The following is a 142602-nucleotide window of genomic DNA, read 5'->3' as shown; positions in this document are numbered from 1 at the left end:
AGCATCATGATGTGAAGCACGGCGGTGGAAGCATCATGAAATGGGGATGTTTCCCAGCAGTAGACCCTGGAAGGTTCTTTGGTCTGAGGAGACCAGGATGGAGATTTTAGTCCATGAGATTAGACAATATGTTTTGACTAAACAAGGAGGTAAACTTTAGCGTCCAGATGTTCAGACTGATGGAGACCAACAGGATCCATGATGGAACAATGTCTGTCTGCAGTGTCTCGTGTGTGTGTTGTGTATCTGGTGTGTGTGTTGTGTATCTAGTGTGTGTGTTGTGGTACCAGGGTCTTGCTGTCCAGGGTTCTGCCAGCTGGTCTGGTAGGTATTTCCCCAAACTCCGGTCAGGAAGGTCTGCCCGCTGCCACAGCTGGAGAAACAAACATCTGGTGGGTGATAGTTTTATATTTCATCTTCATAAATCTACCTTCACCGTATCAAACAGACCAGACAGAACGTTCTTCGTTTGGACTAACTTTCATAGACTTTTATAAAAAAACTGATCAGGAACTTTACGAGAGTCTGACGTCATTATCAGACAGTCGGAGCTCCGACCACCAGAGGACATGAGGACGTTTCCTTACTTCTGGTGAGCAGCAGGACCCTGGGTGAAGGGACTGAAGCCAAACCCTCCGTTACTCATGATCCCTGAACCCTGCAGGAGGCCAGGAGAGGACAGTCTGGTCTCAGAATCAATTAAGTAAAGTAAACTCTGCCATTTAGACCTCCAGACCAACAGACCATCAGTGGTTTAAACCTGTCTGAGGTGCGTTTGTTTTACATACCCCGATCTTGTCATCTATAAGCTGGCGGGCAAGGTCCATCTGCTGGGCGGTGCCTCTGATGGTGAAGACCCTGGTGTTGGGGTCGGTGGAGGGTGGAGGGTTCCTCTGCAGCTCCACATGAGCTCCAGACTGCTGGTTAATACTCTTTATGGTTTCTCCACCTGCAGAAACACCGAAGTGCATCTTTAGCATCCAGGAGTTAGCGGCTCTGAATCCTCTGGTTTTTCAAACACGTTTATGTAAATCAAGACGTTCAGTTACTTTACAACACAGAACTCTGGTTCATCTCTATCCAAACAACACTGGTCAGAGGTCATTATTACAAAACAAAGATGGACACGTTGAAACAACTAAGATGTGATCACAGACAAGGCAGATAGTGACAAAAACAAGACAAAACATTCCCACAGAGAGACGACACAGTCTGAAAGAGACGCAAAACAACTTAAAGACGACATACAATGACCGTAGGAGCTTCAGAAGAAACCAACTGGACTTCTCTGGTATGTTCTTTCAGACGTTTTACCTCTTAGTCTTCAAGAACTTTAAGGAACTGGACTTACCTGGTCGGTTCTTGAAGACGTTTCACCTCTTAGTCTTCAAGAACTTGAAGGAACTGGACTGACCTGGTAGGTTCTTGAAGATGTTTCACCTCTTAGTCTTCACGAACTTAAAGGAACTAGACTTCTCCAGTAGGTTCCTAAAGACATTTTAAGTCTTAGTCTTCAAGAAGTTGATGGAACTGATAACTGATCTAAAGAGCCATTCCCAGGTCACTGTACCGGCTGTGTGTACTTAGACTTGTATGGCTTCATCTTTGAGACAAACATACACTACCAGCAGGATAAACCAGGTAGCTCAGAGAACGTGTACCTTTCTGAGAGGTGAATCGTCTTCAAGAACCTACCAGAGAAGTCCAGCTGGTTTCTACTGAAGCTCCTACGAACACCATGACCTGATGACTGAGAATCTACAGATATACAGGCTAACAGAAAGCATATAAGACCCTCTCACTGTAGACATAGTAAAGATGTAAACAGTTAAACATCTATAGGATGACAACAAAAGCACCACAACAGAACAGAAGAAAAATGAGAATCACTACAGGATTCTGTCATGGTGGCTAATCTAAACCACCACGCAAATCCAGTTCAAACAGGACAATCACAAAACTGCTCATTTTACTATAAGGATTTGAACATTGACAGTCTTTGTACAGTCAACACTGACTGCTTATTAAACAGTAAGAAGTACAGCAAAGTACTACAGCCAATCTACAGCACATTTTCTCACAAGCACGGCTGATAACTGGCTGCGATATCAATCAATAACTGATTATTTGTTAACAAAAATTAAACACAGTGGACTTTTCCATTAAGCTGATGCAGCCATGTTTCATCATGGACATTCATTTGATGAGAAATCTTTCTGATTTACACAAACAACGCAGCTTCAGTTGAGTCCATTAACTTCCCGCTGCTAGCTTAACCGCTACATCGCTCCCACTGAAAACCCCCTCAGCATCAACAACCAAAAACAAAAACACTAAATAACAATCACAAAACCGCCCATTAAACAAACCGAACCATTCACAGTTATTCTCCATCAAGGAATGATGGAGCTATGTGACGTCCGTCTGTCTGTCTGTCTGCAACATTACTTTAAAACAGACCAATGGATTTGGATGAAATTTTCAGTGAAGGTCAGAAATGACACAAGGACAAAGTGATTAGATTTTGGCAGTGATGCAGCTTATAGTCCGTATCCATGGATTTGTTAAAGATTTCTGTTCCGTGTCTCGTTTTTGTCGTTTCGTGTCTCGTTTGTCATTTCGTGTCTCGTTTTTGTCATTTTGTGTCTCGTTTTTGTCATTTTGTGTCTCGTTTTTGTCATTTCGTGTCTCGTTTTTGTCATTTTGTGTCTCGTTTTTGTCATTTTGTGTCTCGTTTTTGTCATTTCGTGTCTCGTTTTTGTCATTTTGTGTCTCGTTTTTGTCATTTCGTGTTCCGTTTTTGTCGTTTTGTGTCTCGTTTTTGTCGTTACAGTCTGAATCCACAGATTTTTAAAAAACTTTCTGTATCATTGTGAGATAGCAGCACGGCGTCACTGTAACCAACACGTGAACACGACATGATCACATGATTGTGATAAATTTATAGCTCTTATCAGACAAACTCTACCAAAAACTTAGGAGACACTTTGAACCCAAGTTTCACAGTTTTGTTTTTTTACATTTTAATGGTAAAACTATTGAAGTAAAAACCATATTAACATATTTAGGTGTGAGAATAACCAGAAGCTTCAGCCCTACTGGGAAATGTTGCTGCGGCTCATGGGTCATGCAGTATTCAGAGAGAAACTACAAGTTCGGCCAAATCTGATGCAACAGAAATTAGACTGCAACCATTTTAACGTCTGCGGCCCCAGAAATGGCGTCGGGTTGTTTGCCGAGGCGATAAAGCAGGCGGTGGATGCACAGTTAGTAAACCAGCAGCAGACAAACATTAACCAGCAGACAGACGGCAGGATGGCGCTGGACATGATGAAATGTGTTGACTCTGAGCTGCTCAGGTCAACCTGTCCTGCTGCTGACGTCTGCAACCAAACCCACCTTCAGGAAACCTGCTGCTGCTTCAACTGAATTCTGAATCCTCCAATAAACTGTTCCTGAATACAGCACAGATGGTTTAGATTTGGTGACCAGACCTGCTCAAAGGCAATCTTTGGATTTGTTGGGTCTCTTTTTATAATATTATCACCAAAATTACACTAATTATCCAGCAGAAACCATAAAAACAAACACTGATCAGACTTTCAGCTTCCTGTCAACACAGTGAAACATCTTTCTACACTTATATCTACAGTACACAGAGACAAAACCACCACAAAGAGACACAAAATATGACGGAAAACCACAACAAAAACAGACACTAAGTGATTCAAAGAGATTAAACTGTCACAAAGATGCATTAAATGACCACAATCAGACACAACATGACAAATACTAGAGAAAATAAGGCGCATAATGAGAAAAGACACAAAATGACAGAAATTAGGCAAAAATGACTAAATAAGACAAAAATAAGACAAACCAAGACAAAAAATGACAAAATAGAGACGACAAGAGAGAGAGTAAAACCAAAGCTACTGGATGAGTAAATAAATGCAGCTGAACCAGAGAACAGAGGAGGAAGTAGTTGGAGATCCATCCAGCATGGTGAATCATCTTCTACAGATGATCAGAGTAGAGAGGAAACATGGAGACAGAAAAACATCTACAGAAGGAGGACATAAAACCACCACAAAGAAACACAAAATGACAAAGAGAAGAAAAAGCCCGAAAAGACATAAAGAAGCCATAAGATGAAAGACCAGAGAAATAAAAGTGTCCCACTGGACTTGTAGAGCTTGAAAAAAATGGAAATAGTTAAATATGTAAAACATGAGGACAAAACAACTACAAACTAAACAGATAACGACAAAACAAAACACAAAATCGCCACAGAGACAAACCTGTCTTAAAGAGACACAAAACAACTTAAAGACGACACACAATGATCCACAAACTAACAGACAACAGATAAAACCCTCTCACTGTAGAGAGAGTAACGATGTAATCAGTTAAATGTCTATAGGAGGAAGACTGAAGGACACAATCAAACGGAAAGGGAACAGAACGCCACAAATTGGTGTCCAGGTTAGCTCCATAGCATCAGTTACCATGGAGATCTAGCTTTAGCATCAGTTACCATGGAGATGTCGCTTTAGCATCAGTTACCATGGAGATCTAGCTTTAGCATCAGTTACCATGGAGATGTCGCTTTAGCATCAGTTACCATGGAGATCTAGCTTTAGCATCAGTTACCATACCTCTAAAAAAAAAAAGGGGGGGGGGGGGGGGGGGCAATTCTTCTGCAACTTGATGGCATCACCTTTGACCAATCACACTTTCTGCACTTTTTGCACTTCCTACAGGTTTTTCCTTATGTCTGAATTCTTGCTTGTGTTGTACGTCGCTTTGGACAAAAGTGTCTGCTAAATGAAACTGTAGAATTGTAGAACTGTAGCATCAGTCACCATGGAGCTCTAGCTTTAGCATCAGTCGCCATGGAGATCTAGCTCTGATAGAGACCAGTCTGATGGTGGATATTCTGGTGTAAACTGGTTTAATGCCCCACATGTTGCTCATGTAATGATGACCTCTGGTGTGACATCATCACTAACGGCCAATCAGATCCATTGGAACCCCGGTCACCAGGTTCTGTCAGACGTTTACTTGGGTCCGCTATCATCTCTGAGGTTCTTCTCTCCTACCTTTACCGATGACCAGGCCACACTTGTCAGCAGGGATGGTGTAGGTGACTTCCTGAAGAGGACCAGGTGAGCCCATCGTCCATTCGCCTCGCCCTCTGACCCGCCCACCTCGCAGGGCGGAGCCAAAACCATCCCGCTCCTGCAGCGACAGAACATTCAATCAGACGTGGATGGGTTCTGTGCTGGTTCTGCTGGAGGGCTTAGGTCAGAACCAGGTTCAGGTCAGGATGAAAGGACTCTGATTGGCTACCTGAGCGGTCTGGATGAGCTCGTTGATGAGGTGGACAGCGTGCTGACAGCGGTCCGGCTGACCCATCACCATGGCAACACGCTCCGGACTGATGCCGTCATCTGAAGAACATGGGTTTTAATCTGGATTACATCACAGTCCTCCTTTACCTGCACCACACCTGTCCACACACACACCTTTCCTCGCCTCGTCTGCACCGAGCTGTTTTATTTATTGTTAGTATTGTTGGTTATTTGTTCTGTCAGCCCAGTTTAATTCATACGACCAGAAAAATGATCTGGCCTAAAGAAACTGGTTTCATCTGGTTCTCCTGCTGTTAACACACCAGTCAGAAAATATATTATTTCGGCATAAACAGGCTGGTTTTAAACTACTCTTAAATAGCATTACTATCAAATAAACCAGCATTAAAACCATATTACAGTAAACAGACTGGTTTATGATTGGAGAACACATCAGATTGATCAAAGAAAAGTCCTTAATGTGAGTCATTCTGGTGTAACACACTAATGGGTCACTTTAATCTGGATTAAACTGATGCAAACAGACAAGGTTTAATGTGGTTAATGCTGATTTAATTACAGCAGGCAACAGATAAAAACAGGTGTAAACAGACCAGTTTAATCCGAGTTAACAGAACAGCTGCAAACTGGGTTAGAGTTAAATAAATGGACTAGTTTAACCTGGATTAAATTTATCTAAACAGATATGCTTTAATCTGGATCATAGTTACATAAATGGACTAGTTTAATCTGGATTAAACTGATGTAAACAGATCTGCTCTTTGATTAAACTATATTTATTTATTTGTTTATTATTTTAACCTTTTAGTCTGGTTTTAGCTACTTGTGTTATTTATTTATCGTGTTTTTACTTTTTTACGTCGGCTTCAGTCCGGTCTGAAGTCTTTTATTCTTTGTATTTATTTATCTTAATTTTTATTGCTCTTATTGCTTTTATTTATATATCCTATGTATTTTTATTTATATATCCTTTTACTTACTTATCTTAATTTTGTATTGCTTTTATTTATATATCCTATTTTTTCCATGTTACTCTGTTCCTTATTCTCTGGTGTTTTCCCCACTGTGTGAGACAGCGTTTCCTCAGGTGTTCTTAATTCCTGAGTTTGTGTGAGTGTGTGTTTATGTGTATTTGTATGTGTGTGCGTGTTTGTTTTTATATCTCTTGTATTAAGTGCTTTTAATTGTTGTATTGTTTTATGTAAAGCACTTTGAGCTGCTCCCTGGCATGAAAAGGGCTTTATAAATAAAGATTGATTGATTGATTGATTGCTCTAAACTGGATTATAGTTACATAAATGGACTAAAGACATGTAAACAGACGTGTTTTAATCTGGATTCTAGTTAAATAAATGGATTAGTTTATTCTGGATTACACTGGTGTAAACAGACCTGCTTTAAACTGGATTCGGACTCCAGCATCGTTCTGGATCTTCTTGATCATTTCTCCGTTTCTGCCGATCACGATGCCAACAGCGAACCGTGGAACTGGAACCTGGAGACAGAGAACCAGACGTGAACCTCTGTTCTATGACAGATATCTGAGGTGCGTTTGTTTGTTCATGTCGTACGTCCAGGCTGGCTCCCCCCAGTCGGGCGCTGAAGTCGTTACGTCCCGACCTGAAATCTCCGTCTTTCTCCCGGATCACCTCCAACACCAGCTCCCGGGCCGCCTGGAGGAGAACGTAGAACCAGGGTTAGATTCAACTTAAAAGATGTTGCTCTGGAAGAACCGATGAGTTCTAGACTCTTCAGAACACTTTGGGTTCCCTCCTCAAACTGTTCCAGACCAGTTTCAGGGTCCACCTGTGGTTACATTTAGTGATGTTCTACCCATCTGGTTCTCATGAGAAGATCCAATCAAACACTGAATGAATCTACAAAGTTCTGTTGAACAAACCTGAAACATCTCGTTCCCCAGAGCTTCAATGTTGTCCAAAAACCTTTAAGAACAATTTCAAGGAAAAACTGTATATTTGTGAGGTCTGATCTAGAACCTCATCTGAGCTAAAAAAAAAATGTTACCTGATCTGGAACCTTCAATATGAGCAAAAAGTTCTTCACTAGAACTAGAACCTTCAACCTAGAACCTGTGACCAATACTAAAACCTGCTTAATCTAGAACCTTTTACTCGACCTAAAACCTGTAACCCAAGTTCAAACCTCCAGCCTAATCTAGAACCGTCTGGTAAAACATCAGAACCTTTTACCTGACCAAGAAGGTGTAACTCAAGCAAAAACACGGCATTGAATGTAGAACCCTCTACCTGACCTACGAACTGTAATAAACATTTGTCTGCTCGAGAACCAAATACTTGACCTGTGATATTAAACATGAATACAGAAACTTTTCACATGACTTACAAACTTTTTCCCATTTTTTTATCTAGAACTACCAATGATCTATGACATTCTACCCGACCTAGAGACTTTAACCTAAATTGGAGTATTTCTAACAGAAGTATTGTTTTGTTTTGAAGATTCATGTCTACGGTTGGAACTAAAGGTTCTGGAGCTGAGAGGTTCAGAGTAGGAAAGTCTAGAACTACTGATTGACACTCTAATCAGCTGCTATTTGGACCCGAAACAAGAACAAACCTGTAGAATAACACCTAAACCAATCCTGCAGAACGTATGGTTCCCCAGAGAGTAGTGAAAGTACCTGCACTTTGTATGGGTCTCCAGAGATGCGAAGAGGTTTGTCGGCTCCCGTCGGCATCGGACCGTCCTGGATCATCATCATCTTCACCCCGGCTCGCTCCTGAACAAACAGAACAGAACCCACCACGGATCAGCCACAACATGAAAACACAGTGGAAGGTGGAGAACACTGATGATCTGGTTACTACGGCACCTGTTAGAACGTATGGGACTTAACTTTGGACCCAAACCAACTTAAGCCTGTTTAACCTCAGGTAGAACTTACTCCGTCAGCTAAAAGCTTGCTACCTTCTGACTGACCTACGATCTTTAACCCGGGCTAAAATCATTTCTAATCATCCTGAACCTGAGACTTGATCTAGAACCTAATTTAAGTTACAGCCTTTTCTAGAACCCAACGTACACCTTTTCACTCGACATAGAACGTACTGACTGAGCTAAAACTTAGAGACCTTAACTCAAACCTGCGCCCCAAGCTAGAACCTTCTACCTGGCCTAGAATCTTTCATCTGTCATAAATGTTATCTTATCTAGAACCTCGCATTGTATTCATTCTTTTACCTGACATAACAAACACCCTGTTATCTTATCTAGAACCTAAACTAGTTGACATTCTTTAACAGACCTTACACCTTGCTACCTCATCTAGAACCTTTAACCTGACATAACACCCCGTTATCATATCTAGAACCTAACTTAGTTTACAATCTTTTAGCTAACATAGCTAGCACCCTGTTATCTTATCTAGAACCTCACCTTGTCTACAGTCTTTAACCGACCTTCCACCTTGCTACCTTGTCTAGAACCTTCAACCTTCCTTCTGTGGTACTCCACCTGCAGCTGTTTGATGGTGTCTCCTCCCCGGCCAATCACCAGCCCCACTTTGCTGGCCGGGATCAGCATCTCCTGCACCGAGGCCCCGCCCTCCCCGTCGCCATGGAAACCGGGGCCATTTCTACAGCGATCCACGATCTGGACCAGCAGCCGCTTCGCCTGCCTGAGAACACGGTGAGCGACTGCTGTCAGGATCTGGTTAACATTTTCTCCATCAGTCACTCATTAATGTCTCGTTTTTCTCTTTGTTTTGACTTCAATTTGAAATGTTCTTCCAGAGGTTCTTAACCTGTGGTTCAGGCCCTCCAAATAGTCAACCGGCAAATCTCCTGGTCATGACATGATTAATGGAAGAGAAGAAGCTTCACAGAACTTCAAAGTTTTCTTTAATCTTTGGACTTCCATGAAATTAAATAAATTAATTAAAATGACTTGAAGCACGACAAGAAGTCACGACTAGACGATTTGTTTTGTCTTCTAAGGGGACAACAAACCGTAGAGTTTAATCTTTAACAGCATCTTCTACTTCATAAACTTCTAAAAACTGAAATCTGTAGTGCAGCTTTCTGATACAACAAAGAAAAGCTGAAGATCTTCTCAAACACGTTAAACATGTAAAATGAAATCAGTAATATTCTGTTTGACTGTCTAAAGAACTCACTCAATGCTCTCTGGAGTTCCAGTCAGGGAACATGGCCTCTCCATCAGACCTCCACTGTCTGCAAACACACGCATGGACAAACATCAACACAACGGGCTTTTAGAACCAGAAGGAAGCTGAATGCAGCTGAACAGGCTGTTACAGAAGATCTACGGTCCTGGACAGAAGTTTTAGGTTCCTTGTCCAGATCCTTGACGTCTAAACTCACCAGCAGCGATCTGGATCTTACAACCCGACTCCAGCTGGATCCTGGTGATCTGTTCTCCTCCTCTGCCGATAACTGGAGAAGAACAGAGACGAAATGAGATCATCTCAAATGTTCCACAGCAGAAGAATTTAAGACTTAAGGTTCCAGTCTGAGGATCGTGTGAAGTTCTAACTCAGATGTAAATGTTTCTGACTGAAGTGACCAAGGTTCATTTAAATGAAATGTTCTGAGTAAAATGCAGCGTTCCTGTTTAGGTACAAATGTTTTGGGGTGTTATCTTTAAATAAAATTGCCAAAATCACACATTTCATCGGCTAGAAACTCTAAATACAGAATATTTTCAACTTCCTGCTGACGGTCTTGTGTGACTGTGGATAAATGAACCAAATCTGAGCCTAAAATAAAGACATTTATGCAACATCCCTTTAATCGACACGCCTAATTTTAAAATTTTCAAAAAATAAACTCTGCGCTCAAACCAGAGTCTGTCAAAAGCACAAAGTTCTGCAGCTCTCTGACCAACTCTTCAACCACAGAAAGATCAACAACCAAATCTTTCACCAAAACAACCACAAAAAACCTAAAAGTGAAGCAAAACTACAAGAAAACTACAAGAAAATTACTCAGAATTAGTCAAGAATGACTTCAAACGTGTGTAAAGTGACTCAAAATTAGTCCAAGATAACTGGAAACTTATGCAAAAATACTCAAAATTGTCTAAAACAACTAAAATCACTAATATTGGCCTTTGAAAATGGAAAACAAGTGCAAAACCCCCAATCCAGGCTGGTCTCGTGTCTCCATAAAGTTCCTGTCAGTGTATATCTATGGATGAATCCATGTTTCTACTAAATCCAGTCTGTGGTCCACATTTCTCCAACTGTTGAGGCTCTAACATCAGTAGAATCGGATGAGTAAAAGTTTGACCAGACAAGGTTCCAGTTTTTTGCTCTTCCAAACTGAAACGTCCAAAATTATTACCATCTATCTAAAATGACTCAACATTTGTGCAGAATGACTTAAAATTTGTTCAAAATGGTGTTGAAAATGATTCTGAATCTTCCCAGAATAAGATCAAGGCCATACAAAGCTACTGAACATGAGACGGAGGCCAAACACCACAGAAGAAAAGTGAACAAAAGCTGAGATGGAGAACTGTGTTCCCTGAACTGACTGATCCATGGTTCTAGACGAGGTTCTGGTGGATGGAAGACGAACGGTCTGGGAGGTGATACTCACTGAAGCCCACCATTCTGTCAGGAACCTTGTAATCCTCTGTGATTACCCTGCTGCAACACAAACACACACATTAGCACCCCGCTCACACACAGACCCACAACCACGGCGAGTATGTGCGTCGATAAGTGATTATGTTGATGCGGCCCGCAGGAGGACGGATCTATAACACTTATCACACCTCCACACACTCGCCTCTATTTGCAAACGGGAATATGAAGCTGAGCGGCATCATTATGTGCTGAGTGTCTGATCAATAAGGAGTGCTGCTGTACCTTTGATGGCCCATGGCTGCGAGCTGGTTACCTACTGGGAGACAAAAACCCCAATTAGACAGAGCGAGGCTGAAGGAGCTGCTGACATGTTCTAAATAGATCACTAAATGAGGGCTGTGGGGCGGACACTCAAGGGCGAGGGTTTAGGTCTGTAGGTGAACGTTCTAACTCCAGAGACTAAAGGTTGGACGGGTTGTAGTTCAGGTTAAACACCGTAACTCCAAAGACTAAAGGTGGGACGGTTCCAGTTCTACATTCTGATTTCAGATCCTAAAGGTTAGACAGGTAGTACAGGTTCTACGATTGAAGGTGAAACATTCCAACCCCAGAGACTAGAGGTGAAACAAATTGTAGTTCAGGTCCTTGGTTCGTGGGCTGTCGGGTAAATATTCTAGTTCTAGAGACTAAAGGTGAGACACAATGTAGTTCAGATTTAAAAACTAACTTCAGAGACTAAAGGTCAGACAGGTTGTAGATGTAGTTCAGGTTCTAGGTTCTTGGGCTGTTTGGTAAATATTCTAGCTCCACAGTCTAAAGGTTAGACAGGATGTAGTTCAGGTTAAATGTTCTAACTCCAGACACCAGGGGTAAGACATTGTAGTTTAGGTTCAACATTGTAACTTCAGAGACTAAAGGTGAGACAGTTTAGGTTCTACATTCTGATTCCAGATCCCAAAGGTTAGACTGGTAGTTCAGGTTATAGGTTGTTGGAGTGTCGGTTAAACATTCTAACCCCAGAGACTAAATGCAGGACACGGTCTAGATTAAACATTCTAGCACCAGATGCTAAAGGTCAGACAGCATGTAGTTCAGGTTCAACATTTTAGCTTTGAAGATTCATTATAAGACAAGTTATAGTTCAGGTTTCAGGTTCTTGGGTTGTTGGCTAAATATTCTAGCTTCACAGACTGAAGTTAAGACAGGATGTAGTTCAGGTTCAACACCCTCACACTTGCAGCAGTCCTTACCTCCGTCCTCTCCGGGTCTCTTCTGTCCGGGGTAGTACAGCGAAGGCTCAACACTTCCTGAGGAGCTATTGAGGTGGGACATGGCTTCTCCTCCCATCTTCCCCACCATCTGAAACACAGGTAGAAACAGCTGTCACACCTGGATCAGAACAAACACCTGGTCAGGTAAGCAAGTACGGTTTCAGGTCACGACAAACAGGTCAAATCCTGAGTCTAAACCGGCATCGGAAAAGCCAAGTTCCAGATCTACAACAGGTCTACAGTCAAGTTCCAGATCTACAACAGGTCTACAGTCAAGTTCCAGATCTACAACAGGACTACAGTCAAGTTCCAGATCTACAACAGGTCTACAGTCAAGTTCCAGATCTACAACAGGTCTACAGTCAAGTTCCAGATCTACAACAGGACTACAGTCAAGTTCCAGATCTACAACAGGTCTACAGCCAAGTTCCAGATCTACAACAGGACTACAGTCAAGTTCCAGATCTACAACGGGTCTACAGCCAAGTTCCAGATCTACAACAGGACTACAGTCAAGTTCCAGATCTACAACAGGACTACAGCCAAGTTCCAGATCTACAACAGGACTACAGTCAAGTTCCAGATCTACAACAGGACTACAGTCAAGTTCCAGATCTACAACAGGTCTACAGTCAAGTTCCAGATCTACAACAGGTCTACAGCCAAGTTCCAGATCTACAACAGGACTACAGCCAAGTTCCAGATCTACAACAGGACTACAGCCAAGTTCCAGATCTACAACAGGTCTACAGCCAAGTTCCAGATCTACAACAGGTCTACAGTCAAGTTCCAGATCTACAACAGGACTACAGTCAAGTTCCAGATCTACAACAGGTCTACAGTCAAGTTCCAGATCTACAACAGGTCTACAGCCAAGTTCCAGATCTACAACAGGTCTACAGCCAAGTTCCAGATCTACAACAGGACTACAGTCAAGTTCCAGATCTACAACAGGTCTACAGTCAAGTTCCAGATCTACAACAGGTCTACAGCCAAGTTCCAGATCTACAACAGGTCTACAGTCAAGTTCCAGATCTACAACAGGTCTACAGCCAAGTTCCAGATCTACAACAGGTCTACAGTCAAGTTCCAGATCTACAACAGGACTACAGTCAAGTTCCAGATCTACAACAGGACTACAGTCAAGTTCCAGATCTACAACAGGACTACAGTCAAGTTCCAGATCTACAACAGGTCTACAGCCAAGTTCCAGATCTACAACAGGTCTACAGTCAAGTTCCAAGTAAAGACAGAGTCCAGGTCAACACAGGTAAGACCTCAATCAGGTCTAGAGTCAAGACCAACAACTTTTTAGTAAAGACCAAAAAGTCCAAGTCAAGAACCAAGTAAAGACCAACAGGACCCACAAAAGACCAACAAGTCCAAAGTCAACTGAAAGATAATGTCCAACATGTTCCTAGTAAAACTCCAAGTAAAGCTTCGAGTCAAGTCCCATGTAAAGGCTATCGTGTCCCAAGTCAAGCTCAAAGCAAAGACCAACAAGTTCCAAGTCACGTGTGAAGACTACTAATCCCAAGTCAATTAAAAAGCAAACCCAACATGTCCCTAGTCAAATTCCAAGTTAAAAACTGCCAAGTCTCACAAATGAAGTTAAAAAGGGACCAACTAGTCTAAGGTCCAGTCACAAGTCCAGTCCAGGTCAACACAAGTCGATCAAGGTCATCAAGTACAAAAGTCCGGATACACAATCCCAAGTCCTGCATCAAGACTAACAGACCAGAGTCAACAAGTCAGTGTGGACCAAATGTGATGATACATCAACTCTATGAAAACTACAGAAGTCATGACAGTTTGAGGGTTTTAAACGGATCTGAATTTAGCACCAGAACCAGAGCAAAGATCAACAACAAACTGCAGTGAGTGTGGCGGTGGAGGCCTCAGCAGACAGTTTAACATCAGACTGTTGTTTCCTCCTCCTCACTGCAACCAACTGGATTCCTAATAAGGCTGCAGAGTTCCTGCTGCAGACTCAGACATGACCAACAGATACCAGATAGCTGGGATCACGTACAACTGCACATGTTCCCACAGCAGAAACTCACTGAGCTCTACGGTATCATTCCAAAACAACGACCCAGAACCGTCCAACCAGCCAGTCAGGAATATCTTTAAATAACCACAATGAGACGCAAAATTAGACAAAAACAACCAAATAAGACAAAAATAAGACTTTAAGTGAGAAAAACAAGCAAAAAAAAGACACAAAATGAGATAAAAACAACCAAATATGACAAAAATAAGATTAAAAAAAACTACAAAAATAAGACAAAAATATGACAAAAATAAGACATTAAGTGAGAAAAACAAGGCAAAAAATGACAAAATGAGACAAAAACAACGAAAAATGACAAACATAAGATTTAAAAAAACTACAAAAATAAGACAAAATTTGAAAAAAATAAGACAAAAATTACACAAATAAGACACAAGTACAAAAATAACACAAAAAATTACAAAAACAAGAAAAACATGAAAACAAGACAAATAAATGACCAAAACTAGACACAAAGAACCACAAAAAGTGCTCCAAGCTAACAGAAATTAGTCTCATTTTCTGAACGTTTTTGAAAACCGTGGGACTAAATGTAATAACGAGGAACACTAACATGTCCTCCACTTTAGAGATTTAAACCATGATCATAAAACACATGAAACACCAGGAAGGAGAGAGAAAACAAGCTTCTAGTACAGAACAGCAAGAACCACATAAAGTAAAAGCATCTTACTTCAGGAACCAAACGTCTGACTCTCTAAAACACATCTAACCGTTAACAGTTTTATAGCCTCTGAAGAAGCTGACCTCCGTTCTGCTGTTTGGTTTTTCTGTCTCCATTTTTGTAGTTTTTAGCTCATTTTCATCTCCCGTTGTCTCCTCCTTCTGTAGATGTTTCTCTATCTCCATGTTTCCTCTCTGCTCATCATCAGTAGATGTTCCTCCATGCTGGATGGATCTCCAACAACCTGCTCCTCTGCTCCGTTTATCTCATTGGTTTTCCTCTCAGTCTCCCTTGTTGTCTCCATTTTGTCATTTGTTGTCATTTTTTCTGATTAAACCTGTGTGTCAAACAGAACGTCTGGGTTTCCTGACCTGCAGCTCTGCAGAACTCGACATTCTGAACCCAGGTTCCTCCAGCAGATCCAGTCTAACGTCAGCAGAACGTTGACGCAACGTTTCATGTTCTGGTTTTTCTCGTCTGTCTGTTGACAGTAAAGTCAGCAGCTGCTCCACATGTATTAGCAGTTAGCTGCTAGCTCACACACACAGCTGAAACCTTGAACGTTTCCAAGATAAAGAGTAAAGTGTGCAGCTCAGCGACACACGACAGCTTGGTCTGCTGCAGCTGAACGCACCTGTAAACATTTGTACACACCTGTAAACACCCATAAACACACCTGTAAACATTTGTACACACCTGTAAACACCCATAAACACACCTGTAAACATTTGTACACACCTGTAAACACCCATAAACACACCTGTAAACATTTGTACACACCTGTAAACACCCGTAAACACACCTGTAAACATTTGTACACACCTGTAAACACCCGTAAACACACCTGTAAACATTTGTACACACCTGTAAACACCCGTAAACACACCTGAACGCAATTGTACACATCTGCAAGCACCTTTACACACACCTATACACATCGGTACACATCTGAATGCTTCTGTACACACCCGTAAACACACCTGTACACACCTGTACACACCTGTAAACACCTGTAAACACACATAAACACACATAAACACACTCACTGTGCCAAAACAACTGCATTTGTTACTTTTAACCAGGAGACCGAAGAAACTTTGCTGCAGGATTCGGTTCATGAGGAACACAAACGTTCTGCTTCATGCAGAGACGAGTTCAGGTTGAAGTGCTGCAGGAACTCAGAACCAGAGCAGCTGGAGGAACAATAAGAAGAAGAACAACCAGGGAACAGAGGAGCTAGTGGCTGGAGATCCATCCAGCATGGAGAAACATCTTCTACAGATGATGAGCAGAGTAGAGAGGAAACATGGAGATAGAACATCTACAGGATGAGGACACAACAGTTGTATAAAAAGATGAACACACTGAAACAACCAAACTGTGACTCTTAACTACAAAAACATGTTTGACGGCTAAAAAGTCACCAAACCGACCAGAAAAAGATGAAAACAACCTAAATGTGACACAGAACTACAACAGAAACACAAAAAGACAAAAATGTGACGCACCAGTGAGGAAACAACACAAAAACTACAAACATCCTCAAATAAAAGTTCACAGCAGAGATATTGGACCGACGCTGGACAGGAGGTCTCACTCTGTTGGACGTAGAGACGAACAACTAACCAGAATATGACCCAAACATGGCCGACATGATAATAGGAAGCACCAACCAATCAGAGCTTCAGCTTTACTTCAGGGAAAACTAATGCAGAAACTGCTATTAAACTGAAACCACTTCAGAACATCTGATCATCAGAACATCGATCAGGACGAGTAGTGAAGCATCTTCACCTCATACACTACCACCGTTACCCAGGAAGTTATCCACGAATAACGATGCTGCCGCCACCGTGCTTCAGACTACTCATTGAAAAAGAAAGTATTTTGGGATTTTTCCACTAAATACTAACAGGAAGTGAAGGTCAGCTTGTTGCTTCCAGCTGTTTAGGACTGTTTCCTCTGAGTTCACTAAAAACCTGCAGCATTTTGTAGCTTTTTGTCTCAGTTTGTGGGTATTTTGTAGTTTTCTGTCTGTTTGTGGTAATTTTGTAGTCCTTTCGTGTCAACCTGCAGCTCCTAAACTAACCGGTTAGCCATCCTGATAAACAGGAGGAAAGTCTGTGTTCACTGATTTTTATTATTGTCTAGAAGATAAGACTGAACTTTATTACTGTGCTGAAGGAACTTTTTTATGGATATTACTCAGAAAACCAAACCACGCAATCAGAGAAATTCAGTGTCTGATGAAAAAGTTAAAAAAGTTAGGACAAATTACTGAAAATAAAAAACTGGACTCTACTGGAATAGAAAAGTAAAACTCGCAATAACAATCTGTCAGGATGCTTCCTGTCCTGTACAAGTCTCAGTTTTACCGTTGGACTGAAAACGTTTCACTTTAAACACAGTCTGAGCTAAAAGCAGCGACGCTAACGGACAGACGTGGAAAACTTTGAGATGTCTGAAGTGATTTAGAAACCTTCTCCACATTTCAGCTCCAATACGGATCTAAAAAACATCCCAGAGAGCAAAAGACACAGTTTGAAGAGAATAAAACACCAGCTGACATGTCCGCAGCGATAAAAACGGGGTGCGATTCAGAAGAATGTGTTTTAAATTCAGTTTGTTGTTTCCAGCTGTTGACCAGTTTTTCCTCTGAGTTTGTTAAAAACCTGAACCAGGTTTAGCCCAAAACAAAACCAGACTTTGCCGTCTCCAAGTCAGATTAATAGTAAAGTGATCCAGATTTTAGTTTGTTGCTTCCAGTTGCTGAGTTTGTTAAAAACCTGCAGCGTCAGACGTTAGCCAGATTTCTTCGGTGCCGTTTCAGGGTTTCTCTTCTCTTTTTGTGGTCATTTAGTGTTTTTATTTAGTCCTTTTTTAACAATCAGGAATAAGTGACAACATAAATGCAAAACAACCACAAAAAGACGAGACGTTACGAGTTTAGATGCAGCTTCTAATAAACTCTCATGTGGATCCTGCTGCAGGTTTTTAATGACCTCAGAGGAAACAGTCCTAAACAGCTGGAAGCAACAAGATGACCTTCAGTTCCTGTTAGTATTTAGAGGAAAAGAATGACTGTCATGAATCTAATCTCTCATTTTGTCACTGTAAAGTTTAACTTTGCCGCTTCGGTTTGTAACGGAAGTAGGTGTTTTGCGAACTACCTCTGCTCTCTGCGACGGCTTTTTGGGTGAATTTCAGAGCGGAAATGTAAAAAAAAGTTTCCAAAACTGCAGTTCAGTCGTAACACAGGAGCTGCAGGGACTCTTTGGAAGGTGGAAACCAACATAAGAAGACAGCATAACCAACAGAAGAATTGGTTATAATCCACGACCCGGAGCAGGTAATAAAGGAGTTTAGTCAGTTTTTTACCAACAATTAACTCAGAGGAAAAACTCCTAAACAGCTGGAAGCGATGAGCTAAAACCTGGACGACATTAGTATTATTTCTGAGCTGTTCGTCATCGTAAAGTTTAACTTTATTGACATTTCGGTTTGTACCAGGCGTACAGCCGGTGTTTTCTGATGTTTTTTGGGTGAATTTCAGAGCCGAAACATAGAAAAGGTTTCCAAAACGTTTCCTACAATCCTGGTTCAGGTTTTTAATAACCTCAGAGGAAACAGTCCTAAACACTGGACGACATTAATAATATTCTGAGCTGTTTGTTGCTGTAAAGTTTAACTTTAATCACATTTCAATTTGTAACAGGTGGAAAGCTGTGAAGTTTGTGATGTTTTTAGGTGAATTTTGGAGCTGAAATGTCTAAAAAAAGTTTTCAAATCTTCAGTTTTTCTGGTGTGTGTCTACAGAGCAGCTTCCGCTGGTTCTGGTGGAGCCGGGTCCAGGTGGATCCGGCTCCACCAGAACCACCAGAACCAGGTGAGTAAAGTCAGACTCCACCAGGTGAGTGCAGTCAGACTTTCCTCGCCTGGTTCTGAAGGTTCTGGACCAGCTCAGTGAGTGACAGCAGCAGCTCGGAGCCTCCGGGACCAGGCAGCGGGTTCTGGTGGGACCCGTGGACCGACACACCTCCTGCCCTATGTGGGGCTGTTGCATAACGAGCCTACTTTCTAACTTACAGTAAACAGGCTATAGGCGGAGGGGGTCCGGCTCCACGTGAGCTCCAACCGGGCCGGGGTGGGGGGACACAAACAAAAAGTCTCGCCCCCCGAGTCCGGTTCGGGGCTTTTTCCGCCGTGTTTCTGCCCCTCGGCACCAACAGGTTGCCCCAGCCTCAGTGACACGTGTGGCCAAACTTCTGCCCCGCTCCCCCCGCCGCCGCTCTCCGCCGCCTCCCCCCGCCGGGTCCCGCTGCGTTCCCTCCGGGGTGACAGCTCCACAAACTGTCCCCGAACTAACTCCCGGACCGTGTCGGCCCGCGGCGGAGCGTCCCGAGTCCAACTCCGGACCGCTTTCCGAGGCTAGTTAGCATGCTAACTGTGAGTGTGAGTTGACGGAGCGCCGAAGTTCGGAGCGGTGGCGGCACAACAGTTCGAATAAAAGTGCTTCGGCTCGACCCAAACAGCCCGGTTCGGCCTGGAGAGGGTGCGAGCCGAGCCCCAGTGTGGTTGTTACCTGCCGGGCCCTCTGTAAGACATCGGCCAGGCCGTCAGACTTCAGCCCCGGCTGGTTCATCGAGGCCTGTCCCTGCACCAGCTCCGCCATCATAGCGCCACTAGCCGCTAGCCGTTAGCAGGATTAGCTCCTGATGCTAATGGAGCTGAAGCTGCTGTCAGAGAGAGGAGAGAAGCCAAGAGGCATCACTCCGTCAAGGATTCAGGAGCCCAGAGCAGCTTATCAAGAAATTAATGAAAATCAGATCCTGGAGCAGCATAGAGATAGTAAGTAAAAAGGCAAAATAAATGTCTGCTGTTTACTTCTAAGAGTTTCTGTTTTTAATAAAAAAATTCTGTTTTTATAATGTGTGACCTGAAGCTGCTCTATTTTAGTGGCAGCATCATTATATGAAGCACGGTGGTGGCAGCATCGTGATGTGTTTGTTTCTTTTATTTAAGGCTAGGTTTTTAATTTAAAAGCATGCTATTCTGTAGTTTACGGTTTCGTGCTTTAATTGTTCGAGAGTACAAACAGCATCAGCAACGAAAACAATGAAATCTTCTCATATTAAAAACGATTCTTACACGTTTCTGGTGTTTTTTCTGATAAAACTTAGCAGTTTGAACATCTGGGCTGAACATCTCTGAGAGTAGCTGGTCGGTATGTCTGTCAGAGACGGAGTGGATCATTACGGTAATAGAGGATCTGTGCCGCTGCTCAGCTGTTAGCTGCTCTGGGGCTGTTTCCGCTTCCGCGTTGAGTCACGTGTCTGAGGCAGCTCCACAGGTGGAGAGAAGTTTGAACAGAAGAAGAAGAAGAAGAAGAAGAAGAAGAAGAAGAAGAAGAGAGTCCACTGTGAGATCAGTTGCTGCCATGTTTGTTTGTTTGTTTTGTGTGTGTGTGTGTGTGTGTGTCTGTGTGTGTGTGTGTGTGTGTGTGTGTGTGTGTGTGTGTGTGTGTGTGTGAGAGAGACCTGTGACCTTTGACCTCTGATGTTTTTCTGTGGTTGAATAAATAAAGTTTGTTTATTCAAAAGGCTCCAGGATTGCTTTAATTTTCAGAGATGATTTACTGATCAGCTCATTTATTGATCTGTGACATAAAACTGTATTGATCAGGTGTTTCAACAACAAACAGCAGGAAGCTAAAGACCAACAGCTGAGAAATTAACTGTAAAAACAGAAACACTTTACAGGAAATTAAATCACATAACACACAAAAACACAAAGTTCAAACACAAAACGATGACAATAACACAAAATAACACCAACAGCACAGAGAGGCTCAGCCATTCGCTGTGTTTTTATGCTACTATTTGAGCTGCAGCCCTTTGGTTCAGCCCCTGTTTAAATAATATTTAATAATATTTAACCTCCTAAACCAGGGGTGTCCAACATGAGGCCCGTGGTCCAAAAGTGGTCCTCCAGAGGGTCCAATCCGGCCCTCAAAGTGGAAAAATTCCAGAGAAGACATTAACTGCAGATTGTAAATTAGTAAAACGACAAATTTAAAATCATTTCTAGACCTCTGATCACTGATAGTTAGTGGAGATGAAGAAGCAGATGTTCTGAGGAGATCAGGAAAAACTTTAGTCCTATTTGGTTGATTTGCTGAATTTTAGTTTTTGTTGTAATTTCACCTGTTTTGTGTTAGTTTTGTTTTTTCATGGTAAACTTGGCTGTTTTCATAGTGACTGTGGTCCTTATGATGATGATTTTATGTCTTTTTGTGGGGATTTTGGGAGTATATTTGAACCTTTCAAGGTAGTTTTGGCTTTATTTTGTGATGACTTTATGTCTTTTTAAGGTAGTTTGGACCCCATTTGTGGTGCTTTTGCATCTTTAATGTAATTTTGGTCTTTTTGTGCTGGTTTTGTGTTTCTTTGTGCTAATTCTGACCTGTTGTTGGTGGCTTGGTCTCTTTTTGTGGTGACCTAGTGTTTTTTACCCAGCATATGAACATTTCAGGACAGTGTTGCTTCTTTTTGTGGTAGTTTTACAGTTTTAAAATAGGGATTATTTAATTCATCGTTAATTTAATCTCCAGGAAACGCTCTGAGATCAGCAGAAACTTGTTGTAAATCTGTGTTTTCTTTCTTTAAACCTTCTAACTGACCTGTGTGACTTTACTAGCTCTTTATATCTTCTTCTTGATGTTATAATTTTTCATAATTTCAGAATTATCTCACACATCTTTAGATATTTTCTGATCTGAAGATACACAAATGTAAGGAAGTGGTCTAAACCAAAGTGCTGTGTAAAAAATGAATGTTTTTGAATGTTTTTTGATGATATTTTAAGAAAAGATACACATTTAAAATTTGTACTTTTCTTGATGAATAAATAATGTCATTTTAGTTTCATTAAACACCTCAAGTGGTTTTTTGTTGTTGTTTTTTAAAGAAAATCGCCCCATTTAAAGTCTTTTTACATCTCAGTTTGGTGGTTTTATGTCTTTAGATGCATAAAAGTCACTACAAGGAAAATAACATTTAAATGTTGTTAAAATAAGGTACAGATTGAATCTGCATTTTTAATGTTTTGCTGTCTTTGCTAACTTTTTATTTTGGTGCCTTTTAGACTTTACTGTTTTGTATCTTAAAGAAAACATACTATTATAAATATGTATTATTATTATTATTATGAATTCTACATAGAGACGAATCAGAGTCTTTCAAGGTCTGACACTGAGTTAATGAAGGTAAAGATGATTTTAGATATTAGACCCTGACATTTTCTCTCAGTCAGTTTCCCTGAGTGTGTGTGTGTGTGTGTGTGTGTGTGTGTGTGGGGGGGGGGGGGGTAAAGAGCTGCAGAGTGGAAAATGATGGCTTGTGAAGAGGCTGTTGTTGGATGTCAACAGGAAACGCTAACAGCCTTAAGTGGCATTAAGACCCACTGCAGTGTGTGTGTGTGTGTGTGTGTGTGTGTGTGTGTGTGTGTGTGTGTGTGTGTGTGTGTGTGTGTGTGTGTGTGTGTGTGTGTGTGTGTGTGAGTGTGTGTGTGTGTGTGTGTATGTTGCTAATAATGGGGGTCCTGTTCGTTGGACCATATGGGGCTTTTCTGTCTCACATTAAAGCATCTTAATAGAAAGTATAGAAGCAATAGAGTGTGTCTGTGTGTGTGTGTGTGTGTGTGTGTGTGTGTGTGTGTGTGTGTGTGTGTGTGTGTGTGTGTGTGTGTGTGTGTGTGTGTGTGTGAGTGTGTGTGAGACATAGTCTGGTCCTCACTTGGGGACAAAGGACAGTTTGAGGTGCTTTCAGCTGTATTTCCCATCAATCAATCAAGATTTATTTATAGAACACTTTTCAACACTCAAAAGTGACCAAAGTGCTTTCTTTCCCGTTAAAATCAAGCAATAAAATTAGAATAATAATTTCCCATCAGGGTTTGTCCAGATAAAATCATCCAAAGTTCCCTCAGAACATCTGGTTCTTCATCTGCAGTATTTTTATTAATGATCAGAAATGATTTTAAATTTATAGTTTTACTCATTTAAAATCTACAATCACCAGAGAAGTCCTCAACACTGGTTTTAAAGAATGGACAAAAAACAGATTTAGTCTTTAGATTGTGACACTTTGAGTGGATGAAAAATGAATCTGGTCTGTGAACGAATCAAACCTGCAGTAATGTGACATAAAACAATCCAAAAGGATGAAAAGCCACCAACCTGGGATCTAAAAAGACTAAAAACCACCAACCTGGGACCTAAAAAGACTAAAAGCCACCAACCTGGGATCTAAAAAGACTAAAAACCACCAACCTGGGACCTAAAAAGACTAAAAGCCACCAACCTGGGACCTAAAAAGACTAAAAACCACCAACCTGGGATCTAAAAAGACTAAAAACCACCAACCTGGGACCTAAAAAGACTAAAAACCACCAACCTGGGACCTAAAAAGACTAAAAGCCACCAACCTGGGATCTAAAAAGACTAAAAACCACCAACCTGGGATCTAAAAAGACTAAAAACCACCAACCTGGGACCTAAAAAGACTAAAAACCACCAACCTGGGATCTAAAAAGACTAAAAGCCACCAACCTGGGATCTAAAAAGACTAAAAGCCACCAACCTGGGATCTAAAAAGACTAAAAGCCACCAACCTGGGATCTAAAAAGACTAAAAGCCACCAACCTGGGATCTAAAAAGACTAAAAGCCTGTCCACAATAGTGAGTATGACGGTGTTACCTTGGGAGGTGGGAAGGCCAGTGACAAAGTCCACCGCTATGTGGGACCAGGGGCGCCGGGGAATCGACAAGGGTTGAAGGAGACCTGGGCTGGCTTGGTTGGCTGTCTTTCCGCGAGCGCAGGTCGTGCAGGCCGCCACGAACTCTTTGGCATCAGCCTCCATAGAGGGCCACCAAAACCTCTGATGGAGGATCTCCATCATGCAGCTGGTGCCAGGATGACAGGCAATCCGGGATGAATGTCCCCAGTGGAGAACCTGGGAACGGACGGACTGAGGAACAAACAATTTCCCACTTGGGCTGTTACCTGGGTCAGGGGACGTCTCTTGGGCCTGTCGCACATCTGCCTCTATTTGCCAGGTTAGAGAAGCCATGAGGCAGGATTTGGGCAGAATGGGTCCAGGTTCTTCGCTGTCCTCCTCCCACGGTGAATCATATCCCGAAGGACGTCGTTTATGAGGCTCTGAAACACAGCAGGGGCATTGGTGAGTCCAAAGGGCATCACCAAGTATTCAAAATGGCCTAGGGGAGTGTTGAAGGCAGTTTACCATTCGTCCCCTTCCCTAATGCGGACGAGATGGTATGCATTCCTCAGATCTAGTTTAGTGAACACTTTAGCCCCCTGGAGGGGCGTGAAAGCAGAGTCCATAAGGGGCAGTGGAAAGGAGTTCCTCTTCAGGATGTTATTCAGCCCCCTAAAATCTATGCACGGTCTTGGGGATCCATCCTTTTTCTCGACGAAAAACCCCCCAGCTCCCACTGGGGAAGAAGGTCTAATAATTCCAGAGGCTAGGGACTCTCGAATATAGTTCTCCATCGCAGACTGTTCAGGTTTGGACAGGCTATAGAGTCGGCTGGAAGGTAAGATTGCCCCCTCCAACAACTCAATAGCACAGTCGTACGGTCGGTAGGGCAGAAGGGACATGGCCTTGGTTTTACTGAACACTTGGGCTAGGTCATGATACTGAGATGGAACGGACTCTAGGTTGATCGGCTCAGGGCTGTTTGGAGTCACTGAACTGGAAGGAGCAAGGGCTGAGACCAAACAGTTCTGATGGCAGTCGGTGCTCCAAGCCAGAATTCGTCCCTGCCGCCAATCCAACTGGGGGTTATACCGCACTAGCCAAGGATAGCCCAACACCATCGGAGAACTGGAGCCCTCCATAATACAAAAAGAAATCTTATCGCAATGATTTCCAGCAATAATTAATTCCACAGGAACAGTTCTACATGAAACCCTGCTAGATGGATTCCATGTAAAGAGCAAGCCGACAGGGGTTCTGTAGGAGGCACAGTAGGAACATTCAGTTGCCTTACCAGGTTTGCGTCCATGAAGCTTTCTTCTGGCCCCGAATCCACCAAGGCAGGAACAGGGAGCGACACCATTCCCCAGCAGAGCGTTGTCCTCATCTGGAGTCGTTGCGGGGGAGAGGACAGGACTTGGCCCACCAGAACCTCCCCAGTTACTGGTGGGCCTTTTCTTTTGCTCGATGACGGGAACAAAGTGGCCAGGATCTCCACAGAACAGACAAAGTTTGGCCTCTCTCCGGTAATCCTTCTCCTTAGTGGAGAGTTTAGCGTGGCCCAGTTGCATAGGTTCTGATTCCTCCGCCGAGGGTTCTGGGGATTTGAGTCGTCGAGTGGGGGTAGGAGGACCATGGTTACTGGGTTGCCGAACCTGCCTCTCTCTGCGTCTCTCGCACATATGAGAATCCAGTTTTATGGCAATGTCTATCCACTGGTCGAGCGTCGCTGGTTCGTCTTTGAGAGTCAGTTGGTCCTTTATGACCTCCGTAAGGCCTTAATAGAAGGAGTATCGGAGAGCAGAATCATTCCAGTCGACCTCCACTGCGAGGGTCCGGAACTCTCAAGCATATTCTGCCACACTCCGGGATCCTTGGATGGTCGAAGTTCTTCTTCATCTCTGCCATGAAAGCCAAATATGAGTCGCACAGGAGGTCCTGGCGTTTCCACACTGTGGTTCCCCACTCCCGAGCATCACCCGCTAACAACCCAATTAGATAGGCGATGCAAGACCGGTCGGTAGCATAAGACTGTTGTGATTCTTGTGTGATTTTAGTCCCATTTCATGGAATTAGACCTATTTTTAATTTAAAAAAAAAAAACCCACACATCTTAATTCTGGTAAAAACTGACACCAGATCAGTTTTACATCCATCCAGGTGTCTGGATTCTGCTCATTTTCTCTGTAACCAACTGTAATCATCAGTATTATGGGATGTATTGTTTCAGTACTGATGTGTTTTTACTGGTATCTTGACAACACAAACGTCTACTGAGAGTCGACTGCAAACTAACAGAAGTCAAAGAAGCTGTTGATATTTCTGCATTTATTTTTAAGTTTCCATAAAAACACATAAAGTCACAAGAAAAAGACGTGAAATTAAAATAAAAAGACCAAAAACTGCTCCTGATCTGGAGCCGATTCTTTTATTTACAGACCAACGGAGTTTTTGTTCTGGTTCCTGACAGAACCAATGGAGAAAAAAGAAAAACTGAAATTATCCACATGATTAGAGCACAACCCTCATTCAGCCTTCACACACACACACACACACACACACACACACACACACACACACACACACACACACACACACACACCGTCTAGTCTTTCAGTTTCCAGTCCATTTGACTCTAATACACCTCCTTATCTTTACCCCCCCACCTCGCCCTCACTGCCCCCCGCTGGCTGCTGCAATAAGAAGAATCGACACACAACGTCTGGAGACACACAACCACTGGGAGGTGTGTGGACGGTCCAGAGAAAATAGCTCAAGGAATCAGTGACATATCCGAGCAGGAAAGCACTGAATCCACTATTAAGTCCATGTTCATCATTCAGTCTGTAGTTTCCAATGACTCCTAGAGCTCTGAATTTATGATGGAACCTCTGAAACACACAAATCTTTTTCTCCTGTGTTTTGGTTCTTTCATAGATTATTTAAAGTTCTTCTATAAATGTGACTAAATCTGCTGGATCATAAATGTAAACAGAAACTTCAACTGTGAATTTTGTTGATCTATAAAGTTGTTAATCTAATTTTCTTAGTTCCGTGACCTCTTAACTTCTCCTGAGTGATTCCAGTCGACTACAGCTGCTGACTCCTCTGATCAGTTTAACTAGAACCATTAGATCCGCTCATTAGACTCAAACTCTACAGGGGGAACATCTGAGGAGCTCAGCAAAGATCTGAAGAAGAAAATCATTGATTTGAACCAGTCAGAAAGTCACCTGGAGCCGTCTGAAAGCAGCTTCAGATCCACAATCATCTGTTTGTCAGAATAACGTTCATGGTCCAGGTGTGTTACTGCCACCATCAGGAAGAAAACACAAACTACCACCTGCTGCTGAGAGACCATTGGTCACGATGGTCAAAGTCAACCAGGAACCATCAGAAAGCAGGTCTGGATGGATGAGAAGCTGCTGGAACACAGCTGTCAGTGTCCACAGGGTTCTAGAAGATCCATGAAGAAGGAAGTTCTTCCTCTAGAAACAGAACCTTACAGCTCCACTCATCACATGGACAAAGAAAAAGTTCTGGAGGAAAGTTCTGAGGTCAGATGGAAGAAAACCTGAAGGTGAGGCCTTTAACCCCAAGAACTCCAAACCTATCATCAGACATGGAGGTGGCAGCATCATGCTCTGTGGAACTGGAGCGTCACACAAAGTAAACGGAATAATGAAGGAGGATCACCTCCACGTTCTTCAGGAGAACCTAAAACCATCAGCAGAAGGTTGATCTTGGACACAGTTGGATGTTTCAACCAGACAATGAGCCCAAACTCACATCAGACGTGGTAAAGAAATGGTTCCATCAGGATGGAATGAAGGTTCTAGAATGAAGGTTCTAGACTGGTCTCCCCAAAGTCCTGACTTAGACCCATTAAGAACCTGAAGAACCAAGACTTGAGTCAATTAAATTGATAATAATGATGCTGCTGCCACCTCCATGCCTGACTGTAGGTCTAGAGTCCAGAGGAGTCAAAGCTGGTCTGATATTCAGACCTCTGCATTACTGCAGCCTGCTGCTTTTAGACGATGCATTACTGCGACCTCCTGCAGACTGCATCCATTACACACACACACACACACACACACACACACACACACACACACACACACACACACACACACACTAACAGGAATCTTCTTCAGTCTGTGTCAATCAGAAGTCTTTATTTTATCAGAATTTCATATTTATCACCACAGAAACAGACAAATTCACCAAAACAAAAATACCACACAAAGAGACACTAAACCAGCACATAAATACACAAACTCTGTATTATTAAGAAGATATTTCATGTGAAAAAATAATCTTTGTGTACAGCAGCGCTGATCCAAACCACCAACTAGTCTTTATTAAACTTTATTTTCTGTTCCACATCAAACAATAACATGCAATCTAAAGAAATGACATTCTATCACAGTTTTAACTGTGATTTTACAGGTTTCACTGTTAAATTACAGATATTAACCAGAGAGAAAAAAATGTGTGCATCAACCATAAAAACAAATCTAAGCAATAGTACACAATAAGACACGGCTGGAAGGACTGGACACACAATCACACAACGTTAGACAACACAATGCACAACTCAGACTCAAAGTCAGCACAAAAGGCTGATTTAGCAACAAAAACGACAAAACTCCCACAAACATGATGAAAAAATTACCACAAAAACGTGAAATCACCACAGAAGGAAGTAACGTCAGCACGTAGACATGATTTAACAACAACGATATAAACGAAGGCTCAGAATGACTTAAAGCTGCAAAATCACAAGAAAGCTCAAATCACCTCACAAAGATGTGATCTAGCATCACAGCTGACATAAAAGTCCAACAAAAACGCAAGATAATAATGAAAAAATCATCACACAATTACCACACAGACATGTGAAATCACAACAAAAGGATGTAAGTTCAGCACAAGAAAACATGGCAAATGAAAAAATAAACGACATTCAATTCCTACAAAGCAGCTTTATGAAAATGGTTATCTTTTACAGCATGTGATCGGTAGATTCCACAGCCTGACTGCATTGAAATCAAATCAAATATTAGTTTGCAGATATTAGCAAAAGGAAATCTATATATGAAGTAAAGAAAATTAGAAAATCCTTTTTACTGATACTAATAACAACCAAAATCATTGAGAAAATATAAATTTACTGTAAATAACGTTCACATCCAAGGACATTTTTTTCTTTTACGATGTTTGACCATAAAATGACCCTGATATGCTGGATTGAAATCTGCTAAAATGCTAGTTATTTGACAGTTATTTCACAGTTTGTTGCTTTTTTTAAACATATTTTTGGCTTTCTTGCTGCCAGATTGTCCCTGTTGGCCACAGCAACGCTCGTTCTGCCTTTCTGGATAAAATAATGTTTGTGTGAGGCGACAGGAAGTGAGGCAGAGCCGTGGTGTTGGAGGATGAAGGTGATGAAGAGGAGTGGTGTTTACCGTCGGCTGAATACAAACAGCCTGATTTCACCCTCCTGAGTGTCTAAGTGATAATAAAGTGCAGTCGGACCTCCTGCTGAGGAAACTCACATCAGCTCCAAACACAAAATGTCATCTGAGTTTCAATCTGAGCCGCTGAGAGTCGGCAGCAGCAGAACTATTACAGCTGCTGGAAACACCTCCGTCATTCCATCTCACAGCTTTTATTTGTATTTATCCTCCACCTCGGCTTCACAGCATGCTGCAGGACTGAGCTGTGGTCTCAGACTCCTTCTGTTCCTTCAGATTCCTTCATTTAACGTTAAACTCTTCTGTACAGTCAGCTCAGTGCAGCAAATGAACATCTTTAACTGTAATTATTTCAAAGGAATCACTGTTATTTTATGGATTTATCATCTTTTCTTATACTACATGTAAAACCTCACAATACTGCAGACAAATGTATGACACCAACACCACAACTGTAAAAAAAAAACACAATATATATGTGTACTATAGTGATATTTGGCAATACTTGAAAGAAAAAAATGTATATTAAGGACTGACAGATGGTACCTAAACTGTTTCAACCTGTAGTTTAAGAAACGCTGATTTAAATGGTGTAAAACATAGCGTAATGTTATTCTATTATTTGTAAAATTACAGAGTCTGGACAAATATTTGACGGACACCAAATACTGAATATCATCACCAACACAATAACTCCACCATGAAGCATGGTGGTGGCAGCATCATGATGTTCCTCAGCAGCAGGTCTTGTAAAGGTAGAGGGTAAATGAAATCCTGGAGGATGAATTGATGATGAGATGTTTAGAAGATCAGTTTTCCATCCAGATAATGAGTCGAAGCAAACTGACGAAGATCCTCAGAGATGTTTGAAGACAACAAGGTGGAAGTTCTGGAGGAGTCAAAGTCCAGACCTTAGTCCACCCGAGAACTAGAGTCTGGACCTGAACAGTTCTGTTGACTTCAGGATCCCTGAGGAACCTGACAGTTTATAAATGTTTATAAAGAAGGAGGTAGAACATTCAGACTGATGGAGACCAACACTAAAAACTGAGTGGAAGGAGGAGAACACTGATGGAACCACAGATTTATGTTTAATCTTTCTAATTAACCAACATTAGTTTGCAGGAATCAGTTTTTACTTTGACAGGAAAGACTCTTATTTTGGTAAATTCTCCAAGCTCCAGAATGAACAGATTAAAGTAGAACCTTCAGATGTTCCTGGTGGTAGACACAGACAGTCACTCACACACTTCATTTACTTGAAGTTTTAATCTAATTATTGGCTCTTTTGGGGGGGTCCTTTGTGTCCCAGCAGGCCGGGTGCAGGGGTGTCGCTGACAAAGACCTCGTCCACAAACATTTAGTCCCGTGTTCTGGTGTCATTTAGCACCGGTGGGGGGTCCTGAATGCAACAGCAGATGGAAACCAGATTAGGCCACCCGTCACCCCCGTTCTCCACACTGCTGCCTTTCTCCTCCACAAAAGTTCCTCTCTGCCCCCCCATCGGCCCATCAGCCCCCATCGGCCCCCATCGGCCCCCCTAGTCCCCCTAAGCCTCTTTTATTGCTCATTTGAACACGATGAAGACGAAGCAGCGTCTCCTCGGCCAGAAAGCAGCAGTAATGAATTCATGAGCTGCAGAGACCTTGATCCTCTGCCGCCCCCCACCGCCGCTGGGGGAGGGGCACCATTGTTCAGGAGTATATAGGCTTGTCTATTACACACACACACACACACATTCTCTCTCTCTCTCTCTCTCTCTCTCTGAAAAGACCATTTATCGTTAAAGAGCCATTTGATGGACCCCCCCATAAACACACTTTCATTCAGCTTCACTCTGTTACAGAAAACGGCAACAGAAGGTGGAGAGTCGACACAAAGACGCCATGAAATTCAATTAGCAGCTCAGAGCGGAGGGAACAACTGCAGCCGGAGGACGCCTTGTCATAGGGGGACGCTGGGGTTGGGTCAGAACCAGGTCCAATTAGAACCACACATGGTTAGAACCACACAGGGTTAGAACCAGGTCCAGTCAGAACCATGTCCAGTTAGAACCATGTAGACTTACAACCAGGTCCAGTCAGAACCAGGTAGGGTTAGAACCATGTCCAGTTAAAACCAGGTCCAGCCAGAACCACCTAGAATAGAACCAGGTCCAGTTAGAACAAGGTCCAGTCAGAACCAGGTCCAGTCAGAACCAGGTCCAGTTAGACCCATGTCCAGTCAGAACCAGGTCCAGTCAGAACCAGGTCCAGTTAGAACAGGGTCCAGTCAGAACAAGTAGGGTTAGAACCATGTCCAGTTAAAACCAGGTCCAGCCAGAACCACCTAGAATAGAACCAGGTCCAGTTAGAACAGGTCCAGTCAGAACCAGGTCCAGTTAGAACCAGGTCCAGTTAGACCCATGTCCAGTCAAAACCAGGTCCAGTCAGAACCAGGTCCAGTTAGACCCATGTTCAGTCAGAACCAGGTCCAGTCAGAACTAGGTCCAGTTAGAATCAGGTTGGGTCAGAACCAGGTCCAGTTAGAACCAGGTTGGGTTAGAACCAGGTATAGTTAGAACCAGGTCCAGTCAGAACCACCTAGAATAGAACCAGGTCCAGTTAGAACCAGGTCCAGTCAGAACCAGGTCCAGTTAGAACCAGGTTGGGTTAGAACCAGGTGCAGTTAGAACCAGGTCCAGTTAGAACCAGGTTGGGTTAGAACCAGGTCCAGTCAGAACCAGGTCCAGTTAGAACCAGGTTGGGTTAGAACCAGGTCTAGTTAGAACCAGGTCCAGTCAGAACCACCTAGAATAGAACCAGGTCCAGTCAGAACCAGGTCCAGTTAGAACCAGGTTGGGTTAGAACCAGGTCCAGTTAGAACTAGGTCCAGTTAGAACCAGGTCCAGTCAGAACCAGGTCCAGTTAGAACCAGGTCCAGGTTTCATACATGTTCTGTTTAAATGTGGATCCTTAATGTTTCTAAGAACTGAATCTGTCATTAAAATGCAGTAAAAACTAAAATATTTACGTATGAATGAGAACTTTAAAAAGTATTTGAGTGAAACCAGTGAAACCAGTGAAACCAGTGCAGCCACCTCCAGTCCCATCAGTTCCTGTGTTTATGAGGACCTGTGAGAGTCCTCACAGCGATACAAAGACCAGCAGGTCTTGATGTCGGAGCCTTTTCCTGCCGGTTTCTGACCCTGCAGACGCATTGACCTCTGGTTTTCTTCCTCCATAATCATATGATAATAACGTTCTGAAAGAGAACCCGCCTCCTGAATGGATCCTTTCAGCAGAACGTTCTGCGCTGGAGGACAAAGTCAGGAGCTTCAATAGGTTCACTTTCTCTGCTGGAAAATATTCATGGCTGCTTTTATTGTGTCGAGGCTGCAAATGAAACTGTGAAAGTGGAAACGTGGGATTCTAAAGAGCTGCAGCTGAGAGTCGCTGGGGCGCCTCCTACAGGCCGCACACAGAATTACAGCCCTACGGTTTATTTCAAATTGTCTGGTTCAACTGACATTTATCAGCTGTATTAACATGTCATTCAGTGATTGGTTCAGAAAATATACGTCATAAAATCATTTCTGAGTTGCCAGATTAAGGAAATTCAGAATATTTTTCTTTATTTTCTTAAACTGAAAACTTGTTTATTGACATTAAATGTTAAAATAACTGAAGCTAGTTACTATTTATGACACGTTTTCGTGTCATTAAGTTGAATCCACTCAGGACAAGATCAACGTTCATTAATAACTGGCTGCAGAACACAAGATTTAAGTTGTTTACATGTACAATAAACCAGCTTCATCTAGTTTACCTATAATTTTTTTAGATGAATATAAATGTTCTGAACAACGCTAAATATTTCTGCATGGTCAGACCAAATATGAAGAAAATAGATACTAATACTACATATAAAACCAGTCCAAACCAGTTTAAAATCAGTCCAAAATTAATCCAAGCCAGTACAAACCAATGCAAACCAGTTCCAACCAGTACAAAACAAGTCCAAACTAGTCCAAAACTAGCCTGAACCGGTCCCAAACTAATCCAGACCCAGTCCAAACCATTACAAACCAGTCCAAAACTAGACCAAATCACAGTTAAAACCAGTCCAAAACAGTCTTAAACCAGTCCCAAACTAGACCAAAACCAGTTTAAAACCAGTCCAAAACTAGACCAATACCAAGTTAAAACCAGTTTAAATCCAGTCCAAACCAGTGCAACCCAGTCTTAAACCAGTCTTGAAGTCATATGAGTCTACAGATGAGGACCCGAGCTGCAGACCTGCTGGTTGGTACTCAGAGTTCTGTAGAACCTGTTGTGGGTCGGCAGAGGTTCTGCTGTTAGAACGTCTGAGTAGAACCACCACCTGCTCTTTGTGCTGCGACAAAACACCGAGAGTGGAGTTGTGTTCAGGGTCACACCGTAAAAAACAGTCCATCTGTCTGCAGGAACCAACACAGCTGAGACCCAGGGAGGGTGTGTGTGTGTGTGTGTGTGTGTGTGTGTGTGTGTGTGTGTGTGTGTGTGTGTGTGTGTGTGAGCTTCTTATGGGGACTAAAACAACCAGCTGGTCCTCATAAAGGTAGTGATTCGATTTTAGTTTAAGTTAGTTTAAGTGTCTAAAGAAGATTCAGTGATGGAAACAAATCCAGTTGTGAGGACCAATAGAATAATAATCATCATCATAATAGTAATAACATTATAAATAATAAAAATAAGAAGAAGAAGGAGAAGAAGAAATTAGAAATCCCTAAAAATATTTAAGAAGAAAAAAATAACAGTTAAAAAAAGGTTAAAAATATCAATATAAAAATAAACATTGAAATAAAAGACTAATTTATATAAAATGTAAAATTATAAAATATACAAAAGGTAAAGGAAAACATGCGACACATGAGTTCCCCTGTGTCGTCCTGTGGGTCAAATTGACCCGGTTAAAAGTTTGAAAATGTGGGGAAAAAAATAAAAATATTCACTGTGAGTGTGTGTGTATATATATATATATATATATATATATATATACACACACACACACATACTCACAGTGAATATTTTTATTTTTTTAATTTAACCTTTATTTGACCAGGAAAGATCCCATTGAGATTAAAAACCTCTTTTCCAAGGGAGTCCTGGCCAAGATAGGCAGCAGCAAATACAAAACAGTTATAAAATCACACAGTTAAGACATGATTAATATATGAAAAAAAGAAAAAGAAAAGAAATAAAAAGAACAACAATAATAAAATTTACAAAACAAGTTATAAAAAACGTACAAGTTGTGGAAATGGCATCAAGAAGTTGCAGTTTTGATTTAAAGGCACTCAGTGATATATATATATATATATACATACATATACATATATATATACTTCTGATGTCCACATTTTCAACATTCATGGGAACTTTTTGAAAAATTTTTTGGTTTAACAAAAGAATTGTGGAAAATGTTTCTTTAAGAACATTCACATAAAAATCAACCAAAATCCAGTGAAATTGACTGGATTTTCTTAAAGAAAATATCAGAGGGTTTACTGATATATATGTGATCATTTTAGATATTTTTAGGATTTTTTGGAATATTTTTACTCATTTTTTGAAAATGTTTACAAGAAGTTTCTTGCCAAATTTCGGGGACTTTTTTTAAAAAATAAAACTTTTAAGGGGAACTTAAGGAATTATTGGAATTTTCTCTCTGAAGGTTTTGCAAATTTAAAGCTTAAAAATGTGGTAAAAATATTTTCACAGTGAAATTTCTGATGTCCACATTTAAAATATTTTTGTTTGGTAAAAAAAGAAATGTTTCTTAAGAACATTCACAAAAAAAATCAATGATTGGAATTTTCGTCTTGAAGATTTTGCAAATTTTTAGAAATTTGGGTATTTTTTGCTGAATTTTGGGATTTTTTTCAGACAAGGAAACAATATTTTTTGGAGCCTGTAAATGAGGACAACAGGAGGGTAAAACATAAAAAACAAAACATGAAAACGTGTAGAAATAACAATAACGTTTAAAAATCCAACCTGGTGGAGGCTTCAGATCCGACTGCAGAGATCAGATCAGAACCATCAGAAGCAGGTTCTAGTTATTAGATATCTACCTTCTGTCTAACATAGATCACATACTGATCAGAGTTCCTGTAAAGATGGATCCAGTTTTCTGAGAACTTCTCTGACCTTCCTCCTCCTCCTCCTCCTCCTCTCCAGACACACCTGAGCTCTTTGTGTTTCCTGCTTTTGTTGCAGTTGCTGCTGATGAAAATGTGATTTCTTTTGTTTCATTTCTTTTATTTCGTTTGTTTTGCTTCGTTTTGCGGCTGCAGCCTGAAGGTCTGTCGGTTCCTTTCACATCCTCTCTGTTCTTTTGTTCTCGTTCTGTTTATTTTCCTCCAAACAAAGACGTCCTGTCGTTTCCGTCTGGATGTTTCTATTTAACGAACATAAAACCTTCGTTACCTTAAGCAGCTTCACCTGAACACTAATTAGAGACGAGCCGCTTCCTGAAACAGGAGTTTAAATTTTTGGTTCCGCTGATTCTACAAACACGGACATGGATCAGATGTTTACCTGTTTATGTTTACCTGTTCTAGAAGCCGTTTACATGCTTTGACGGGTCACTGGGATGGTGTTGATGAGTAATTTTAAATCTGGACACCTTTAGTGCCTGAAAAGAGGCGATCTGATTGGCTGTCATGATGCTGATGTCACAGTTGTGTAGTTTTTCACGTCGTCAATAATGAGGCTCAGACAGACAGACAGGCAGTTATACAGACAGACAGACAGACAGACAGGCAGACAGGCAGACAGGCAGACAGACAGACAGACAGACAGACAGACAGACAGGCAGACAGACAGACAGACAGACAGACAGGCAGGCAGGCAGGCAGACAGACAGACAGACAGGCAGGCAGACAGGCAGACAGGCAGACAGGATATAATTTATCTCGGTCATTTTTAAACGTCCTCTTTAGAAACAACTCAGTGAATTCAGCTCCTGATCCATTAGAAACCCCCACTGACACACACACCCACACACACTATGTTTTCCTATCTTTGTGGGGACTTACCATTGACTCCCATTCATATCTAACCCTTGCCCCAGGGGTGAAAGTAAGCCGGAACGGTCCGGAACTGCGTACCGGCAAAACATCTGGTGGCGGAACGCAGTTCCGGGAAAAGATCTGCTGGCGGTACGCCGCTCTTCCACCGGTATCTATGGGTACGCCGGTACGCCGCCCGGCCTGCCTGCTATCCATAGATATTGACCGGAGTTCACTCAGCAGTACATGAGTGCGCATGCGTGTCTACTTCCGTAACACAGCGATTGTTATGGCCAGTAGCAGCCAATAGCAAATAGGTGCGCTTGATTTATTGCACTGGGGCGAGCAATAAATTACACCTGAAATTCCACACGTTCTTGTGATTGGCTGAAAAACTTTCAACAGGATTTACAATGGTTAGCATCGACGGAATGGGGTGAAAGTAAGTCGGAATGGTCCGGAATTATTACTAATAGTTCCGGTAAGAATTTAAAACTACTTTCACCTCTGCCTTACCCTAACCCAGACCAAAACAACGCCTAACCCTGAAGAAACGTTTTTGTACTTTTACTTTTTTCAGTAACAACAACATGGCCAAGAAAACAATGTTTCCCCTCATGGGGACCTCATTTTAGGTCCCCACCGTAAGACGAGTCCCCACCGATATAGATAAACACGTACACACACACACACATACACACACACACTGTGGAGGGGGTGGTTGTCTCTCTCAGGCTCTCAGGTCAATTAGCAGCTAATTAGAGGACAAGCGCTCACATTTGATTGGACAATTATCCAATTAGTCTGAGAGGACAGGAAGTGATGACCTCACCACTGCAGGTACACAGCAGACCTTCATCTTTACGTTTCCCGGTAAAAACTTGTTCAATCTGAATTTTTCCTTTCAGACTTTTGAAGATCAAACCGACTGTTTGGGTCCAGAGGACGTGGAGCTCTGGTTCCCTGATGATTGATTATTGGAGGCTGATCGGTGGCCTGTAGGTGATCGGAGCCTTCATCTCCTCCTCCTCCTCCTCTAATTGCAGGGTAGAGCTGAGGAGCGCTGGATTCACAGCGCGGGGCGTCCAGGAGGAGGCGACCTGTCATTTAGCTCCGTGGCTCCCAGACGCTCGCTGGCAGGAAGCCGCACATTTTCCCAGCATGCAGCGGGCCAGAGTGGACCGGGCCTCGCCACGGTGAGCGAGTAATGGCAGCTAACGCACACACACACGCACACACACACACACACACACACACACACACACACACACACACACACACACACACACACACACACACAGCGGGGATGCTGTCAGGCTGAAGGGGATCATTTTAAGATCATTCTGCTGCTTTTTCTGGAGGTGAATGAATTCTTTGTGCCTGATTTGAGCAGCAGGTTCAACTGACAGCTTCCTTTCAATTACGCCGTTTTCACAGCGAACACGAGAAAAAGAAAAACACTTAGAGCAGAACGGCGTGGACGTCAGGAGGTCGCCGACGTTCAGAGAATTACAGCATTTAAATACACACTGAAGGATTCCGCTGTTGGTTAGGCTTTCTGTGGCATTTTAGTCACCGTTTAATCCGCTTTGAACTGCTTCTAACTGGTTTTAAACTGTACAAACCAACTGGACTGCCACAAAAGTCCAGTTGGTTTCTACTGAAGCTCCGACCTTCATCGTTTATTTTCTGCAGCTGATTACTATTCTGTTGTTTAATTATTCATTATTCCCATTAAGAAGGACGAAGTTCCACTAATGAGCCTCATAAGGAACACCTGAGAAGTGAAAGCATTTCAGGTTCTACCTCTGAAGCTCATCCATGTTCAAAGCAGGAATCAGAGCAAAGAATGAACAGAACGGACACATTTTCAGTCATTACTGACCAAATGTAATTCAACTTGAATCATTTGAAGGATCTAAAATATAAAACATTTTGACTTATTTCATACTTTTCTGTGTCCTCCATGATTCCAGATGTTCATTCATAGTGCTGATGTGTTCTGTGAGAATCGACATGGAAACAGTGCTGAATGATTGTGTTTGTGAAGCTGTGGCTGCAGCAGACTCAAACACATAATAATGATGCTTATTTCTTTATTGTCTACAAGAAAAAACTAACAAAACTTAAATTCTACCAAAATGAGCCAAAACCAAAAATTCTTATTTTATGGAATCAAAGTTTTTAACAGTTTTCAGGATTTGTTTAGTGTTATGGATGTGACTGGACTAAAAGGAACCACACTGAAGACCTGAGAGGGATGCTTAACCTGCTAAACAGGCTAAACAGGGATAAATCTTCCACAAAACTGAATCTTAAATCTGCAGAATGAAAACCAACTGTTTCTGTCCAAAAGACTGTTTCACCGCAACAAGACTCAAAGTACAGAGTCTAAGTGTAACCGGTTAATCTGTAAGTTATGATATTTTAAAGCAGTTCAACCACATTCATAGTATATATACACATATATGTATATAACTGTATGTATGTATGTATATGAATGTGTGTGTGTTGGATAAAGACAGCTGACAGGATAATAGTTGAGGAAATCAACGCTGACACCCAAATGGCGACCTGGAGTGTTTCTGAGTGTTTCAGTGTGTGTGTGTGTGTGTGTGTGTGTGTGTGTGTGTGTGTGTGTGTGTGTGTGTGTGTGTGTGTTCTTTCCTGTGACTGACGGCGTCATTGTGAGGCGTTTAGAGTCTCAGTGGGTTCAGTCTAATTATGTTGTGCAGGTAGACGGACGTCAGAGCAGCTTCCATCCCAGAATAAGCTGAGAGCAGAAACAAAGAGACGGAGCAGAGTGTGGTTAGATCAGAGAACAGCAGAAATATCCAGAAATGATTGATTTACTGATGTTTCCACATGAAATCCTTTCTAACATTTCTTCTTCTTCTCTTTCTGTTTGTTTCATCTTCACTGTTTTCTTGTGTTTCTGTGTTGTTGAACAGTTTGTGTTTTCGTCACTGTTTCTTGTGTTTTCCTCAACAAAACCAGGCTTTAGTTCCACTCTTTGCTGCTTTCCCTCCTCTTTTCTGTCCTTTTTTATCCACATTTCATCCTTCATCCCTTCGTTTCTTCATCACTTCTTCTCCTTCCTGAACTCCTGTTCTGTATGTTTCCCTCCTGTTAGCTCTTCCTCATCCCTTCTTTTATTGGTTCTTACTCTTCCGTTGACTCTGAACATGTTTTAATGGTTGTTTTTAGTCGTGGTTTTGAATCTCTCAGTGCTGTGAGTGTTTGTTCACTAAAAGCCCGCTGAGCGTCGAAGGCCGAAGCTTCGTCCTTGTTCTGATTGTTCCTCGCTGATAATGACTTCCTCCTCATTTAGGGACAAACAAACACTCAGCGGTACCTGCAGAACATTCAAATGCAGATCAGAGTGAATTAAAAGCTGCTGGCCTTGTGTTGGCAGCAGGTGGATAAATGCAGCTCTGCTTTTATCGCTCAGACGCAGGACGAGCTGCGGGAGACGAGTCCATTCAGACTAATGAAGACTCAGCCTCGGCCAATCAGCACGCAGCGTCACGCCAACAATGGAGCCGACATTTATCCTCAGACCAACGTCTCACCGCTCGCTGCCGTCTTCTGCTGCTGGTTTCTGTCAGATGGAACTTCTAGCACCAGAAGCTGTTTATGAGGTTTCAGTTTCTGTTTATTTTCCTGTTTAATAGTTTTTAATTCACTGTAAACTCAGATTCACAGTGTTTGAGTCACATTTAACTTGTGGTTTTAGACAGCGTTTACCCTCCTGTTCAACAAATAAACCCTACATAACAACAACAACAGTGATAATAATAACGCAGTCCGCTTCGTCCCACTCTAAAACTAAAAGTAGAATTTACAGCTTTTGATATGAAACTAGAACGACTGAATCCAAACCATCAGCTTCACTTGAGAAAACTTCTGGTGGCGCGCCACAGCGCAGCAGCCGGAGCTGCCATTGGCAGGGCGGCTCAAATGTAATCTCGTTGTATACGAAAGTGTGCAATGACAATAAAGTTGATTCTGATTCTAATTGAAATTCTCTAAAAATGTTTTATTAGATTTATGTAAAAATGTTTCTTATTTAAAAGTAAATCAGGTTTTTATTCAGTCAGATTCAGCAGCTGGAGCTGATCAATCTGATCACTGATCAATCTTATAACTGATCAATCAGCTCCAAAAACAGATCCTGATTCACACCAAAGTCCATTTAAAAAGTGTTAAGTTTAAACTGAATGAGGTTAGCAGAGTTAGCAGAGTTAGCTAGCAGCAGAGTTAGCATAATCAGCTAGCTGTAGAGTTAGCTAGCAGCAGAGTTAGCATAGTTAGCTAGCAGCAGAGTTAGCAGAGTTTACTAGCAGCATAGTTAGCTAGTGGCATAGTTAGCAGAGGTAGCTAGCAGCATAATTAGCAGCGTTGGCTAGCAGCATTTTCAATGTCTGGTTTATTCTAAACTTTCGTCTTATTTTTACCTAATTAGCATAAACCGGTCGCTGACTTTAACTAAATAATGAACTAATAATCCTGGAACCGTTTAAACGTCCTGCTGTTGGTTCAGAGATAAATCCTGGTTCTAACGATGAGCTGCTTTAATTCTCTCTGATGGACGACAAGTTCTCATTTCAGCTGAACCTGAGCTAAGTTCAGGAAAAACTGATGAAAGCGTTTGATCGTTGATCAGACGTTAGATTTGTGGTTTAGAAACGTTCACATCCGCAAAACGTTATTTTAACGGATTTCTGTCTGTAAATTAATTTATGGGGAAATAATGAAACAATGAACTGTAGCTGCTGGCCTGTTAGTGCTATTAGCTCGTCTGCTAACCAGATGACCTCCAACATGGCCGCCGTCCTCTGCAGGTGGGCGGAGCTGCTGGTCTGAGGTCAGCGCTGGTCGATATCCAATCAGATCAGTGAGGCAGAAACAGCGAGAGCAAAGAGCTCAGATCAGCCGGAACAAAACGGAACCCATGGAGGATAGGCGGAGAACAGATGTTCTAGGTTTTTAAAATTCTGTTTATGCTGTTGTTTACTCTGTTTGTTGTTGTTTATTCTGTTATTTACATAGTTGTTCCTTTCAGACGTGTTCCGTCACATCATAAGGTTCTTCTCATAAAAATCCTTCTTCAGTGAAACCGTTAAAAGTGTGAAACGTTTTTACTGTTAGATCCAGAAAACGTTCCACTTTGTTCCATTTTCAGCCTCTGATCATTAAACTGTGTTCTCTGCTGGAACCCATCACTCTGTTCTCTCTGTTCTCCCCATGTTTCATGGCTGATTTCCAGGTTTATCTGGTTCCACGGTTCCCTGAAGTGGTTCTGGACTTCATTTATAAGGTTTTGGTGGTTCTATGGTGTATTTAGGATGGTTTAGTGTTCATTTGTGAGGTTCAGGAGGTTCTAGAGTTGATTTAGGGGGTTCTAGAGTTCAGTTTGAAAAGTTCAGCTGGTGGGAGGGGGGTTCTAGATTTTTTTAAGAGGTTCTACAGTTCATTCAGAAGGTTGAGGTGGTTCTAGGATTCTGTTTGGTGGTTTTACATTTTTAGGAGGTTCTAGAGATCATTTATGATGTTCTAGAGTTGATCTAAGAGGTTCTAGAGTTGATCTAAGAGGTTCTAGAGTTGATCTAAGAGGTTCTAGAGTGTAGTTTGGTAGTTGTGTTTCCTCGGTTCTTTAGTTCAGTTCTTCAGGACATTTCATCTAAATGAACGTGATTTCTGAACCCAGTTATGAAAATAATTAAATCATCATCAGTTCTGGATTCAGCTCTAAATAAACATCAGTGACTTCATAACTTAATGTTTATTGACAGAATCTATGAATCAGATCAAGACTTAAATCTGATCTCTGAGCTGCTTTCAGTTCAAATGTTTCACTGATTATTAATAATCTGCTGCTGACGATAAATAAAAGTAAAAAGTAAATCTGCTGATTAAATCAAACTCCAGAATATAAAGAATAAAGACAATAAATGTGAGTAAAACTGAACGTTTATGAAATCATTTGATTCTCTGGTTTGACTCTTATTTCATTTTTTGAGATGTAATGTTTGAACAGAATCCATGTGAACAGCAGCAGCGCCACCTGCTGGTTCACTGCAGGAGTTCAAAGGAATAAAACCTGAAAACGTTTCACATAAAACCAGATCATATTTAACGTTCATAAACAGAGAATTAATCTTTAATCTAAATGTCTGAAATATTATAAAACCAGAAATAAAGAACTGAGTGGTTTTATTTTTATTTACGATCCGTTGGTTTTACTGAAGATCTCTGGAGTTTAAAGAGAACAACAACAACAACAATAATTATTATTACTGTTCAGTTTTATTTTCTCTGTCGGATCGTTCTTTATGTCAGGATGAAGTTTTTTTCCAAACGTCTAAATTTGATCATTTCTAAGTGAACTTTATGATTCGGTTCCACAACAAGAATCAGAACTTTTCACTCTTTAAGGAGCCATAAAACAACATTTTCCTTCATGAGAACATCGATGAACGTTCTCTAACGTGAAGAATAAATACAATAGAACTATATTATTCCCAAAGAAAAGATATTGTTCAGAAAAATTTGAATTTATAAGACAGTAGACCCTTCACAAGAAACTGTAGAACCTTCAGAACCTCATAAATGACCTCTGGTGTCCCAGTTATGTTCTAGTTGTGTTTTTGTGTTCTAGTTGTGTTCTGTGTTCTATCTGAACTTTGTGTCTCTGAATCGTTGACTTTTGTGGTTTTTCGTTCCGTCCTTCACATTAACTCTCAGTGACCAGTTCTGTAATAACCTGCAGCCAAGGGCAGCACCTGAACACCACACACACACACACACACACACACACACACACACAGACACAGACACACACACATGTTTGTACTTCTATCTTAGTGAGGACATCCATAAGCGTAATGCATTTCCTAGAGCCTTACCCTAACCTTAACCATCACAACTGATTGCCTAAACTTAATCCTTACCCTAACCAAACCTCAATTCATACCTGTTCTCTAAAAACAAGTCTTCACCCTCAAACATGGCTGTTTCAAAGTGAGGACCGGCCAAAATGTCCTCACTTTGTAAAAATGTCCTCACTTTGATAGTTAAATGCAGAAAATGGTCCTCACCATGTAGTAAGTACAAGAACACACACACACACACACACACACACACACACACACACACACACACACACACACACACACACACACACACACACACACACACACACACACACACACACACACACACACACACACACACACACACACACACCTGACCGTTCCAGCTGCTGCTTTTTGAAAAATCAATAACTCATAATTGCAGTGTGACGTTTGTGTATTAGTTGCGTATGTGTGTGTGTATTAGAGTGTCTCTCTCTGTGTTCTGTGTTTGTGTGTTTCTGAAGTTGTGAGGACACACAACCAGCCTCAGTTTCAGTGTGTAGATTCAGTTTAAGGTCAGAGTCAGTTTACAGCCATGAATGGAGTCTGTTAGTGTGTGTATTAGTGTGTTGTTGTCTGTTAGTGTGTGTATTAGTGTGTTGTTGTCTGTTAGTGTGTGTATTAGTGTGTTGTTGTCTGTTAGTGTGTGTATTAGTGTGTTGTTGTCTGTTAGTGTGTGTATTAGTGTGTTGTTGTCTGTTAGTGTGTGTATTAGTGTGTTGTTGTCCGTTAGTGTGTGTATTAGTGTGTTGTTGTCTGTTAGTGTGTGTATTAGTGTGTTGTTGTCTGTTAGTGTGTGTATTAGTGTGTTGTTGTCTGTTAGTGTGTGTATTAGTGTGTTGTTGTCCGTTAGTGTGTGTATTAGTGTGTTGTTGTCCGTTAGTGTGTGTATTAGTGTGTTGTTGTCCGTTAGTGTGTGTATTAGTGTGTTGTTGTCCGTTAGTGTGTGTATTAGTGTGTTGTTGTCCGTTAGTGTGTGTATTAGTGTGTTGTTGTCCGTTAGTGTGTGTATTAGTGTGTTGTTGTCCGTTAGTGTGTGTATTAGTGTGTTGTTGTCTGTTAGTGTATTAGTGTGTTGTTGTCCGTTAGTGTGTGTATTAGTGTGTTGTTGTCCGTTAGTGTGTGTATTAGTGTGTTGTTGTCCGTTAGTGTGTGTATTAGTGTGTTGTTGTCTGTTAGTGTGTGTATTAGTGTGTTGTTGTCCGTTAGTGTGTGTATTAGTGTGTTGTTGTCCGTTAGTGTGTGTATTAGTGTGTTGTTGTCCGTTAGTGTGTGTATTAGTGTGTTGTTGTCTGTTAGTGTGTGTATTAGTGTGTTGTTGTCCGTTAGTGTGTGTATTAGTGTGTTGTTGTCCGTTAGTGTGTGTATTAGTGTGTTGTTGTCCGTTAGTGTGTGTATTAGTGTGTTGTTGTCCGTTAGTGTGTGTATTAGTGTGTTGTTGTCCGTTAGTGTGTGTATTAGTGTGTTGTTGTCCGTTAGTGTATTAGTGTGTTGTTGTCTGTTAGTGTGTGTATTAGTGTGTTGTTGTCCGTTAGTGTGTGTATTAGTGTGTTGTTGTCTGTTAGTGTGTGTATTAGTGTGTTGTTGTCCGTTAGTGTGTGTATTAGTGTGTGTTGTGTGTTGTTGTGTATTTTCCATCGTTCTCCACATTTTATCTTGTGTTCTGTGTGAAGGTGCGTTTGGTTTGTGTGTTTGCAGCCTAGACGGGTGGGAACAGAGTCTGCAGCAGTTTCCTTTGTCTTTAAATGAACTCGAGAACTCCTGAAAGCTCTGGAGGTTCTTGAGGTCATTTATGACAGGAGTTCTAGATGACCTCTAGAACCTCCTGAACGTTCTCTAAAACAACCTGAACCTCTAACATGAACTGTAGAACCATTGTTCCAACCTAACTGAACCCTAGAACCAGCTGGATGTTCTCTAAACCTCCCAAGTGACCTCTAGACCCCGGAAACCTCATAAAAGGCATCCTGGAGGTTCTAGAGGTCATTTATGAGGTTTCAGGAGTTCTAGATGACCTCTAGAACATCCAGGATGTTCTCCAAAACAACCTGAACCTCTAACATGAACTCTAGAACCTCCTAAACAAACCACTACTACAACCTAACTAAACCCAAGAACCATCTAGAACTTCCAGGATGTTCTCTAAAACAACCTGAGCCTCCTAAATATTAAATTTTCTGTTCTTTTTATATAAAACTGTTCCTATTTCTGTCTAGCGTTCCCCGGGTTCCTTTTCAACGAGCAGCAAACTGCAGCAGAACTTCAGGGACCTAAGAACTTTTTTCTCATAAACTCAAACAGGAAGCGTTCTTTTTAATGCTGCAGTTTATTAAACATGTTCTACAAAAATACGATAGAAAAAGATTTCCACTCAGAGACACAAACAGAAGAACAAATAAAAACAGAACCGAGGAAGTAAAGCAGCAGACAGCGCCTCCTGCAGGAACAACTCCGTCACTGCAGCAGAACCTGGATCCATAAAATCAGACGTTCTGGTTCTTCACAGAATCAAAGGTCAGTTAGTAGAAATATGAAATATGAGCTCTGATTGGTTGCTCTGAGAGCAGAGGGGTAATAAATAGAAGCTGGAGGTCCTCCTGGTCACCACTCCTTCTTCTTCTCGTCCATGGAGACCCCCCCGGGCCCCAGGGCCACCACCAGCAGCAGACCTCCAATCACCGAGGTGGTCTGGAAGAAGTCGTACTTGAGGAAGTCGTGGACGGGTCGGTGGGCCGGAACATTCCAGAAGGCGTTGAAGGTCACGTTGATGCAGAACAACCAGAACACCAGAGTCAGCGCCGCCAGCTTGGTCTTAAAGCCCACCGCCACCAGAACCATCAGCGCAGTGCCCACCAGGTTCTGCAGCACCTGGACACAGATGGAACCGGGCCAGAACAGGTCAGAACCAGGTCAGACCAACCAGAACCAGTCAGAGCCCGATCAGAACTGAGTTAGAACCAGGTTAGAACCCGAGCAGAACCGGGTCAGAACTAGGTCCAGACTGAATGCTATCATTACAGTAAACACTCTTAAGAACTGACTGGTTCTGACTGTCTGAAAAACATTCTGAGTGGAGTAGCGAGTAGCATGGTGGCTAACTGTTATCATGGTGGCTAGCTGTTAGCATGGTGGCTAGCTGTTAGCATGGTGGCTAGCTGTTATCATGGTGGCTAGCTGTTAGCATGGTGGCTAGCTGTTAGCATGGTGGCTAGCTATTAGCATGGTGGCTAGCTATTAGCATGGTGGCTAACTGTTAGCATGGTGGCTAACAGCTAGCCACCAGGCTAACAGCTCTCTCCATCAGGAGAACCAGCTGATGGGGTCAGAAATCAGCAGGTCACCAGGAGGAGGGATCTGCTTATCACGGTCCAGTCCTGAGGTTCCTCAAGACATGTTCTACCAGATGATTCGTGTTGTGGTGACTCACCGTCAGCAGGCTGAGGTCCAAGTGCAGCAACGTCATGAACATGAGAACCAGGAGAACCCGACCTCCCAGCTGGAGGAGGTGCTTTGGAGAGCTCTGGTGTCCCAGAGAAGGAACTCCAGCAAAAACACTGCGAGCCTCAGACCTGCACTCAGCCAGGAGCAGGAGAAGACCTCCGCCCAGAGCCAGGTTCCTGCAAGAATATCATCTATATTAACAGAGCCAGGTTCCTGCAAGAACATCACTGCAACATCTGGAGACCGAACTCAAGTACAACTAAAGAACCCTAAACTCCATCTGATGGTCTCCATGTGTCTGTTTCTCAATCAACCAGAACCTCAGAACATCTGGTTCTTCATCTCCAGTAACTTCATCAATGATCAGAGTTCAACCTTCATACTGGAAATATTTCCAGAGTTCCAGGTCCTTGAAGTCCATAGAGGAGAACGTCTCCTGTAGAAAGTTCTAGAGTAGACCTACCAAAAACTGGACAGTTGTTTGACCATTTCTGAGTTATTTTAGACCATTGTAATGTCATTCTGGTTCTCATCTTGATGGATGAAAAACTGACACCAGATCAGTTCCACATCCATCCAGGTGTCCCATTCTGAAGGTCAAACTGAAGTTCCAGTAGATGAAGAAGCAGCTGATTGGTTGATAATTACTAAATAGAGACGATTCTGACCTCATGAGGAACTTCAGGTCCCACAGGATGCTGTACGCCACCGTCTGGAAACAAACACAACCTTTATGAACATCTGGATCAGACTGAACGTTTTATGGAGATTCTTCTTCTCAGATTAACTCCAGTATATTTAATGTCTCTGAGCAGCAGTGCCCCCTGCTGGCCGTCTGTCTCAGTAACTAATTATATGTATGAAAATAAAAAAATATTACTTTCCAGATATATGTCATTCTGTGAAAAAAAAATGTAAACAAAAGATTAAGTGAGTTAATGGTGGTTAGTGGTGGTTTACCTGCAGAGCGATGATGGCGAACAGACCACAACAGGCGTGTTGGACAAAGTTCCTGCTGAGGATCAACACACAACCACCTGCAGACAAACAGATGTTGAACCTCTGGATGGAGTTCATCCATTACAGGCGTTTAATTACAGGTAAGTAATGAATATAGAAAGACTGAAAGACTGTAATGAAGCCTGATTGGTTCCTGCTGCTTTCTGATGGAAAAACTAAACATTTGGAAGCAAAAAATGGAACTGGATTAAATTATGAATCTGACAGTAGTCTGGATCTAATCTGGTTAAGGGATGTTTTATTTTAATAATCTTACTGCAAACATGATTTAAAAACTAACTTCCTTTCTAAGACTTTCTAACAGAATAAAGACGCTCTGCTCAGTAACGGATCTAAACTCAGTATGAATCCAAAAACTTTCAAACATCTGAGTCTGATGTTCGGCTTCACGTGGAGACGGTTTCTGGTCCTCCAGAAGAACTACAGGAAGTTGGGTCTTACCCAGCTGCCCCATCAGGTTGATGAATACGAACATGTTAGCCAGGAAGCGTCCGCAGCTCCAGGTGGCGTCGATGTACTCGCTTTGCTCCGCCCACTGGAACCACATCCGGACCCCGTCCTCCAGGAAGGTGCTGACCAGGCAGAGCCGGGCCACGTGGGGCAGGTAGTGTTTGGTGACCCGCAGGAACTGGGGCAGAATAGAACTGGTTAGCTGTTAGCTTCTGTCAGCCCTGGTAGACGCTGTTAGCCACCATTAGCTGCTGGTTCTGCCATCGACCAGCAGCGGTTTATAACAACAAGGTGAGTTTGAAGCTTCAGGACCAGCTGGAAGAACCTCGTTCATCACAACAGCACCACCTACTGGAAATACGAATTTTCATCCAATTAAATGAGGCTTCACTGTAAGCTAACTAGGAGCTAACTAGGAGCCAATTTAAGCTAACTGGTAGATAACTGGTAGCTAATCAGGAGCAAACTAGGGAGCTAAAAGGAAGCTAACTGGATGTGAACTAGGAGCCAAGCAGGTGCTAACCTTAAACTAACCGGTAGATAATTGGTAGCTATCCATTAGTTAACTGTGAGCTAACTAGCAGCCAACCAGGAGCTAACTGGAAGCTAGCTGGGAACTAAGTGTGGCCTAACTAGGAGCAAACTATGAGCTAACTGAGTTAAATGTGAGCTAACGGATACCTAAGTAGGAGCTAACTTTAAGATAACTGGCAGATAACTGGTATCTATCCAGGAGCTAACTGTGAACTGACAGTGAGCTAACTAAGAGCTAACCGGAAGCTAACTGGGAGTTAACTGTTAGCTAACTGTTAGCTAACTAGGAGCTAGTAACTGTGACCAAACTGAGTGCTAACTGTGAGTTAACCAGGAGACAACCAGGGGCTAACTGGAAGCTAGCTCGGAGATAATTCAGAGCTAACTTAGAGCTAATTAGCATCAGCAGCATCAGTGTGTATGTGGCAGTTTGTTTGAAAACATTCAAACATTCATCCTCCTCAAACAGGAAAACCACAGCAGTTTGTTAAAACAGACAAAAACCTCAACGGAGTTCTGTGACTTCGGAAACAGAAAAGTGAAAGCGACTAAAACCTGCTTCAAACCTCCAGATTATTGACTAACTACTATATGAATAATAATATCTTATTTTTAGTTTCACTTTTAGATCATTCATCACTAAAGACAACATTTAAATCCGCTAAAACTTCAGCTCCATGAGGCCGAACGAACCGTGCACCTGACTCCATTGAGAAAACTGAGATTTTAACACTTAAATGCTGTTAGACTATAATTTACAGCGGATAATGAACTCATTTTGTTCTGAGTGTGTAAATCTGAGTTTCCTGCTGATGTCGGGAGGAATAAATTTCACCACAACTAACTAACAACAAACAGATGTGTTTGTTCCTTCTCATACAACAGCGAACATTTCTCTGATTATATCTTATTTCCGCTCCAGACTCTGCTCAAAAATCCGTCAATTTAAAGTTTACTTGTTTGTCCACAGAAACCACCAGCAAGTAGAGCACCACTAACAGACAAAAATCCAACATTCATAGTTTCTCTTCTTTTCGGCCGACAGGAAATAGAAATACATCCAATTTTTGGTGTTAAAATTAGTTTTAATTCAGACCTCAACTTCCGGTTCCTTCAATCTGCGGCTTCTCTTCAAACTTCACAAAAGTTCATATTTAAACCAACAAAGTGCCTCCAGGAAAGATTCTGAATCCGGATTTAAACCAGAAAACATTTTCCGTCTTTAACGGCGGAGAACTCAGCCGGTTTACGTTTGAACCTTTCAAAACAGAGACATCCGGACGGGGTCGCAGCGCTGCCTGAGGCCGCCTCAGAGAGCGCCGTCCCCGGTCAGAGCAGCTCACCTGGTCCGCAACGTCCTCCGCCTGGCTCATCAGGTCTCCGTGTCCCATGTCTGCTCCGGCGCAGCTTCTATCCGCTCTCAGGCGTCCCGGTCCGGCCGCCGGTGCTGATGATGCTCCGCTCGTTCTCCTCCGACCCACAATGCTCCGCGCTGGCCGGCGTGCCACGTGGACTGAGGCTGCAGGAAACAAACACCAAATATGAAACAAATGTTGTATTTTTGATGGTTTTATCTTTTATTTTGTGGATGTTTCTGCAGCTCATTCTTTTCTGAGTTTATTTTCTTCAGAATATGAACAGATTTGGTTAAATTATTTCTTATAGTGTTTATTTAAGTGGATTTACAGAAAACTGAACCTCAGAATAAATCAAGCAATTACTGATTTCAGATTCAGATTCAGATTCAGATTCAGAATATTTATTGTCATTGTCACAGAACAACGAAATTGCGTTCAGAGCATCCATACAGCAGAGTTGATAAGGTGCAAAAACCACACAGTAATAAATATCATAAATAGCCCAGTACAAAACAAAAGCCCCACAAAAATAATAAATACCATAAATAACCCAGTGCAACAAAAACATAACCGTTAGGGAAGAAGGGTCATGGAGAAGGGGTATGAATAGTGACATTCTGCAATTCTGCAAACCAGTTCACTTAATCACTCAGATCAGATGAATCAAGAAAACATCTCACCAATACGGTTTAGTATTTTTAATGTAAGTCAGACAAAACAAACTGCAGCTTTTAGTTTTGATGCCACAATAATTCCAGTAATTAAACATGATTATTGATTAATGAGAATTTAAGTAGTTTATCTCCAGTTAATTCAATAAGTGACACGACTAAAAATAATTAAAGAATTTAAATATAACTTCAAAATAAACAAAAATCTAATTTTAAATTTTAATATTTTAGAATTAAAAATGAACATTTTTATAAAACATCATTGTATAGTTGTTTTTTTTTTTAATAAACTGAAGGATTCCTTCACTTTTTAGTCGATTGTGGTTCAAGAATCTTTCAAGAAATTTTGATTTTAGGAAAAAAAATCTAAAGATTTATGTTAAATATGACAGGAAATGATGAACTTAGAGAATACAGAAAATACATGTGGGACTTTATAAACATTTTGAGTCAAAAACAGAATTATAAAACTTTTTAATTTAATTTATTGTTTACTTTTATTTTATCGTTTAGGCTAATTTAATAAATACATATAAATATTTTAACATTTTTTAGATTTGGTGTTATCATTTTAAATAAGCTACAGTATCTTTTATTTTTATTAATTTTTTATATTGTTAAATTCAAATATTTTTGTATTTATATTTCTTATTTTAATATAATCTACTATATTTTAATGTTAGCTTTTATTTTATGTGATTAATGTTCATTATTTCTATTGTTAAATTTTAATATTGCTTTTATTTTATATTCATTTCTTATTTTTAATAAAATATTTTATAGTATTCCATTGTTGTCATTTTAAATTATATTATTTATCCGTTATTTTCATAAAATGTCCATTATTATCCCCCGCCTCCATGAAGTGGAAAAGGGGGTATAGGTTTGGTCTCCGTCCGTCCAAGATGAAGGGGACAGCTTTTCTCAGAAACTATTACAGCTAGGATTACAAAATGTAGTGTGCAGCTTCACACCATGGACACCTTGATCAAGTTCGAAAATGAGACCTGTGCGATAATATTTAACAGAGTTATGGCCCTTTATCACCATTTTGGATATAGACTCATAGACATCACATGTGGCGGGGGATATTGATGACCATGTCGTCTTGTTTTTATTCTAGATTTTTTCTATTTGTATTTCTTATTTTAAATATCGTTTATTATATTTATTGTTTTCATTTAAAATTTTATTTATTTTTATATGTATAATGTTCTTTATTTTATTGTATTGTTAAATTTCAATATTTTATATTTATTTTAATATAATCTATTATTTTTAATGTAATCATTTAAAATAAATTATATTTATTCTCATATGATTAATATTCATCAGTTTTCCTTTGTTTCATTTCAATGTCTTGTGTTTTATATGTTTTAAATATTATCTATTATAATATTGTTATAATTTTAAATAAATTACAGTATATTTTATTTTTTATGATTGTTAAGAGATTTTTGTTTTATTCTATCTTTGCATTTTATATTTATTTTTAACTTCATCCATTATATTTTAATGTTATGATTTTATTTTTAATGACTGAATAACTGTCAGCAGTAGTTCTTCTAATGAAACAACAGAAACAGTTTCAGTCTTTCAGACTTTTATTCACATTTAACGCCTCCAACAGAGAACAGGCTTTAACCTGCAGTTCCAGCAGCAGCCAGCAGGTGTCACTGAGTCACAGTAACATGAGCAGGTCATCCTGTCCACTGAGCTCTCTGACATCATCATCCCCAGGTGGTCAGCTGAGGTCATCGTGCACCTCCCCTCTCCTCTAAATAAACAACAACAAACAAACAGTCAGTTGTTTTGTCTCTGTGAGGACCAGGTACAGATGTGTGTGTGTGTGTGTGTTACCTGCAGCTTCAGGTAGTGTGTGTGTGTCCTGCAGTGTGTGTGTTTTGCTGCTGTTTCTGTGTAGAAGAACTTGTTGCAGAGTCGACAGACGAAGCCACAAACTGGAACCACAAAACTACTTCCTGAACACAGAGCAGAGAAACTGATCACTGATCCAGCAGGTGGAGCTACAGGTGAGCTCTAGAGCCTGTTACCATGGCAACCACAGGGACCTACCATATATGGTGTGGGGGTCGTACTGCCCCCTGGTGGAGTGGTTGGGTCCAGCGGTCTGCAAACATCAGACATCAGTGACTGATCCTCAGACTCTGGTCTGACTGAACACTAAACACTGAAACATTCACCTCCAGCTCCAACTCCTTTACTCCTCCTTCTTCTTCTTCTGCTACATCTACCTCCTCCTCCTCCTCCTCCTCCTCCTCCTGGAAGCAGCCCACAGCATCCACAGTGATCAGTTCCTCCTCCTGAGCTTCTAGAGTCACCTGAAGACACAAAGAAACTTTATTCACCAGAAACAGTCTGATTGGAAGTCTGCAGCCGCGTGTCCACCAGATGTGATTTTAACGAAGCGCATCTGAACATCACTGCATGGTCACTGCGTGGTCACATGACCGAGCTTTCAGCTTGATGGTCAGGCAGCATGTCGGATAAACACAGCGGCTCAGCCACAAACTTTGTTATTTCAAAAACACTTCAGCGAAAAGCATTTCTGAAAGCATCTGAGCATTTGATTTCACGATGCGTGGAATCTCTGCGCGCAGGAGTCCAGTCTGCTTTATGCAAATGAGCTGCAGGTAAACACACCGCATGTGGCATTCTGGTCCGGTTGTGAGGTGTTTCCAGCTGTGATCCGGTGTGTTTACCTGCAGCTCATTTGCATAAAGTAGAGCAGAGATTCCACGCATCCTGAAACTGTCCTCAAACGTCTAAACTAACCTGTAGGAGACAGACTGAGGAATAGGTGCACCGTCTGTCTGAGTGTGTGTGTGCTGCAGAGGCGGCGTTTCGTCTAGAGGGGGCGTGTGCACGTGAGAAAGGCTGTGTGTAAAGGTGCGTGCTCACCCATGGCACAGATGGAGAGTCAGGGTCAGGCCCAGCCGTATGTTTCTGTTGACCGCATCTCATTCCTCATATCCCATGTTTACAGTTCAATTATACGTTGTTCATGCTGCTGCGCTCTGATAGCTCTGTCTTTTTGTCCTGCAATAAATGCACCAAAATGTATCAGAGGATCTGAGCGTATTTGTACCCATAAAACTCCTCCTCAAATGTCTGAACCCAGGACCCGACCTCACGCTCTGAGCGGCTATAAGGCTTGGTAAGGCCGTCAGTGAACTGAAACCAGGACAGATTCAGCTGCTGCACATTATTTCTGCTTCATGTGCTTTCAGAAATACTTCTGGCTGAAGTGTTTTTGAAATAAAACAGAAAGTTTGCTGCCGAGCCGCTGTGTTTATCCGACATGCTGCCAGACCGTCAAGCTGAAAGCTCGGTCATGTGACCCGCTAGTGACCGCCCACCGGTTCAGATGCGGTGCGGTGACATGCAGGAAAATCACATGTAACGGACACACAGCTTTTGTCTCTTTGTGGTCGTTTTGTGTTTGTTTCAGGCATTTTTGTCGTCGTTACTGACCTGCTGTTTGTGTTCTGGAGACTTCATGTGCTCGACGAACTTCCTGGGTGTCCTGAAGTGTCGTTTGCAGACGGGACAGAAGGGCCGACACAGCTGCTTACACATCTGCAGCAGACAGAGGCGGGTCAGAACCAGGTTCTGGGTCGTGTTCTCGTTGTGGTTCTGAGGCTCACCTTGTGTTGTTTGGTCCGTCGGTGGACGATGACATCACCCGTGAAGTGAGCCTGACAGGAGTCACACCAGCGCTGAGCCTCAGGACGACGCCCTCTGCTGGCAGAACCACAGCTGAAGTCAGTTCTGGTGGAGTCCAAACCTCAAGACAGGATTGAAGTTCCACTGTGTGTGGGTGTGTGTGTGTGTGTGTGTGTACCTGTCCTGCAGAGTGTGTGTGTTGAGGCGGATGGACTGTGTGATCTGCTGCAGCTTCTTCTGGTGTTCTGCTCCTGACATGTGGTCCTGAAACACCTGAAACACAGGAGGAGCTGAAACCTTCATCAGAAACCCAAAACACCTGATAAAAAACCTCCCGAGAACCTCCTCAGAACGTCTAGTTCTTCATCTCTACTAACTTTATCGATGACCAACCGACAACTGTGCGCTACTCTAGAACTTTCTCCAGATGTCTGTAGGTCTACTCTAGAACTTTCTCCAGTTGTCGGTAGGTCTACTCTAGAACTTTCTCCACTTGTCGGTAGGTCTACTCTAGAACTTTCTCCACTTGTCTGTAGGTCTACTCTAGAACTTTCTCCAGATGTCTGTAGGTCTACTCTAGAACTTTCTCCACTTGTCGGTAGGTCTACTCTAGAACTTTCTTCAGGTGTTGGTAGGTCTACTCTAGAACTTTCTCCAGTTGTCGGTAGGTCTACTCTAGAACTTTCTCCACTTGTCTGTAGGTCTACTCTAGAACTTTCTCCAGATGTCTGTAGGTCTACTCTAGAACTTTCTCCACTTGTCGGTAGGTCTACTCTAGAACTTTCTCCAGTTGTCGGTAGGTCTACTCTAGAACTTTCTCCACTTGTCGGTAGGTCTACTCTAGAACTTTCTCAAGTTGTCGGTAGGTCTACTCTAGAACTTTCTCCAGATGTCTGTAGGTCTACTCTAGAACTTTCTCCAGCTGTCAGTAGGTCTACTCTAGAACTTTCTCCATTTGTCGGTAGGTCTACTCTAGAACTTTCTTCAGGTGTTGGTAGGTCTACTCTAGAACTTTCTCCAGTTGTCTGTAGGTCTACTCTAGAACTTTCTCCAGATGTCTGTAGGTCTACTCTAGAACTTTCTCCACTTGTCGGTAGGTCTACTCTAGAACTTTTTCCAGCTGTCAGTAGGTCTACTCTAGAACTTTCTCCAGCTGTCGGTCGGTCTACTCTAGAACTTTCTCCAGCTGTCGGTAGGTCTACTCTAGAGCTTTCTCCAGGTGTCGGTAGGTCTACTCTAGAACTTTCTTCAGGTGTCGGTAGGTCTACTCTAGAACTTTCTTCAGGTGTCGGTAGGTCTACTCTAGAACTTTTCCAGTTGTCGGTAGGTCTACTCTAGAACTTTCTCCACTTGTCGGTAGGTCTACTCTAGAACTTTCTCCAGTTGTCGGTAGGTCTACTCTAGAATGTTCTCCAGGAGATGTTCTCCTCTATGGACTTCAAGGACCTGGAACTCCGGAAATATTCCCAGTATGATGGCAGAACTCTGATCATTGATAAAGTTTCTGGAGATGAAGAAGCACGGATGACGTTCCTCACCTGCAGGGAGTGACAGGTGAGGTTGCAGACGTGACAGTGGAGTCCACCTGTCTGTCTGTCGGCCGTTCTGTCCGTCTGACCGAACTCTCTGCTCTCGCTGCTCTGCTGGATGGTGACCTTCAGCGAGCCGACGCTCTGCAGCTGCATGTGAGACAGGTGAGAAGACCTGACAACATCCACACTAACGTCCTGTAGAATCCATCAGACTCACCTCTGCTGCCACCTGCTGGTCAGGAGGAGGAACATCTGCAACACAGAACCAACTCATCAGCCACCGAGCAGACACACACCACACCTGATGACATCATACACACCTGCTGCCGGACCACATGACCCCGAGGCCTTCTCCTGATTGGTCAGAGCTGCAGCCTCCTCACCGCTGTGGAAACACGTTAACCTTTATTATTCTTATTATTAATGCAGATTTATGGATAAATCACAGTCAAGGTTTAAATTTAATAATCAGATTCTAGCCTGAGTATCTTTGTGGTCGTTTGTGTCTCTTTGTGGTGGTTTGTGTCTCTTTGTGGCTGTTTTGTGTCTCTTTGTAGTGGTTTTGTGTCTCTTTGTGGCTGTTTTGTGTCTCTGTTATACTGAGCAGATAGTTCTCACTGTGGGAACACGAGGATTAAATATTTAACTCATGTTCTGTATTTTCCTGCAGATGAATAAATAAATTAAGTCTGTTTCTGTAACACAAACATCCAACCAGGAACCGACCCGTCCGGTCTGGCCCTCTTGGCCTCTACTGAAGCTCCATCAGATCCCGGGCCTCCAGGTGTTTCTTCTTCTGTGGTGGCGGCGCTGCTTCCTGTCACCTGGACAACAACAGAGACGTCTGTCAGATGGATCCAGGACAGCAGCAGGAGGGCGGGTTTGTTTTCTGTACCTGCTGAGGTGGAGGCAGTCTGACAGGGAACCGAACCCTCGACACGCCACTTCCTGCCGCAGGTAGAAAGCACCTGGAGGACCACAGAGCAGCTTTAAACAGACAGAAGAAGAAGCTGAAAACATCTGATCACAGGACAGGAAACTGAAGTTGCTGATGTGGAGAACTTTATCTACATGAAATGATGAAAACACAGATTAGTGTTTGAAGCTTAAACTAAAAGTTGTGCTAACTGGAATAAATTAAATCTGAAGACTGTAAAACAGAATCGAACTTCAGAAACGAGGAAAAGGAACTGTAACTTTGTGGTCGTTTTGTGTCTCTCTGTTGTCGTTTTGTGTCTCCTGTGAAATTTCGAACGCTGATCTTTTTTTTTTGGCTCTTACTGATGAAATGAGACCAACACACCTGAAGCTGCACCTGCCACCAGTAACCAATCAGAACGTCCGGTTCTCACCTGTCTGTCCTCCTTGGCTGTTTAACCATGATGAAGGTTCACCCGCTCACCTCTATGTACACAGGTAAAATAGATTCAGCAGCACATACAAGCAGCATTGATCTCCTCCTGAATGTGACTTCCCCCCCCCCAGATTTTTAATTAAAACAGAAAATTAAAAAAAAAGTACAAAAAACGTTCATTCAAAACTCCACTAACATTTCATGACATTTTAACAGCTTTTCTCCACAGCAGACACGGAAAACGGATGAATTCTTACATGAAATAATAGACATTATACATAAAAGTACAGGAGATTGGTGTTTAGTATGTAAGCCGAATTGAAAATGGACTTCTGTGGATACCTAAAACTTCATTAGATTCATATGATGGATGATATTCAGTTTATCAGCTTTTTAGTGCGAGTTTTCGCACTAAACGCAGCTGGACTAACAGAATAAAGCCGTTTCCCTGAACCAGCCGCTGTTGTTTTCATGTTTTATCTCCATCAGATATTATATGAATCATAGTGTTTGCTTCATTAGGAATTTATTAGATATATTGCACAATTTCAGCCTCATTGGTTCCTAAAGACTCGATACATAACAGATGAATTAAACCCACTCTGGAAGGTTTACCACAGTTTAGAGCTCAGCCGATTAGAGCTCAGCCGAATTAAAAACGAACTTTTACTGATTACAAAAGTGCCTTAAAAGATTTACTACGGTGAATGTTTCTGAATTAAAAAGAGAATAAAAACAAAATGAGTATTTTTTTAAGAGGAACTCGGCACCATACGCGGTTATGCTAAAACTACTGATAAGAAGTGGTTTTCAGTCTGAAGTTCCGGTTTTATTTGTTTGGTTCCAGCGGCAGAAGTTTGTTCCGACTTATTATCGGAATAAAAAAACACTTATATTTGAGTTTAACAGCGCTTTAATTTAACTCACCTCAGGCCTCAGCAGCAGCTAAAGGTAATTCAGCTACATGTAAACGGATTGACTGTGAGCTGCTATGTCGCCCCCTGCAGGCCCGGAGGAGGCGCTGCGGCCGTCAGAGGAACTGCAGGACTTTGAAACAGAATCTAACTTCTGAAATCAGGGAAAAGAGCAGTCACTTTGTGGTTGTTTTGTGTCACTGTTGTCGTCTTGTGTCTCTGAGGTTGTTTTGTGTCTATTTGCAGTCGTTTTATTTATGTTATGTTATGATTTAATAAAGGGGGTTGATGAATTCTTATTTTCTTAGCCTGTGTTTAAAATCTGACTTTTCTTTTTTTTTACCCAACAAACATAAAAAATATAACATTTTACAATATTTGCATCTCTATTAATAATCCAGCACCAGTCACAAAATAAATACATTTGAGAGGAAACAACAGACAGAAAACAAATAAATAGATCAGATAAATTCCTGTGATGAACATATTTCCTTTTAAAAAGATGCAGACTGTTTTAAAACTTTTAAAGTGATGGTGATGAGTGTATTTTGTCCGCGCAGGGAGAAGAGAAAAAAGATAATTCCCTCCAGTGACGGCTGTAAACCCGCTGCATGCTGCTCCGTGTGGTCCTGCTGAATAAACTCATAAATTAGCTTTGCTGTATTGTACTGCGATCTGTATTTCCAGGCCTCTGATTGGCTGGAGGCGTCTGGAAGTCATTTGCAGGTTGCAGTGAATCTGCTGGTATTTCCTGGATTCACTGAGCAGACAGACTGAAAGCAGACTGGAGCTGATCCAGGAACAGATTTACAGCAGGAAAGTGTCCAGAAGCAGAACATGTGAGAGAACAGTAACTACTGGTTCTGAAGGAGCGTTTAAGAGGCTTATTTCTGGCGGTACGGTGGCCCAGAGGGTTCAGATTATTGGGATATTTACACGATGAAGGTGGTGAACATCTAAAGAAACTGAAATCAGACAGAACTCTGCATCTCCATCAGGAACATCAGAACCAGGATGCTGTGATGATAACAAGAACAATAATCAATCAGATACTGATTATTGATCTATCAGACAGTAATCATTGAGTCACGTGATCGTAGTTGAGGGAATATTATGTCCAAAACATTACAGGAACCTCTGATGGGAAACACTTTCAGAACATAATGGTCCAACAAAGTTACCATTTTATGCACTAGAGGTCTTCCTACAGCAGAACTAGAACCACCTAAATGATCCTGAGAACCTCTTTAATGAGTAGAACCTGCTAAACATAAACTAGGACCACCTATGCACCCTCTAGAACCTCCTCAGTGACCACTAGAACATCCTAAAGGATCCCTGGAGGCTTTCATAGGATCACATCCTCAGGTACTACTAGAACCTGCCAAAAGTAAACTCGGATCTCCTCAGTGGCCTCGAGATCCACCTTCATTTAAAAACAACAGCAGAAGACCTCTAGGACCTTCCACAATACTAGAACCATCTAAATAAACGCTAGAACCACCCAAATCCCCCAAACAAACACTAGAGCCTCCAAAAAAACCTTTCAAATCACCTAAATTAGTTCTAGAGTTAATTATTTCTGTCCATATGAGATACAGGAATCTACTCTAGAACCATCTGAATAAACTCTAGAACCACCTAAATTAACTCTAGGATCTCCTAAATTAATCCTAGATGCATATAAAACACATTAACTCTAGAACCAGCTCTATAAACTTTAGAACCATCTACATAAACTCTAGAACCATCTGAATGAAATTTAGAACCATATGAAAAACAGGAATTGACTCTAGAAACATCTGAATAAACCCTAAAACTACCTAAATTAACTCTAGGAAATCCTAAATGAACTCTAAAACCACCTAAATTTATCCTAGAACCACATAAAACACAGAAATGAACTCTAGAACCAGCTAAATAACAGCTAGAACCATCTGAATGAAGTGTAGAAAATCCTAAATTAAGCCTTGAACCATATAAAACAAAGAAATTATCTCTAAACCAGCTCAATAAAGTCTACAACATCTGTATAAACTCTAGATCCATCTAGATAAAGTCTAGAAGCCCCTAAACAAACTCTAGAACCTCCTAAGTTGTGAACGTCTTTCACAGTGTTTCAGTGCTTGTAGATTTACCTGCAGAACCATCAGAGAACCCTCTGCTGTTCTGCAGTAAACCTGTTGTTCAGCTGCTGCAGCGTCAGATTGTTCTAGAAACGTTAGAACATTGAGGCTGGACTCCCTCGGTGCCCTTAATGTGTTTTCAGGACGTCTCAGGTTTAAAGAACTGCTGCTGATCTGCTCCTTCACTTTACAGAAGTCTGGAATGGAAAACACTCAGAACCTCCTATCTCTGTGAGGACTCTCGTTAATCATCGGAACCCTGAAATAGACGTTAAATGTCTGTTTCTAAGTGAGAACCAAACTAAACGCCCTGTAAATACTCAGTCTGGTCCTCACAAACACAGCTGTAGGCGTCCAGACACTCTATAGACGTAGAAATAAACCAGAGTCTGTTCTGGATTTATCGTCTCTTCACTGCAGAATGTGTTTTTCATTGTGGTTGGAAAAAGTCTCTGAAAGGAAAACAGTGCAGACGATCAGAAATATGCGGACAGCAGAGCAGAGCAACATGTGACTGATGAATGTTAGGCCTCCAGTCTGAGCTCAGGTTTCTGAACACCAGAGAACTTCCTCCACTCCAAGCTGGAAACCAGAACCTTCATGGAGTCTCAAACTGTTTCCATCTGTTGCTTTTATTCTCATCTTCAGCATCTGCATGAAAATAAGTTCCATGAAAATGTCAGGAAAAGAATCTTTAGCGCACAGACGTTTTCAAAGGATGAACCATAGATTAAAGCTGCAGTACTTCTAACAGCCAGCAGGAGGTGACTCTACCAGACAATGATCCGACTTCTCACCTGATCGGTTTCCCTCAGGAACCATTTACCTGTTAATGTTTCAAACAGAAATACACAAACCAACAAGTGACAGATCTGTTGATCGGAACCCAGGATCTTTTGGTCTAAAGTCTGGATGTGTTGGTCTAAAGGCAGGATCTGTTGGTCTAAAGTCAGGATGTGTTGGTCTAAAGGCAGGATGTGTTGGTCTAAAGGCAGGATCTGTTGGTCTAAAGTCAGGATGTGTTGGTCTAAAGGCAGGATGTGTTGGTCTAAAGTCAGGATGTGTTGGTCTAAAGGCAGGATGTGTTGGTCTAAAGTCAGGATGTGTTGGTCTAAAGTCAGGATCTGTTGGTCTAAAGTCAGGATCTGTTGGTCTAAAGTCAGGATCTGTTGGTCTAAAGTCAGGATGTGTTGGTCTAAAGGCAGGATGTGTTGGTCTAAAGTCAGGATCTGTTGGTCTAAAGTCAGGATCTGTTGGTCTAAAGTCAGGATGTGTTGGTCTAAAGTCAGGATCTGTTGGTCTAAAGTCAGGATCTGTTGGTCTAAAGTCAGGATTTGTTTTTCTAAAGTCAGGATGTGTTGGTCTAAAGTCAGGATCTGTTGTCTTTTCCGGGGACCTCTTGGTCTTTGAAGAGGACTCGGTGATCTTTATTTGGGTTTTCTTGGCCATGACTCAGGATGAATTAGTCTTCATTACAGACTTGTTGATCTTCACTAAGAACTTTGCGACGTTCACTTGAAACTCAACTAAACCTGACTTAATTGAGGATCTGTTAGTCTTAAGTCAGTATTTGTTAATCATGCCTCGGAACACCGTTGGCCTTTACTGAGGACTCCTGATCTTTAAATGGGTTTTATTGGTCTTGACTCAGGATTAGTTGGCCTTGAAGACTTATTCATCTTGAGGATTTGTTGATCCTGACTAAGGACTGGGATGCTCAATTGAAACTCAACCTAATTTAACTCAGGATGATTCCTGAATCCTGACTCTGGAACAGTTGAACTGGACTGAGGATCTGTTTAACGTTTAGTTGGGACTCGTTGGTTCTGAGTAAGGATTTGTTGGTCTTTGCATGACTTGTTGATCTTAACTAGGAATTAGTTGGTCTTGAATTTGTACTTCCTCTGAAATTATTGGTCTTAATAGATGATTTATTAATCTTGACTTAGGAATTCTTGGTCTTGACTTAAGATTTGTTTTTTTTTTACTTGGGATTTGTTGGTTCTGAGTCAGGATTGCTTGGTCTTAACTGAGGACTTGTTGGCTTTGAGTCAGAATCTTTCATGGTTTTGTTGGTCTTGACTGATGATTTATTGATCTTGAGGATTTGTTAATCTTACTCATGGTTTTTGTAATCTTTACTTGAAACTCAGTTTAACTAAACTAAAGATCTGTTTGTCTTGACTTGGGACTTGTTGGCTTTGAGTAAGGATTTGTTGGTTGGATTGAGGACTTGAAGATTCCAAATTGGAGGAAGTTCACGTTTTATAAACAGTTCATGGTTTGATGGAACTGTTTTTTTCCTCTTCAGACAGTAAACACTGTAACAGAATGAATTAGATCAGGTAAAAAATACAGACTTCTGATGTGGACATTGTTTGTATTTTATTAATTACAGTTAATACGTAAATTAGATTAATTGTTTTTAGTAAACTAACAGCTTTGGGGAGGTGACAGTGAGTGTTTTTAAAGCCAGATTCTAAACGGTGAGGGTTGAGCTGCTGTGAAGTCTTTGAAGAGTTCAGCTGCCGGCTTTCTGCTGTTAATGGATTCACCACATGCTGCTGGAGTTTCCTCTGAATGGAGACACACTGAGAGCTTTTCATTACTGCTGCTGCTCCCTGAGGACCTCCAGCTTCCTTTGCTCTAAATCTGGTTCGGTCGTTTTCAGCCTCGGCTCCTTCAGGTCCGGTTTAAACTCAGTCTAATCTGATGGAAGGTTCACAGTGAGGTCAGGATCTTCAGGTTTAACTTCCTTCAGGACACATTATGTTTGATCACTTTCAGAAGTTCTGATGGATCCTGAAGCTGATGGCTGGACTTAATGTTTAAAAAGTTTAAAGGAAGCCAGGATCAGTTATCAGAGCTACTGCAGCACGAGGAGCCATGTTCTGAAATACCTGAATATGTTTTAGGATCAGAAATGTTCTTCTAACAACTGAAACTAGAAACACTGAAACTATGATCTGAGATATGAACACACGACTGACTCACAGTTTGTTGGTTTTTACCTTCAACCTGATCATGGAACTTCTTGGTTTTGGTTGAAGATGTGTTGATCAGTAGTCAGTTGGTCTTCAGTCAGGATTAGTTGGTCTGGATTCAGGACTAGTTAGTCTTGGAACTTGTTGGTTTTGACTCTGGATTTGTTGTCTACTTGGGCATTTTGAGAATTTGTTGGTTGTGATGGATGAGTTGTTGATGTGGACTCAGGATTTCTTGGTCTTTACTAAGGACTAGCTGATCTTTATTTGGAACTAGTTGGTCTTGATTAAGGATTTGTTAATCCTGACTCAACAACTGTTGGTCTTGGCTCAGAATTTGTTGGCGTTGTCCACTTGGAACTAGTTGGTCTTAACGGAGGATTATTTGGTTTGGGGTCAGGATTTGTTTGTTTAACTCTGGATTTTAGGTCTTGATTGAGGATTTGTTGTTTTAACGTGTTGGTCTTTACTTGGGACTCGTCTGTCTTGACAAATGATAAGTTTCTCTGTAAGAAAATCTTGCGAACAGTTTCCTTCTTAAGTTTCATTTTTTCCAGCAGCCTTGTTGCAAACGTTATTTTTACGTTAAGCAGTGAGCAGCAGATGTTCCCTGATGGAACGATCAATACGAATTCAGAGGGAAGATTAAACAGAAAACGCAAAAACAGATAGATTTGTCAGTTTGTTCTTTTTACTTTTATTATTATTAAAATATGAAAAAGTTTCACACCGATGAGCTGAAAGGAGCTCGAACCTGTGACGTCAACAACACGTTCAACATGCCGAGTCTCCAAGTCACAACGCCGAGTGATGTCACCGTAATGATGCGTACAAAGAGAATAATTCAGATTTCAGGGTTCATCACCCAAGAGTCTGTTCAGTTCATCACCTGACCCCTGTAATGGCTGCCGAATGGAGGAAGTGATGTCACCTGACTGCTGGATGGAGGAAGTGATGTCACATGAGCATCAGTAAAAGTCCTGGTTGTAGTCTGTGGCCTCCATCAGCTGCTTCATCTCAGACACACTGTTGGCCAAGTAGGACGACAGCTCCTCTGACAGACAGACAGGTAGACAGACATGGTGAGACAGGTAGGAGTATTTTAAAGACATATTTCCTGTCTACAGGTCTGAACAGGTGTGTTCGTCTCACCTGCTTCCAGGACTCCCAGGACGGCGGAGGCGGAGACTGATCCCAGGCTGTTGTGAGCTGTGCAGTGATAGGTTCCTGAGTCTCCAGGCTCCGCCCCTTCGATCTGCAGCCAACTGGACAGCTCGAATTTAAGAGGCCCGCCCCGCGACTGGGAGAGCCAATCAGAAATCAGTTAGTGTCTCTGCGGTGGGACTCGGGGGTCTTAATAAAATGTTGCACTGCCCCTTTAAAAGAGGGGCTACAGGCTCAGGTGTGTCCTACCTGGACAGAGATGTGGGGGTCGTCTCCAGGCAGGACGACATCTCGTCCCTCCTTCCTCCACTCGACCAGCGCCATTGGAAATGCAAAGACCTCACAGAGGAACACCAGACTGCTGCCTGACCCGTTCACCTGGTTCTGAGGAGGAACCTTGATGACCGGAACTGGAGGACAGGTGAGACAGACAGGTGAGACAGGCAGGTGAGACAGGCAGGTGAGACAGACAGGTGAGATAGAGAAAAGTTATTTTTGACATTTCTTGTCATTTTAAACAACAATTGTGGAATTTGGGACATTTTTTAAAATCATTTTGGACGTTTTTAGATTTTCTAACAATCTTTGAGACTTTTCTTTTAATCATATCGGACAAATTAATAAATTTGGACCGTTTCTTTCATATTTAGGAGAAAGTTTCAGTCATTTGTGGCACGATTTACTAATTCTAGACAAGGTTTTGTCATTTTAAACGGGTTTTGGACAATTTTCTTGTAATTTAAGACAAGTCACTTTGAAATGAGGCCGTCTGAGGTCAGATTTACCTGAAAGGGGGTCAGTGTGGAGACTAAACCACAGACTGTATATAAAGATGGACGTAGCATCTGGCTCCAAAAATGAAGCCCACCCAGAAGTGTCAAAAACTTGCAATATCACGCCGTCCTCTAGGGTTGGCTCCAAAAAGCTTTTTCTCCATAGACCCCAATTCATTTTTGGAAAAAATAAAATTTGATAGACTGATGTTCTACAGCTCAGGATTTTTTCCTGTTAGTTTTCATGGTCAAAGTGAGAGATCAGGTGGCCGATCTTAAAATAAATCAATACTGAATTTTAAATAAATCGTTAAAGTTGGCGGAGCCAGGGGGCGTGGCTATACTTGATAGACAGCCACATAGACTGGTCCTTCCCCTAGTCGCTCTCCGGTCCAGCCTGACGCTTTTTACGTCACTGGCTCCAAAAAGTCCAAAACGGCGACCAGGAAGTAGCAAAATCCGGGCTTCATTTTCTCGGTGTTGAAACCAACGGGTGACGTCACGGTTAGTTCACGCCTGGACTAAACTAGACAGACAGGAAACATCCAGTGATCCCAGACAGAAGCAGCAGATCACAGAGCCCGGTCTGATCCGTGTTAATGTTTTCCTGCTCTGAGATCAGATCTGGATCATTGAACTGAAAGAAGACGTCCAAATATGACAGCAAACACCTGAAAGTTCTGATCACCTCACCGCTAGCACTTTAAAGCTAACAGGAAGTAAAGCTAACGAACCGACTCTATAGTACTTTCAGCTGGGTCTAAACTGGGCCGAACTGGATCTAACTGGTTTAAACTGGGTCCAACTGGTCTCTGTTGTGGTTCCAGGTCCCTGATGGGTTCGAGGCCTTGAGGACTCACTGATGACGTTTTCAGACGTCTGACATGGAGACGCACTGAGCGCGCTCAGTAACCAGCAGCAGAGAATGTGGATGTTTGTCACAGCGGGACAGAAGCTGCTGGACAAACAGAAGAACCTGGTTCTAGCTGGAACATCTGCCGTGGTCCTCTGGTTCATCAGTCAGCTGTCAGACATTGATTATGATCCACTGATCATGAAGATTTCAGCTTCTTCTGTCAAGTTTTACTGTCAGAGAAACCAGACGTGAAAATGTTCTGGTTTCTTTCCTCTGACAGTAAAAGTGAGCATCGTTTGGACTCTAAGCGTCCACACTTAGATTCACAGAGAAAGGAAAGGAACTGAAATGAGCTAAAAACGACCAGGATCCTCAGTTTTATCAGCTTAAATCATTTAAACTGATGGATTCATTTAATGTCATCATTTAGCTTCTCTCAGCTCCATTTAAACTGAAAAACATTTTTTTAAAAACAACAACTATGCAGCTTTTTACAGATAAATGACAGAAAACCTGAAATCTGAATTTTTCTTCTTATTTGATCATTTATAATCTAACAGGATTCTACGTGTTGAAGCAGAATCTCACTGTTTTTGTGAGTTTATTTATTTATTTAAACATTAAAAGAACAAATAAAAAGAAACAAACAAACAGATAAACAAACAAAAATTCAGTAAAATTAAAGTCAGAAACCGTTTTATTGATGGAAGATGATGTTTAATTATCTGGAGTTTCACTGGAACCTTTATTATTTATGTTTGTTTGTTTGTTTGTCTGCAGCAGCTCTACAGGTGAGTCCAGATGTGTCCAGGTGTTCCTACCTGTCCTACAGGGGCTCCTCTCTCTGCTCTCCAGGTCCGGTTTGGAGAACGCGACCTCCCGGAACCGACACATGTTCATGTAGGTGGTTCCATCCGACCCGCAGACCGGCTGCTGCTCCTCACACACACACACCGCCTCCTCCTCCTCCTCCTCCTCCGGTCCCGGTGCTCCTCCAGCGGGTCGCCGCTCCGCCTCACACCGCAGCCCGGAGCCGCAGAGCCCGTAGAACCGGCTCCGGTCTCCCGGGTCGCAGGCTTGTCCCTCCAGGTTTCCACACTCCAGACAGCAGCCGCAGGGGTCTGGGACCAGACCGGCCCGGCAGCCGCGGGTCTCCGGGCACAGGTCCGGCTCGCACGGTCCGCAGCGCTCCGCCGCTCCGGTCCAGTTCCCTCCGCCGAGCTCCTCGTCCAGCCGGTCGTAGTCCAGCAGCGACGGCTGGCCGGGGGAGGAGGCGCTGAGGGCGGGCAGCCTGCTGGGGAGCGCCCGGCACCTCTGGAGGTTCACACAGACCAGAACCAGAACCAGAACCCGCATCTTTCCCGGGACTCTGGGTCCGAACACACCGACGGGGAGCCGACCGGGAAGAACCGGGTCAGTGTCCGGGAAGGAGCCGCGAATCCACCGAAAGTTTAAACCCGAACCTTACATTCCGGTCCGGAACCAGAACCAGCAGTCAGACAGAGCCAGACCTGATCCAGAACCAGAACCAGCCGTTAACCCGAGCAGGGCCAGACTGAGCGGCCAACAGCTGATCACACACGAGCCCATCTGTCAAGCCCTTCACAATAAGACTCCGCTGCCCACTGCCCTTCACAATAAAAGCCTGGAGCTGTATGACAAAGTAAAGAAGTACTTTTACTGCAGTAGTTACTGTACTTTAGTCCTGAAACTTCAGACTTTTACTTCAATTTTCTGCTAAAATACTTTGATTCAGTTTAAAGAGAGAAAAATAATTTAAACTATTTATTAAGTGGAGAGTCTGATCTATTTATTTATTATAGTGTTTATATAACTCTTATTTATAATATTACACTCATTTCCTCCTTTAGGAAACAGAACATTTCTATTTAATTAACGTTATTTGATTTTAAACTGTTTTAAATAATATTAAAATAAAACATTATATTTCTGTTAAACTGTTATTTAATTTTTTTAATGATAACCTCAATCATTTACAACTAAAGTTAAGATTTTATAGAATTGAAATGAAAATCCAACAAATAACATGTTTTATTTATTAGTGTTTATTTTAAATCACTTGTTGACAGATAATTGTGTTCTTGTTGTGTTTAATGTCAGAAATAAATCAGTTTATTGATTCTGTTTATTATTAATATTCTTCAGCTGCTTCAGGTTTTATTTTGAAAAGCTTGGGTTCTGGTTCCTCTCTCGGTGAGTCCAATCTGACGGTCTGAAGTTAAGCTGGACCCTTCAGGAGGTTTCTTTGGTTCTGTTTGTTTTACTGGTTCTGTTTTTCGGTTCTGTTTTGTCTGATCGTGTTCTGGTTCTGACTGGTTCTTTTGTTTAGATTGTTCCTGGTTCTTTTTTTTGTTTACATATTTTGTTGTTGTTGTTTGGTTGTTGTTTTTTGCTGGTTCTGTTTTGTTTGTTTGTTTTTAACATATTTTGTTGTTGTTGTTTGCTGGTTCTGGTTCCGTTTTATTTATTTTCATCTGTTTGGATCTGTGTGTTTTGTGCTTTTTAATGGTTCTGTTTTCTCAGGTTCTGTTTTATAGTTTGGTTTTCTGGTTTTATTTTGTAATCATATTTTCCAGTCCAGCTTCTGGTTCTGTTTATTGGTTCTGGTCCTGATTTGTTTTATTTGTTAGTTTTTTTTTTAACTTTTGTTTGCTTCTTTTTTTCCTGGTTCTGTTGTAAAGTTTGGTTTTCTGGTTTCATTTTATTTACCTTCACTTTCTGGTTCTGGTCCAGTTTACTGGTTCTATGTTCTGGTTCTGTTTGTTGGTTCTGTGTTCTGGTTCCTGTGTTCTGGTTCTATGTTCTGGTTCTATGTTCTGGTTTTATGTTCTGGTTCCTGTGTTCTGGTTCTGTGTTCTGGTTCTATGTTCTGGTTTTATGTTCTGGTTCTATGTTCTGGTTCCTGTGTTCTGGTTCTGTGTTCTGGTTCCTGTGTTCTGGTTCTTGTGTTCTGGTTCCTGTGTTCTGGTTCTATGTTCTGGTTCTGTGTTCTGGTTCTGTGTTCTGGTTCCTGTGTTCTGGTTCTGTGTTCTGGTTCCTGTGTTCTGGTTCTTGTGTTCTGGTTATTGTGTTCTGGTTCCTGTGTTCTGGTTCTATGTTCTGGTTCTATGTTCTGGTTCCTGTGTTCTGGTTCCTGTGTTCTGGTTCTGTGTTCTGGTTTTATGTTCTGGTTCTGTGTTCTGGTTCTATGTTCTGGTTTTATGTTCTGGTTTTATGTTCTGGTTCTATGTTCTGGTTCTATGTTCTGGTTTTATGTTCTGGTTCCTGTGTTCTGGTTCTGTGTTCTGGTTCCTGTGTTCTGGTTCTATGTTCTGGTTCTGTGTTCTGCTGCTGTGTCTTTAAACGTTCCGCCTCCTCAGACAGGAATAGTTGTGTAATTGAGGGTTTGTGGGGCTGCGGTTCTGCTCAGTTATTTTCTGTCGTTAGAACGCGTCTGGACAGGTTCTGTTTGCCGTCGGTTCCACCTGGGAACAGACAGAACCTTCAGCTGTCGATGGTTCATGATCAGTTATCGTCTTTCGATGAGTTTTAATGAATCTGTTCAACAAAAACATGAACTGAAAGTTTACAGCGATAAAATAAAGAAATATTTCCTGATTATCAGCTTCAGATTAAACATGAAAAAGACAATAATACTTCAGATTTCAAACTAAACTTCTCTGATTTCTGGATTTACAGCTTTTATTGAATTAGTTCTTCAGTTTCTGTGTTGAATTAGAGCTCCAGAAATATTAAAGATAAAATGTTCCTTAAATACCACTCAGCTGGTTTTAAATCGTTAATAAAGTTTCTCTGTTTGTGTCAGTTTCTGAGACCTCTGAACATCTAGACCTCTGTGAACATCTAGACCTCTGAACATCTAGACCTCTGTGAACACCTAGACCTCTGAACATCTAGACCTCTATGAACACCTAGACCTCTGAACATCTAGACCTCTATGAACACCTAGACCTCTATGAACACCTAGACCTCTGTGAACATCTAGACCTCTGTGAACATCTAGACCTCTGAACATCTAGACCTCTATGAACACCTAGACCTCTGTGAACATCTAGACCTCTGTGAACACCTAGACCTCTGTGAACACCTAGACCTCTGTGAACATCTAGACCTCTGTGAACATCTAGACCTCTGTGAACATCTAGACCTCTGTGAACACCTAGACCTCTGTGAACACCTAGACCTCTGTGAACACCTAGACCTCTGTGAACATCTAGACCTCTATGAACATCTAGACCTCTATGAACATCTAGACCTCTATGAACATCTAGACCTCTATGAACACCTAGACCTCTGTGAACACCTAGACCTCTGTGAACACCTAGACCTCTGTGAACATCTAGACCTCTGTGAACACCTAGACCTCTGTGAACACCTAGACCTCTGTGAACACCTAGACCTCTGTGAACACCTAGACCTCTGTGAACATCTAGACCTCTATGAACATCTAGACCTCTATGAACACCTAGACCTCTATGAACATCTAGACCTCTATGAACACCTAGACCTCTGTGAACACCTAGACCTCTGTGAACACCTAGACCTCTGTGAACATCTAGACCTCTATGAACATCTAGACCTCTGTGAACATCTAGACCTCTGTGAACATCTAGACCTCTATGAACACCTAGACCTCTATGACCACCTAGACCTCTATGAACACCTAGACCTCTATGAACACCTCGACCTCTATGAACATCTAGACCTCTATGAACACCTAGACCTCTATGAACACCTCGACCTCTATGAACACCTAGACCTCTGTGAACACCTAGACCTCTGTGAACATCTAGACTTCCATGAACTCCAGGGTCTGGTTCCTACCAATGAGTCCACATCAACATTTAGTCTAAACATCTAAAAACTGGAACCTTGTCTGGTCAAACTGTAACTCATCAGATTCTACTGATGTTGGAGCCTCAATTGTTGGAGAAATGTGGACAAAAGACTGGATTTTAGTAGAAACATGGATCCATCCATAGATAAACACTAAAAGGGAACTTCATGGAGACACTAGACCAGCCTGGATTGGACATTTTCTACTTCTTCCATCTTCAAGGATCAATAATTATTCCTTGTTTCTATTCTGGACAGTTCTGATTCATTCTAGACCTTGGTTAAACAGATTATGAGGACTGATGATGGAGCTGAAAAATAACTTTAGTTTAACCCTCGTGTCGTCCTGTGGGTCAAACTGACCCGTTTTAATGTTTAAGATGTTTGAGAAAAAAAATTCACAGTGGAACTTCTGATGTCCACATTTTCAACATTTTTTGGGAAATATCTGAACATTTTGGTAAAAAAGTGTAATAAAAAATGTTTCTTTAAGAACATTGACATACAATCAACCAAAATCCAGCAAAATTTTTATGTCAATGTTCTTAAAGAAAATATTAGAAGTTTCACTGAGGATTTTTTGGATTTCTTTGAAGATTTTTACTCATTTTTAAAAATATATTTACAAGAATTTTCTTGCCAAGTTTGGTGGATTTTCTTCCTGAAGATTTTGCAAATTGTCATAAATCTGAGGAATTTTTTTGCTGAATGTTTGGATTTTTTTTGGACAAAGAAACAATATTCTTTGATGCGCATAAATGAGGACAACAGGAGGGTTAAAGTAAATACTGAGTCAAATCATCTTTGGTGAAATGAACTGAAATAATTACAGGAACCTTCTGGAGACACAACTCCAGCCTGGATCAGAGGTTCTTCACGTCCATTAATTAAACCGTGTTCTCTGAGATAGAACCTCTTCTGTTGGGTAGTTTGGTTCATTTATACAATGTCTTCACAGGCTTTTATTTTGAAGGTCTGAAAACATGAAAGCATTTTACAGAATTTATAATAATCGATTACTGATCATCTGAACGATGTGAAGCTTCTGTTCTCCAGTCAGTTTCTGAGTCCGATCTTTTCTGCAGGAACCACATCGTTCAGGTCCAGGTGTGAGGTCATGTGATCTCCAGGTGGGAGGTCATGTGATCTCCAGGTGGGAGGTCATGTGATCTCCAGGTGGGAGGTCACGACCCCCCATCCTCCCTGGAGCAGGTCTTGGACACGAACAGACAGTTGTAGTTCCACAGCAGCAGCAGCAGGAGCAGGAAGCAGAGCAGCAGGACCACCAGCAGGGGGCGGCAGCGAGACGGAGGGGAGGACCAGGGGAGGCCCAGGGGGGGAGGGAGGGGAGGAGCAGGAGGAGGAGAGGAGAAGCAGCAATGGAGCCACCAGCACAAACCCTTCAATCCAGAAGGCTGGAGGTCCAAGCTGCTCTGAGACGAAGACATCTGGAGGTTCTGGAGGTTCTGGAGGTTCTTGAGGTTCTGGAGGTTCTGGAAGTTCTGGAAGTTCTGAGGCCACAGAGTGAATGTGAGGAGACGTGAGAACCACAAACATTGGAGATGTTCCGCTGTGGGAGCTTTAGGAACACAAATACGGAAGTTACAGCTTTAAGAAATTAAAAAATAATGTCAGAACTACGTTTAAACCACAAAATAACCTCAGAGAAACAAAGCTATGTTCTGGTTGTGTTTAATTGTGTTTGTTTTGGAACCGTCAGACCTGTTAGAACCTCATCAGAACCCTCAGTAGCAGTTTAGAACCAATCTTCATCACCTCATGAGGAACTTCAACATTCTCTCATGGTGCTGGTTCTGCTGTCCTCCTCCTAGAACCCTACAGAACCTTAGAACTCCTACAGAACCCTAAAACTCCGACACACCATCATCAGTGATCCCTTAAAGAACCTCAGAAGAACACCCAGAACCTCCTCCAGGTTCAAATTCAGATCTTCCTCCTCCTCCTCTTCCTCACAGCTCAACAAATAACAGGAGGTTACCACGGCAACCGGCCAAAGGTCTCCAGGGTTACCGTGACAACCAGCCAGAGCAGCACATGGACCACACGTTCTAAGACTACCTGGAAGTGGAATTTCAGGTTTTTCAGATTAAAAGTTCCTCCTCTGACAGACCTCAGTGCTGTGAGAACCTCCTCAGGTTCTCATCAGTGAAGATGATTGATCACTGATAAACTGATGGATGATCAATAAACCATCTCACTCACCTCTCAGCTCTTCTTCTGTGGTGTCTGCTGCTGCGGCTCCTCTTCTTCTGTGGTGGAGAACAAACACCTGCACCTTCTTCTGCAGCCCGTGGCTCCGCCCACATCCTCCTCAGCCAATCACAGCAGCCGACCAGAGGGTTTGACGACCTTCAGACTGACGGACAACAGAGGGGAGCTAAACTCACATAAAGCCCCCGACACCAAAGATCTGCCCCATAATACCCCAAAACTCCCCCCAACACCACAAATCTGCTGTATTATACCCCAAAGCTCCACCAGACATCACAGATCTGCCCCATAATACCCCAAAACTACCCCCAAACCCCACAGATCTGCCCAGTAATACCCAAAAAGTCTCCCCCAAAAACACTAATCTGCCCCCATTACCCTCAGACTGTCTGAACATTACATAACTGCCCTCCAAAAACACAAAACTACCTCAAAATAAAAAAACACACAACATGGCCAAAATACCCTGAACTCCCCCTGAAACCGGCCCCAGCTGTTCCTGTGTCCTCCAGTCAAACTTCAGAGGCTGAACTGAACTAAAATGTGAAACTAAAACAGAAACTTCAAAGAAGTTTTACTACAAACCAAATTCCTGGAAAACACACCAGAGTGTGACCTCAGAGCTGCCCCGATGGACTACAACTCCCACAACCCTCCACTGTGACCCCAGTCTGACCTCAGAGTCAATATTTACCTCCGCCAGGAGGTTATGTAATCATCGGAGTTTGTTTGTCTGTCTGTCTGTTAACAGCATAACTCAAAAAGTCATGGATGGATTTTCATGGCCCCACCATCTCTCTCAATGGTACAGAGTCCTTCAAAAAAATCCTGGATCCAGACGGTGATCCAGATCACCTCCAAAATCTAATCGATTGTTACTTTTGCTCTTCCAGACATTCTGTAAAAATTTGGTGAAAATCCGTCCATGACTTTTTGAGTTATGCTGTTAACAGACAGACAGGCAGACAGGCAGACAGGCAGACAGGCAGGCAGACAGGCAGACAGGCAGACAGGCAGACAGGCAGACAGACAGGCAGACAGGCAGACAGACAGACAGACAGACAGACAGACAGACAGGCAGACAGACAGGCAGACAGGCAGACAGGCAGACAGGCAGACAGACAGGCAGACAGGCAGACAGACAGACAGACAGACAGACAGACAGACAGGCAGACAGGCAGGCAGACAGGCAGACAGACAGACAGGCAGACAGGCAGACAGGCAGACAGACAGGCAGACAGGCAGACAGGCAGACAGACAGGCAGACAGGCAGACAGGCAGACAGGCAGGCAGACAGGCAGACAGACAGGCAGGCAGACAGACAGGCAGACAGACAGGCAGACAGGCAGACAGGCAGACAGGCAGGCAGACAGGCAGACAGACAGACAGACAGACAGACAGGCAGACAGGCAGACAGGCAGACAGACAGGCAGACAGGCAGACAGACAGGCAGACAGGCAGACAGGCAGGCAGGCAGACAGACAGGCAGACAGGCAGACAGGCAGACAGGCAGACAGACAGGCAGACAGACAGACAGACAGACAGACAGGCAGACAGACAGGCAGACAGGCAGACAGACAGGCAGACAGGCAGACAGGCAGACAGACAGACAGACAGGCAGACAGACAGACAGGCAGACAGGCAGGCAGACAGGCAGACAGGCAGACAGGCAGACAGACAGACAGACAGGCAGACAGACAGGCAGGCAGACAGGCAGACAGGCAGACAGGCAGACAGGCAGGCAGACAGGCAGACAGACAGACAGACAGACAGACAGGCAGGCAGACAGGCAGACAGGCAGACAGACAGACAGGCAGACAGACAGACAGGCAGACAGGCAGACAGGCAGACAGACAGGCAGACAGGCAGACAGGCAGACAGGCAGACAGACAGACAGACAGGCAGACAGGCAGACAGGCAGACAGGCAGACAGACAGGCAGACAGGCAGACAGACAGGCAGACAGGCAGACAGGCAGACAGGCAGACAGGCAGACAGACAGGCAGACAGGCAGGCAGACAGGCAGACAGGCAGACAGGCAGACAGACAGGCAGACAGGCAGACAGGCAGACAGGCAGACAGACAGACAGGCAGACAGACAGGCAGACAGGCAGACAGGCAGACAGACAGACAGACAGACAGACAGACAGACAGACAGACAGACAGACAGGCAGGCAGACAGGCAGACAGGCAGACAGGCAGACAGGCAGACAGACAGACAGACAGGCAGACAGACAGACAGGCAGACAGGCAGACAGACAGACAGACAGACAGACAGACAGGCAGACAGGCAGGCAGACAGGCAGACAGGCAGACAGGCAGACAGGCAGACAGGCAGACAGACAGGCAGACAGACAGGCAGACAGGCAGACAGACAGGCAGACAGACAGGCAGGCAGACAGACAGACAGACAGACAGACAGGCAGACAGGCAGACAGGCAGACAGACAGACAGACAGACAGACAGACAGGCAGACAGACAGACAGACAGACAGACAGGCAGACAGGCAGACAGGCAGACAGACAGGCAGACAGGCAGACAGGCAGACAGACAGACAGACAGGCAGACAGGCAGACAGGCAGACAGGCAGACAGGCAGGCAGACAGGCAGACAGACAGGCAGACAGGCAGACAGACAGACAGGCAGACAGACAGACAGGCAGACAGGCAGACAGGCAGGCAGACAGACAGACAGGCAGACAGGCAGACATGCAGACAGGCAGGCAGACAGGCAGACAGGCAGACAGACAGACAGACAGGCAGACAGACAGACAGACAGACAGGCAGACAGGCAGACAGACAGGCAGACAGGCAGACAGGCAGGCAGACAGGCAGACAGGCAGGCAGACAGGCAGGCAGACAGGCAGACAGACAGGCAGACAGACAGGCAGACAGACAGACAGACAGACAGGCAGACAGACAGGCAGACAGACAGACAGGCAGACAGACAGACAGACAGGCAGACAGGCAGACAGGCAGACAGACAGGCAGACAGGCAGACAGGCAGACAGACAGGCAGACAGGCAGACAGGCAGACAGGCAGACAGACAGACAGGCAGACAGACAGGCAGACAGGCAGACAGGCAGACAGACAGACAGACAGACAGACAGGCAGGCAGACAGGCAGACAGGCAGACAGACAGACAGACAGACAGACAGACAGGCAGACAGGCAGACAGACAGACAGACAGACAGACAGACAGACAGACAGACAGGCAGACAGACAGACAGACAGACGGCCTGGCGGAGGTCTGCGCTCTCCGAGTTCTTTTCTAGTTGAGTTTGTAGCTGAAGTTTTAGTTGAAGCCTGAACAAACAAAAGCGAAACCTTTGAAAAAACCGGATGAACTGAGTTTACTACGGTTCAGTGTGGACAGTGATGAGGTACATGTACTACACTAGTCTATGATACTGCAGTACAAGTACATGGAGTATTTACAGTGTCAGCAGGAACAGCAGCATTTTACTGATTTCGTGATTTTATACATCAACAGTTTGGTCCACTGAATCTCAAACTGGGGCTCAGGACCCTGTGAAGGGCCACCAGATAAATGATGGTGTCCGTCCCCTCTAAATACCCTAAACACCCCTAAAACTGCCCTAACAAATACCCAAAATATTACCACCAATCGCCCCAAACTCCTCCAACAGATAACCCAACACTCTCAGCAAATACCCATAAAACCTCTATATCTTAACCACAAAATACCCCCAAAACAACCCTATAAGATACCCCCTAAACTTGCCCCTAGTCCCATCAAATACCCCCAAACCCAGCGACTGAATGTCTCCAAAAACACCCCAACTATCCCTCTAAAACCCCAACAATTCTCCTACAAACTTCCTGACCAAACCTGCTGTAGTTCTACCAACTCAATCCAAAATGCACCCACCAACCACCCCAAACCAGTCAGCTACACCACCAAATTACCCCAAAACCACCCAACTACCCCACCAAATAAGCCAAAAACATTAACACCAAATGTCCTCAGTGTCTCTGATCAATCACCTCAAAACCTCCTGTTCAAATTTCCTCAAACCTCCAGACCAAATTAATCACCGAAACTACCAATAAAAAAACGGCAACAACCTCAAAGTCCAGCTACCCTAAATACCCCAAACACCCTAAATACCCCATCAGCCATAATAACAAGAGGAGGTGATCACACAGGTGAGACCAGACAGCGTCAAGACACCTGAAGCGAGGCAGAGGGTCAAACAGGAAGTAGTAAAAATAAAACAGGAAGAAATTAAAACATGACCTAAGAGTTGGGGCTGAAGGAGGCGATCAAATACCCCCCAAACCCCCATGTCGAGGTGTCCCTGAGCAAGACACCTAACCCCTAATTGCTCCTGATGGGTCATTGTTAGCGCCTTGCATGGCAGCTTCCACCATCAATGTGTGAATGTGACGTATCATGTAAAGTGCTTTGGATAAAAGCGCTGCATAAATACAACCATTTACCAAAACCATCCTGTTGAAACCCCAACCCTCCCAAACTACCCCAACCCTCCCAAACTACCCCAACCCTCCCAAACTACCCCAACCCTCGCAAACTACCCCCAACACTCCCAAACTACCCCATCACTGCCAAACTACCCCAACCCTCCCAAACTACCCCCAACACTCCCAAACTACCCCCAACACTCCCAAACTACCCCATCACTCCCAAACTACCCCATCACTCCCAAACTACCCCCAACACTCCCAAACTACCCCATCACTCCCAAACTACCCCATCACTCCCAAACTACCCCCAACACTCCCAAACTACCCCATCACTCCCAAACTACCCCATCACTCCCAAACTACCCCCAACACTCCCAAACTACCCCATCACTCCCAAACTACCCCATCACTCCCAAACTACCCCAACCCTCCCAAACTACCCCCAACACTCCCAAACTACCCCATCACTCCCAAACTACCCCATCACTCCCAAACTACCCCAACCCTCCCAAACTACCCCCAACCCTCCCAAACTACCTCCAACACTCCCAAACTACCTCCAACACTCCCAAACTACCCCTAACATTCCCAAATTACCCCAACCCTCCCAAAATATCCCCAACACTCCCAAACTACCCCATCACTCCCAAACTATCCCAACCCTCCCAAACTACCCCATCACTCCCAAACTACCCCCAACACTCCCAAACTACCCCAACCCTCCCAAACTACCCCCAACACTCCCAAACTACCCCCAACACTCCCAAACTACCTCCAACACTCCCAAACTACCCCCAACACTCCCAAACTACCTCCAACACTCCCAAACTACCCCAACCCTCCCAAACTACCCCCAAAACTCCCAAACTACCTCCAACACTCCCAAACTACCCCAACACTCCCAAACTACCTCCAACACTCCCAAACTACCCCATCACTGCCAAACTACCCCAACCCTCCCAAACTACCCCATCACTCCCAAACTACCTCATCACTGCCAAACTACCCCAACCCTCCCAAACTACCCCATCACTCCCAAACTACCTCATCACTGCCAAACTACCCCAACCCTCCCAAACTACCCCCAACACTCCCAAACTACCCCCAACCCTCCCAAACTACCCCATCACTCCCAAACTACCCCATCAATGCCAAACTACCCCAACCCTCCCAAACTACCCCCAACACTCCCAAACTACCCCCAACACTCCCAAACTACCCCAACACTCACAAACTACCCCATCACTGCCAAACTACCCCTACCCTCCCAAACTACCCCATCACTGCCAAACTACCCCAACCCTCCCAAACTACCCCAACCCTCCCAAACTACCCCATCACTCCCAAACTACCCCATCAATGCCAAACTACCCCAACCCTCCCAAACTACCCCAACACTCCCAAACTACCCCAACCCTCCCAAACTACCCCAACCCTCCCAAACTACCTCCAACACTCCCAAACTACCTCCAACACTCCCAAACTACCCCTAACATTCCCAAATTACCCCAACCCTCCCAAACTACCCCATCACTCCCAAACTACCCCATCACTCCCAAACTACCCCCAACACTCCCAAACTACCCCAACCCTCCCAAACTACCCCCAACACTCCCAAACTACCCCCAACACTCCCAAACTACCTCCAACACTCCCAAACTACCCCCAACCCTCCCAAACTACCCCAACCCTCCCAAACTACCCCCAACACTCCCAAACTACCTCCAACACTCCCAAACTACCCCATCACTGCCAAACTACCCCAACCCTCCCAAACTACCCCATCACTCCCAAACTACCTCATCACTGCCAAACTACCCCAACCCTCCCAAACTACCCCATCACTCCCAAACTACCTCATCACTGCCAAACTACCCCAACCCTCCCAAACTACCCCCAACACTCCCAAACTACCCCCATCACTCCCAAACTACCCCATCAATGCCAAACTACCCCAACCCTCCCAAACTACCCCCAACACTCCCAAACTACCTCCAACACTCCCAAACTACCCCAACACTCCCAAACTACCCCAACACTCCCAAACTACCCCCAACACTCCCAAACTACCCCAACACTCCCAAACTACCCCATCACTGCCAAACTACCCCAACCCTCCCAAACTACCCCATCACTCCCAAACTACCCCATCACTGCCAAACTACCCCAACCCTCCCAAACTACCCCAACCCTCCCAAACTACCCCATCACTCCCAAACTACCCCATCAATGCCAAACTACCCCAACCCTCCCAAACTACCCCCAACACTCCCAAACTACCCCCAACACTCCCAAACTACCTCCAACACTCCCAAACTACCCCAACACTCCCAAACTACCCCCAACACTCCCAAACTACCTCCAACACTCCCAAACTACCCCCAACCCTCCCAAACTACCTCCAACACTCCCAAACTACCCCATCACTGCCAAACTACCCCAACCCTCCCAAACTACCCCATCACTCCCAAACTACCCCATCACTGCCAAACTACCCCAACCCTCCCAAACTACCCCAACCCTCCCAAACTACCCCATCACTCCCAAACTACCCCATCACTGCCAAACTACCCCAACCCTCCCAAACTACCCCAACCCTCCCAAACTACCCCAACACTCCCAAACTACCCCATCACTGCCAAACTACCCCAACCCTCCCAAACTACCCCATCACTCCCAAACTACCCCATCACTGCCAAACTACCCCAACCCCCCAAACTACCCCATCACTCCCAAACTACCTCATCACTGCCAAACTACCCCAACCCTCCCAAACTACCCCAACCCTCCCAAACTACCCCATCACTCCCAAACTACCCCCAACACTCCCAAACTACCCCAACCCTCCCAAACTACCCCCAACACTCCCAAACTACCCCCAACACTCCCAAACTACCTCCAACACTCCCAAACTACCCCCAACCCTCCCAAACTACCCCAACCCTCCCAAACTACCCCCAACACTCCCAAACTACCTCCAACACTCCCAAACTACCCCATCACTGCCAAACTACCCCAACCCTCCCAAACTACCCCATCACTCCCAAACTACCTCATCACTGCCAAACTACCCCAACCCTCCCAAACTACCCCATCACTCCCAAACTACCTCATCACTGCCAAACTACCCCAACCCTCCCAAACTACCCCCAACACTCCCAAACTACCCCCAACCCTCCCAAACTACCCCCATCACTCCCAAACTACCCCATCAATGCCAAACTACCCCAACCCTCCCAAACTACCCCCAACACTCCCAAACTACCTCCAACACTCCCAAACTACCCCAACACTCCCAAACTACCCCAACACTCCCAAACTACCCCCAACACTCCCAAACTACCCCAACACTCCCAAACTACCCCATCACTGCCAAACTACCCCAACCCTCCCAAACTACCCCATCACTCCCAAACTACCCCATCACTGCCAAACTACCCCAACCCTCCCAAACTACCCCAACCCTCCCAAACTACCCCATCACTCCCAAACTACCCCATCAATGCCAAACTACCCCAACCCTCCCAAACTACCCCCAACACTCCCAAACTACCCCCAACACTCCCAAACTACCTCCAACACTCCCAAACTACCCCAACACTCCCAAACTACCCCCAACACTCCCAAACTACCTCCAACACTCCCAAACTACCCCCAACCCTCCCAAACTACCTCCAACACTCCCAAACTACCCCATCACTGCCAAACTACCCCAACCCTCCCAAACTACCCCATCACTCCCAAACTACCCCATCACTGCCAAACTACCCCAACCCTCCCAAACTACCCCAACCCTCCCAAACTACCCCATCACTCCCAAACTACCCCATCACTGCCAAACTACCCCAACCCTCCCAAACTACCCCAACACTCCCAAACTACCCCATCACTGCCAAACTACCCCAACCCTCCCAAACTACCCCATCACTCCCAAACTACCCCATCACTGCCAAACTACCCCAACCCCCCAAACTACCCCATCACTCCCAAACTACCTCATCACTGCCAAACTACCCCAACCCTCCCAAACTACCCCCAACACTCCCAAACTACCCCATCACTCCCAAACTACCCCAACCCTCCCAAACTACCCCCAACACTCCCAAACTACCTCCAACACTCCCAAACTACCCCAACCCTCCCAAACTACCCCCAACACTCCCAAACTACCCCCAACACTCCCAAACTACCCCAACCCTCCCAAACTACCCCCAACACTCCCAAACTACCCCCAACACTCCCAAACTACCTCCAACACTCCCAAACTACCCCATCACTGCCAAACTACCCCATCACTCCCAAACTACCCCAACAACCACCTTAAACTCCGTCTCTCTAACCAAATACCTCCAAACTCCCACACCAGGCATTCTTAAAACCACCCAAACCAACCCATTAAGTACCCCTGAACACTCCCACAAGTACCCCAAACACACACCTACCAAATACCCCACTATCATCACTTCTAAATGTCCTCAATCTCCAAAACTCCCATCAAGAAACCCTAAACCAGCCCAACCAATTGCCCCTAATCCCCCCCCACACACACACACTCTCCCAACAAATACCCAGAAGACTCCAAATGAAATACCCCAAAGACTACCAACCAAATACCCCAGAGTACCAAATACCCTAAAGACTCCCCACCAAATACCCCGAAGACTCCCAGCCTCACCGGCCTCTGAACCAGAACTGTTCGTTTCTGTTGGTTCAGAAGTGGGGGAACTTTCTGGAACCTACAGGTTGTTATGAATCCCAGATTCTGGTTTCAGTGAAGCGATGAGGAAGGACCAGCGTAAAAAAGACAAAAAGATGTTTCAAGTCAAATAAATATGATTTTATTACAGAAACTGTTGATGCTGTTCACAGATTTGACGCTTCGCAGGTTTAAGTTTCAGTTTCACTAAAAACATCGACTGGATTCAACAAAGTGCAACAACTGAACGGTGTCGATTAAATTACACTGAACTTTGCAAAAATTTCACATTTCACTTCTTCTAAAAGTGTTTCAGGTGAATCTCGATAGCCAAGCAGCTACAGTGTCGGCTTTATACAGAAACGTTCAGAAAACCGAAAACAAACTGAAAACAAACTAAAATAAACACAAAACAAACAAAAAACAAACTAAAAATAAACCGAAAACAAACCAAAAACAAACAAAAAAATAAACACAAAACAAACACAAAAACAAAAAACAAACTGAAAACAAACCGAAAACAAACAAAAAACAAACTAAAAATAAACCGAAAACAAACAAAAAACAAACAAAAAATAAACACAAAACAAACAAAAAACAAACTAAAAATAAACCAAAAACAAACCAAAAACAAACAAAAAATAAACACAAAACAAACACAAAAACAAAAAACAAACTGAAAACAAACCAAAAACAAACCAAAGGAGCTGACGTTCAGGCCGACTGGACGAAGGAGGAAACTTCTTCTACAGAAAATAAAGTCTGACAGAAACATCTCATCTTCTTCTTCTACTGCGGCCAGCGTTGCTCTCTGATCACAGATCAATACGATCAAACATCTTCATCATCATCTTCATCATTTACATCAGAATCATCACAAACATAAAAACGGTGACATCAGACTGAAGCTTCAGGATGAGCTGCTCCAACAACGTCCACTGAATCCACCAATCAGCGATCAATACTGTTGATTGATCAGCTTTAACTTTAGACTCCCGTCCTGTTTGGTGATTTCAAAATAAATTGAGTAGTTCTAATCAACATCCCAGTTTAACGTCGTATAAATGTTACATTAGGGGGCAGCTGACGGTACTTTTAATGGCTGATATTATCGATTGACTGATACTTAGAACTAATATATATTTTCAGTAAAAACGTAAAATTTAAAGTCTAAATGAATATTTAAAATGATAAAGAGAGTCTGAAGATGCTGTCTATCAGTCGATTGGTGATTTTAACGTCTTTATGTCAAACTAATCATTCTGGAGTCAAAGAGCTTCATATTTCAGTTTAATGTCATTAAATCAGTAAAATGCAATGATATAAAGTGAAAAAAATAAAATAATGAAAGTTGGAAACTAGATTTCCAACTCTAATTAAAATAATGAATATATATTTCTACTACAGAGTGGAGAATTTTAGATGAAATGCAGCTTAACAGTTAAGTTATTGAACATAGAAACTATATTATGGTGACATTTATGAGGACTAGTGGAACATTTTAATCACTGCTGGAGCAACACTGATCATAAAGCAGACGGTTCAGACGGTCTTTCACACTGTAGAGTTTTCATTTCATCCTAAACGTCTTTTAAGCCTTTGAGAACGTTTCTGTTCAAACAGGAAACGTGTTCCTCTAAGAGCTTTGACACTGAGCACGTGCAAACAGCATCACGATCCAATCAGATCAGTCTCTCTACAGACTACATTACCCAGCAGCCTTAGCAGTGGAACACCTCAGTCAGGTTTAGAGATTCAGGACATGTTTGTAGTTCTGCTAAACTTCCTGTTCCAGAGGCTCCGCCCAACACTGATAGAAACCAGCTCTACCACCGACGGGTTCCTGATCGACAGGTTGGAATTGGTTCCCCATAAACAGGTTCCTCATTGACGGGTTCCCTGTTGATGGGTTCCTGATTGATCTTGAAGACAATTTCTGTCCAGAGGGAAACGTCTAAAACGGAAGATCTGAATCCTTCTGTTGAACTGAAATCAGTAAAAATGATTTAATCTCTGTGAGTTTTTTTTTATTGGAGAAAATGATGTCTAACATGTTATTATTTTTATTCATGTAGAGAACATTGCGGAACCGCCTTCTGGAGGCATTTGAACAATGATTATTAATCCTTTAATTAACCCTAAAAGAAAGAACACTGGTGTTGAAACCCTAAAGATCTGTTCTAAGTGTTTAGATGAAAACACATGAAGGTTCTGAAGCTGAGTGGAAGTTTAAAGGAAGAAATGAAGTGGAACCTGGAACCTTTCAGCTCAGGATCCATCTGGTTACATTATTTATTTCCTCGTGTTTCAGGGTCTAAAGGTGAACAAAACAAACTCCACTGAACTCAGCAGACGGAACGAGGAGTTCTGTGGATCCGAGGACCGGGTGGGTTCTACCCGTCGGTCGGAGCAGCTCACCTGCAGCCGAGCGTCACCGAGAACACGGAAAAACATTTGTTCTGCAGCCAACAGGAACCAGAACCTGCACAGGTCACCAGGGTTCAGGAACCAGAACGTTCTTCTCTAAAGCGTTCTTTAAAGGCTAACATGCACTAACAGAACCTGAATGCTTGTTTTTAACAGATTTACTCCTTTTTTTAAAAATATCTCGTATTTACTGACGTTAAGCTAAAAAACATCGATATTCTGCTCGTTTACGAATCCAAAAACGTCCTAACAGTGACAGTGTACAGGTGTTCTACCACTTAGATATTATTATTATGTATATTTATACACTAAAATATTTTAACGTTCTGTAACTAAAGTGTAAAACACGCTGGTCTGCAGATGAAAACATCTTGTGAATGTTAAACGGTGACGCTGAGCCTTTAGATATATTTAAACACAAACACGTCTGTACAACATTCACATATTTATGATTGAATAAATGTGCTTTTACATAGTAGTGGCAAATATAAAGGCTGCATAAAAAGCTGCTTTATGTCTATAAGTGTTTTTTATTTATGTAGAAAACATGACTATAATGAAGCTGGAAGTGAAGGTTAAGGAATGAATCCTTTAATTAAAGCTGAACTGACTTCATCTAAATGAATTATTATAACAATAAATGATCGTTGTACTCGTTATTCTTTTTATGTTGTTGTTTTGTACAAACTCAAAGTGAGCTGTGACTGTTCACATCTCTGTGAGTTTAAATGTGACCTAAAGGTGACCACAAAACACCTGTCTTTCAAAATAAAAGCCTTCCTGTCTCAGTGACGTTCTCGGCTTTCATCTTCTCGTCTGATTGGGTGTTTGTGGAAACCTCCTAACTCCAGCAGACCTGAGTGAACAGGCCCACTGGAGTTAGGAGGTTTCCACAGGACATCAGCTTCTGATTGGCAGGAGGTAGACAGATGACATCACAGGAGGAGGGGCAGTGACTACAACTCCCAGCAGGCCCTGGGAGCGGTGGCGGAGCCTCTGGGAACACAAAGTTTGTTCACCTGAACAACTGCTGCTCTGATCATGAAATAATAGTTTAAAAAATCATAAATTCCTGTAAAAGTCCTTTAATGTTCTCCTGGAGAACCACTGGAGGAGCGTTCATCCATTATCTTCAAATGTGACGGTTTTAAAACCAAATAATTAAGATAAACATGAATATGAATTATTCTTCCAATATTTCTATATTTCTACAGTGTGGAGAATCTTAGACAAAATGCAGCTGAACAGTTAAATTATTTAATACAAAAACTATTTCCAACCAGTGAGTTCCACTGTGATATTAATGAGAACTAGGGGAACATTGGTTTCTGTGGAACACTTTAGACTGATGATAAATCCACATAGAAATCCTGATTTTCACGGAGTTTTTATCTCATATAAGAAAATAAAAGAACAAACCGGACATTTGAAAAGTTCTTTCACACTGTAGAGTTTTCATTTCATCCTAAACGTCTTTTAAGCCTTTGAGAACGTTTCTGTACAAACAGGAAACGTGTTCCTCTAAGAGCTTTGACACTGAGCACGTGCAAACAGCATCACGATCCAATCAGATCAGTCTCTCTACAGACTACATTACCCAGCAGCCTTAGTGGTGGAACACCTCAGTCAGGTTTAGAGATTCAGGACATGTTTGTAGTTCTGCTAAACTTTCTGTTTCAGAGGCTCCGCCCAACACTGATAGAAACCAGCTCTACCACCGACGGGTTCCCCATCAGTGGGTTCCCCTTCGACGGGTTCCCCTTCGACGGGTTCCCCATCGACGGGTTCCCCATCGACGGGTTCCCCTTCGACGGGTTCCCCTTCGACGGGTTCCCCATCGACGGGTTCCCCATCGACGGGTTCCCCATCGACGGGTTCCCCTTCGACGGGTTCCCCATCGACGGGTTCCCCATCGACGGGTTCCCCTTCGACGGGTTCTCCATCGACGGGTTCTCCATCAGTGGTTCCTTATTGACAGGTTTGTGTTCACGTTTAAAGGAAACAGCTGTGTTGGATTTCATGAGCTCAAGTTGAGAAACAAAGGCGTCACCAGATAGAACCAGATAGAACCACATAGAACCACATATAACCAGTAGAAACCAGTTAGAAGCAGATAGAATAAACTGGTGGTCGAACCAGGCCAGTGCAACCAATCATTGTGATTAACAGGAACAGAATTACAATCAAAATAAAACCAGGTTGGTTCTTTCAAAATAAAAGACCCTCTGGATGGAGGCTGACAGCTACAAGCAAGGAGGAGTGTGTGTGTGTTAATATGTGTGTCTTTGTGTGTGTTACTGTGTGTGTATGTGTGTTAGTGTTACTATCTTTGTGAGGACCAAGGTGTTAATCCTCCATGTGAGGTCCTCTTTAGTGTAGACAGAAATGTCCTGATGTCAACATGTTGTCGTCCTCCCATCTGTTGTGTGTCTGTTGTGTTCTGTGTGTGTTGTGTCTGTTGTGTGTGTTGTGTGTCTGTTGTGTGTTGTGTGTCTGTTGTGTGCCTGTTGTGTGTTTTGTGGCTCAGCAGCAGCTCCTCGCTCGCTCTCCTCCCTCTCTCAGACCACGGTGCTGACGGAGGGATCTGATAGGTTGAGCTGTCCAGTGATGTCAGTCGGATATGGCTACAAAAACACAGGAGACGCACACGTTAATCACATGACGACAACAACAACAACAGCTGAGAAGTTTCTGTCTGGACTCTGAATCAGCAGCGGTGCAGTGAGTACCACAGTACTCCATAGAAGTACAAGTACTCCATACTGTAACCTCACAGAGCAGCAGCTCCCCCTGCTGTCTGCAGCTGGTACCACTGGCAGGAAACACTTTGCACTTCATTTACAGCCCTCAATGAACGATTCTTAACCATTTAAAACTACGAATACATTCTACAGTGATCTTATTAACCCTCAAGCTACCAAGCTATTCTAGAGACTAAAATGACCGACTTTGGTCATTTATGACCCACTATATTTTACACAGGAATACGTCTACTTTAGTGCCTCTTTTTGTGCTTTCTTACCTATTCCACTCCACTGCATTTTAAGATGGATATTCTAAAATATCTTTCTTTTATTATTCATGTTTTTAATCATTTTGACTCAGAGCTAAAGTAAAACCATATGAACAACATGATGCACTGTAAGAACACAATAACATTTATTTAGACACGCTTTGTCTGCCACTTCTTTTAAAACTTTATTCCTTTTGTTTCCTCAATAGTAAATCAAAAGCACATAAAAACTAAATCTACACAAACATCTTGTCTGTATGTGTGCGATGTAACATGCAGAGAAGTATTTAGATTAGGGGCGGCTGTGGCTCAGACACTTTACCCACCTGAGCTCCAGTGCTGCCACTTCCACTGGTGTATGAATGTGTGTGCTGTGTAATGTTGGTGGTGGTCAGAGGGGCTGTAGGAGTGGATTGGCAGCCAGTCAGTCTGCCCCAGGGCAGCTGTGGCTAAAAATGTAGGTCTGCCAGCTATAGTGCACTGCAAAACACTGAAATATAGCGATAGAGGTAGAAATAAATAAATAAAACTAAACCCTACAATAGTGAAAAACCGACATCTGTCTGGGTCATAAGTGACCCCAGACAAGTTTCCATTGTCCTTGTCACACCAGTTGGCCGATCTCTACAAAAAACTATGAGCAGCTGTAGGACAAGTAGAATGACAAATTCATGGTAGGAAACATTTTTCAGATAAAGATATAAAAACGGCAAATATAATATATGGCTGGGGTCATAAATGACAACATTCGGTCGCTTGAGGGTTAAAGTCCTGAGAGCCACAGACACTGGAACTTCATTAAAACTGTCAAATAAATCCTGTTTTCATCTGACACCAGATAATAAAAGAACAAATAAGATACTTCATCAGCTGTTAATGGTTCAGAGCTGCTTCAGTTTTAAACAGAATCCTGTATTTTGGTTCTTTCAGAGATTTATTAAAGGTCTTCTGGAAATAAGATAAATCTGTTGGATCATAAATAAACACCAGAAATGACAATATTTGGTGAAATTTGTTTGTTTCACTTCAGGTTGGTTCTTCTGGTTCTTCTCCTGAAGAACGTGGAGGTGATCCTCCTTCATTATTCCATTTACTTTCTGTGACGCTCCAGTTCCACAGAGCATGATACTGCCACCTCCATGCCTGGTGGTAGGTTGGAGTTCTTGGGGTTAAAGGCCTCACCTTCAGTCTTGTTCCATCTGACCTCAGAACTTTCCTCCAGAACCTTTTCTTTGTCCATGTGATGAGTGGAGCTGTAAGGTTCTGTTTCTAGAGGAAGAACTTCCTTCTTCATGGATCCTCTAGAACCCTGTGGACACTGACAGCTGTGTTCCAGCAGCTTCTCATCCATCCAGACCTGCTTTCTGATGGTTCCTGGTTGACTTTGACCATCGTGACCAATGTCTCTCAGCAGCAGGTGGTAGTTGTGTTTTCTTCCTGATAGGTGGCAGTAACACACCTGGACCATGAATTTTATTTCTGACAAACAGATGATCTGGATCTGAAGCTGCTTTCAGACGGCTCTAGGTGATTTTCTGACTGGTTCAAATCAATGATTTTCTTCTTCAGATCTTTGCTGAGCTCCTCAGATGTTTCCCCCTGTAGAGTTGAGTCTAATGAGCGGATCTAATGGTTCTAGTTAAACTGATCAGAGGAGTCAGCAGCTGTAGTCGACTGGAATCACTCAGGAGAAGTTAAGAGGTCACGGAACTAAGAAAATTAGATTAACAACTTTATAGATCAACAAAATTCACAGTTGAAGTTTCTGTTTACATTTATGATCCAGCAGATTTAGTCACATTTATAGAAGAACTTTAAATAATCTATGAAAGAACCAAAACACAGGAGAAAAAGTATTATGAAGGATTTGTGTGTTTCAGTGGTTCCATCATAAATTCAGAGCTCTAGGAGTCATTGGAAACTACAGACTGAATGATGAACATGGACTGTACAAGGCTGTAAACTTTAGTTTCGCAGATTGAGAATTCCCAGCAGTCTGTATTTAAAGTGTCATTTTAAACACATGTGTGCTATAATTAAGGATTAAATATGTTTGGTTTCTCAGTTCACAGCTTTAGACTGCCAGTTTGTTGTATTTGGAGTAATTTAACCGCTATGACCACGTTGTTTAAGACGATGATTCCAATACATCATTCAGCTCTGATGTGAAGTTTTCAGCTCAAATAAAAGCGTTTTATTCCAGAACTTAAGAGCGATATGTTCTGGTTGAATCATGTAGTTTTACTTCAACTGTACCCAACACAAATACCAAACTACTGGATATTCTGGGAAACAGCACACACACATTACAACCATCTAATCCCCAGCAGAGGGTGCTGTTACTGCATCAGAATCACTCATTTCCTCTCGAGTTCAGGCTGTTTAAGTTCATATCAAATCTTTTTTATTGTGTTCTACGTTCTCCTGGACTTCAGCAGGATTTTAGTTGAAACATCACTTTGGGTTCTTAAGTCTGAAGGTTCAGTCGCTGCTGAGGAATTAAACATCTTGATTGATGATATAATCTGAAGCATTGAACTTTCAGCTGAGATCTGCTGAGTTTCTCTTGAACATCCTGTAAAGACGGTTTCTGTTCAGTTCCTCTCAGAACCATCAGGTTCTACCTTTAAAGAGTCTTTAGCTTCATGTTCTTCATGCTAACAAAGCTCCAGACGTTTGACATCTAACAAGAAACAGTTGATATCCTGTTGGTTTTATTTCTACCAATAACGCTAATGTTTAAAAAAATGCTAGTCATAGCTTTTTATGCTAAGTTACTTTTAACTGAGGTTGATGTATTTTTTATGCTGATGACAGATTTTTTATTCTGACAGATTTTAATGCTAACATTAGGGTTTGTTATGCTAACATTGTTTTTTTTATGCTAACACTTTTATATTTTAACATTTTTATGCCCATCTTTGATTTTAATGCTGAGGCTAGTTTTAATATATTATTCGAACAATAAGGTATTTTTCATGCTAATTATAATTTTATATGATTAGCTTACATATTTATGCTACCATTAGTTTTTTTTATTTTTTGCCCAATTCTGCTTTTACTCTAATGCTTTGGTTTAGTAGTTTAGAAGTTAGTTGTGTTTTTTTAAAAGAAGGTTGTTTTAATGCTAACATCGTTTTCATCGTTGGTATAATTGAAATTAGTTTTCTATTTTGACCTTATTTTTCGAGATAACATTGGATTTTTATTACTAATGCTAGTTTGTTTTAGCTAAGTTCCACATTGAATGCTAATGTTTTATGCTATGTTAGCTTTTGGTGATAGGGGTTCATTTATATGTTAACATATCATTCTATACTCACATATTATGTTAAAGGTTTTTTTTTTGGTTAAAGTTTATTCCTGCAAAATTTACAATTTTGAAGCTATTATTAGTTTTCAAGTTTCTCATCTTTTCATCCATTGTCAGCCTTGATTGAATGTCTCTCTCTACCTCATATATCAGGATCAGACTCATTCTTTGGACTGTTTTCCATCAGTGGTCAGCAGTAACAGCTAGCTAAATATCTAGCTTCTACTGCTGAGAAAAAGATCGCAATTAGCATGGATTAGAGTAGGGTTAGCAACAACACAGAAACATGGAATAAAGATGAGACAATCAATAACCTATTATTGACCAATATGGAGCAGAAAACTTGAAAAGAAAAGTTTGATTTTTCAAACATTTAGAAGCCCAAATGTCCTCCAGTTCTGGAGTGATCAGAAAGCTGCATCAGAACTGCACCAAAGCAGCTGATGACCTTTTAGTGTTAAAACTCAACAAACTGGAGTACCAGGAACCAGTACTGGTCTAAACTGAAGTAGAGTACTGGAGTAAAGTACTTCCCACCGCTGCCAATGAGAGAGAGAGTGGTTGAACTGGCTGCTGTCTGGAGGTTTGAGATGTTCTACAGTCGGTCGTGCTTGCAGAGGAGGACAGAGGCAGTGTGTGTAGAACAGTATGGACACCATTCAAATCCACCGAGAGAAGAAGAAGAAGAAGAAGAACACTCATATAGAAATTAAAGAGATGATCACAGAGTGGATGGACCTGCTGAGATCTGCGCCCTGCACCAGACTTTTATTGTGAAAATCACAGACTGAAGCCCTGAGAAGAGACAATTTGACTCGGTGGTGTTAAAACAGGACGTATCTGGACGCTGCAGGTTTAAAGGATTTAAATCAGGAGCTGGAACAGGAGCAACCTGTCGGGACAGACGGTAAACAGGAAGTTCAACCTGCAGAAACAGAGACGAGTTAAAGGACAGGAAGTGGGCACCGGGCTGCAGGACGGAGAAGTTTAGGTGTTGGAGGACATTGATGGATGAAGAGGAAACAGGACAGGAAGGAGAAGAAACTGGACCACAGGGACGAGGACGGGACAGAACAGCGAGAAGAAACCACACAGTCTGACCCTCAACTTCTCCTTTGCAAGAGGACGACGTTTGAACCGACCAACGGAACCTGAGCTGACCGGACCGAACCGGATTCTGATTCTGTCTGGTGGAGGCAAAGATGGTCGACTGACAGACTGACGTCCGTGATGGGTCAGCGAGGAGATGATGGAGGACAGAAGAACCGAAGAACCAAAGAACTGATGGAAGAAACGTGACAGATATAAAGGAGATGGAACAGAAGATGGAGATGGACAGAAGATGGAGGATGGACAGAAGATGGAGGACAGAAGATGGAACGGACAGAAGATGGAGAACAGAAGGTAGAGAATACAAGATGATAGACAGAGAACCAAAGAACTGATAGAAGCAATGTGACATATAAAGGAGATGGACAGAAGATGGAGTACAAAAGATGAAAAATAGAGAATGAAGGTGGAGGACAGGTGGGAGGAGACAGATGAGGATGGCGGAAGACAGAAGATAGAGAACACAAGATGGAGGAGACAGAACTGATAGAAGAAATGTGATGGACATAAAAGGTGTTCTGAGCTAGAGGACAGAAGATGGAGGTACGAAGATGGAGATCAGAAAAATTTTAGTAAGACAGATGATGGGAGATAGAAGATGAAGAGTACAAGATGAAGGTGGAGGGCAGGTGACGGATAAAGGAAGATGGAGAACAAATGATGGAGAATAAATGGAGACAGATAATGGAGGACAGGTGGAGATAGATGGAGGATAGATGATGGAGGACAGATGATGGAGGACAGATGATGGACAGATGATGGAGGATAGATGATGGAGGATAGATGGAGGACAGATGGAGGATAGATGGAGGATAGATGGAGGACAGGTGGAGGATAGATGAAGGACAGATGGAGGATAGATGGAGGATAGATGGAGGACAGATGGAGGATAGATGGAGGACAGGTGGAGGATAGATGGAGGATAGATGGAGGACAGGTGGAGGATAGATGAAGGACAGATGGAGGATAGATGGAGGATAGATGGAGGACAGATGGAGGATAGATGGAGGACAGGTGGAGGATAGATGGAGGATAGATGGAGGACAGGTGGAGGATAGATGGAGGACAGGTGGAGGATAGATGGAGGATAGATGGAGGATAGATTGAGGACAGGTGGAGGACGGATGGAGGACAGGTGGAGGATAGATGGAGGACAGGTGGAGGATAGATGGGACAGGTGGAGGATAGATGGAGGACAGGTGGAGGATAGATGGAGGATAGATGGAGGATAGATGGAGGACAGGTGGAGGACGGATGGAGGACAGGTGGAGGATAGAATGGAGGACAGGTGGACGATAGATGGAGGACAGGTGGACGATAGATGGAGGACAGGTGGAGGATAGATGGAGGACAGGTGGAGGATAGAGGAGGACAGATGGAGGACAGGTGGACGATAATGGAGGACAGGTGGAGGATAGATGGAGGACAGGTGGAGGATAGATGGAGGATAGAGGGAGGACAGATGGAGGACAGGTGGACGATAGATGGAGGACAGGTGGAGGATGGATGGAGGATAGGTGGAGGATAGAGGGAGGACAGATGGAGGACAGGTGGAGATAGTGGAGGACAGGTGAGGATAGATGGAGGACAGGTGGAGGATAGATGGAGGATAGAGGAGGACAGATGGAGGACAGGTGGAGGATAGATGGAGGACAGGTGGAGGATAGATGGAGGACAGGTGGAGGATAGAGGGAGGACAGATGGAGGACAGGTGGAGGATAGATGGAGGACAGGTGGAGGATAGATGGAGGACAGGTGGAGGATAGAGGGAGGATAGAGGGAGAGGGAGAGAAGAGGGAGGACAGATGGAGGACAGGTGGAGGATAGATGGACAGGTGGAGGACAGGTGGAGGACAGGTGGAGGATAGATGGAGGACAGGTGGAGGACAGGTGGAGGATAGATGGAGGACAGGTGGAGGATAGATGGAGGACAGGTGGAGGATAGATGGAGGACAGGTGGAGGATAGATGGAGGACAGGTGGAGGACAGGTGGAGGACAGGTGGAGGATAGATGGAGGACAGGTGGAGGACAGGTGGAGGATAGATGGAGGATAGATGGAGGATAGAGGGAGGACAGGTGGACGATAGATGGAGGACAGGTGGAGGATAGATGGAGGACAGGTGGAGGACAGGTGGGATGGATAGATGAGGAGCAGGATGGAGGATAGATGGAGGACAGGTGGAGGATAGATGCGAGGACATGTGAAGGTGTCTTCGTCCACTTACCGTTACCGTCCCTGGATGGCCTTACGGCGTTTGAGGTCGGTCGGATGGCAGTGATGGACCTAATAAGAGGTTTTGGACTCGGGCTCTGCTTACCACTTTTCCTATCTAAATAAACTCATATGATAGGTGCACACACACATCAGAGACACACCTGGGACTGGAGTCTCACCGTGAACGTACTTCACTGTAGTACTACTACTCTTACTACACTACAGAGAATCTGCCGGTAAAGTGTGTCATATACTGCAGTATTTCACAGTAATAGTGACAGTCAGTACAGTTCACTGGTACTGATGAGAATGACTAAAGTAATGAATTGTAGAGATGCTCACTGTGTACGTGTGTACTATGGGTACTGACTGTTACTGTGTTACTGTGTGTACTGACTGTGTACTGTGTGTACTGACTGTGTATGACTGTGTACTGTGTGTACTGACTGTGTACTGACTGTGTACTGTGTGTACTGACTGTGTACTGACTGTGTACTGTGTGTACTGTGTGTACTGACTGTGTACTGTGTGTACTGACTGTGTACTGACTGTGTACTGTGTGTACTGACTGTGTACTGTGTGTACTGACTGTGTACTGTGTGTACTGACTGGACGGTGTACTGACTGTGTACTGTGTGTACTGACTGTGTACGACTGTACTGTGTGTACTGACTGTGGTCCATCTGCTGACAGCAGCAGCTTAAATAACCTCCTGCTGTCCACAATCTGTTCCTGCTGTCCACAGAAATAGTTTGTTTCTCAGTCCAGAATGCCTGTTTATCTCTGTGGCTCATTCTCCATATATTATGGACATAATCTGTTCATTTTCTGTATATTATATGTATTCTGTATATACTCTGTATATATTGTATATATTCTGTATATAATCTGTATATTCGGTTTATACTGTAGATATCTTGTATATAATCTATATACATTCTGTATACTGTATATTGTAGACATGTTGTAAATATTCTGTATATTGTGTATATATTGTTTACAATGTGCATGCATTGTGTGTATATATTGTTTAATTGTGTATTTATTGTTGAGCTGTGGTGTGTGTGTACTTGTGTTGTAATTTCCAGTTTCAGATGAAGTGATGCTTCAGTAAAACATTATGTTTTACCGCCCAGAGCCACAGACACACAGCAGCAGGTAAACAACAACAGGAAGGACAGGGAGCCAATCAGAGCAGAGGAAACATCCTGAGGGGGAAGGGGGAGGGAGGGGTAACAAAGATGGCGGATGAGGCCTGAATGCAGTGGTGATGTCACACCAGATCATTATAGCACGGCCCTGCTATAATGACATCGGGGGGGGGGGGGGGGGGGGGGGGGGGGGGGGGCAGAAAACAGAGGGGGGAGGGCCGAACATGGCTGATGGTCACACGGTGTCTGACATAAAGCAACATCATCAGTTTGACCCGGGTATCATCAGGTGACTGTCAACAAACCCCCACGGCAACAACAGGCACGTGTTACCATGACGACCACAGCCAGCAGGTGAACTGCTCAGAGTTCAGGTAACCATCAACTCAGGTGACTATGATGTCATAAGTTCTCACACCCAGCTCACCTGGTGTCAACACTTGATGACATCAAGCTTGTTTAATTAAGTCTGCATCTGACTTCCTATTCCTGGTCTGAACTCCTGTTCCTGTCCGTCAGACTTCCTGCTCCTGTCCATTGCCTACACATCCTGTTAGTCTGAGAACAGCTGATTTAAACATGTTATTGATTAACCGTTCTGTTCACTGCTAATAACAGCAAATCTCTGCAATGAGAAGAGGAACGACATCATAGATCTGCTGTACTTCCTGGTTGTTCCACCAGGCGGAGCCTCTTGCCATCACTCAGACTTTCCTGTTGCTAGCACAAAGGATCATGGGAATGTTTATTCCTAATGATTACTTGTGTCGTTTAGTGATTCTGAGGATTCTGCTTGTCAGCGTTTGGTGTCGCCATGACGAAACTTCCTGTGGCGGTTAATGACTTCTGGCTGTGGTGGAGTCAGGATTTACTGGTGCAGGTCAGTTAAAGGGCTGTGTAACCGAGGTGAGGCTGCAAGGTGTTTGAGTTTAATCAGCGAGTGGAGGAACGTCTACTGCATTCTATTAGAAACCAGACTGTTAAATGAGTAGATTGTAATCTGTACTTTGATGTGTTGTTGGGGTTTAGCTAGCAGCTAGCGGCCATGATGCGGTTCATGACCTAAAACCCACCGACGTCGACTGACTCATTTTTACAGCAAATCTAAGCGTGCTGAAGGTGATCCAGTCTACTTCATTTATAGTTCTGCTCAGCTGTCAGGAGATCAGTGGACCAGAACACGTCCAGAACGCTGCACATGAGGGTTTGTTGACCAGAACATTCTAGAAGTTCACCAGACATCATTCAAACATGAATTATTTTAAATGTTTAATACCCAAAACACATTCAGTTCAAAGCGAAGAACTCAATCAGTTAAAGTCCAGCTGCAGACCCAGACTGGGATTGGTACTGGTCCCAGTTCTCCCAGCAGCGGAGGAAGCTTCCATCAGAATGACACAAAGAACACCGGGCTGAACTCTGATGTACTGCAGCAGCGACTTCAAAATGTATAAAAATACCCAAAAGATGTGGGAGCATAAGTAGAATGACTTGAGCTGTGATGCTGCCCCCTGCTGGCCTCAGCTGGAACTGAGATTAAACATGTTGACTATGTGGATAAGATCCACTGCTGAGTCTTCCAGGCGGACTAGATGAATGATCGAACAACAACGACGACACAGGAGGGTAGTCGAGGCTGACAAATCACACAGTTAGCTTCATCAGCTGAGTTAGCGTTAACTGGAGCGACTTTAAACTTATCAATAATCCAGCAAAGCCCAGACAAAGACGCTAACATTAGCCAGCGCAAACTCTAACAGCCTTCTATACAAGCTAATGGAGTTAGCTAATGACATGCTAGCTTTGTGCTAATAAGATAGTTAGGCAGACATGCTAATGGTCAGAGCTTCATCAGTTTCTTCTATGTTTGCTGTGTGTTCCCACCAGAACACATTCTGTGGATAAAATAATAAAACAGATCTAAAATGTTTTGTTGTTTCTTTGTTTGTTTGTTGATCCGTCTGGATTCTGGTTGTTTCAGCTCATCAACACTTGCTGCTGTGTTTCATGTGCTAATGCTGCTGTGCTACTCAGCCTCAGTTAGCCGTTAGCCTGCGGCTTCTGTTTGAAGTGCTAATCCAGCTGCTGAACATCTGGAGCAGCATTCTCTTCTGCATGAACTCATCCTCTGAGGCTTAAGGACCCAGTTTTCCTTCCTCAGATCGATATTCTTCTCTGATCTTTAATCTGAAGCTGCAGGAGTCAAACTTCACTTTGTAATACTGAGTTTTGGATCTAAAACAGAATCTAAACCTGATGACGTCTCATTTACTGATTAGAGTTTTAATTAAAGAGCAGCTGAATTATTAGCAGCTGATTTGTTTTTAAAGCAGGTTAGTGGAACACTGATGTAATCACTAATAATAATTAATAATAAAAAAGATTTAAAATCAGATTTAATATGAAACTAACGTCAACAAACCAGAGACCTCAACCAACCAACGGTCGGTTAGTGGAACCTTCATCAAAGGTCAAGACGTAGAAAACATCTGTCCATCCTTTACATCCTACTGTTCATGTTTAGTGGAGTATGTATTTATGGTGGGAGCTGGACTCTCTGGGATTAATAAAATATTTCTATTCTCTAGTTTTTCTAAGACGTGGCGTTTGCTGTCAAAAAGCTGCAGATGGTCGATGAACCTGAACTCTGCAGTCCTTTAATCTGAAGTTCAGCAGCGGTGACAACAAACCGACTCCAGACAGATCAACACCTCAGATAGCTGACGGGTTTAAATGATCTCATTTCTGTTCTTCGTCTCCTTCTTTCTCTTTTCAGGCAACAGAAATGTTTCAAAAGCTCCATCCTGATCCTCAGATCAGCTCTTTAACGAATACTTTAACCTTCCAGAGAGATCCTGAAAACAAACACTTCATCACACATTCAACACATCAGATGTTTGGTCCAGAACATGAACAGAACAAAGCAGAATCAGCAGGTGACCCCTGGACAGGAGAGTCCATACCTGCAGGTTCTTCCTCCACACGTTGACGGCGGCAAAGGCGAGCTGCATCTGTTTCCTGCGGGCATCTTTGTGCCGTTTGTAGGCGATCTCGATGAAGATGAGGAAGATCCCAGCGACGATTCCTCCGGCGACTAGCATGAACACACCTGAGTAGCAGGACAGGTGAGGACAGGTGAGGAGGGGCGGAGTCAGGCCGTCCGTCAGGTTCTAACGGTCTGGTTCCTACCTGCCATGTTCTCGAAGGTGAGGGTAGCCGGCGCGTTGCTCCTTGAGTCGCACTCCTGGTATCGAACCCACGTCTTGTCCAGGTCCTCCATGAAGCCATTCTCATGAGAGCTGTGGAGACACAACCAGACATGTGCACATGCTCAGTAAGACTTATTCAGATGAACGAGTCGAGCACAGAGCAGAACATCAGAGATCCTCCAGACCTCCTAAACACACTAGAACCAGGTCAGATCTACTTCCTGTTTAGGTTCAGCTCAGTTGGAACTCATTTCTGATTCATTTGGAAAAGTTCATTTCTGGATACATTTGTGGAATCGTCGGAAATGGTTCATTCTTAAGAAATACTAAATCATCATCCATCCATCCATCCATCCATCCATTATCTATACACCACTCAGTGAAGGACATTTTGGAGTCACTTTAAGCCATGCTGATGGTTTTTGATCATTCTGAGACTCTGGTTGGTTCTTCTTGTACCTGGAGGTCTCTGGCCGGGTTCCTACCTGAGAATAGCCAGAGAAACGTTCTGTTTCCATGGACTGTCTTTCCTCATTCCGATCCCGAAGCCGGAGCGAAAGAACAGTTCTCCCGTCGTCACCAGGTCGCACTTCTGCGATGCTTCGAACTCCAACACAGCACTGTCCCAGATGAAGGCGTGGAGTTTGCTGCAGGAGGTTCAGAAGGTTACTACCAGCAGGATTCTATCAGGGTTCAGACTCTGCAAAGGAGGAGGTTCCTACTTGTCTCGGACAGCCTGGATAGCCTCAGCGGCGCTCTCGTAGTTGTGTTTCTCCATGTGCCGGTACATGGTGCTCAGTTCCACCTGCCGTCTGAAGTAAATATCCACCGAGCTCTGCTTCACTGTGGCGTAGATGAACTTATCTGATGGGTTACGCAGCTACAAACGGCACAGAGCAGCAGGTTAGTACCGAACTGGACCAGGACCAGAGAGCAGGTCCAGGAACTTACCAACCAGGACGAACCCTGGACCAGAAGGCACTGAAAACCACATTCAATCAAAGAAGAACTCGTATTTTTAGCAGTAACAGTGGTATCTTTAGCAGTAACAGTGGTATCCTCAGCAGTAACAGTGGTATTTCTAGCAGTAACAGTGGTATTTGTAGCAGTAGCAGTGGTATTTGTAGCAGTAACAGTGGTATTTCTAGCAGTAACAGTGGTATTTGTAGCAGTAGCAGTGGTATTTGTACCAGTAACAGTGGTATTTGTACCAGTAACAGTGGTATTTGTACCAGTAACAGTGGTATTTGTACCAGTAACAGTGGTGTTTGTAGCAGTAGCAGTGGTGTTTGTAGCAGTAGCAGTGTTGTTTGTACCAGTAACAGTGGTATTTGTACCAGTAACAGTGGTATTTGTACCAGTAACAGTGGTATTTGTACCAGTAGCAGTGGTATTTGTACCAGTAACAGTGTTATTTGTACCAGTAGCAGTGGTATTTGTACCAGTAGCAGTGGTATTTGTACCAGTAGCAGTGGTATTTGTACCAGTAACAGTGGTATTTGTACCAGTAACAGTGTTATTTGTACCAGTAACAGTGTTATTTGTACCAGTAGCAGTGGTATTTGTACCAGTAACAGTGTTATTTGTACCAGTAGCAGTGGTGTTTGTAGCAGTGGCAGTGGTGTTTGTAGCAGTGGCAGTGGTATTTGTACCAGTAACAGTGGTATTTGTACCAGTAACAGTGGTATTTGTACCAGTAACAGTGGTATTTGTACCAGTAACAGTGGTATTTGTACCAGTAACAGTGGTGTTTGTACCAGTAACAGTGGTATTTGTACCAGTAACAGTGGTGTTTGTAGCAGTAGCAGTGGTGTTTGTACCAGTAGCAGTGGTGTTTGTAGCAGTAACAGTGGTGTTTGTAGCAGTAACAGTGGTATTTGTACCAGTAACACTGGTATTTGTACCAGTAACAGTGGTATTTGTACCAGTAACAGTGGTATTTGTACCAGTAACACTGGTATTTGTACCAGTAACAGTGGTATTTGTACCAGTAACAGTGGTATTTGTAGCAGTAGCGGTCCTGTTAGCCGCTAGCTTTACTTGCGTCCAGTAATTACTGGGTGTTTTGGTCATTCTGAGTTAATGCTGAAGTTGTTGGATTTTAAATTAGAAGCAGAAAAGCTGATTGGGTTGATAAGGAGGCCCCTATAAACACCTGTCCACACCTGTCCCATGCCCCCTCCAGGTGTGCTCCACTCACCCTGGGGTCATTGATGCCAGTGATGCGCTCCTCAGGCCGGTCCAGCACCAGGAAGGCTGCCAGGTTAGCAGTATAGGAAGCTACGATGATCATGGCGAATCCTGCCCACACCATCCCCAGAATCCTGGCCGAGAAGCTCCGTGGAGCTCCTGGAGACACAGCGGGCCGGTTAGACGACCGATTACCAATAACCAATAATCAATAGGTATCAGGTATCAGTACCCTCTCCGATGCCAGAGTTCAGCAGTACTCCCCATGAGAACCACATGGCGGAGGACAGGGTGAGGGCGTCTTCTTCTTCTTCTTCACTATTCACTTTAAACCTTCCAAACGGGCTGAACACACACACACAATTAATTTATATTTAATCATTTATCACACGAATAATCAAATGTACATAATAATAAGCATTAGAATATACAGAGTTGAAGCTAAGTTTAAAATAAGACCCTTCATTGATCTGTCACCGGGACGTTCAGGTGTTCCAGCAGCTGGATACAGGTGTGTGATTGTTTATGTGTCACTGCAGGGGTACTGTTTATGTTTACGTGTTGTTGTGTATTTGTTGTGTAGTTGTTAGAAGCGCTGTTGTTTTGTTGTGTTGCAGCTCATGTATTACTGTTCCTGTGTTATCAGTGTGTTACTGTTATTTTATTATGTGGTTGTTGTTGTTGTGTTATACAGTGGTTGTGTAGTTGTTTTTTGTTTTGTTGTTGTTGCTGCGTTGTAGTTGTGCCATTATTGTTGTTGTTTACCTGAACCGGTCTAGTAGGTAAAGCATCACTGTGTTGTTGTTGTTGTTGTTTACCTGAACCGGTCTAGTAGGTAAAGCATCACTGTGTTGTTGTTGTTGTTGTTTACCTGAACCGGTCTAGTAGGTAAAGCATCACTGTGTTGTTGTTGTTGTTGTTTACCTGAACCGGTCTAGTAGGTAAAGCATCACTGTGTTGTTGTTGTTGTTGTTTACCTGAACCGGTCTAGTAGGTAAAGCATCACTGTGTTGTTGTTGTTGTTGTTGTTTACCTGAACCGGTCTAGTAGGTAAAGCATCACTGTGTTGTTGTTGTTGTTGTTTACCTGAACCGGTCTAGTAGGTAAAGCATCACTGCCACCACATGGACCGACAGACCGACCAACAGCCACAGTGTGCTCTGGAACGGCTGCATGAACGAATCCAGAGTGCTGCGAGGGATTTCCTGAAACACAACGACCACTTCCTGTCAACACGCTCCACGGACATGCGTGTCACATGACCAACAACACGCCACAGATAACAGCATGAGAAGACAGTCCAACCTGAGGTCTGAAGCAGCTTTTATCTCGACACGAAACGAATCAAAGCGAGTGAAAAACAGACGAATGTGCGCAAATAGCAGAACTAAAATAAAAAACCAAGACGATAAAATATGACAGAAACAGAAGAAGTGAAGGGACGAGAACTCAGATGAATGTTTCTGTCTTTTTGATATAAAAGAAAACATGAATCGAGGTTTTCAGATGGATGACATCATCGATGACATCATCAATTTCCTGATGTTAAACCGTCAACGTTCTGCTGAGGATACATCAGATCGCTCTGATCGACCCTCAGCACCAGAGGAGCTTTCCAGAACTGGGTCAGACCTGAAATACCCTCCATTCCTACACATAGGAAGAGGTTTTAGTCTGATCCAGTGCACCTGGGTTTATGCCCTCACGTTAGGTCCATTTAAACAAACACTAAAACCTTCCGGTCTCATTTCACATTTCTAGACCTTGAAGCTAAAAATGAGACAAAGAACGAGCAGAAAATTAGATATAAATGAGACAAAAACAACAAAATGAGAAACAAACAAAACAAAATTCACTAAAATGCATAAATTAGAAACAAAATGACAACAAAAGGAAAAAAATGAACCAGAAGGAGACAAACATGACCAAAATTAGACATGAAACAGGACAAAATACAAGACAAAATGATAAAATGACAAACAAAATGACACATAACAGGAAACAATGAACCAAATAAAGACACAAACAAAACAAAATTTACTAAAATGCATAATTTAGAAACAAAATAAAAAGTTAACAAATGAACCAAAAGGAGACATGAGATGAAATAAAATAAGACACAAAAACACAAAATGAGACATGAAATGACAAAAATAAGAAATAAAAACAGACAAAAATGACCAAAATGAGAAACATAACGACAAAAGAAGTAAACAAAAACTACAAAGACGAACAAAATAAGACGTGAAATGACAAAAAAAATCATTTAAAAGAAGCAAAAACAGCCTCACGGTGCTATAGTAGCAGTTAGCCTCACCGTGCAATAGTAACAGTTAGCCTCACTGTGCTATATTAGCAGTTAGCCTCACTGTGCCATATTAGCAGTTAGCCTCACCCTGCCATATTAGCAGTTAGCCTCACTGTGCTATATTAGCAGTTAGCCTCACCACACTATAGTAGCAGTTAGCCTCACCACACTATAGTAGCAGTTAGCCTCACTGTGCTATAGTAGCAGTTAGCCTCACCACACTATAGTAGCAGTTAGCCTCACCACACTATAGTAGCAGTTAGCCTCACCACACTATAGTAGCAGTTAGCCTCACTGTGCTATATTAGCAGTTAGCCTCACCACACTATAGTAGCAGTTAGCCTCACCACACTATAGTAGCAGTTAGCCTCACTGTGCTATATTAGCAGTTAGCCTCACCACACTATAGTAGCAGTTAACCTCACTGTGCTATATTAGTAGTTAGCCTCACTGTGCCATATTAGCAGTTAGCCTCACTGCGCTGTATTAGCAGTTAGCCTCACGGCTTTATATTAGCAGTTAGCCTCACCACACTATAGTAGCAGTTAGCCTCACCGTGCTATATTAGCAGTTAGCCTCACCACACTATAGTAGCAGTTAGCCTCACCACACTATAGTAGCAGTTAGCCTCACTGTGCTATAGTAGCAGTTAGCCTCACTGTGCTATAGTAGCAGTTAGCCTCACCACACTATAGTAGCAGTTAGCCTCACCACACTATAGTAGCAGTTAGCCTCACCACACTATAGTAGCAGTTAGCCTCACTGTGCTATATTAGCAGTTAGCCTCACCACACTATAGTAGCAGTTAGCCTCACCACACTATAGTAGCAGTTAGCCTCACTGTGCTATATTAGCAGTTAGCCTCACCACACTATAGTAGCAGTTAGCCTCACCACACTATAGTAGCAGTCAGCCTCACTGTGCTATATAAGCAGTTAGCCTCACTGTGCCATATTAGCAGTTAGCCTCACTGTGCCATATTAGCAGTTAGCCTCACCCTGCCATATTAGCAGTTAGCCTCACTGTGCTATATTAGCAGTTAGCCTCACCACACTATAGTAGCAGTTAGCCTCACCACACTATAGTAGCAGTTAGCCTCGCTGTGCTATATTAGCAGTTAGCCTCACTGTGCTATATTAGCAGTTAGCCTCACCACACTATAGTAGCAGTTAACCTCACTGTGCTATATTAGTAGTTAGCCTCACTGTGCCATATTAGCAGTTAGCCTCACTGCGCTGTATTAGCAGTTAGCCTCACGGCTTTATATTAGCAGTTAGCCTCACCACACTATAGTAGCAGTTAGCCTCACCGTGCTATATTAGCAGTTAGCCTCACTGTGCCATATTAGCAGTTAGCCTCACCATGCTATATTAGCAGTTAGCCTCACTGCGCTGTATTAGCAGTTAGCCTCACTGCGCTATATTAGCTTTTAGCCACCAAATGGAGACACGAACAGAAGCCAGATCACACCAGACAGACTGAAATTCTTCAACAGCTTCCTGTAGACTTTAGATCTTCAGTGTTTCTAATGGGGTGTTTGTTAGGTTGGTGGTGGACCTTTAGAGGTGGACCTACTGGACCAGGACCAGCTGGACCAGTATCTGCTGGCCCAGGACCTGCTGTGTGTCTGTGGACCCACCTTCTTGACGAGGATGGTGAGCCCCTGATATTTAAACGGTTTGGAGAACTCGATGTACTGAGCGCGCTCATTGTTGATGGTGAGAGGAGCTACGATCATGTCGGCTAAACCTCCGAGCAGCTCCCCCATCATCCCGTTCCACTCCTTCTTATTGCTGTTGTTCACCTGAAAACACGACAGACACCTGTTAGAGACGCACAACAACAACACAAAGACACAAAACAACCACACAGAGACAGATATGGTTTATTTATTATAATATAATATAGAGTTTGTTTATTATAATATGTAGTTATTTATTATGATATAATATGTAGGTTGTTTATTTGACTGATCTGCTCATTAAATATTAACGGACTCTGACTGAACGTCTCTCATCCTCAGGAAGGTCAGAGTCGGGGATGGAGAGCTGGTTGCCATAGCAACAAGCCTCGGTGACGAGCCGCAATGAATCAGTAACCAGGTCAGACACGATGACATCATCAGAGAGAGACACAGGGACAGGCACGAGTATGACATCATCATTGTTATTTATGTTAGATGATCGTTATTTTTATTATTATTGTTATTAATATTATTATTATTGTTATTATTCAGGTACAGAGGATGATTACTGACTGATGTGTCACAGTCACCACATTAGAAGCATTAGAAAATTGGAAAGTTAGAACATTAGAACGCTGTCAGGGGACTGTGCTGCTGCTGGTTCTCACTCGAACAGCAGCTATTTATCTACAGGTCTGTCAGGAACATTCTACATGGTGGTTCTCAGGTTCTCACCCGTTCCTGTGTTCCAAACTTGCCGTCAGCCACCAGGTGAACCTCGTAGGTGAAGTTCATGCTCATGGCCAGCTTGATGAGCAGATCGATGCAGAAACCATAGCAACACTGAGGAACGATGGGTTGACCTGCAGCAGAACAACCTCAGGTGAGTCTGTAGGACAGGTGAGTCTATAGGACAGGTGAGTCTGTAGGACAGGCGAGTCTGTAGGACAGGCGAGTCTGTAGGACAGGTGAGTCTGTAGGACAGGCGAGTCTGTAGGACAGGTGAGTCTGTAGGACAGGTGAGTCTGTAGGACAGGCGAGTCTGTAGGACAGGCGAGTCTGTAGGACAGGTGAGTCTGTAGGACAGGTGAGTCTGTAGGACAGGTGAGTCTGTAGGACAGGCGAGTCTGTAGGACAGGCGAGTCTGTAGGACAGGTGAGTCTGTAGGACAGGCGAGTCTATAGGACAGGTGAGTCTATAGGACAGGTGAGTCTGTAGGACAAGTGAGTCTGTAGGACAGGTGAGTCTATAGGACAGGTGAGTCTGTAGGACAAGTGAGTCTGTAGGACAGGTGAGTCTGTAGGACAGGTGAGTCTGTAGGACAAGTGAGGTACCTGGTATGGTTCCGTTGGGTCCGGTACAGATGACCTTCTTGATGAGAACTCCGTTAACGGTGAACTCCTCCTTACACGTCCCGTCAGTCTTTGTGGGTTTTACATAAACAAAAGGTTCCTGATGGATCGTCACAATCTGAACACAAACAAACAACAACAAACAAACATTAAACACACCGACTCATCCTGCTGTACGTGGTTTAACAGTTTTAATAGTAACAGTACTTCATTTACAGTGAGGTGCTGCACAGCGGCGACTCGGGCTGCGTGCGACTGCATCGTGTTTTTATCGTGTTTTTATTTGTTCTTTTAGTGTTGTACTTGTCTCGTTCTGCATTGTACAGACATTAATGGAGAGGAACAACTGACACTGTGAGATCTCGTGCTCTGCTGTAAGCTACTGTGTGGTGAGCTCGTTAGCTAGCCCGACCAGCCAGTCTCGGGCTCGGGGCTAACTCTTAAGAACTCCTAGCTCTATGTGTTTGGAGCTATGGTGGCTCTGTGTGCTCTGCTTGTGCTGTCCCTGCTTATCGGAGAGCTCCTGTGTTTCAGTGAGTTTGGATCTCTCTCTACTAAGAATGCTACGCCAAGAACTTATACGAGAGAGGCTCTGCTCACTCTACGGCCTGAAGGAAAAACTCCGCCAGCGAACCTCCCAGCGGCTATCTCCTGCAGTTCTGCCAGGGAAAAGAGAAGGAGGAAAAGAGGCTGGAAAGGTGGTGTCAGACAACGTGTTCACCGGAGGGGCAATAAGCCTCCTCTGCCTTCTGTCATCCTAAGCAATATAAGGTCCCTTCGAAGCAAAATGGATGAATTACGTCTACTGTCCAGATTCAGCCATGAGTACCGGGAGGCTAACATCATGGTGCTTACTGAAACTTGGCTATGTGAGGATATACCCAGCTCTACCCTTGATCTTGAGGGTTTTTCATTACTTCATTCGGATTGGGAAGAAACGTCTTTGAAGTCCAGAGGAGGAGGTCTATGTTTCTATGTGAGTAAACACTGGTGCAGTCAACACACGATCAGAGATAAGCACTGTGACCCGGACCTTCAACTGCTTTGTCTCTCTCTGAGACCGTTTTATTTACCAAGGGAATTCAGGAACATTATTATTTGTGCTGCTGATGTACCACCCAGCGCAAATGCAGCGAGAGCAGCCAGCAGGCTAGCTGACTGTATTCACTCTCAAATGCAACGTACTCCTGGAGCTCCTACTTTTGTGCTCCGTGATCTTAACCACTGTAGACTTTCCACTGTACTGTTGAACAGCCGGCACATAGTGTACAGCTCGAATTAGGGTACCTGCTACCGACTACTGCAGGATTGATATTCCTGCACTCTTGTTTTATTGTGTTGCTCAACATGAATGGGTATCCCGCAAGCCAGTGTTCTTCTTAAATGCTGTACTTCCTGCTACTGTGTGGTATGTTGTCTTTTTTTAATGTTGATGTGACTGTAGCGCTTTGCCCAAGACAAATTTCCCTGTGGGACAATAAAGTCTATCTATTCTATATTCTATTCTATTCTATATACAAAGTACTATAGTATCTATAAAAATGTTCATCTCATAAGTTTTCTCCTTTTAACACTTTTCAACACTGAATTATTTAGATTTTTTTCCATTAGAACGTGAAAACCTGCTGCTGGGGAACATCATGATGCTGCCTCCACCGTGCTTCACGGTGGGATGGTGTGTTTTAATGATGTTCAGTGTTTGGTGTCCATCAAACATACCATCTAGTCTGATGGACATAAAGCTCCATCCTGGTCTCCTCAGACCAAAGAACCTTCTTCCAGGTGTCTTCAGAGTCTCCACATGTCTTCTGGTGAACTCTAGTCCAGATTTAATTGGAGCTTTTTCCATCAGAGTCTTTCTCTTTGTCTCCATGAAGCTTTGACTGGTGAAGAACAGACAACAGTTGTTGGATGAACAGTCTGAAGCTGGAACTCCTTCAGAGGAGTCATAGAGTCTTGGTGGCCTCCCTCTCTAGTCTCTTTCTCCTTCAGAGGAGTCATAGAGTCTTGGTGGCCTCCCTCTCTAGTCTCTTTCTCCTTCAGAGGAGTCATAGAGTCTTGGTGGCCTCCCTCTCTAGTCTCTCAGGTCTTGAGGACGTCCTGCTCTAGTCACATCTATTCATGTTCCATCTTCCTTCCATTTCTTCATGATGGATTTAACTGGACTCCAGGAGATCTTCAGGAACTTTAAATGTTCTTGTATCGTCCTGGCTGATGCTCTTCAACAAGCTTTCCTCAGAGTTTCTTGGTTCTTCAGTCTTCATGGTGTAGTTCTATCCAGGAGTTCTGATCCACCAGAGACTGGAGGTTCTGATCCAGGAGTCTTTATCCTCCAATCACTGACCTCAGATCATCCATTAATGACTTCTAGAACCAACTGGCTGCTCTGAGTTCAGTTCGAGTCATTTTAAAGAGGTGAATACTGATGAAATCACTGATTTTATGTTTTAGATTTTAAATTAATTACTCATAGTATAACTATAATTTACTTATAGTTTAGCAGTAACAGTAGAATATTTTGGCAGTAACAGTATATATTTTGTCAGCGGTACCTTGAGTTTTGTCGACATCTGGTATCCGACTGGTTTCTCGGTTTCTCCTCCAGGCCAGATGATTTTTCTCTGAGGGTTCATGACAACCTGAAACACCAACAGCTCCTCTAAATGACACCATCAGTACTGCAGCTGATAACAGGAACTGATCACTGATCAATGAGGTTCTGTTCTCCTCCTGGTTGTCATTTAGCAGCTTTTATGTTTAATAAAGGAGTTAAACCAGGTGAAGCCACACAAATAATGCAGATAAACCATGAAAACAGGTCTATAAACTGGTGTAGATGTATTACTCGATATAACCAGATGTAACCAGGTGTTTTTCTGCTGGTGTAACCAGGTGTAACAGGTGAGCCGCACCTGTGAGCCGTTGAAGACTCCGACCTGGACGAGGCGCCCTGGTTTCTGCTGGTAGTTCAGGATGCTGTAGGTGGCGAAGCGCCGGTCGCCGTCGTCGTTAAACTCGATTCGTCCCGTCAGGCCGTCGGGGTACTTTGATGACATCAGCACCCTGCGGAGCCAATCAGAGAGCGGAATAGCGTGTCAGCCCGGTCAGGTAGCATGGCCGTGTCAGTCACGTGACGGTGCCGCTGCGTTGCCGTGGAGACGGCGGGTGGATGACAGTGATGGGGGCTGACGGGTGTATTTGGGTCACGCTCTGTTATCCCCGTTGTGTCACATCGACTCGGAGCTGAACCCAGATCAGATCAACGAGGCGCCTCCGAGAACCGAGATCACAGAACCCGAAGATGATGAAGCAGAAAACACAGCGTTCCTCTGCTAGCAGCCAGTTTATCTACAGTTTATCTAGTTTTACAGTTTATCTACAGTTCTACAGTTAATCTACACTTTATCTACAGTTTACAGTTCATCTACAGTTCATCTATACTTTATCTACAGTTCATCTACAATTTATCTACAGTTCTATATTTTATCTACAGTTTACAGTGTATCTACAGTTAATCTACAGTTTATCTACAGTTTAACTCCCTAGAACCTTTAACCAGCTACATCCTAAAACACCAGACCCTTTACTCTGAAACATCTACAGCCGCTGGTCTCACGCTCCTCCATTTATTACCCAGAACTTCTCATGTAGAAATCACAGCCGAAGAAGAAGAAACATGAATTATTAAGCAGGAACATAAATTAAACATACATTTTTAAAATTTATTTATCGGTCTGTAATGAAGGAGAAACGACGCTCTGCTGCTCTGAAGTGATTCCTCTGGAAAAATAAAGAGTTGGTTTCAAGCCTCTGAGGCCTCAACTCTCTTTGTATGTTAATATTTCCATAAATCCAGCTTCTATAAGGCTCCAGTGGGTCATTAATATCATAAAAAGACGTTTTCAATAAATATGTCACAGGCTGGGTCATCAAAAGTCCAAGAACTCAAAGGAAAAGTGTGTTATTAAACATTGACTTCAAACATCTACTGATCACACCGTAAAATCAGAAGATTATTAACGATTCATGGTCATGATGCTGCCTCCACCGTGCTTCACAGTGCGGATGGTGTGTTTGTGACGATGTTCAGTGTTTGGTGTCCAACAAACATATTGTCTGAAGGAATAAAAGCTCCGTTCTGGTCTCCTCAGACCTTCTAAATACATATATGAGTATAATCAGCTCCACTGGTTCGATGGAAAACAGCCAAATGAAAAACAAACACGAGCTTTAGTTCACATTTTCCATCGGATGAGAAAAAGGCCACGCGGAATAAATGTGGTGTTTGGAGGCGACTGCTGCTGGTTGTTGTTTTTCACAGTTTCAGCCTCACTGGAAAGCCTCATTCAGCATTATTGGAAAAAAAAAACACCAACTACAGCCGACCTCTGACCTCCGGCTGGCAGCCCGGTACTGACCGCTTGAAGAGCGGCCCGGTACTGACCGCTTGAAGAGCGGCCCGGTACTGACCGTTTGAAGAGCGGCCCGGTACTGACCGCTTGAAGAGCGGCCCGGTACTGACCGCTTGAAGAGCGGCCCGGTACTGACCGTTTGAAGAGCGGCCCGGTCCTCCAGATGTTGGTGTTTCCTACGCAGCCCCGCGGAGGCTCCGTGATGTTCTCCTTCTCAAACAGCTCCTGTAGCGACTGAGCGACCACCGCCACGGCGTCGGCGATGTGGGCCGACTCGTTCTTACCGTTAATCAGCTGGAGGCCCAGCAGGCCTAAACACACACACACACACATCACACACACACAAAAACACACACATCACACACAGCAAGAATTAAACAGGCTGCAGACTGAACTCTGTCCTCATTCACTCGTTAATTAAACTCTCTCTCTGTAATTAGTGGTGCTCCAGTGTAGCTCAGACACACTCAGGCTTCAGGCATCAGTGTTCAGTAGCACCAAACTGCATGCTGGGAAATCACTCTGATGGCCGCCAGCGTTTGTCTCAGCACAGAAAAGTCCGACTGAGACATCAGGAAGTGTGTCTGGTGTTTTCCTTCAGCAGAAACTCGACACGCTGCCGAGAAAAGTGTCCGCATGAGTCCTCCAGCTGAGCCGCTAACACTGTTAGCACTGTTAGCATTCCCCACACCACCTGCTAATACTGTTAGCATCCCTCATACTACCTGCTAATACTGTTAGCATCCTTCACACCACCTGCTAATACTGTTAGCATCCCTCACACTACCTGCTAATATTGTTAGCATCCCTCACACCACCTGCTAATATTGTTAGCATCCTTCACACTACCTGCTAATACTGTTAGCATCCCTCACACCACCTGCTAATATTGTTAGCATCATTCACACCACCTGCTAATATTGTTAGCATCCCTCACACTACCTGCTAATATTGTTAGCATCCTTCACACCACCTGCTAATACTGTTAGCATCCCTCACATCACCTGCTAATACTGTTAACATCCCTCACTCTACCTGCTAATACTGTTAGCATCCCTCCCATCACCTGCTAATATTGTTAGCATCCCTCACACCACCTGCTAATACTGTTAGCATCCCTCACACCACCTGCTAATATTGTTAGCATCCTTCACACCACCTGCTAATATTGTTAGCATCCCTCACACTACCAGCTAATACTGTTAGCATCCCTCACACCACCTGCTAATACTGTTAGCATCCCTCACACTACCTGCTGATACTGTTAGCATCCCTCACACTACCAGCTAATACTGTTAGCATCCCTCACACCACCTGCTAATACTGTTAGCATCCCTCACTCTACCAGCTAATACTGTTAGCATCCCTCACACCACCTGCTAATACTGTTAGCATCCCTCACACTACCTGCTGATACTGTTAAGTGTTCCACACCAAAAGAACACAAAGTACATCCAGCTAAGTCTTTCCACTGAAAGTACTTTAGCCAGCTAGCTAATGCTATTAGCATTCCATGCCTATACCAATGGCTAAAGTTAAACCACAGTGCAGCTCGCTAACATTTATTTATGTCAGTGGTGGGAACAGGTGAGCTACTTCCACCCGAAGTTACTGTGAATGGCTAGCATGAGCTGTTAGCATTCTCCACCCAAACTAAAAAAAACAGCTGAAATGTAATCTGTAATCGTTGACATCACACAATAAATAACATCAGAACAAACATGCTAATGTTTCCGGTCAAAGCTTAGCTAGCTGTTTCCATTTCCACAATGAGAAATGCTAACCCTGCTAACACGCTGTTGTTTGCTCGTTGAAGATGCAGAAACTTTTTCCTCATAACGTGTCGAGCATCTGGTGAAGAAAAACCTCAGCAGGATCCAGGATGTCACAGCGTGGCAGGTTTCTGTTCAGGGAGGCGTCGCAGTCTGCAGGGGTGGACGGAATAACGGAAACAGCTGGAGTCAGACGGCAACAAACAGCTGATTGGTTCTACAGCTGTTGACATTATTCTGTCCACCCTCTGCACTGAACCAACAGGAAACAGGAAAAGAATGAAAAAAGATAAACTAAAAGTTTCGTCTTTTAGTTCAGTTTGTTTTCCACTAAAAACAAAACTATTAAGTTTGACTTCAGCAGAGTTTCACTTCAATCTTTGCTGAGATTTAAAACTAAGCTCTTCATTTCCTTCAAGCTTTCTGAAAACTTTTCTGATGATTTGGCTGAAATGAGTTTCTAAGACATCCATGACAGACAAAGTGTGTGCAGTTCAGCTTTAATTTACGGCTGAAAAGCAGATATCAGACTTCATGTTCAGTTTTGCTTTAATAATGGATGTTCATTAATACAGACACTTAAAGTGTCTTCAAACTATAGACATTATAAAGTCATAAATGATGCAAATAAAATGTTTTTCAGCCATCATTAAACATCAGTGTAGAAACTATTCATCACTGAAACGTTATTATAATTTCTGAGAATCGATCCAAACTGAAGGACCTGAGGAGCTTCCAGCTGTTTCTCAGGAGCTATGAAGGACGATTTCAGGTCAGATGTTGGAGAAGCTTCTTCTCCTGCCTGAACACTAATAAAACCTGAGGCTGGAGCTGCAACTGGGTTCCCTGAGGAGGAACCAGAACCTCCTGGACCAGAGACAAACCCTCGGACCTGCAGAGCCGCCACACTGCAGAGGATGATGGGTAATGTGTCCAAACACAACTCATCATTTCTGAGAGCGGCCGTGAGGATGTTTCTGAAACGAGAAGCCAACAGGCCAGCGAGTCGATCACAGAGCAGCCAGAAAGGAGAACCTGCAGGACGAGCTCAGAGCAACGGATCGGTCCAGTGACGGAGAACCTAATGATCAGCTGTTCATCTGAGAACGTGAGGAACCTGAACCTTTAAATCAGATCCTGTAGTGATGAGTTCTACCCTCTGGACGCTCTGAAGTTATCTTTGAAAAAATGAAAAAAGAAAAAACTCTTCAGATTGTTAATTTTGTGATGGTCCTTGAACTAAACATGAGGTTGAAAAATAAACCTGACCTTCCATCAAAAACACATCCTACTCGAACTCTCAATAAATAAACTTTGAAACATCAAGTTAAAGTTCCAGTTTCCCTCCGATGAAGCCTGAATGGTAAGGAGCAAAAATGAGTCCACAGTGAATTAAAATGATCCACAGTGGGTTAAAATGAGTCCACAGTGGGTAAAAAGGAGTCCACAGTGGGTAAAAAGGAGTCCACAGTGAATTAAAATGGTCCACAGTGGGTTAAAATGAGTCCACAGTGAATTAAAATGGTCCACAGTAGGTAAAAAAGAGTCCACAGTAAATTAAAATGATCCACAATGCGTAACAATGAGTCCACAGTGAATTAAAAAGAGTCCACAGTGGGTAAAAAGAGTCCACAGTGGGTAAAAAAGAGTCCACAGTGAATTAAAATGGTCCACAGTGGGTAACAATGATCCACAGTGGGTAGAAATCAGTCCACAGTGGGTTAAAATGAGTCCACAGTGAATTAAAATGGTCCACAGTGGGTTAAAATGAGTCCACAGTGAATTGAAATGATCCACAGTGGGTTAAAATGAGTCCACAGTGAATTAAAATGGTCCACAGTAGGTAAAAAAGAGTCCACAGTGAATTAAAATGATCCACAGTGCGTAACAATGAGTCCACAGTGAATTAAAAAGAGTCCACAGTGGGTAACAATGAGTCCAAAGTGAATTAAAATGGTCCACAGTAGGTAAAAATGAGTCCACAGTGCTTTGAAATGAGTCCACAGTGGGTAAAAATGAGTCCACAGTGGGTAAAAATGAGTCCACAGTGGGTAAAAATGAGTCCACAGTGGGTAAAAATGAGTCCACAGTAGGTAAAAATGAGTCCACAGTGGGTTAAAGTTATCCACAGTGGGTTAAAATGAGTCCACAGAGGGTAAAAATGAGTCCACAGAGGGTAAAAATGAGTCCACAGAGGGTAAAAATGAGTCCACAGTGAATTAAAATGATCCACAATGCGTAACAATGAGTCCACAGTGAATTAAAATGGTCCACAGTAGGTAAACATGAGTCCACAGTGGGTAAAAATGAGTCCACAGTGGGTTAAAATGAGTCCACAGTGGGTTAAAATGAGTCCACAGTAGGTAAAAACGAGTCCACAGTGGGTAACAATGAGTCCAAAGTGAATTAAAATGGTCCACAGTAGGTAAAAATGAGTCCACAGTGCTTTCAAATGAGTCCACAGTGTGTTCAAATGAGTCCACAGTGGGTAAAAATGAGTCCACAGTAGGTAAAAATGAGTCCACAGTGGGTTAAAGTTATCCACAGTGGGTAAAAATGAGTCCACAGAGGGTAAAAATGAGTCCACAGTGGATTCAAGTGAGTCCACAGTGCATTCAAATGATCCACAGTGGGCAAAAATGATCCACAGTGGGTAAAAACGGGGGTCCAGAGGGTTGTGAACTTCCGGATCCATGTTTTCTTGTATCTCGTCTCTGGCTGTCTGAGTAATCAGCTGACTCAATAAGCCCGCCCCCTGGCTGTGTGTTGCAGTGGGCGGGGCCTCTATTGACCAATGGCAAAGGGCAATGCATCAAGCAGGGAACAGAGAGCAGCGGCGGCGTCTTACCGGTGTTTGATTGGACACACATGACGGTTACCGCAGCAACACCCTAGCTCCCCCCCACCCCACCCCTCCCCCATCCCTGAGAACACACATAGCAGCACGTGATTGGTTGAACTGTTAACGGGCGGCGGGCGAAGACACACACTATAGGATGAAACAAACAAAAAGATGTTAGACACATTTAAAGCCACAGTTACAACGAGGCAGAAAGAAACGGCGGTTAGGAACCTTTAAACACGTTCTCCGGTGTTTAAACGTTCAACCGGCTCCAGAAGAACCCAGAGAACACCAGGAAGCTAACAACGATTAGCTTCCTTCATCCGAGGCCTACAACACTCCCAGGGAGCAGCTATGGTTCCATCCACTCACTAGGACCATCCTGAAGGTCCAGCAAAACCTCACATCCAAACACCTGCAGCAGAACCGGGTCTTTAAACCGGCAGAACCTTCAGAGAACAGAACTCCAAAACCAGACTCCTCCATGGAGAACTGAAGTGTATTTCTATCTGGTTTCTGGGGGACTTTATGCAACAACATTTATTTTATCTGGCTGTTCTCTGTTTTACATCCACACCAGGGATCGTTGTGGTCCTGGTTTTAGACTGGATGTGGACTGGTTTGGGATTTTGTTTAAGACTCAGCTAAGACTGTCTTAGGACTTGGTTTTGGACAGATTTTGGTTTGGTTTTGGGCTGGGCTTTTGAATTGGTTTTAAACTTGTTTTGGACTGGTTTTAGACTGTCTTGGGTTTTGAATTTTGGGACAGGTTGTGCGCTGTCTTGGGATTTGGTTTTTGACTGGTCTTGGACTTAGTTTAAGACTCTTAAGATTATCTAAGGACTTTGGTTTAGACTGGTTGTGGGCTGTCTTGTGTCTTGGTTTTTGATTGGGTATGGACTGGTTTGGGATTTGGTTTAACACCCAGGTAAGACTGTCTTGGGATTTGGTTTTAGATTAGTTTTGGACTAGTTTTGGTTTTGGTTGTAGCCTGGCTTAAGACTGATCGAAGACTGTCTTGGGACTTGGTTTTGGGCTGGTTTTGAGTTGGTTTTGGACTATAAACAGACAAAATGTAAAAACAAATATCATCTTTTGAATTCATGGACATTTTTTTCATCTTTTCTGAGCCACATCGGACAGTTTCATCCAGAATTAGTGTAAATTTGAACGGAATTCTGAGAAACACGTCCATCATGTCCAGAGGTGGGTAGTAACAAGTTACATTTATTCCGTTACATTTATTTAAGTAACTTTTTGAAAAAAAATGTACGTCAGAGTAGTTTTTCTCTGTCATACCTTTTACTTTTACTTGAGTAGAATCATGATGAAGAAACACTACTCTTACTCCGTTACACCGGGCTACACTCCACTTGTTACTTTTTTTTTACCACATTAGATCTGCTTTATTTTGCCAGAGAGATGCCCTCAGTGGATCTACCACATGACTGTTTTTCACCAATCAGACGAAGCAGCAATAATCACATGACTCTGTTTCACCAGACGTCGCCCTGCGGTCACATTAGCGGTATAGCAGCACAAACTCTTCACACGTAGCAGACATGGAATGAAAAAAATGGAGGCATTTTCGAGAAATTTGATCTTGCTACGGAGTCCAACAACATTAGCATAGCATTAGCATGGATATTGCTGTCTTTTGCCTTCTGTTTACTAACACGGGTGAAGTGAAGCGTGACTTCAGGTTGATAGGTCCGCGTGATACGGGGGGATACAGCATTCACATACAGCCTATGAGCATGCAGTCTGTCTTGTCACTGGAAGTAGTTTTCACTGTTCAACCATACAAACGTTACCTTAGTACAGGTATTTGTTTCTAAAGCTTTATGTTGTGAAAAACTGAGATTTGGACATTTTTGTTCTTGTGCCTTAACTTGTCATTTTGTAAAGATGTTGTTTATTTTTGCTATTTTTTCTATTTTATTATTTGAAAATACGAGAATTTGCACATTATTTTACATTTTGTCTGTCTGATCATATCGTTTCTAAAAAATAAATCAGACATTACAATCAAACAGTTACTCAGTACTTCAGTAGTCTTTTTACCAAATACTTTTTTACTTGAGTAATTTTTTGGATGACTACTTTTTACTTCTACTTGAGGAATATTATTTTGAAGTGACATCACTCTCACTTCAGTAGAATTTTTGGCTGCTCTACCCGCCTCTGATCATGTCCATCTCCAGTCAGTGAGACTACCTAACAGATTCATTAATGTTTCAGATGCTGATGAATGTTTTTGTGATGTTCAGATGAATGAACTCTTTCTGTCAGGTGGATCATCAGCTCTTAACTAAACCTATTTTTACTGTCCTGAAAATAAACGTGTCAGTTTAAATATAGAAAAGAAGAGTTTCATCTGATTCTCTGCAGGTTTGTTTCTGACAATAACTGTGGGATGGAAGCAGAGCTGCAGAATGACAGAAGAAGAAGAAGAAGAAAAAGAAAAAACAGAAGAAGAAGAAGGAGAAGAAGAAACGGAAGAAGAAGAAGAAAAAACAGAAGAAGAAGAAGAAGGAGAGGTCGTACCGTCTGGAGCTTCACTCAGAGCTTTGCCCGTCATCTCTCGTTCTCCAACCAGCCAAACGTAACCAGAACCGGTCATGTTGAGCTGCCGGGCAGCTTTGTAGACGGCAGCAGCCTCGTCCTCACTGCAGACACAAAAAGATGCACAAAGATGCCCACACACACACAGACGTCCATGTTGAACTGAAGTATTAAACCACTCCTGGTCTCTGTTCTGTTCTAAAACTCACTGGTTTGAATTCAGGATTAAAGTTCTGCAGAAATAAGGACGGACTGGTTGGACTGGTGCTGGGACTTGGTTTTAGACTAGTTTTCAACTGGGCTAAGACTGTCTTGGGTCTTGGTTTTGGTCTGGTTTTGGACTTGGTTGTAGCCCAGTTTAAGATTGATTTCAGACTGTCTTGGGACTTGGTTTCGGACTTGGCTTTAGATGGGTTCAAGACTGTCTTGAGTGTTCCTATTAGACTGGGTGTGGACCGGTTTGGGGTTTTGGTTTTACACTGTCTTGGGACTTGATTGTAGACTGGTTATCAACTGTCTTGGGTCCGAGTTTGTTTTAGACTGGGTATAGACCGGTTTGGGATTTGGTTTAAGACTGATGCAAAACTGTTTTGGACTGGTTTAATAACAATGAATTAGATTTATATAGCGTTTTTCTGGGCACTCAAAGTGCTTCACAATGGATCCATCATTCATTCATTCACACATTCTCACTCTGGTGGTGGTAAACTACATTTGTAGCCACAGCTGTCCTGGGGCAGACTGATGGAAGCGTGGCTGTTAATCCACGCCTACGGCCCCTCTGACCACCACCAACATTCACACACATTCATACACCAGTGTGAGAGCAGCACTGGAGGCAAGGCGGGTTAAGGACACAACAGCACATGACTAGGACAGAGCGGGAATCGAACCGCTGACCCTCTCTACCACCTGAGCCACAGCCGCCCAACAAGACTGGTTTTGGACTTGAATTCAGACTCAGATGTGATTTTGGTTTCGTACACCCACCTGGCAGAGAGGATGATGACTCGGGCCTCCAGGTCTTTGGCCTCCAGCAGCAGCGCCGTCAGGTTGGTCTCCGGGCTGAACAGCAGAACCTTCTCGGCCTGGAGGAGCGTGGGGCCGATGGACGGGTTCCACCGCAGAACATTCAGAAACACGGCAGAACAAAACACCACAGAACACATCATAGGACAGGCACCGTTAGCTCCGAACCGCCGGGGTCCCCCTCCCTCGACCTCCCCGACCCCCCAGACCTCGACCATGCTCCCCCTCGACCACGCTACCACGAGGGGGCGGGGGCCAAAAACATGGAGACAAAAAGTGTTCAAGATCTGCTGAACAGAAAAAAAACTGAAGCTTGGATAAAAAGGAGGGGCTGAACATTGTGCGTGGTGTGGTGGCACATGCAAACTGAGGCGCTTTCAAGACTCCAACCAACCAACCAATCAGGGACGTGCATGTTAGAGAGCGCTGATGCAACCGCAAATAAAATAAAAAGACTCGAGAGGAGGAGGGGAGGAGGGGAAGGAAGGCGGGGGGAGTGAGTGGTTCATCTCAAAAGAAAAGTGATGTTGCAGAGGAGTGAGAGGATCCTGGTGGGCAGAGCTCCTCAGGTGTCTGCAGACAGAACCAAGCCTGGGCTCGGCTGCATGCAACGCTCACATGGAAAACTGAGGAGGAGGAGGAGGAGGAGGAAGGCTGCTCTCCTGCCAGCGGGAACCCAGACAGATGTGCAGGAGTCATGAAAAATCAAAAGAAAGAAAAGATGGTGGAGAAAAGACGAGCCGCCAGGATAAGAGTCTATCTCTGGAGCCGGGCTGGAGTGGGCGGGGCTAACTGGTGCTGGGCGACTACCGGGCGAGCTCAGAGATTGGTTGGGCGGCGTGCATCGTTTGACCATGCAAAGTTTATACCTTGGGTGTTCTCCTGAAGTCAAAGTTCTGTTGGTCGAGGTTTTCATAGTTCCTGTTTTTAGTCTGATGAATGATGTCACAGAGAAAATATGAGACACAGAAGATTATAGACAGTCAGAGGAAATAGAACAGCATCGACTTCCTGTTCAGAGCCGCACACACACCACACCTGTCTGTCTACCTGTCCGTCTGTCTTTCTTGAGCTCTGAGTCGTAGTTTTTTTGTTCAGCTCAACCTGATCCGTCAGTTCTAGAAGTTCAGCTAAAATAACTATTTAAAACCGTTTCCCATGTTCCACTAAAATAACTGTATTTAAACCGTCGTCCGTGTTTATTTTGTGTTCTTGTGGCCTGAAGCTTCGTCTGGTTCTGATTTTCACTTCTTTTGTTCATTTCAGCTCAAACATGGAACTTTTTGTCAAACTCCAGTCCACATTTTTAAACATTTTCTGACATTTCAGAGACGAACATCCGATCAATTGATCCAGAAAATAAATCACGGATTGATCGACTCTCCCTGTTTGTCTTTCAGCTCAAAATTAAACGAAGAAACCTTCTGAATGTTCACTTGATGAGAAGAGCTTCAGAAAAACCAACCAGGAGCTCGTCAGGCTGATTAAAGCGTCGCCACGGTGACCTTCTGCAGGTAAATTTAGCTTCAGGTGTAAATATAAAACTGCTGTATTTTTAGAGCAGAACAAAGACGCTCTCTGACTGTTAAACTGAAGAGCAGCTCTGAAGAATCATCAAACAGCAGAACCAGCAGCCGCTGAGGGGAAAACAGATTTATTTTAGCTGCAGACGGAGTTAATACCAAGCTGAAGGATTAAAGGATCCAAAAATCATCCTGTGGACTGATTCTGAAAAGAGTTAGCCTAGCTTAGCACAAACACTGAAGTCTGTGGGAAACTGCTAGCCTAGCTTAGCACAAACACTGGTATCAGAAGGAACTGTTAGCCTAGCTTAACACAAACACTGAAGTCTGTGGGAAACTGCTAGCCTAGCTTAGCACAAACACTGGTATCAGAAGGAACTGTTAGCCTAGCTTAGCACAACACTGGTGTCAGAGGGAACTGTTAGCCTAGCTTAGCACAAACACTGGTATCAGGGGGAATTGTTAGCCTAGCTTAGCACAAACACTGGTATCAGGGGGAACTGCTAGCGTAGCTTAGCACAAAAAATGAAGGCTGTGGGAAACTGTTAGCCTAGCTTAGCACAAACATTGGTATCAGGGGGAACTGTTAGCCTAGCTTTGCACAAAAAATGAAGTCTGTGGGAAACTGTTAGCCTAGCTTAGCACAAACATTGGTATCAGGGCGAACTGTTAGCCTAGCTTAGCAAGAACACTGGTATCAGAGGGAACTGTTAGCCTAGCTTAGCACAAACACTGGTATCAGAGGGAACTGTTAGCCTAGCTTAGCACAAACACTGAAGGCTGTGGGAAACTGTTAGCCTAGCTTAGCATGGACACTCATCAGGGTAACTGTTCGCCTAGCTTCTCTGAATTTTAACTGTTTTATTGTGGTTGTTCTTCATTTTTGAGTTTTAGGGTCTCTTCAGAAACAGACACAGCTAAAATTAGCATTAACTCCACTGAGAACAGGTAAAAATTAGCTCAAACTTCAGCAGAAAAACAACTTTAATCATTATTATCAATACTGTTGTCACTGTTCATTTGTTAACATTTATGTTGATAAGTTTTATTCTGTTTTCTCTTGTTTTAGCATGTTATCTATATTTTTGGTTTCCAGTTTCACTTGATCAGGTTTCATATTTCAGTCTCCTGCAGCCGTTTGTTGATCTGGTCCTGGTGAACGTATGAATGAGGCGGTTGGATTCCACCAGAGAAGCAGGACGTTGTGGTTTGAGCCGATATAAGATCGTCGGCAGCAGAAACCAGACTCGGTTTCAGTAAACTCTGATTTCACTGAGAGGAGGCGGGCTGTGATGTTAATCCGGTGTGGCGGCAGAGCGTCCCATTAGTCCTCGACTCAATCCGCTCCAAATGTTAATCTCATTAAATTTACATTCGACACAGAGTCCCTGAACAACACACACACTCCTGAATCTCCTGCAGCGCTAAGAAACGGCGTGTGTGAATTTAGCATGAGGGATGAGCTTGGACCACGGCTTCTCCTGGACCCGCTGATGTTCCTGCTGCCGTATTTATGATGGCTACGAGGACAACAGTGTCAGACGTTTGGAGCAGAACAACCGCAGCTCTGTTCACCTACTTTAACTAATGTGCTGTAATATTCATGTGTCTCCCACTTTAAAAAACTCCGCTCGAATATTCATGAAAGTCTTTGACTCAAACTGTGAGACACAAAGTCAAACTTTTCTAAAGTTGCGTCTGGACTCTGAGGATTTACTTTCATTCTTCACTGAGTTTCACTTGGTTCCTCTGACTCTGGAACCATCAGAAACTAACTTGTATAAAGACAACATTAAATCTTCAGCTCCAAAGTAGAAACCAAACTGAGTCCACCTGTGATTCCAACCAGTCTGACTGATGAACATGGTTCTAAAAGGAGCTGAGAACAGCAGAACATTCTCTACAACATATCTATGTCTGCATCATGGCTCCCCATGGAGAAGAACTGAACAGAGAAAGAGAAACATCTGAGGAGTCATAGTACCACTAATCAGGAGGTCTAGAAGGAGTCATAGTTCCACTAATCAGGAGGTCTAGAAGGAGTCATAGTTCCACTAATCAGGAGGTCTAGAAGGAGTCATAGTTCCACTAATCAGGAGGTGTAGAAGGAGTCATAGTTCCACTAATCAGGAGGTGTAGAAGGAGTCATAGTTCCACTAATCAGGAGGTCTAGAAGGAGTCATAGTTCCACTAATCAGGAGGTCTAGAAGGAGTCATAGTTCCACTAATCAGGAGGTGTAGAAGGAGTCATAGTTCCACTAATCAGGAGGTCTAGAAGGAGTCATAGTTCCACTAATCAGGAGGTCTAGAAGGAGTCATAGTACCACTAATCAGGAGGTCTAGAAGGAGTCATAGTTCCACTAATCAGGAGGTCTAGAAGGAGTCACAGTTCCACTAATCAGAGCTCCTAAAATGACTCCACAGACAGTGAACTACTTTCTCCATCCAGCTGTAAAAACAGACATCAGCTGCTTCAGACTTGGTTCAGGGGTTCTCCATGGAAACCAGAGTTAGTGTGAAGCTCAAACAGTGTGAAGGAACCTTCAGAACATCAACCTCTATGGACGGAGGACCAGAACTAAACCTGGCTGCTGCTCACAACTAAACTTCCAGATGAAAGTTTGCTGAAGAACATGAGAAGAAGCCTGATGGATGCTGGAGAACATTCTTTGGTCAGATGAAGATCAATGAGTTGGGCTCAGATGGAGTCCAGATGTTTGGTGAGAACCTGACCAGGACTACCACAGTGGATGGATGGTCCTGACAGTGAAGCATGGAGGTGGAGGTGTGATGATCTGGGGCTGTAGAAATGAGTGGATTCTCCATGTTGAGGGGTCTATATTTGTTACTTTTAACCGGTAGTAATCTGATTACTGTGAGGGGATGCGGTTTAGAATCACCTGATGTTTAGGTGGTGTTTCTACGCAACTCCTGCTCTCCATACAGACAGATTCACTGATTCATCATTGTGATTATCTACAGTTTGTTTCCATTCAAACAAATGTCAAATTAACCCAAACTGCAAACGCAGCAGCTTCGAGCTCTAAATATGTTGTCTGAGAAGTTTATACGAGCTGCTGATGTTCTGCAGCTTGGAACAGAAATATTCTACAAACTGTCTCTGGTGTCCAAACTTGAGAGCACAAATGAAATGTTTTCGAAATAATAGGAGCAGACAAATAAACTTCTGTTTCTACATTTGCTGTGATGCTTCCATGAGAAGTCACTGAGGACGAGGAGGAAACCACTCATCTTTGCCTGAACTCTCTTCAGGAAGTCGCTGGTTGCAGTGACAGAACCACATGTGACGGACAGACAGTCGGTTTAACGGAGATGCGGGTCGACAGAAGCAGCTGAGATGTGTTTGCACGACTCCGATCTCCGTTAGAGTCGAAGAGAAACCAGACAACAGACGGAGGTGAAGAACTGAAAGGATGACATGGACGGACGGACGGACAGAAAGAGAGCGACAGGAGAAGAAGAAACGGTTTCTCAAGTCAAAGAAGAAGAACTGAAGATAAAACTAAATATAAAGAAGAGAAGAAGAAAAGGAGTCAAACCTCCACCAAGACTGAATATTTCAACGGAACTTTTACCTTCTAAAACACATGGATGGCAAACCATGAGACATTCAGGAGCTGCAGCTCATCAGGGTCAAGACCAGCAGGACCAGAATCAGAACCAACAGGTCCAGAGTCAACACCAGGAGGTCCAGACATACTTTGTTTTTAAAAGATCGGAACAGATACAGTAAATTAGTCTTAAAATTGTATTCATAATTTTTTAAATTAGAGAAATGATCAGGTGATCTTCTGGAGGTCCAGATGAGGTTCAAGAAAACTGAATTTAATCCTTCATTGAATCTGACAGTCTTTAGATTTCAGTGAAGGTCATGAGATGAGTCCAGTACATGTCTGTGAAGGTGTTGATGTCATCACAGTTCTGCATTGTGATTGGCTGCTGTTTATGATGTCCTGATTTTATCAAATCGGGGCTAAAATAGGTGGATTCATGACTCCAGTCCAAGTCATGTGACTGGAGTCCACTTCCTGTTCTGACAGCATTTATTAGACAAAAGTCAGCTGAGAGTAAGAACCCATAAGAACCCATAAGAACCTTTGAGAAACCATAAGAACATTTAAGAACCTGTTTAATGCAGACTCTATATGATCAATGGAAACAAACTACAACTAAACCTTCTTGGTGGAGATAAACTGAAACAGAACCAAAAACCAAGAAAGAAAGAAAAGAAGTGATGGAAGAGAAGCTGCTGTGAAACCTCTGAAAGAAAGAACATTACAGCCTGGAAGATGAACGGATGGAGGGAGGATGGAGGGATGGAGGTGTGATAATGATGGAGGGGTGGAGGTGTGATGATGATGGAGGTGTGATGATGATGGAGGGATGAAGGTGTGATGATGATGGAGGGGTGGAGGTGTGATGATGATGGAGGTGTGATGATGATGGAGGGGTGGAGGTGTGATGATGATGGAGGTGTGATGATGATGGAGGTGTGATGATGATGGAGGTGTGATGATGATGGAGGGATGGAGGTGTGATGATGATGGAGGTGTGATGATGATGGAGGTGTGATGATGATGAAGGTGTGATGATGATGAAGGGGTGATGATGATGGAGGTGTGATGATGATGGAGGTGTGATGATGATGGAGGTGTGATGATGATGAAGGGGTGATGATGATGGAGGTGTGATGATGATGGAGGGATGGAGGTGTGATGATGATGGAGGTGTGATGATGATGAAGGTGTGATGATGATGAAGGGGTGATGATGATGGAGGTGTGATGATGATGGAGGGATGAAGGTGTGATGATGATGGAGGGATGGAGGTGTGATGATGATGGAGGTGTGATGATGATGGAGGGGTGATGATGATGAGGGTGGAGGTGTGATGATGATGGAGGTGTGATGATGATGGAGGTGTGATGATGATGGAGGTGTGATGATGATGGAGGTGTGATGATGATGGAGGTGTGATGATGATGGAGGGGTGATGATGATGGAGGGATGGAGGTGTGATGATGATGGAGGGGTGATGATGATGGAGGGGTGATGATGATGGAGGTGTGATGATGATGGAGGGGTGATGATGATGGAGGGGTGATGATGATGGAGGTGTGATGATGATGGAGGGGTGATGATGATGGAGGTGTGATGATGATGGAGGTGTGATGATGATGGAGGGGTGATGATGATGGAGGGATGGAGGTGTGATGATGATGGAGGGGTGATGATGATGGAGGGGTGATGATGATGGAGGTGTGATGATGATGGAGGTGTGATGATGATGGAGGGGTGATGATGATGGAGGTGTGATGATGATGGAGGTGTGATGATGATGATGGAGGGCTCACACACACCTACATAAACACACAACCTGCAGCACACGTGTTTTCTCAGTGGGTGTGTGTCTTCGGTGTTGTGTACAGTATGCAGTAAACGTTGTGTATAGTGTGTATATTTTGGGTAGAAGTTGTGTTCTGTATGTACAGTTGTGAACAAATGTTCATACCAACTTGTAAAGACCACATATAGAACAACTATCTGAAGTTTCCAATGACTTCAGCTCCAGTTCCACAGAGCATGATACTGCCACCTCCATGCCTGGTGGTAGGTTGGAGTTCTTGGGGTTAAAGGCCTCACCTTCAGTTCTTGTTCCATCTGACCTCAGAACTTTCCTCCAGAACCTTTTCTTTGTCCATGTGATGAGTGGAGCTGTAAGGTTCTGTTTCTAGAGGAAGAACTTCCTTCTTCATGGATCCTCTAGAACCCTGTGGACACTGACAGCTGTGTTCCAGCAGCTTCTCATCCATCCAGACCTGCTTTCTGATGGTTCCTGGTTGACTTTGACCATCGTGACCAATGGTCTCTCAGCAGCAGGTGGTAGTTTGTGTTTTCTTCCTGATGGTGGCAGTAACACACCTGGACCATGAACGTTATTCTGACAAACAGATGATTCTGGATCTGAAGCTGCTTTCAGACGGCTCCAGGTGACTTTCTGACTGGTTCAAATCAATGATTTTCTTCTTCAGATCTTTGCTGAGCTCCTCAGATGTTCCCCCTGTAGAGTTTGAGTCTAATGAGCGGATCTAATGGTTCTGTTTAAACTGATCAGAGGAGTCAGCAGCTGTAGTCGACTGGAATCACTCAGGAGAAGTTAAGAGGTCACGGAACTAAGAAAATTAGATTAACAACTTTATAGATCAACAAAATTCACAGTTGAAGTTTCTGTTTACATTTATGATCCAGCAGATTTAGTCACATTTATAGAAGAACTTTAAATAATCTATGAAAGAACCAAAACACAGGAGAAAAAGATTTGTGTGTTTCAGAGGTTCCATCATAAATTCAGAGCTCTAGGAGTCATTGGAAACTACAGACTGAATGATGAACATGGACAGTGTGTATATATATATATGTGTGTGTGTGTGTGTGTAGTATAAGTAGTATCCGGTGTATATGTGTAGTATAGTAGTATTCAGTGTACTTCCACACATCTAGCATGGGTTGTGTCCAGGCTGCTATCTGACCTTGGTCTCTCGCTCCTCCAGCAGCGTCTCCAGTCTCTTCTGAGCAGCTCGACCTTCGTGGTCGTCGCTGACGATCAGGATGATGTGGTTCCACCTGAACTCTCTCATCAGGTCGAACCAGACGTGGGCCTGGTGGGAGTATGGAGGCACCGTCCTCAGGAAGGACAGGTGGATGCTCTGAGGACGGATATACAGAAGCTTTAATCAGTCTGAACGTCTCCACACTGGACCAGCTGAAGGCTCTCAACCTCAACCTGAGGCTCTGATTGGCTCAAACTTTGGTCATTGTCACATCCAGTGTTTTAATAAAAGCTGCACTCAGCGTGCACCTGATAAAATGTGAATATTTCATCAGTGCTCTAAACCGTCCAGAACACAGCAAGGAACGGGAGCGTTGTTGACTGGGAGTGCTGGTTATTCTGGGACTGATGACTTTTCATCAATATTGTACATTTGAGAGACTCTGAGAGGTTCTGGTTCAATCACAGAGTCTGAATATTCTAGAAGCTGCAGCTAATGGAAGCTGAAGGAACACGTATGAACTCTGTGACAAATCATAGGACTGATCCTCAACTCTACTACTAACTCACCGTCATACTGCAGTTTCAAAATATTAGTCCTGTAAAATAACATATTATAAACCTTTAGCTGGACCAGCAGGGGGCGCTGCAGGGAGTCACTGATTTACTCCTTTACAGAACCAAAACACTGGCGTTAACGTGAGCATGTGCAGTAAAGTCACCTATTTGTTGTTATGGTAACAGTCTCTGATGTGGCATCCAGCATTAGCTTGCTTTGGCTAACACAAAAGCTAACGTTACTTGTTGAGGCTGATGCAGTGGTTAACGTAGATACTAGTGTGATTTGTTCGGGCTGATGAAGTGGCTATAAGCTAATATTACTGTTAAAGCTGATGTAGTGGCTAACATAGAAGCTAATGCTACTTGTTAAGGCTAACACAGTGGCGAATGCAGAAGCTAACGCTACTTTTTAAGGGTAATGTTGCTTGTTCAGACAGGTTAATGGCTATCTTTGCTGCTTATGCTACTGTAGGGACTAATGCTACTTGTTAAGGCTAACATGGTGGCTAAAGTCACTTTATGAGGCTAATGTACTGGTTAACATTATTCTGTTCAGTCTCTTGGGGTACACCGTGTGTGCAGCTGTTCTTAAATAGGAGTTTTTGGTGAAATGCATTGATATGGTTGGTTTATTATTTTTACGTTGTGGTATTTCAGTGGTGTTTGAATCAAATATCCGCATCCAGCAGAACCGACAGCTTCGTAGCACCAAGTTATGAAAAACTAAAGATGATGTTATCTTGATCCAAGCGTAGAGAGACAGCACTGTTTGATGTCTGACTGTACTGAATATACTGGAGAACACAATGAAAAGACCAGAGGATCCAGGATAGAACCCTGAGGAATGCCACAACAAACACCATAAAAGTCCCTCGACCATCCACAGCGTTAAAATTGACTCTGGGATGTTTCATCACCTGACCTTGTCGGAGTAGATGGACATGCGTGTCGTCAGGCCGACCACAGGGATCCGGTAGAACCCGGCCGTGTAGGAGACCGGCGTCGGCGTCAGGTGGTCGTTGGACTGAGGGGGATGGCTGACCAGGATGGCATAAACCTGCAGAGGACAAGAACAAGAACCTTCAGGTCAATCTGATCTTTCGATGGTTCTGTTCCTGGCTTCGTCGTCTTCTACTCTGTTTATTAACGTGCTGGTACCTTCTGACGACACCACACTGCCTACTTTATTCATTCCAGAACACACACTGCATCACAGAGACGGAACAACCCGCCTCTTTTTCAAATATGTCACTTCTGGTTTAGTGATGGCGACCAGGAAGTAGCAAAGTGGAGGCGCTAACAAATACTTTGATGTAAAAAAACCCAGCAAGGAGCCAGGAAAAAAAACATTAAAACAGTGGAATACTGTAGAAATCAAGCGCATCAAACATCTATAAAACAAGGACGCTCTTTCATTTAAATAAAATGAGAAAATGTTATTGCAGACACATCTAAAAGAATTACTATCTGTAAAAATACAGATTTTTCCACACAAACCTTTTTCAGCCATCAACATGTAAATTCATTCATTTCTGTGATTTTACTTTTTGCTATCCGTAATTTAACAAAACTATCTCATTTTTTAACACACTAAAGTTTTTAGAAAAACAAATTACAGGAAATATTTATGAAATATTTCTATTTTAGCTCATTTAAATGCAGTAAAACATTTTGTTCTGCATTACATTTTGTATTACATCCCACTTACTGGATTCTAGTAAGCTATGCTAACTAGAGCTGGGGATAAGATCTAATGTTTCCACAGGGTTTATGGCAGGCTATGCTAACTAGCCATTAGATTTAAGATCTGATGTTTCTACAGTCTTTATGCTATGCTAAGTTAACTAGCCATTGGGTTTAAGATCTGATGTTTCCACAGCCGTTATCATAAGCTAAGCTAACTAGTCATTGGAACTAAGATCTGATGTTTCTATAGCCTTTATGCTAAGCTAAGCTAACTAATTGTTGGATTTAAGAGCTGATGTCTCTACAGATTTTATGCTAAGCTAACAAACCGGTGATTTAAGATCCGATGTTTCTACAGCCTGTATGCTAAGCTAAGCTAACAAGCAGTTGGATTTAAGATCCATTGTCTCTACAGCCTTCATGCTAAGCTAACTAGTGTTTAATTTAAGATGTGATGTTTTTACAGCCTTTGTACTAAGCTAAGCTAACTAGTGTTGGATTTAAGCTCTGTTGTCTCGACAGCTTCTATGCTAAGCTAAGCTGTGGACATCTGACAGAAAGAAAACAAACCTTCACTAAACTTTTGTAGTTTTACAGTCAAACATTAAAAGCTCAAATTGATCCGTTCATGGACGTAGTGGATGTGGAAGTTCCTTAAGCTCTGCTCCGCTGTTAAAATGGTTCAAATCTAAATATGACCTTTTAATTTCACAACTTACAAACATCTGCAAACATTAAACTGATAAATTGATGGGTATTATTAAAACTTCCTCCTGATGTCCTGTTTATGTTCTGCTGATGTTCCAGTGAATCTCAGGGCCTGTTTTCAGGTAACGATTTGTAGAAGCAGCAACCTGTGACCTGCAGCAGCCTCCTGATCAGTGGTTGAGGGTTTCTGATGGCTGCAGCTGCAGGTCTAATCCGACGGCTGGATTACATGTGAGAGAGGAGCAGATAATCTGACGTCCATCTCCGTCTGCAGCACAAAGCTCCGGGCCGTCGCCATGTTGGCCTCATTTCTGCACAAAGGAAACACCGGAGGACGTCCACGGCTTCGTCTTTTCTCTTCCTGCTGTTTGGAAATGCTCTGAATGTTTCTGAGGTTAGTCCAGAAACCAGGAACCAAACTGGAACCTCCTGATAATCTGAGAGTAAAATGACTTTGAACATTCTGTTTATTGGATCCTGAATGAAAAATGAGGAACAAACGCCATTCTCATTCGTTATTTTCCTCCAAACGATGCTGAATATTTCCAGTGAAGTCCTGCAGATCTGTGATGATCCTTCAGAGGTTTCATGTCTTTTCACCAAAATCTCCACGTTTACCTGGAAACTTTTAAATCCAACAACGAAACTGAACACTTCTGGAGATGTTTCATTTGAGCCCTAAAACTGAGAAGAAAACCAAAGATCCTGGATGAATAAATAAAAGCAGCAGAGCCGCAAAACAGAGCAGCAGCTGGCTGGAGATGCAATCAGCATGGTGAGGAGACAACATGAAACTAAGACACGAAAGAGACTAAAGAAACTAAAAATGACACAAACAACAAAACGGGACACAAACCAACAGAACGTTGTGGGTTCTGCTGCTACAACTTGTCTCTGATTTCAGATCTGAACATCAGAGCAGGTGGATCAGGAGATGGACATGGTGTGCTTCGTGGGTTTGAATCCTCGCCGAGTCTCCTGATTTTAAAGTTCTGAAATGCATTCTGGGTAATCTCAGTGTGTGAAGGATCGATAATTAGATCACACACCTGGAGACAGGAAGCAGTCACACCTAGTGACAGGAAACAGCCACACCTGGAGAAGCTAAATGAAGCTAAAAGCATCTACAAGGTCCAAGTTTGAACAGAAGCTCAGTTACCGTTCCTCCAGATCTGTTCTTCCTGTTTGTTCTTTGTGTTTGGTGGTTCTTCCTGTTGATTGTCCCTGTTTGTTCTTCCTGTTTCTTCCTGTTGGTTCTTCCTGTTTGTTCCTGTTGGTTTCTGTTGGTTCTTCCTGTTGGTTCCGTTACTCTGAATCTAACCCTTTAGCTCGTTTATTCCTGATTATTCCTCCTCCACGTTTCTCTGCACATATTGAAGGTCTGAGTGTGAAATAAATAAATCTGTGAAGTTGGATGATCTCATGGAGAATAAATCAGCTCTAAGGAGAACCCAGAAAAACACGAATCAACGCCTAAAACATGAAAATCCATAAAACATTAAAATAAACGTTTAGCTACTAAAATGTTTAATCACTAAACTTTTATTTTGTAACCTCCTGAACAACGTTCTAAACGGCTGAAATCTGTGGAAACTTTAACCGTTGCTGAAGATTCATCAGTTCTGTTTCCTGTGATGAAATGACTCCACATGCTATGCTAAGCTAATTAGCTGTTGGATTGAAGACCTGATATTTTTACAGTCTTTATGCAAAGCTTAGCTTGGATAAGTAGCTGACAAAGTTCGGAACTGATGTCTCTACAGTCTTTATGCTAAGCTAACTAGCCAGTGGATTTAAGATCTGTTGCCTCTACAGCTTCTATGCTAAGCTAAGGTAACTATCTGGTGGATTTAAGATGTGATGTTTCTCCAACTTTTATGCTAAGCTAACCTGTGGACATTTGACTGATAGAAAGAAAACAGACCTTCACTAAAAGTTCACTGGCCCCTGAAATGCCACCGTGGCAACAGCGTCAGCCGAGTCACCTGTTTATCAAGGAGCAGCGGTCACATGACATCACCAGCGGTGTGACATCACAGCCTCACCTGGTTGGAGATGAGGTCCTCGCAGACGGACAGCGCCATCTGGATGGCGTTGGGTTTGTGCGTCACTGAGATGGCGTTCATCTTGAACTTGTCTCGGCCGTACAGAGCGTTGGCCTGAAGCACCGCCTCCTTGAACACCTGCTCATAGCGCTTCTGGCTAAGCACCGCCCCCACGTTCACCTGGCGGGGCTCACAGCCGCACAGAGCCACCGAGCAGCACTGCAGCACCGCCAGCAGCAGCACGCCCTGGGGCAACACTGGGGCAGGAACGGAGGGGCAACAAGGGGGTAGGAAGGAAGAGAGGAGCAGGAAGAGACGGCAACATGAGAGGGGCAACAAGAGAGGGGCAACACGAGAGAGAGAACAAGAGAGGGGCAACGCGAGAGAGAGAACAAGAGAAGGGCAACAAGAGAAGGGCAACAAGAGAAGGGCAACAAGAGAGGGGCAACAAGAGAGAGGGGCAAAAAGAGAGGGGCAACAACAGAGAGGGGCAAAAAGAGAGGGGCAGCAAGAGAGGGACAGCAAGAGAGAGGGGCAAAAAGGAGGGGCAAAAAGAGAGGGGCAACGAGAGAGACAACAAGAGAGGGGCAACAAGAGAGGGGCAAAATGAGGGGCAAAAGAGAGGGGCAAAAAGAGAGGGGCAACAAGAGAGAGGGGCAACGAGAGAGACAACAAGAGAGGGGCAACAAGAGAGGGGCAAAATGAGGGGCAAAAGAGAGGGGCAAAAAGAGAGGGGCAACAAGAGAGAGGGGCAACGAGAGAGACAACAAGAGAGGGGCAACAAGAGAGGGGCAAAATGAGGGGCAAAAGAGAGGGGCAACAAGAGAGAGGGGCAACGAGAGAGACAACAAGAGAGGGGCAACAAGAGAGGGCAACAAGAGAGAGACAACAAGAGAGGGGGCAAAAAGAGAGAGGGGCAACAAGGTGATGGGAGGGTAATATTAATTTGATTCTGAGATTTAAAAAGTTGAACTCAGACCGAATCAAAATGTGACATCACAGTTTCAAACCAATCAGATGAGTTGCCTGATTTAACAACGTCTCACCTGATTGGACAAAAAAATGCTGTCACCAAGAAAAGAGACACACAACTAAGAGCAACACAAAATGGGCAGAAATAGATTTAATGTGACAGTAAAGAGAAACACAAACACTCACAACGAGCCACAAAACACACAAAAACAACTGTGTGACGCAAAATGATCAGAAAGAGACGACACCCTGAAAAAGACACACAAAGACACACAAAGCAACTATAAAAAGACGCAAAATGACCAGAAGGACACAGAAACACAACAAAAATGCAAAAGTAAAATTAACACAAAATGACAAGCAGAAAATCAACAAAAAAACAGAAAAACTAGAACGACTGACAACATGAAAAGTAACAACAAAGTGACACAACGATGATAAGAAAGCACAGAATTAACACAAAAAATGAACACAAACAGACAAGATGCAACCAAAATGGAGCAGAATGAACAAAAACACACAACATGAACACAAACAGATGCAGAAACTAACACAAACACATAAAACAACTCCGCATAGACACACAGTGGTGTTTGTGTTGACATTAAACTGCAGTATTCAGCATTCAGTACACAGTATGAGGTAGTATTATCTAGTATTCCTGTCAGTCAGAGTAACGGAGTACTTTTACTCCGTTACTCTGCAGGATGAAGCTGATTGGATCAGAACACTCACTGATACAGCTGAAGGTCGTGGTTCTGGTCCTGGTTCTAGTCCTGGTTCTCCGGTTAACTGCGTCGTTCTCCGGTCTCCTGTTGATTCCCTCCGTCGCTTCTGTCGGTACCGGGCAGCTCCGGGTCCTTTGAGTTAAAGGTTGTTGGTTTTTCCGTGAATGTGTGACCCGGTGGAGCTCCGGTGCTGCTCGGTTCGTCCTCAGACGGAGACCCCGGAGCTCGGCGGGTCCCGGTTCTGCTCCGTGATGCGTCCTGTTGATTCAGAAGCTCCGGTTCTCCTCTCCGGTTCTTGTCTCCGGTTCCGTCCTCCGGTTGTCCTCTCCTGTCCCCCGCTGGTTCCGGTCCGTCGTGTCTCGGTTCGGTCTCGTGATGCTCGCGGACTCCCGGTGACCTGATGCTCGCGCGCCGCTCTGTCCTTGGATCTCTGACGTTCGCTCCCGCGTCCCCGCGCGCTCACAGGCGGAGGAGAGCAGGCGCGCCTCCGCGGGCACGAGCGTCATGTGTTGATACATAAGTCACGTTCACGCGTTCACAGCGCGTTCACGACGAAGAAAACCGTTCATTCATCCATTCATTCATTCGTCACGTGAACACGTGAAACATCATAGAACCGGAACCAGAACCGGAAGAACCAGAACCACAAGAGCCCACACCAGAACAACCAGAACCAGAAGGACAGAACCTCCTGATGTCCAACAACACAAAATGCCTCCACAGAGAAACGAGCTGAAAAATGAGCAAAACACGAAACACAAGAGAGAAAAACACAAAGATTCAAAACAACACAAAGATTCAAAACAACGTAAAGGAGACACACAAAACTCCACAATGACACAAATCCAGAAACACAACTGGGCGATGAGCTGGAGAAAAAAAAGTCACAAAAAAACACAAACTAATTAAAAACAACAAACACAAAACTACCACAAATACATCAGATGCACTCAACTGCAGATAGACAACGGTGACAAAGACACACAAACAACACGACTAAACAGACACACAATCAACCACACAGACTGGAAGTACACACATGAAACAACACAGTGACACACAAAGAGAAAAGATCAACACAAAGCCAGTGGAGGGACACACAACAACACAACAACACAACAAAAGAACAACAGAATGAGCAGTAACATGGGAACAATTAAATTAAGACAAACACGCAGAGATGAGAAATGACGACAAAGACACACAAAGGAGACACAACAGACACTGGTTCTGATGATCTGCAGGTGTTTAATCAGACAGGTGAGGGTTAGGCCACGCCCCCATGAACAGGCCACGCCCCCACCACAGGAACAGGAAATGATGAGAACAAACACAGAAAACATCCAGAGACAAACACCATGATCTGACGGAGTTTATTGATCAGCTGTGATCACTGACAGGTTATTGATTATCAGACATAATATTCAGAAACTATCAAACTGAAAACAACAAACATCAGTTAAACCACGAAACTTTTAGCATAAATACCTGAAAATTAAAAGCAACAATGATAATAATTATAATAAAAACAAAAAATTAGTAATATTAACAAAAATAATACCAATAATATAACAATGAAAATAATAATCATAATAAAAACAATAAAGATAAAATAATAATAATAATAATAATAAAAAGTATTTAAAGATAATAATGATAAAAATCATCATCATCATAAAAATGGCAACAATAAGAAAAATAAAGATGATAATAATAACACCAATAATAATAATGATACTACTACTAATAATATTAATCAGTGAAAGAGTGATTTTCAAACATTCTAAAATAAATTATTTTATCAAATTAAAGAATTTTAATGTGGACATGACTTATTGTGTGTTTTAATGAATTAATATTTTTAATTTTATTAATAATTATCTGTCAAATACATTAAATACTTCAAAAAATTTTGCTGAAACCTTTTTATTGTGTTTATTCTTTTATTATCTGACAATGTAGCCGCAAGGGGACACAAGCCAATAAGCCAGTGTCTTATTGTGCCGGTCCCAAGCCCGGGTAAATACAGAGGGTTGTGTCAGGAAGGGCATCCGACGTAAAACTTTGGCCAAATCAAACATGCGAATCAAATGTATGACTTCCATACCGGATCGGTCGAGGCCCGGGTTAACAACGACCGCCATCGGTGCTGTTGACCTACAGGGTGCCGGTGGAAAATGGACGACTGTTGGTCGAAGAAGGAGGGGAGGAAGGTGTGTTCGTAGGAAGAGAGAGAAGAGGAACACCAAGAGTCAAGGACTGAGAGTAGGGACTTTGAATGTTGGAACTATGACAGGAAAAGGTAGAGAGCTGGTTGACATGATGCAGAGGAGGAAGGTGGACATACTGTGTGTCCAGGAGACCAGGTGGAAAGGTAGTAAAGCTAGAAGTTTAGGAGCAGGGTTCAAGTTGTTCTATCATGGTGTAGATAAGAAGAGAAATGGAGTAGGAGTTATCTTGAAGGAGGAGTTTGTTAGGAATGTCCTGGAGGTAAAAAGAGTGTCAGATCGAGTGATGAGCCTGAAGCTAGAAATCGAAGGTGTGATGTTCAGTGTTGTTAGTGGGTATGCTCCACAGGTAGGATGTGAGCTGGAGGAGAAGCAGAAATTCTGGTTGGACCTTGATGAAGTGATGCAGAGCATCCCTAGAAGTGAGAGAGTTGTCATTGGTGCAGACTTCAATGGACATGTTGGTGCAGGAAACAGAGATGATGAGGAGGTCATGGGCAGGTTTGGTATCCAGGAGAGGAACGCAGAAGGACAGATGGTGGTTGACTTTGCAAAAAGGATGGAAATGGCTGTAGTGAATACTTTCTTCCAGAAGAGGCAGGAACATAGGGTGACCTATAAGAGTGGAGGTAGGAGCACACAGGGAGACTACATCTTGTGTAGACGGTGTAATCTGAAGGAGATCAGTGACTGCAAAGTAGTGGTAGGTGAGAGTGTAGCCAGACAGCATAGGATGGTGGTGTGTAGGATGACCCTGGTAGTGAAGAAGATGAAGAGGGCAAAGGCAGAGCAGAGGACCAAATGGTGGAAGCTGAAAAAGGAAGAATGTTGTATGACTTTCAGGAAAGAGTTGAGACAGGCTTTGGATGGTCAGGAGGTGCTTCCAGATGACTGGACAACTACAGCAAATGTGATCAGGGAGACAGGTCGGAGAGTACTTGGTGTGGTGGGAGAGACTGACCTGTACAGGTTGGCAAGGCAGAGAGACAGAGATGGGAAGGACGTGCAGCAGGTTAGGGTGATAAAGGATAAGGATGGAAGTGTGTTGACAGGTGCCAATAGTGTGATGGGAAGATGGAAAGAGTACTTTGAAGAGTTGATGAATGAGGAAAATGAGAGAGAACGAAGACTAGAAGAGGTGACTGTTGTGGAGCAGGAAGTAGCAAAGATTAGTAAGGATGAAGTGAGGAGGGCATTGAAGAGGATGAAGAGTGGAAAGGCACTTGGTCCTGATGATATACCTGTGGAGGTATGGAAGTGTCTCTGAGAGGTAGCAGTAGAGTTTCTGACTGGGTTGTTCAACAGGATCTTAGATAGTGAGAAGATGCCCGAGGAATGGAGGACAAGTGTGCTGGTGCCCATCTTTAAGAACAAGGGAGATGTGCAGAGTTGTGGCAACTACAGAGGAATAAAGCTGATGAGCCACACGATGAAGCTATGGGAAAGAGTAGCTGAAGCTAGACTAAGGGCAGAGGTGAACATCTGTGAGCAGCAGTATGGTTTCATGCCAAGAAAGAGTACAACAGATGCAATATTTGCTTTGAGGATGTTGATAGAGAAGTACAGAGAAGGTCAGAAGGAGCTGCATTGTGTCTTTGTAGATCTGGAGAAAGCTTCTGACAGGGTGCCCAGAGAGGAACTGTGGTTTTGTATGAGGAAGTCTGGAGTGGCAGAGAAGTATGTTAGAGTGGTGCAGGACATGTATGAGGACTGTAAGACAGTGGTGAGGTGTGCTGTAGGAGTAACAGAGGAGTTCAAGGTGGAGGTGGGAGTACATCAGGGATCAGCTCTGAGCCCCTTCTTGTTTGCTATGGTGATGGACAGGATGACAGACGAGGTTAGACAGGAGTCTCCATGGACTATGATGTTTGCAGATGACATTGTGATCTGTAGTGAGAGCAGAGAACAGGTGGAGGAGAAGCTAGAGGCGTGGAGGTTTGCCCTGGAAAGGAGAGGAATGAAGGTTAGCCGCAGCAAGACGGAGTATCTGTGTGTGAATGAGAGGGACCCAAGTGGAAGAGTGAGGTTACAGGGAGAAGAGATCAAGAAGGTGGAGGATTTTAAGTACTTAGGGTCAACAGTCCAGAGCAATGGAGAGTGTGGAAAAGAGGTGAAGAAGCGTGTACAGGCAAGCTGGAACGGCTGGAGAAAAGTGTCAGGTGTGATGTGTGATAGAAGAGTTTCAGCTAAAATGAAAGGAAAGGTTTACAAAACTGTGGTGAGACCAGCCATGTTGTTTGGTCTGGAGACAGTGTCCCTGAGGAAAAGACAGGAGGCAGAGCTGGAGGTAGCAGAAGTGAAGATGCTGAGGTTCTCTTTGGGAGTGACCAGGATGGATAGGATCAGGAATGAGTCCATCAGAGGGACAGCACTTGTTAGAGGCTTTGGAGATAAAGTCAGAGAGGCCAGACTGAGATGGTTCAGACATGTCCAGAGGAGAGAGAGTGAATATATTGGTAGAAGGATGCTGAGTTTCCCACTGCCAGGCAGGAGGCCTAGAGGAAGACCAAAGAGGAGGTTTATGGATGTGGTTAAAGAGGACATGAAGGTAGTTGGTGTGAGAGAAGAGGATGCAGCAGACAGGGTTAGATGGAAGCAATTGATTCACTGTGGTGACCCCTGAAGGGAAAAGCTGAAAGGAAAAGAAGAAGAAGACTCTTTTATTATCTGACAGTAAACTGAACATCTGCGCTTCAACATTCATCACAGTGTTCGGCTCAAACTGATTATTGATCGGGGATTTACACCTGATCAGGTTTTTGTTTTCTCACATTTCAAAGCTAAAATGAAATCTCAGATAAAAAAAAGCTTCACTGAATTGTAAGTATTTTTGGTCCTGCTGTGGGTTTCACACGTTCACTGGGATTATTGATCACCTCGGCCTGAACCGCTGATCGATCAGGAAATGTTTCTGCTCTGAGCGGCAGCAGCTGTTTGTTCTGATTTAAAGCTGAATGATGAAAGAGAAGAACCGCCTCCACGTTCCTCCAGAGGGACCGGTGAACATCTCAGCTGTTAGGAACCCAATCAGCTGATCAGTCACATCATCTAACCCTCCTGCCATCCTGCAGGTCAAATCGACCCGCTTTAAAGTCTGAAAATGTGGAAATAATATATTTTCACAGAAATTTTTTTAACATTTTTTGGTGGAAAAAAGAAATATTAAAAAAGTCCCTTTAAGACCAAAAAAGAGAGAATATTTCATTTTATGAAAATATTTACATTTTTTTATTCATTCTAATCTTTATTTCTTGCCAAATTTGTTTTTTTTTTAAATAAAAGCTTTAAGGGAAACTCTTAAGGAATTTTCTTCCTGAATTTTTTGCTGAATTTTTGTATTTTTTCAGACAAAGAAACAATATTTATTGGTGCCATAAATGAGGACAACATGAGGATTAATATGAAACAAACAGCAAATACATCCAGTTATAGGCAGATAAAGAGAGAAGTGTGTGTGTGTGTGTGTGTGTGTGTGTGTGTGTGTGTGTGTGTGTGTGTGTGTGTGTGTGTGTGTGTGTGTGTGTGTGTGTGTGTGTGTGTGTACTTGTTTCTGCTATCTCGGTGGGGACTCGTCTTACGGTGGGGACCAAAAATGAGGTCCCCAGAAGTTTAAACAGTGTTTTCTTGGTCATGTTGTTGTTACTGAAAAAAGTAAAAGTGCAAAAACGTTTCTTTAGGGTTAGCCATTGTTTTGGTTAAGGTTAGGGTTAGATATGAATGGGAGTCAATGGTAAGTCCCCACGGGGATATAAGAACCAGACGTGTGTGTGTGTGTGTGTGTGTGTGTGTGTGTGTGTGTGTGTGTGTGTGTGTGTGTGTGTGTGTGTGTGTGTGTGTGTGTGTGTGCGTGTGTGTCTGTGTGTGTCAACAGGAAGCAGCAGCAGAAGAAATCCATCCGTCACTCTCTTCTTCTCTTCTTCTGTGGTCGTTTCTGTTTTTAAATCTCATCACTCTGCTCGCTGCCGTGGTAACAGGGGATGCAGCTCTGGGCCCTTGATGTGGTTGCCACGGAAACAAGCATCTCCAGCTTTCATTAGCACCCCCACCCCCACCCCAACAGACGGAACTTATAATTATCTGACAGTGATGTCATCGGCTCACAGAACAGGTGTGTTTACATCACAGCAGGATCAGCTGATCAGCAGGAGGAGCAGTCATCCAATTAGAGAGCTCGTTACACAGAGAGGCACAGTTTCACATATAAACAAAAATAAAAACGGAGAAAGTTCACCAGCACAAGCTGCTGTTTGGTACTGTTGTCAATCTGTTAGCTTCAGTCTGTTAGCTTCAACCTGTTAGCTCCATTCTGTTAGCTTCATTCTGTTAGCTTCATTCTGTTAGCTTCAGTCTGTTAGCTTCAGTCTGTTAGCTTCAACCTGTTAGCTTCATTCTGTTAGCTTCAGTCTGTTAGCTTCAGTCTGTTAGCTTCAACCTGTTAGCTTCATTCTGTTAGCTTCAGTCTGTTAGCTTCAGTCTGTTAGCTTCAACCTGTTAGCTTCATTCTGTTAGCTTCAGTCTGTTCGCTTCAACCTGTTAGCTTCGGTCTGTTAGCTTCAATCTGTTAGCTTCATCTATTAGCATCAGTCTGTTAGCTGCCTGTTAGCCTACTAGCTCCTGTCTGTTAGCTACCTGTTAGCCTGCTAGCTCCTGTCTGTTAGCTACCTGTTACCTCCTGTCTGTTAGCTGCCTGTTAGCCTACTAGCTCCTGTCTGTTAGCTACCTGTTAGCCTGCTAGCTCCTGTCTGTTAGCTGCCTGCTAGCTCCTGTCTGTTAGCTGCCTGTTAGCCTGTCGCTGGCTCTGCAGTGATCTCAGTTGTGAACATGAAGTAGGACACATGACCTCAGAGTTTTATTCTCTGTTCAGGATCATGAGGAGCTTCAGCTTCCAGGCCACTGAACGCACACACACACACACACACACACACACACACACACACACACACACACACACACACACACACACACACACACACACACACGTCTGGTTCTTATATCCCCGTGGGGACTTACCATTGACTCCCATTCATATCTAACCCTAACCCTAACCTTAACCCAGACCAAAACAATGGCTAACCCTAAAGAAACGTTTTTGCACTTTTACTTTTTTCAGTAACAACAACATGGCCAAGAAAACACTGTTTAAACTTGTGGGGACCTCATTTTTGGTCCCCACCGTAAGACGAGTCCCCACCGAGATAGCGTGGAGTCAGGTCAAAGTCCCCACCAAGTCCCCACCGGTATAGATAAACACGTACACACACACACACACATACACACACACACACACACACACACACACACACACACACACACACACACACACAAAGAGGTGCATGCTGGGAAGCCTCAATAGCCCACAGGGCGGTCAGTGTCAGCGTGTTGCTGATGATGTGAGAACCTTAAAGAGTCAGCTTTAAAATTGACCCTAAAATGTTCAATCAGTTAACTCATCAATTAATCAGTTAATGAACAAATTAATCAATGAATGAGTCAGTTAATGAATCCATTTATGAATTAATGATTTTGCTTTTCTGAGATGCTTTTATGTTTGTAAATATTCTAAACGTTATATTGCATTATATTATAATATAGATATTACAATATAATATAGTAATATTATATATGATAGATATTACATTATACTATATTATGTAATAATAACGTATATTATATATAATGATATTACATTATATTATATTATATAATAATGATAATATAGATATTACAATATAATATGATATAATAAAGTAATAATATTATATATATAGATATTACATTATATAATAATGATGACGTGTATTATATGTGATGATATTACAGCGTCTGTCATGTTAATTCCTGAATGATAGTAAAAGAGTCTGAATCTATTTATAGATCAGCAGGATTCCATCTGTAACAAATGTGATGAAATATTCAGATGTTAAACAGATTAAATATTATTTAAGTTCATGTTAGAAGAACAGATGTGTTCACAAACATCTGGAGGATTCATCTCCACTCTGACCTGGTTTACTGTGGGACATTTTATTCTGATGAATGAATGAATGAACACATAGAATAGCTAATAAATGAATGAATGAATGAAACTTTCTCTTCCTCCTGTTAAAGCTCCTCATCCAGCTGGAGCTTTGTCTTCCTGCATCAGAGCTGCTGGGAGGAACTCAGGGTGGATGGAGAGTCCACAACGGTCCTGAGTTCTGAGAGGTTCTGGTTCTCAGCGGTCCACCTGCAGACCAGTTGTCTCCATGTTGGTCTGGAATCTAAACCTGATCTTCTCCCAGCTACAACATAAACCCAAAGATCAGAGAGAATCCTCAGAACTGCTGCTGCCGGTGTCATTGTAGACCTTCAGTCATCTGATCTCCAGCGTCTCTCTGCCTCCTCATCCTCTGGACCTCGCTGAACTCCCACAACATGAAGCTAAACCTAAACAGAACTTTAAATTAACTTAAACCTGAGCCTAACTGAACCTTGCCTAACCTTCAGCTTTACTAAACCTACTTCTATCTTCACTTTACCCAGACAGTTACCTGGGCTAATCTACACCTGAGCTAATCTTAGGGTGAACCTCACCTGGACAGGTATGAGGTCAGGTAGCAGCAGGGGGCGGAGCTAAAAACTTCCAGCAGCTTCAGTCTGAATTAACTAAAATATTCCAATCGTTTTAATTACAGAACAGCCTTTAATAATTCTCTGATGTGTTTAT

At 43.2% G+C, this 142602-nt stretch overlaps 6 protein-coding genes and 3 long non-coding RNA genes across 88 annotated transcripts in view; 3 read left to right on the top strand and 6 right to left on the bottom strand.

Moving 5' to 3' along the window:
* LOC110966754 (far upstream element-binding protein 3-like) overlaps positions 1 to 19711 on the bottom strand; it is a 26260-nt gene extending 6549 nt beyond the window's left edge. For 2 of the 9 annotated variants that reach the window (XM_051950471.1, XM_051950473.1), the window contains exons 1-15: positions 19560 to 19709; positions 12219 to 12327; positions 11251 to 11284; positions 10979 to 11025; positions 9740 to 9811; positions 9532 to 9589; positions 8871 to 9033; positions 8038 to 8136; positions 6947 to 7048; positions 6768 to 6870; positions 5353 to 5453; positions 5103 to 5241; positions 789 to 949; positions 588 to 658; positions 288 to 373 (exon numbers count right to left, since the gene is read on the bottom strand). In XM_051950471.1, the coding sequence (XP_051806431.1) occupies positions 288 to 373; positions 588 to 658; positions 789 to 949; positions 5103 to 5241; positions 5353 to 5453; positions 6768 to 6870; positions 6947 to 7048; positions 8038 to 8136; positions 8871 to 9033; positions 9532 to 9589; positions 9740 to 9811; positions 10979 to 11025; positions 11251 to 11284; positions 12219 to 12327; positions 19560 to 19652 (1438 nt within the window). In that variant the 5' untranslated portion in view covers positions 19653 to 19709. Of the gene's footprint in view, positions 1 to 287; positions 374 to 587; positions 659 to 788; positions 950 to 5102; positions 5242 to 5352; positions 5454 to 6767; positions 6871 to 6946; positions 7049 to 8037; positions 8137 to 8870; positions 9034 to 9531; positions 9590 to 9739; positions 9812 to 10978; positions 11029 to 11250; positions 11285 to 12218; positions 12328 to 19559 lie in introns of all 9 variants that reach the window. The other 7 variants (XM_051950469.1, XM_051950470.1, XM_022216215.2 and 4 more) reach the window with 5 other exon arrangements.
* A 25781-nt stretch (positions 19712 to 45492) lies between these two features.
* On the bottom strand, positions 45493 to 50145 carry surf4l (surfeit 4, like). Its single transcript, XM_022219203.2, has 6 exons — positions 49974 to 50145; positions 48088 to 48274; positions 47587 to 47663; positions 47295 to 47338; positions 46613 to 46802; positions 45493 to 46053 (listed from the first exon to the last, which is right to left on the bottom strand). Exons 1-6 carry the CDS (start codon positions 50019 to 50021, stop codon positions 45787 to 45789), a joined length of 813 nt encoding a protein of 270 aa, XP_022074895.1. The 5' UTR covers positions 50022 to 50145; the 3' UTR covers positions 45493 to 45786.
* A 2100-nt stretch (positions 50146 to 52245) lies between these two features.
* ciz1b (cdkn1a interacting zinc finger protein 1b) lies at positions 52246 to 58236 on the bottom strand. Of its 5 annotated transcripts, none has more exons than XM_051951016.1 (14): positions 58160 to 58236; positions 57231 to 57282; positions 56778 to 56865; positions 56605 to 56702; positions 56199 to 56263; positions 56096 to 56130; positions 55885 to 56025; positions 54525 to 54619; positions 54328 to 54424; positions 54155 to 54259; positions 52864 to 53001; positions 52736 to 52790; positions 52520 to 52641; positions 52246 to 52436 (listed from the first exon to the last, which is right to left on the bottom strand). In XM_051951016.1, exons 2-14 carry the CDS (start codon positions 57257 to 57259, stop codon positions 52404 to 52406), a joined length of 1101 nt encoding a protein of 366 aa, XP_051806976.1. In that variant the 5' UTR covers positions 57260 to 57282; positions 58160 to 58236; the 3' UTR covers positions 52246 to 52403. The 5 variants fall into 5 exon arrangements, with proteins under 5 accessions (XP_051806976.1, XP_022074891.2, XP_022074888.2 ...); XM_022219199.2 differs by having other exon boundaries at positions 56774 to 56846; XM_022219196.2 differs by having other exon boundaries at positions 56605 to 56865.
* Positions 54626 to 55878, top strand: LOC127534814 (uncharacterized). Of its 14 annotated transcripts, XR_007943363.1 has the most exons (6): positions 54626 to 54816; positions 54850 to 54948; positions 54982 to 55080; positions 55114 to 55245; positions 55378 to 55509; positions 55674 to 55878. It is a non-coding gene; the product is annotated as an uncharacterized LOC127534814 (long non-coding RNA). The 14 variants fall into 14 exon arrangements; XR_007943360.1 differs by lacking the exon at positions 55114 to 55245 and having other exon boundaries at positions 55015 to 55113; positions 55312 to 55509; XR_007943355.1 differs by lacking the exon at positions 55114 to 55245 and having other exon boundaries at positions 54982 to 55113; positions 55312 to 55509.
* A 5689-nt stretch (positions 58237 to 63925) lies between the features above and the next one.
* On the bottom strand, positions 63926 to 67666 carry LOC110969152 (kazal-type serine protease inhibitor domain-containing protein 1-like). The gene is made up of 4 exons (XM_022219194.2): positions 66871 to 67666; positions 64670 to 64830; positions 64409 to 64556; positions 63926 to 64310 (listed from the first exon to the last, which is right to left on the bottom strand). The coding sequence occupies exons 1-4, from the start codon at positions 67403 to 67405 to the stop codon at positions 64225 to 64227; spliced, it is 930 nt and encodes a 309-aa protein (XP_022074886.2). The 5' UTR covers positions 67406 to 67666; the 3' UTR covers positions 63926 to 64224.
* A 4187-nt stretch (positions 67667 to 71853) lies between these two features.
* Positions 71854 to 73381, bottom strand: LOC127534879 (uncharacterized). Its single transcript, XM_051951222.1, has 2 exons — positions 73130 to 73381; positions 71854 to 72485 (listed from the first exon to the last, which is right to left on the bottom strand). The coding sequence occupies exons 1-2, from the start codon at positions 73231 to 73233 to the stop codon at positions 72068 to 72070; spliced, it is 522 nt and encodes a 173-aa protein (XP_051807182.1). The 5' UTR covers positions 73234 to 73381; the 3' UTR covers positions 71854 to 72067.
* A 9027-nt stretch (positions 73382 to 82408) lies between these two features.
* Positions 82409 to 134142, bottom strand: grin1b (glutamate receptor, ionotropic, N-methyl D-aspartate 1b). 2 transcript variants are annotated; one of them, XM_051951325.1, is made up of 21 exons: positions 133676 to 134142; positions 131969 to 132225; positions 128452 to 128586; positions 126949 to 127125; positions 119745 to 119807; positions 118837 to 118934; positions 117829 to 117950; positions 110804 to 110978; positions 109168 to 109318; positions 108808 to 108894; positions 106238 to 106373; positions 105639 to 105766; positions 104859 to 105023; positions 101998 to 102116; positions 101144 to 101256; positions 100922 to 101070; positions 99444 to 99601; positions 99207 to 99368; positions 98702 to 98811; positions 98476 to 98621; positions 82409 to 87333 (listed from the first exon to the last, which is right to left on the bottom strand). In XM_051951325.1, coding segments are annotated over exons 1-21 (2718 nt in total). In that variant the 5' UTR covers positions 133677 to 134142; the 3' UTR covers positions 82409 to 87267. The 2 variants fall into 2 exon arrangements, with proteins under 2 accessions (XP_051807285.1, XP_051807286.1); XM_051951326.1 differs by lacking the exon at positions 119745 to 119807 and having other exon boundaries at positions 133676 to 134141.
* Positions 92732 to 94275, top strand: LOC127534918 (uncharacterized). 5 transcript variants are annotated; one of them, XR_007943560.1, is made up of 7 exons: positions 92732 to 92840; positions 93160 to 93192; positions 93259 to 93302; positions 93434 to 93499; positions 93575 to 93695; positions 93780 to 93900; positions 93981 to 94275. It is a non-coding gene; the product is annotated as an uncharacterized LOC127534918 (long non-coding RNA). The 5 variants fall into 5 exon arrangements; XR_007943561.1 differs by lacking the exon at positions 93160 to 93192 and adding an exon at positions 93050 to 93082; XR_007943559.1 differs by lacking the exon at positions 92732 to 92840 and adding an exon at positions 92970 to 93082 and having other exon boundaries at positions 93138 to 93302; positions 93981 to 94079; positions 94124 to 94275.
* On the top strand, positions 124735 to 125828 carry LOC127534917 (uncharacterized). Of its 50 annotated transcripts, none has more exons than XR_007943518.1 (6): positions 124735 to 124808; positions 124893 to 124985; positions 125037 to 125264; positions 125390 to 125482; positions 125568 to 125677; positions 125712 to 125828. It is a non-coding gene; the product is annotated as an uncharacterized LOC127534917 (long non-coding RNA). The 50 variants fall into 50 exon arrangements; XR_007943555.1 differs by having other exon boundaries at positions 124893 to 125002; positions 125105 to 125264; XR_007943531.1 differs by having other exon boundaries at positions 124893 to 125002; positions 125088 to 125264.
* Positions 134143 to 142602: the final 8460 nt, after the last annotated feature.

The sequence above is a fragment of the Acanthochromis polyacanthus genome, chromosome 7 (genome assembly GCF_021347895.1).
Source record: "Acanthochromis polyacanthus isolate Apoly-LR-REF ecotype Palm Island chromosome 7, KAUST_Apoly_ChrSc, whole genome shotgun sequence".
NCBI lineage: Eukaryota > Metazoa > Chordata > Actinopteri > Pomacentridae > Acanthochromis > Acanthochromis polyacanthus.
This window is presented reverse-complemented; position numbering and strand designations above follow the sequence as displayed.

What these genes read in the sequence shown, in the direction of transcription:
- surf4l (XM_022219203.2), bottom strand. Translation starts at nt 50,021, where the DNA reads ATGGGACACGGAGACCTGATGAGCCAGGCGGAGGACGTTGCGGACCAG. An exon ending in CGGAGGACGTTGCGGACCAG is followed by an intron (nt 48,275 to 49,973) that starts GTGAGCTGCTCT and finishes ATTCTGCCCCAG; the next exon opens with TTCCTGCGGGTCACCAAACA. An exon ending in CAACCTGATGGGGCAGCTGG is followed by an intron (nt 47,664 to 48,087) that starts GTAAGACCCAAC and finishes GTTTGTCTGCAG; the next exon opens with GTGGTTGTGTGTTGATCCTC.
- ciz1b (XM_022219196.2), bottom strand. Translation starts at nt 57,259, where the DNA reads ATGGTTAAACAGCCAAGGAGGACAGACAG. An exon ending in CAGCCAAGGAGGACAGACAG is followed by an intron (nt 56,866 to 57,230) that starts GTGAGAACCGGA and finishes GTCTGTTTAAAG; the next exon opens with CTGCTCTGTGGTCCTCCAGG. An exon ending in GACGGACCAAACAACACAAG is followed by an intron (nt 54,260 to 54,327) that starts GTGAGCCTCAGA and finishes TGTCTGCTGCAG; the next exon opens with ATGTGTAAGCAGCTGTGTCG.
- LOC110969152 (XM_022219194.2), bottom strand. Translation starts at nt 67,405, where the DNA reads ATGCGGGTTCTGGTTCTGGTTCTGGTCTGTGTGAACCTCCAGAGGTGC. An exon ending in ACCCCCACATCTCTGTCCAG is followed by an intron (nt 64,557 to 64,669) that starts GTAGGACACACC and finishes TGGCTCTCCCAG; the next exon opens with TCGCGGGGCGGGCCTCTTAA. An exon ending in CCTGGGAGTCCTGGAAGCAG is followed by an intron (nt 64,311 to 64,408) that starts GTGAGACGAACA and finishes TCTGTCTGTCAG; the next exon opens with AGGAGCTGTCGTCCTACTTG.
- LOC127534879 (XM_051951222.1), bottom strand. Translation starts at nt 73,233, where the DNA reads ATGTGGGCGGAGCCACGGGCTGCAGAAGAAGGTGCAGGTGTTTGTTCT. An exon ending in CACAGAAGAAGAGCTGAGAG is followed by an intron (nt 72,486 to 73,129) that starts GTGAGTGAGATG and finishes GTGTTCCTAAAG; the next exon opens with CTCCCACAGCGGAACATCTC.
- grin1b (XM_051951325.1), bottom strand. An exon ending in TCTGAGTGAAGCTCCAGACG is followed by an intron (nt 110,979 to 117,828) that starts GTACGACCTCTC and finishes GTGTGTGTTTAG; the next exon opens with GCCTGCTGGGCCTCCAGCTG. An exon ending in TGTGGAGGAAGAACCTGCAG is followed by an intron (nt 87,334 to 98,475) that starts GTATGGACTCTC and finishes GTGTTTTTGTAG; the next exon opens with CCATATCCGACTGACATCAC.